Source organism: Mauremys reevesii, linkage group 4 (genome assembly GCF_016161935.1).
Source record: "Mauremys reevesii isolate NIE-2019 linkage group 4, ASM1616193v1, whole genome shotgun sequence".
In the NCBI taxonomy this organism is placed as follows: domain Eukaryota; kingdom Metazoa; phylum Chordata; order Testudines; family Geoemydidae; genus Mauremys; species Mauremys reevesii.
In genome coordinates this window covers 126114106-126257864 of record NC_052626.1, presented here as the reverse complement: position 1 = coordinate 126257864, position 143759 = coordinate 126114106, and the positions used below count along the sequence as shown (strand labels likewise).

At 47.3% G+C, this 143759-nt stretch overlaps 3 protein-coding genes across 16 annotated transcripts in view; 2 read left to right on the top strand and 1 right to left on the bottom strand.

Moving 5' to 3' along the window:
• Window positions 1–35513: 35513 nt before the first annotated feature.
• Window positions 35514–88212, top strand: KCNA10 (potassium voltage-gated channel subfamily A member 10). 13 transcript variants are annotated; one of them, XM_039537062.1, is made up of 6 exons: window positions 35514–35631; window positions 36236–36363; window positions 36664–36806; window positions 80303–80427; window positions 86421–87700; window positions 87907–88212. In XM_039537062.1, exons 5-6 carry the CDS (start codon window positions 86495–86497, stop codon window positions 87919–87921), a joined length of 1221 nt encoding a protein of 406 aa, XP_039392996.1. In that variant the 5' UTR covers window positions 35514–35631; window positions 36236–36363; window positions 36664–36806; window positions 80303–80427; window positions 86421–86494; the 3' UTR covers window positions 87922–88212. The 13 variants fall into 13 exon arrangements, with proteins under 13 accessions (XP_039392996.1, XP_039392997.1, XP_039392992.1 ...); XM_039537063.1 differs by having other exon boundaries at window positions 86421–88212; XM_039537058.1 differs by lacking the exon at window positions 80303–80427 and having other exon boundaries at window positions 86421–88212.
• Window positions 88213–119035: 30823 nt separating this feature from the next.
• On the top strand, window positions 119036–130515 carry LOC120403072 (adhesion G protein-coupled receptor E1-like). Of its 2 annotated transcripts, none has more exons than XM_039533752.1 (9): window positions 119036–119210; window positions 120265–120435; window positions 124168–124365; window positions 125106–125341; window positions 126396–126462; window positions 127340–127431; window positions 128806–128974; window positions 129465–129569; window positions 130351–130515. In XM_039533752.1, the coding sequence occupies exons 2-9, from the start codon at window positions 120415–120417 to the stop codon at window positions 130402–130404; spliced, it is 942 nt and encodes a 313-aa protein (XP_039389686.1). In that variant the 5' UTR covers window positions 119036–119210; window positions 120265–120414; the 3' UTR covers window positions 130405–130515. The 2 variants fall into 2 exon arrangements, with proteins under 2 accessions (XP_039389686.1, XP_039389685.1); XM_039533751.1 differs by having other exon boundaries at window positions 119036–119218.
• A 13174-nt stretch (window positions 130516–143689) lies between these two features.
• The window catches only part of PROK1 (prokineticin 1), a 9717-nt gene continuing 9647 nt past the window's right edge, over window positions 143690–143759 (bottom strand). Inside the window, exon 3 of the mRNA XM_039537616.1 lies at window positions 143690–143759. This exon is cut by the window's right edge and continues 1439 nt beyond it. The gene's annotated coding sequence lies outside the window, so the exon portion shown is untranslated.

Below are 143759 nucleotides of genomic sequence, written 5' to 3'. Positions count from 1 at the left end.
GTACTCTTTCCTCTTCTGGAAGTCACATGCCGCCAGTTATCCTCACTGGCCTTCTGTCCCTGCTGCGTAGCCTGCTCTGAATCTTCAGAACATTGTGCCCACTGAAGCTGATCCTGACATCTATCCAGGAAATTCTCATTTTCTTTTATGGAACGCAGGGTTGTTATTCGTTTCTCCAGACCTTGAATCTTCTCTTCCAATATGGAGATCAGCTTGCACTTTGTACAAAGTCGCTTCTATCCTGTGGAAGGAAGATGAACATGGTGCATCCTGTGCAGGTCACAACAGCGGATCGCTCCGCATCCATAGTCTCTTCCTTCTAAGGGCTTCCTTACTTGTGGCAGATGCTACTCAGAGGAACCTGCGAGGGGGGGGCCTCAGTAGGTTCTCTCCAGGCGAACTCCCAGGCAAACTCCTTCTGTTTGCCTCTCTGCTGTTCGCTGCTCAGCTGGTTCACAGCTGACTGCCTTTTTATAACAGTCAGGCCCAACTGGAACAAAGCACTCCCAGTTCACACTGTTCAAACAAGCAATCAAACACTCAAGCACACGGTCAAACTGCCAAACTGTCCCCTCAACAGACACTCAGATACTCACCAGCGCAGTCCCCCTAATGCAGCACTTAGCGTGCCTCTGCTCAGACATACCTTCAATGATCTTTAAGAGATCTTCAATTATCTAAAATAATAATAAAAAAATCCTACAAAAAGTGGAAACTAGGTCAAATTACAAAGGATGAATATAAATGAACAACACAAGTATCTAGGGACAAAATTAGAAAGGCCAAGGCACAAAATGAGATCAATCTAGCTAAAAACATAAAGGTTAACAAGAAAACAAATACATTCAAAGCAAGAGGAAGACCAAAGACAGGGTAGGCCCATTACTCAATGGAGGTAGGGGAGGGAAATAACAGAAAATGTGGAAATGGCAGAAGGGCTTAATGCTGTTTGTTTTGGTTTTCACTAAGAAGGTTGGTGGTGATTGGACGTCTAACATAGTGAATGCCAGTGAAAATGAGGTTGGATCAGAGTCTAAAACAGGGAAAGAACAAGTCAAAAATTACTTAGACAAGTTAGATGTCTTTAAGTCACCAGGGCCTGATGAAATACATCCTAGAATACTCAAGGAGCTGACTGAGGAGATATCTGAGCCATTAGTAATTATCTTTGAAAAGTCATGGAGGACAGGAGAGATTCTGGATGACTGGAAAATGGCAAATATACTGCCCATCTATAAAAAAGGGAAATAAGGACAACTCGGGGAATTACAGACCAGTCAGCTTAGCTTCAGTACCCGGAAAGAAAATGGAGCAAATAATTAAGCAATCAACTTGCAAACACCTAGAAGATAATAAGATAAGTAAAAGTCAGCATGGATTTGTCAAGAACAAATTGTGTCAAGCCAACCTGATAGCTTTCTTTGACAGGGTAACAAGCCTTGTGGAATGGGGGGGGGGGGGTGAGTGGTAGACATGGTATATTTCAACTTTAGTAAAACTTTTGATACTATCTCGCATGACCTTCTAATAATCAAACTAGGGGAATACAACCTAGATGGAGATACTATAAGGTGGGTGCAAACCTGGTTGGAAAATTGTTTCCAGAGAGTAGTTATCAGTGGTTCACAGTCATGCTGGAAGGGCATAACTGGTGGGGTCCTGCAGGGATCAGTTCTGGGTCCAGTTCTGTTCCATATCTTCATCAATGATTTAGATAATGGCATAGAGAGTACACATATAAAGTTTGCAGATGACACCAAGCTGGGAGGGGTCGCAAGTGCTTTGGAGGATAGGATTGAAATTCAAAATGATCTAGAAAAAGTGGAGATATGGTCTGGCAAAGAGAAGACAGAGGGGACGGTAGAACAGTTTTTTAAGTACATAAAAGGTTGTTACAAGGAGGCGGGAGAATTGTTCTTAACCTCTGAGGATAGGACAAGAAGCAATGGGTTTAAATTGCAGCAAGAGAGGTTTAGGTTGGACATCAGGAAAAAAAGCTTCCTAAGTGTCAGGGTGGTTAAGCACTGGAATAAATTGCTTAGGGACGTGGTGGAATCTCCATTCTTGGGGATTTTTAAGAGCAGGTTATACAAACATCTGTCAGGGATGGTCTAGATAATACTAGTCCTGCCATGAGTGCAGGGGACTGGACTAAATGACCTCTTGAGATCCCTTCCAGTTCTATGATTCTATGACAGTGATAGATGCTAAAGAAACACAATAGACAGAAAAAGCCTTAATTTTTGTCCATTCACCTATGCAACAACTTGTATTTGGAAACAGACACTGGTGTATGCGATTACCTATTATTGCCAGTCTGACAACTCAATTTCGAGTTGGAGGATCATTGACCTTTAGGTTTTGTTTGCTTTAGCAATGTTGTTTGGTTACCCAATCCAAAGGCAGGAATGACATTGGAGAGAGGCAGGGATCTCTGTGAAGATCTCAGACAAAAAAACCTCTCAGTGTCCTCCTTATTTTGGATGCAGGCCAAGATGGTAACAGCTACCTGTTACCATCCCTACCAACCGGAATCCCTACAGAAACAAGTGTACAAGGGAACCATAAAAAACTCTTAACAGACTCAGTGACGCCTGTGATAATCACCAGTTCTTGCAACCGCCACGACTGTGAGTGTGATATCGGCATGTGCAATCGGGCAAGCGAGCACCTCCTTAGCATGGGGCCTTTTATCGTCAACCAAAGGCGGAGCAGCCTTTGTCAGGACAAGATCAGTTTTGCCTCTGTTCTGGCAGGAGAATGTCTGTATGTAGAGGAATTGATTGATGCAAGGTGAGAGCATCCAATGTACTGGAATGATGAAGCTGGCTTTGGTCTGCTTTAGCAAAAGCTCAGCTGGTGCCTCTGTCCTAGTTGTGCGGCAACCTGTGTGCACACGCACACACACACACCTGCCACTGGCACTCAGAGACAGAAGCAGGCAACCTTGATGACACCAGTGGTTGTACAGGATTTGCCCATAGACTGCACCTGGTCTGTAGATAACTCAGAATGCAATATTTGCAGGGAATGGCCCCTGGTGTGGAGCGTGCAGAAGCAAGGAACACCAGGGTGTTGTGAATTCCAAGAGCCACATGTGGTGCCATTGGTTTGTTTGTTTACATGCACACACTTAGACCAACACACAGATGCACACACACTCCTATACACATGTACATGTGTACATACGGCTGTGACTAATACCTGAGTATGTGCTGCAGGCCTCCCGCTCTGCCCAATCAGCACAGGATATGAATCTATAACTGCCCTAACTAGGGAGTCTTGTCTCTTCAGCTGTAACAGCTCAGGGTTTTAGCTCTGGAGATCCCAGTTCAATTCATAGAATCATAGAAGATTAGAGTTGGATGAGCCCTCAGGAGATCATCCAACCCCCTGCTCAAAGCAGGACCAACACCAACTAAATCATCCCAGCCAGGGCTTTGTCAAGCCTGACCTTAAAAACCTCTAAGGAAGGAGATTCCACCACCTCCCTAGGTAACCCATTCCAGTGCTTCACCACCCTCCTAGTGAAATAGTGTTTCCTAATATCCAACCTAGACCTCCCCCACTGCAACTTGAGACCATTACTCCTTGTTCATCAGCGACATATCTGATGACAGAGAATAGCCGAGCTCCATCCTCTTTGGAACCCCGCTTCAGGCTGCTATTAAATTCCCCCTCACTCTTCTCTTCTGCAGACTAATTCCTGCTGCGTTGACCAAAGATGGCAGTTGTCATAGATGCAGCTACACACACTTGTGCAACCAGGCATGCGCTCACATAAGCATGGACACACCGCCAAATAAAAACACTGGCGAACGTTGCCAATGTGGGCTCTGTAGAGTTAGGTATCTAAATCCTACTTAGGTGCCCATGTAAATGATCTGACATTCAGTGGTACTGAGCACCTGCAGCTGCACTGAAGTCCTGTATTACTCTGCAATACAGGACACTTATTTAGATGCCTAACTTTGCTGCTTTTAACTTTAAGCCCTCCAACATGAATTTTGGTTACCGTATTAAGCTCATTACAAGTCAGGCCAGGGTGTATGAGTTGAGCCCTTACAGACCCTGGCCCCTACAGAACCAAGGGACTAGAAACACATGCATCTTTAAAGCACTGATTTCTGTTTTAAAAGTGCAGGTCAAGTTAAAGTGCAAATACCAACCAAATCGAGCTGCACTCACTTCGAGACATTTGGTGTCTCGGCAGCTTCGATTTGCTTGATTCTCCTTTGATTTCACAATAGGTTAAATGGGCTGCTCCGTTCTCTTCTGCAGCTTGCACTGCAATTTGTGGAGCACTTCCCCCTCCCCGACGGCACCAGCAGAAACGGCCTGCTCAGCACAAAATGCAAAATCACGGCTTGAGGATTAGACACTTGTTTTCCATAAATAGAAAAATGGGGGAGTGTATTTTAGCGTATTAAATACATTTCAAGATGCTGCTGATGCACACCAATGTGACCATTCTATCGATCTCCCTCCTCCTTCTGCAGCCGGAGATGTCCTTCACTTGTTGGATCCTGACAAATGTTAAGTCCCAATCCTGAAGACAGGTCTGCTAGCAATTCTCAGGCCTTGTCCACAGAGGGGGATTTCCCCAATTTCAGCCACTGATGTCACTGCTCCTAGTGCAGCCAGGCACAAGTCACTCTGGTTTCAAGCAAGGGTAAATTGCATTGGTGCAAATGCTAGTACCAACATCTTGGCCGAGAGCAAGACCTGCGCTGGGGAATCTCTAGAGCTGTAAGCATTATCTACCACAGCCGGAGCTAATGTGCTCCCTCAAGCTGGGATAGACTCACATCCTCTGTGGATTGGGCACAGAGGGGGACATGTAACACTTACATCCCAGTGGGTTGTGTCTACACTAGGGCTACGTCTACACTACACGCCATTGGCAGCAGTGTGTAGGGTACATGTCGATAGACACTTCAGTGAAAAGGAGGCTGCAGCCACACTGTGGCATGTAGCTACACATGCCAGTGAAAGGCTCTGGGAGGGGGAAGGCAGTGGGGAAAGGCTCCAGCAATGAGCAGCTGGTGGAAATCTGGAGCGACTCCGGTGACTTCATCTAGCGCTCCAGGTGCTCAGCTGCTCTGAAAATGAGGCCCCCAAAGGCTGGCATTTTCAAAAGCATTTAACACTCAAACACACAGAGCAGGGGCCAGCCGCTCCAGTGATACCATTTGTGGGTGATCAGCAGTTTAGACTCTGACCATGAGCTTTTCAGAGAATCTGGTTCTATGTATCCCAGGCTGGTTCTCAAAAATGGAAGTGCCTGAAATCAGGGAGAGCCCATGCAATACCCATGGGACCCCCAAACAGAAGCAGTGTTAAAAACAAACAATCTGGCCACAGGAAAGACATATGCAGAGCATCCTCAGTATTCCTCCCCACTGGATCTTTGGTATAGTGCCTGTCATTGGAGGATCGCAAAGCTCACAGGACTTCTAATATACTACAATTATAATTAGAGACAAGCCTCATTCCACAGTTCTTGACACCTCCATGTTGGGGGCTTTTCAGAATCTGGATGGGAATTCCGTGGCCTCTGGTATCTCCAGAGCATCCCATCTCCCCCTGAGCTAGCCACCTGTAGCACAGGCAGCTTTTTGGAACGCAGCCGCCCCTCTCTCTGGGTGAAATTCACAGAGCCAGCACATGTGTCGCTTCAGCCCTTGTGGCTGCCCTCTGCAGAGGGGTGAATTTCACCCTTTATGCACGGCTCCTATTAATATCAATGGGAGCTGTTGGTGCCTACATGGTAACAGACCCCCTTGGATGCTCTCTTCTGGGACTCATGCCTTTAGTGTACATGTTTAATGCTCATACGCTGCTTTTTGGCTGCCTACGCTCCCAGCCATCTGTTAAGATGGCACCAGGCCTAGTCACGCTCTGGTCAGATGGTTTCCAAGGTAGGCTCTTGCCAAAGAAACAATGGTTTAGATGGTCAGCCAGGAAAACACTCCAGGTTCTGTCTTCTGGAACCCTGGCTTATGGGGGTGGGAGGAACACGACTGAGCAGGTACAGCAGGGAACTGGAAGTTCAGATCCTGAGTCCAGGGTCAGGAAATGCCCGAGAGCAGAGCACAGGTGGCCAGAAACAAGAAGCATGACTTGCCCAACACCATCCTGCCTTTTCAGGGTGATTGGCTGCAGGGTTTGGCCAGCTGTTTAACAGCTGTATGGACCCGGAGAGGATGTCCTTGTATTCTATGCATGCTGGGAGCATGCAGCCAATCTTAGAGAGGCTCGGAGTGAATCACCGCTGTCCCATACCCTTCTAGGGATCATGTACATTTATCGTGTCTGGAATATAAGGGGTATCTGTCCTGCATGGAAATGCCAATCTAGGAATCATAAGATTCTTGTCAGGACAAGTGCTTGTGATTGTCCAAGCACAGAAGAACCTGGGTGTAATTCCCAGGAAGACGAATGCACATCATCTCTGGGAAGATAAAATGCCCATGTAGAGTTGAGCCCTCTTGGCAGGAAAATAAACATCACCTTCGTAGGAGGTCAATCTGTATAATTCCTCGTAAGACAAGTATACCACATGTAGAGGAACTTGTAACAAGGCATCGCATGTGTTTGTCTCAACAAGAGGCAGAGAGTTTAGTCCGGTAGGAATTCAGCCTAGGAGAACCACCTATGGTTTTAATTGAGGCACTGTGCACCACACAGAGCGAGTCACACAAATCTGATTGTCAGCAGCGCAGACTCCCAGCTACATATCCCTTTCGTTTCCACCAGACAAGCTCAGAAGGAAAAGCCATGCACAGAGCAGCCAGCGCTTTTTGTTGCTAGGCCTACTGACATAGGTTAGCTTTCCAGCCAATAGGGGGATTTTTAATGCCATGAGGGTAGCCCCTGTTTGCATAGAGAACCGTGGCTATAAGCTGTGACAGCAGAGAATGCCCTTGGATATGGAACTGGGTTATCTCCCATTGTGACCCAATGAGGACCATTGCCGACGTGCTAGCCCAGCAAGGCAAAGGACAAGGGCAAGAGCTAACCCAAGCCAAGCACACACCCACCAATTGTCACAAAATAGATAAGGACCAAAACCACAAACTCCCCACCTAGAAAGGAAGGGTGGGGCCTTGCATATAAGATACTAGACCAGGGCTCAGGCGATTGGATCCGACTCGCAGCTGGGCCCCAGGACCCCCATACGATCATGGTCAAGCCTTGTAGACTCCCCAGGCTTCACTTCCCCATCTGAGAAATGTGATAATACTTCTTGTCTCCCACCCTTTGCTTTGAGGACAAGCTCTTCAAGACAGGGGCTGGCTCTTGTGTTTGTGCAGTGCCTTGTACATGGGGCTCTTGGTTGAGGCCTTTGGAGCTACATACAAATAATATACCCAAAGTATGATCTGATTCAAGAATCGAGCCCTTCACTTTTTATCAGGACCTGCGCCACTTCTTGGCACCTGCACGCCCCATTGTGCTAAGCACCATTCATACACATAGGGCAAGGCCTTTCTCTTTCTAAAGAGCTCACAGGACAGACAAAGGGTGGAAGGAGAAACAGGAGCATGGCCAAGTGAAGAGACTTGCCAAAGGGGACACAACAGTTCAGTGGCAGGGCTAGGACAGAATCCAGACTCCCAGTCCAGTGCTCTATCCCCTAGACCACTAAATATAGTTTTGATGGGGATTTTGTGATCAGATCCAGCTTTGGAGAGCCCCGATGGGACAGCCCCGAAGTTCAGAGGAGGAAGAAGTGAAAGGACATCAGAGGTGGAAGGAAAAACACCTGGTGGGTGGCTCACGATTCCACCCTGCCATCAGCCTTCCATGACAAGCTGGCTAGTCCATGGCATTTCAAAGTAGCAGCAGCTAAACAAGGGCCTGTGGAGAGACAGAGTGATGAGGACATGAAATATAGGGGTGTGTTATTCTGACATCTGCTGATTGGTCCTTGGACTGATGGCTCCTCTGCCAATGCTGAAGCAACATGTTACAGGGGGAAGATGCACAAGAAGGAACATCTCCAGCAAATGCCTTCTCTGGAGTGACATTGTATGTCAGACTTGAGCAGATTTAAGCACACATGGACTGTTTTGTTAGCAAGCTGGTGATGCTGTGCTGGCCTGATCATAGCACAGGGCTTTTATCCCATTTGTTGCTTTTTTTTTTTGCAAGTCCATCACCATAATCATAGAATATCAGGGACAGATGGGACCTCAGGAGGTCATCTAGTCTAACCCCCTGCTCACAGCAAGACCAATCCCCCGACAGATGTTAACCCTAGGTCCCTAAACGAGCCCCTTGAGGATTGAACTCACAATCCTGGGTTTAGCAGGCCAATGCTCAAACCCCTGAGCTATCCCCTCCCCTCCAATGTCTGTAGGAGGGGACCCTGTCCTGCTTATGGGAGCCTTGTTGCTGGCTATACCTCCAACAATGCCTATTCTTATATAGCGCTTACAAAAGGAGGTCAGTATTGTTATCCCCCTTCTACAGAAGGGGAAACTGAGGCACAGAGCAGGGAAGTGACTTGCCCAAGGTCATCCAAAGTGGAATTAAGCCTGACCCCTTCCCTGCTCCTGCCTCCCCAGTGGTCATTCCACTCTTGCTTTGCAGTCATTGGAGAGCATCCACCTGATGCACAAGCCAGGTATGGCTGTAGATCTGTGTACATGGAGATAAGGGGAAAATCTTGAGGGGAGCGGTTTAAATACCCCACATGGTGCTTGGCAGTGAAGAGGTGATTGCACTTCACCCATAGAGAGAAGGGTAAATCCTGCCTCACCTTTTAGTTGGCACCAGAGTTTCTAGACATGAAGACGGGGTCCTTGACATGAGTGTAAGCAAAACCCAAACAGCAGAGAGCTCAAAGCCCAGAGGTAACGGGAGGAGCAATGTGGCTTTCTCCTCATCAGGAACTTGCCTCTCCCCTGTGGAGAAGCAGATGTTTACCTCCTGAGAGGGGCATTTGTCCATTTGAACCCTTCCTTGGGGGGTGTAGCCATCATTGTTCCCTGGGGTCCTTACATCAGTTAATGCCCAGGATGCAGTAGTTGGGTTAAGCAGTGTCCCAGCTGTTATGATGGCTTGTGGCATTGTGACTGGTGCCAAGTAGGTGAATGAGGCCCCATGAGATTGTGCAGGTGGACAGAATTGGCTTAAGGCCCTTCACCGCTACTGCTGTATTTCCTGTGTATATGGAGCCAGTCAAGTATCTGACTCATCCCCCAAAACTGCCCACCGCTACAATCTCTACCGAGCAGCAGAACTTGCACTGAGTGGAATCTTTCTCCCAGACAATGGTGCATTCAGCTCTGGAACGGCCATGACTCTGGGTCCGATTCTCCGGTCACTTAGACCAGCATAAAGCTAGGGTAACTCTACTGAATTCTATCAAGTTATTCCTGGTCTATAGCAGTGTGAGATCAGAAACACAGAGCCTGATTCCATGTCTGAACCTCGACATTGTGAAATCCTGGCACCATTGAGGTCAATGGCAAGACTCCCACTGGCTTCAGTGGGCTCATATTTAACCCCCTGGGATTTTTCAAAGAGTGTAATGAATGCAGCTGCCCAAGAAGAGGTGGGTATCACCCTTAGGCTCCTTGGAAAACCACAGTCTTTGTTTGCAGAGTCTTGCTTCTAATTTGTGTGCAGTCCAGTGCAGGTTCATTGAGGTGGTCAGCTCTTTTGGGGCAGGGAACACCTTTTGGTTCTGTGTTTGTACCACACCTAGCACAGTAAGGTCCATGACAGGAGGTCCATGACTAGAGCATCTAGGTGCTAAGTAATACAAAATACCTCAGAGGTACACACGCAGTGCTTTCTCCTGGGCAGTCCCTTGCTTTGTGGTTCTCTTAATATCAAACAAAGACCAATTCTGGTGGAAACTGTTTCACCACATTCTCCGTACGAAGAACAACGCATTGTCGGCACCTGTCCTGCCAGCAGAACTCTGGCCGATATATGGAAGCTCCAAATACTAGGCAGGAGTGAAAGATGCAATAGATACTAAGACTAGCTTGCAGGGTAGAGCAGAGAAGAACCAAACTCTTGTGTGCTCAGAATGTACTTTCTTCTTGTCCCAACCTTGTGAACTCAGTCACCCCTGAATATACCACTTGGCTTAGCTACCTTCTGCTTGCTGCTTAAAAGCATTCTGCAGGAAAATTTAAGGGATGAAAGATCTTGTTGGACCATCAGAAACTTTATAGCACTCCAGAGTCCTTTTCTTATTGATGACGTTACCCAGGTAATGCATCAACCTCCAGAAAAATTGTTACCATCCTAATTTATTCTCCCCCCTTCCCCCCCCAAAAATCCATCCAACGTCCTTTCTGAAGTGACTGATGCATTTGGCAATTCATGTCATGTTTCAATTGCAATTTTTGCAATAAATGTCTGAATCGATTACAGGCAATTCCCTCCTTCCAGTCCCATCCATGACCTCTTGCTTCTTTGCATTATTGCCCTGAACAGTTTGTTGGCAGAGAGACTTCTCCTTTCAAAACTCTTCTAGATTGTACTTGAGTGAAATTTACTCATCACAAAAACTCTTCCTAGTGATCCCTACCTCCCTCGCCTTCTGTAGCAACTGGCTAAATGCCATTCTTCTTTAGTCCTCTGCTTGCAATCCTTAATTGAGACCTTTGATATGGGGGTGGGAATTTACCCTAGATTGGCGAACAGCTCCCCCTTCTGAACACTACCAGAGTAGTAGGGCTCCTTACCGGGCACCAGCTGTGCATCAGCTTCTGCCCTCCCTGTGCCTGTTGTGTGCCAAGGTGACCCATAGGTGGAGGAATGTGGGGAGGCATGACAAGGATGAAGTGAGGCCTGGCTGGGGCCCACCTGCTCCCCAAGGATTCTACACTGCCCCAAGCAGGCTATGGGTAGAAGGAAGCATAAATCAGAGCAGCCCCATGCTGTACTGGTGGCCCAACCAGCCCCAAATTCAGGGAAGCACAAGCCACCTCCCCTCACTCCTTGCACTGTCCTTAGCACTACCACAGGGATGAATTTGCCTTATGAGCTTGAACAAGAGGTAAGTGCTTCAGGCTCGCTGCTGCATAGGGAGGAGTTTCACCCTATCGCCCTGATCCTGCAAGCTGCTCATGCAGGTAACTCCCCACGCTGCCCCTTTGGCTTCAGCAGGGCTCCATGGCTACACAGGCATCCAGCCTCATGGAGCAGCTCACAGGATCAGGGCCTGTATTATTTTCTTGCTGGCCCCTGCTGATTTCCCCTGTTCCCCCCTCATTGCAATTCACACAAACAGAGGGATGTGTGTCCTTCTTTCTATCTACACACACTCATCTAATAAATCTTTCATACACAAACGCTGTATCTATATCTATGTAGCCAGAGACAGATCTATATTTAATCATACACACACTGTATATCTATTTTTAGACACACACTGGAGTAAACCTATAGATAAACACACACACACACGTAGCTACACCCCACACATCAGCAGCTTGGTTTATCTTTTACAAACACTTGTGTCTATATATCTAGTCTCATGCACATGGTTTTTAACTTGCCAGCATCTCTTCCAATCTACTTTGAAGTCGAGTAAAAGATTGAGCATAAGAAAAGACTCGGATTCGAAAAGCATAACCGATTGGTGTTTCCCCCTTGATCTGTTCATCAGATCGCTGAGCAGGCCTTGCAGAGGAAAGCGCTTTACCGAGAGCCCACAGACTCCATGCAGACACAGGGAGAGAAATTTCCCAGCAGCTCCCATCAAAGGCAGGAGCAGGATGCGGGTCGACCGCCCTCCGCCACTGCATGTGGGTCGCCAATACGCCACAGGAGCGTGCAGATGAGAGAGAATGTGATTGAGAGAGAGGGTGACAGGCGGCAACTCCAACAGCTGGGGCTCAACCTCGAGTCAAATCCCTGCCTCAGTGCCGGGGGAGCAATTGATGCAGGGCACAGCTGCACCATCCCCACCTCCCTGAGGCTTCCAGGCATCCATGATGACTTTACTGGAGTGTGTCTGCTGCTTAGAAACCCAACACATGTGCAGGGACTGCCTGTGTCCAACCCCTGCTCCTCCTGGATCAAGAGAGGAGGTGACGGGGGTTGGCAAACGTAACAGTGTCATTTTAAGACAATGCAATACCAGTGGGCGGCCCTCCTGCCTCTTCCCCCAATTATAGCTGTGACTGTAGGGATGCAAGGGAACTGTCACAAGGCTAGGGGCCAGCAGCCCAGCAGCAGAATCGGCCACCTTGTGGAGAGAGGTAGGGTTGGTCTGTTGCTTCCCCAGCCCTGTTAGCAGGACTTAGAACCCTGCAGAAAGCAGCTGCTTCTTGTGCCACGCGCAGCTGGTGAACTCTAGCCGGCCATGAGAGAGGCGGGCCTGTCTCTCTGCTCAGCGGGAGCTGGGGGACACAGGCAGGGAGCTCCTATAGGTAGCAAGGCTTGGGGGATACAGCTTATGTTCTGCCATTTATTATTGGCGTGACCGGGGAAAGGAGGAAAGCCTGACCTTGTAGGCTGTATTGGGAGCAGGATGGGAAAGTCACTTGCTCTCCCTGGCCTAGGTTCTCACCCAGTCAATGCACCTCAGTGCAGACCTGCCGCACTTTCCCCACTTATTCCAGCCTTGGGGCCCATGAAGTTAAAGGGATGCCCTACGATCACAACCTGCAGCTCCCTTGCTACTCCAGTCTTATCTTAGACTGTGCTGATAGGGCCCCCCCCCCATTATCATAGCAGTGGAGCACCTCAGCCAGTCTTATCTCCATCCCGGCCCAGGGAGGCAGGGCAGTGTTATGATCCCCACTTTACAGAGGGGGAATGGCAGCCCAGAGATGCTAACGGACTTGCCCATGGTCACGCAGAGGAGGAGTTGGAACCCAGGTCTCCCAAATCCTAGGCCAAAAATTCCTCTCCCATTTCAAACAATGCACCTCAGGTTCATAGAATCATAGAATCTCAAGGTTGGAAGGGACCTCAGGAGGTCATCTAGTCCAACCCCCTGCTCAAAGCAGGACCAAACCCAACTAAATCATTCCAGACAGGGCTTTGTCAAGCCTGACCTTAAAAACCTCTAAGGAAGGAGATTCCACCACCTCCCTAGGTAACCCATTCCAGTTCTTCACCACCCTACTAGTGAAAAAGTTTTTCCTAATATCCAACCTAACCCCCCCCCACTGCAACTTGAGACCATTACTCCTTGTTCTGTCATCTTCTACCACTGAGAACAGTCTAGATCCATCCTCTTTGGAACCCCCTTTCAGGTAGTTGAAAGCAGCTATCAAATCCCCCCTCATTCTTCTCTTCTGCAGACTAAACAATCCCAGTTCCCTCAGTCTCTCCTCATAAGTCATGTGCTCCAGCCCCCTAATCATTTTTGTTGCCCTCCGCTGGACTCTCTCCAATTTATCCACATCCTTCTTGTAGTGTGGGGCCCAAAACTGGACACAGTACTCCAAATGAGGCCTCACCAGTGCTGAGTAGAGGGGAATGATCACATCCCTTGATCTGCTGGAAATGCCCCTACTTATACAACCCAAAATGCCATTAGCCTTCTTGGCAACAAGGGCACACTGTTGACTCATATTCAGCTTTTCGTCCACCGTAACCCCTAGGTCCTTTCCTGCAGAACTGCTGCCCAGCCATTCGGTCCCTAGTCTGTAGCAGTGCATGGGATTCTTCCGTCCTAAGTGCAGGACTCTGCACTTGTCCTTGTTGAACCTCATCATATTTCTTTTGGCCCAATCCTCTAATTTGTCTGGGTCCCTCTGTATCCTATCCCTACCCTCCAGCATATCAACCACTCCTCCTAGTTTAGTGTCATCTGCAAACTTGCTAAGGGTGCAGTCCACACCATCCTCCAGATCGTTAATGAAGATATTGAATAAAACAGACCCTAGCACCGACCCTTGGGGCACTCAACTTGATACCAGCTGCCAAGTAGACATGGAGCCATTGATCACTACCCGTTGAGCCCGACCATCTAGCCAGTTTTCCATCCACCTTACCGTCCATTCATCCAGCCCAGACTTCTTTAACTTGCTGGCAAGAATACTGTGGGAGACTGTATCAAAAGCTTTGCTAAAGTCCAGAAATAGCACATCCACTGCTTTCCCCTCATCCACAGAGCCGGTTATCTCATCATAGAAGGCAATTAGGTTAGTCAGGTATGACTTGCCCTTGGTGAATCCATGCTGACTCTTCCTGATCACTTTCCCCTCCTTTAAGTGGTTCAGAATTGATTCCTTGAGGACCTGTTCCATGATTTTTCCAGGGACTGAGGTGAGACTGACTGGCCTGTAGTTCCCTGGATCTTCCTTCTTCCCTTTTTTAAAGATGGTCACTACATTAGCCTTTTTCCAGTCATCCGGGACCTCCCCCGATCGCCATGATTTTTCAAAGATAATGGCCAATGGCTCTGCAATCTCATCAGCCAACTCCTTTAGCACCCTCGGATGCAGTGCATCCGGCCCCATGGACTTGTGCTCGTCCAGCTTTTCTAAATAGTCCTGAACTACTTCTTTCCCCACAGAGAGCTGGTCACCTCTTCCCCATACCGTGCTGCAGAGTGCAGCTGTCTGGGAGCTGACCTTGTCTGTGAAGACAGAGGCAAAAAAAGCATTGAGTACACTAGCTTTCTCCACATCCTCTGTCACTAGTTTCCCTCCCTCATTCAGCAAGGGGCCCACACTTTCCTTGACTTTCTTCTTGTTGCTAACATACCTGAAGAAACCTACTCCTAACATCTCCGGCTAGCTGCAACTCCAAGTGTGATTTGGCCTTTCTAATTTCACTCCTGCATGCCTGAGCAATACTTTTATACTCCTCCCTGGTTATTTGTCCAATCTTCCACTTCTTATAAGCTGTTTTTTTGTGTTTAAGACGAGCAAGGATTTCACTGTTGATTCAAGCTGGTCGCCTGCCATATTTACTTTTCTTCCTACACATCGGGATGGTTTGTTCCTGCAACCTCAATAAGGTTTCTTTAAAATACAGCCAGCTTTCCTCGACTCCTTTCCCCGTCATGTTATTCTCCCAGGGGACCTTGCCCATCAGTTCCCTGAGGGAGTCGAAGTCTGCTTTTCTGAAGTCCAGGGTCTGCAGCTCCATTCCTGCTAGCTATTCCATTCAGCGTCCCTGCCTTGCACACGGACAAGCAGTTCTTTGGATAGTGTTAATGCACAGGGTGCTTTTGCAATAATGGGGAGAAGGGGGCAGGGGAGAAACAAGACAAAAACCCAGCAGTTATGCTGGGTTTCTTCTTCTAGGCTGGGCAGGCCCTTCACCTTTTGTGTGCTGCAGGATATGTAGGCTGGCTTGGTGGGCCTTGCATGCTGGGGAATGAGTCAGGTGGGCAAGACAGTGGAATCCCCTTTCCTCTTTTAAATGGAATCCAATTTGCTTCCCCCTTGATGTGCCTCACAAATAGTAGCATCCGTCTATTAAAGGAAATCTATAAGCCACTTAGCACAGAGATAACTGCTTTGAAGGCTGGCAGTTTATCTTCAGAAAATTGACCAGAGAGTTTTCGTCTGTAGTTTTCTCTTTGAGGTCAGCTGGATAGTCTAGCAGGCCACTTGCAATCTCTGAGAGGAGCAGTTAATGTAACAATAAAGTGATTCAGAATAATTCCAGAACATCCTTAAGTGCTTTGAGAAGGAGCTCAAGGTAACAGACCTGATTCTCTTCTCATGCAAGTTTTACACTGGTGTAAGCCTGCTGGAGCTGATTCTCTGTTCTGCTTAGGCCTTTTTGTACTGCTCCAGCCTGCTGAGAATCCCCCCTGCCCAGGAGGCCTCCTTAGCTGGTGCACAGCTGGCATAAGGACTGTACGCCAGCCCCAGAGCAGGCAGGACTGGGACAAGGAGGAGGCATTGCTGGAGGGCCCTGCGCTAATTATTCTCTGCTTCCCAAGATCCAGAATGGACAACGGGTACCAGGGCATAAGTCGGAGCAGCCCTGAAGCTGCTTTAACTGGAATCAGGACTGGGGCAAGGAGTACAAAGGTGACTTACAGACATATTTATTCCTAACTTCCTTGTGCCCATGCAGAACATAGGGAGGGACTCACCGAGAATCAGGTTGCATTTCTGCTGTAGAGGTCACCTGATTTACACCACTATAAGTGAGCTCATAATCAAATCCCTCCCCCCTTGAATGAAGAAAGCGCCCTCCCTAAAAGGAGGACACATTTATTTTTAATTTTGTTGGTACATGTCTACAAGCAAACTGCTAGTGTGTTGACTACCGTATCCAGCTTATTAAATTCCCCTCCTGCATCCCTCTCTGTGTTACTCAAGCCAACCGGTGGTGTTAACACCATGCACTGCCCCCTCCTCTGCCCAAAGCACCCAAGCAATCCACCACGGGAAGGAGGAGTCAATATTCCAGTTTTATGCTGGTGGAAACAAAGGGACGTGCCCTGGATCACATGACAACCTAGTGGCACAGCTGGTAATGGAACACAGGTTTCTTTCCCCCCTGCTTGGCCAGTGACACAGTGAGCCAACCGTGGTCAGTTCCAGCCTTTTGGCTCAGTGTCCTTGGTTTCATGTATAGACCCAGTGGTAACAGGCATTGCAAAAGACACCCTAAAGAAAACCCTTAAACACCGCAGGGCTCCAGGCAGAAAAGGTGGTGTTGGGCATAACCAAGGAAACCCCCACCAGCTCGGAGCACTGGACTGGGATTCAGGAGATGTGGGTTTTATCCTCTGCCACTAGGTGACCTTGCACAAGCCTCTGTGCCTTGGTTTTCCTATCTGTAAACTGGGGATATGACCTCTTTTGTAGAGCACTTTGAGGTATGGATTAAAAAGCACTATACAAGAGCTAGGGATTATTACAAGAGACCCCCCGCCCCAAGACATCCTGCCACAGATGCAGTTGAAGACACTAGAGCTGTTTCCCACTTGGTATCAGAGAGCAGGTGCTGCTGACAGGGTATTTTTTCTGCGGGCACTGGACTCCACAACTTGCTCGCCACATTGGCCTGAAATAGTCTGAACTGAACATGGCATGCTGCCAAAGCTATTGAGATCACCAGGTTTGGGGGCAAGGTTCAAGGTATATGCCTAGAGACTACAAAGGTTGTTTTTCTGCTTCACTTTATTGGCCGAGTTAATTCATTAGCAGAATAGGCTTCATTTTTGCTGTGAGGTGGCCATCATCTGCAGATGCAAGTGTGATCAATCATGAGGGCACCAAGAGCTCTGTATTGTTATTTAAAATAAAGATAGGAATAAATCATACAGACCTTGACACCTTTATTAGTGCCTAGATTGAAGCGCATTGTGCCAGGTTCTGTGCAAATATACATAGTGAGAGACAAACCTATCCATAAAAAAGCTTAATAGCTAAATAGACGCGGAAAAGCAGCACACAGAGAAGTGACTTATAAGAGGCTACTTGCCAAGCAAGGAAGAGAACCCAGTCTCCTGACTCTTAGGGCAGGTCCTTAGACTCATGGTAGTACGGTCTAGTGGCTACCTGACCTGACTGCTAACATAACTGCTAAGGCAAACAGGTAAGGCTATGTCAGACACATAGAAAAACAAACTGTTGAGCAATAGTCAACATGGTTTCTGTAAAGGGAAATCGTGTCTTACTAATCTATTAGAGTTCTTTGAAGGGGTCAACAAACATGTGGACAAGAGGGATCCGGTGGACATAGTGTACTTAGATTTCCAGAAAGCCTTTGACAAGGTCCCTCACCAAAGGCTCTTACATAAATTAAGCTGTCATGGGATAAAAGGGAAGGTCCTTTCATGGATTGAGAACTGGTTAAAGGACAGGGAACAAAGGGTAGGAATTAATGGTAAATTCTCAGACTGGAGAGGGGTAACTAGTGGTGTTCCCCAAGGGTCAGTCCTAGGACCAATCCTATTCAATTTATTCATAAATTATCTGGAGAAAGGGGTAAACAGTGAGGTGGCAAAGTTTGCAGATGATACTAAACTACTCAAGACCAAAGCAGATTGTGAAGAACTTCAAAAAGATCTCGCAAAACTAAGTGATAGGGCAACAAAATATAATGTGGATAAATGTAAAGTAATGCACATTGGAAAAAATAACCCCAACTATACATACAATATAATGGGGGCTAATTTAGCTACAACGAGTCAGGAAAAAGATCTTGGAGTCATCGTGGATAGTTCTCTGAAGATGTCCACGCAGTGTGCAGAGGCGGTCAAAAAAGCAAACAGGATGATAGAAATCATTAAAAAGGGGATAGAGAATAAGATTGAGAATATATTATTGCCCTTATATAAATCCATGGTACGCCCACATCTTGAATACTGTGTACAGATGTGGTCTCCTCACCTCAAAAAAGATATTCTAGCACTAGAAAAGGTTCAGAAAAGGGCAACTAAAATGATTAGAGGTTTGGAGAGGGTCCCATATGAGGAAAGATTAAAGAGGCTAGGACTCTTCAGCTTGGAAAAGAGGAGACTAGGGGGGACATGATAGAGGTATATAAAATCATGAGTGATGTTGAGAAAGTGGATAAGGAAAAGTTATTTACTTATTCCCATAATACAAGAACTAGGGGTCACCAAATGAAATTAATAGGCAGCAGGTTTAAAACAAATAAAAGGAAGTTCTTCTTCATGCAGCGCACAGTCAACTTGTGGAACTCCTAGCCTTCACAACCTCCTCAGGTAAGGACTATAACAGTGTTTAAAAGGGAACTGGATGAATTCATGGTGGTGAAGTCCATAAATGTCTATTGGCCAGGATGGGTAAGGAATGGTGTCCCTAGCCTCTGTTCATCAGAGGGTGGAGATGGATGGCAGGAGAGAGATCATGTGATCATTGCCTGTTAGGTTCACTCCCTCTGGGGCACCTGGCATTGGCCACTGTCGGTAGACAGATACTGGGCTAGATGGACCTTTGGTCTGACGCGGTATGGCCGTTCTTATGTCCCTGAATACTAGGCTTAAAAAGATCTGATTCACTACTGTCCTATTCCTGTTTTACACCAGATTTCCCTCTAAAGGGTCTGACTTCCCCCTACTGCCATCATTTGCGCCTATGCAAAATAGGACGGTTCTGACCCAGTAGCATTTTAAACCCGCTTTGCACAGGTGCAAGCGACAAACACACAGTGGCGAACCAGCCCCATTATGTTTCAGTCCTGCATTGTGGTTTCATGGCTATAAAGGATGCTTAAATATTTTATACAGAGGAAAATGTTTCCTCCTGGGCAGTGCAAATTCCCTCCCTCCCCCAGCACAGCTACTGAACATCTGGATCAAATGTTTTGTCAGGCACCAGAAAGATCTCCAGTGCTCTGAAGCCAAACAGCAACAAACATGCTTCCAAGATTATTTGCAACACTTATACTGGTATAAAATGTGGGCCGGTCAGGTCTAACTATTCAGGGGTGTGATTTTTTTTTTCCAGAGTAGTTAAACTGGTACATTCCCTAGTATGGATGCAGTTATATCAAAATAAAGGTTCCTTATAGCAGTACAGCTTATTCTTCTTGCCTGCAGGATTAGTTATGCGGGTATTGGATGCCTTTATACCAATAAAGCTTCACCCACATGGGGGTGGGGTAGTTGAACTGCTTGAAGTACACCAGTATAGTCAAAGCAGTACAGTTTTTATGCATACACAAGGCCACAACTGAGATCAAAGCCCCATTGTGCAAGGCACTGTACATGTCTGACAGCCACCCTCAGGGATGACATACCAGGAATTGAAATGGGGACCTCCAGAGCTAAAAAGACACGAGCTGTGACAATTTGAGCTAAAGAGCCCAGACTCTGTAGGTAGGAGTTGTAAGAGACTCACCTCTTCTGTGTATCAGACAGCAGGGGCCCTGTACCACACACTCCCTGGTGGGTTATACATGCACATGGTAAGAGACCGTCCCTGCACCAAAGAGCTTACATTCTAAATAGACAAGAAAGATTAAAGACAGGAGGAGAAAACAGAGGCATGATATGACTTGCACCCCCTCCCCCCCCAAATCACAGCATGTCAGTGACAAGAGCTGGGAACAGAATCTACATCTCATCACTCAGAGACTATCACAAGCAACCTGGTTATATAATCCCCTGCATCCATTTATCAAACTCCATCTTAAAAACAAGTTAGGAGTAATGGGGGCAAACATATTGGAAGGCTGCTCCAGACCCTACAATCTTGAACTGCAGGCTAGGGCCTTAATCACTAGACAAGACTGCCTCAGCACTTTCAGGGCTGGTAATAGCGATTTAGCTAAAGAGCCACAGCATTTCCAAGACTGTGACCCCACTTTTATAGCTAACATTTCCTTTGAGCAGCACTCAAGCTGTGCCCAGGCTACTCAAATAGTGCAGGGGCCTGGTGCTAGATGCCTGCATAAGGTGAGTTTCATCCTTGGAGCTTTGGGGTTTCCTGGGTGGTTAATTCCCGGTGGTGGGGGTAGCAAAGCTTGGTCTATTTCTGTAAGAGGTAATGGGAAGCTGAACAAATCTGACCTTTATGCTGTTTTCTAATTCGATTGGCCAGCCATTCTCCTTCCTTCCTTTTAACAGGCTCAGAAAACTGCAGGGAGGGTGGTGGAACCGGACAAACAAAGCACGTCATATTGAAAAGGTTAAAGTCATCGAGCTCACCCCTGCCTTTGATAGGCCTGAGTAGGGCTGAGAGACTGATGTTTCCACCGTATGAATATAATGTTAATGAAAACCAAAGTGAGATCAGCTGGCGGGAACCTCAAGCCCAGGCTGCTGTAGACAGACGCCATCAAAAGCCGCTCCACTCCAACCAGCACTAGGTTGGACACCCAGGAGGCAGTCCCAGGGTCTGTCTGCATTGCAGAGATGGGATTTGTAGACTTGGCTAGATCAAAGAGGGAAGGCCATGTCTACGCCACAAGCTCGCAGAATGATTCCCCTGCTTGAGTTCACATGCTCAGCGAGAGCTCAGACAAGGGTAAGTAGCTGCCTAAGCTGCAGGAGCATGGGCAGTGGAGGCTCAGCTAAGTTATGCCAAGTACGTACTTACCGTGTTCAGGTGGGTTTATACTCGGCCTGGCTTAGCCACGCCTCCGCTGCCACTCCCCACGCTACTGGTGGCTACACTACTATTTACACCACACCCGCTCTCATCAAATGACCATGAGCACGTACACACAAACAAGGGAATCATGCTCCTAGCTCAGAGTATAGACAGAGACTCACTGAAATGACAATATCAGTGCATAAGCTTTTGTGGGTAAAGAACTAAGAAGTGAGTTTTTTACCCACAAAATCTCATGCCCAAATAAACCTGTTAGTTTTTAAGGTGCCACCGGATTCTTTGTTGTTTTTGTGGATACATACTAACATGGCTACCCCCTGACACTTGACAAGATCAGTGAAGCTGCAGCAGTGTGGGCTGCAGCAGTGTCTGCTTGAGCAGGTACCCAAGCTCCAGGGTGGGGTATACTCAAATAATAGGTGGGCACACAGTGAAACGGGACAAGCGGAGATAGCACATTAGAACTTGGACTCAGAGGCTCAAAATTGTACCTTTTTTAAAAAAAATACCAGTTTGGAAAATCCTTGTAATTCTTTATGAAGTATGCTTTAACACACACACACAAAAAACACACAACACCAACACAACCCCACAGCAATGCATTTTAAAACCCATGAATCAATGCATGGCCAGTACTCATGAGCAACTCTACAACAAAGTAGTGTTTACACCTGATTAAGAAAAATATTCCTGTCAGGAGGAAGAACGCAGTTGGAAGCTTCCAAATGCCACTGAGAACAAGGCGCGGTGTAAACATTATTTTAAAGGCCTTAGGAGCACTGTTTCCTATCTACAAGAGTGACCCTTGCCCAGCTCTCCTCTACAATACACACATGGGACCAGAAGAGCAAAAGAGCTTGGGCTCAGATTTTCAATAGAGCTCAGCTCTCACTAGCTCCTGTTGTGCCATGTGTGGCCAGATGGTCAAGAGCTCAGTGTGCACCCACATTGCTGAGATTACTTGAAAAGACAAAAATGGGGGGGAAACCTGGCCCCTAGTATCTGGCAGGCCAGAGTCTGATCTCATTTATGCCAATGTAGCCTGGTTGACTTACTCCACATTGACACCAGAGAAACAGAGATCAGATCATTTCCTTCATAACCTCCACAAAGGCCAGTCTCTTGGCCTCTTGTTCAAAGCTAGCTCCACTTGGAAGACTGGATCCCTCGCTATCACACTGACCTGTCAGTTCCTCCCATGCTGCACTTTTGAAAAGAGATTTCTAAACAGCAGCCAAACCATTTAGGCTGGCCAGGGACATGGCATGGCATGGCATGGCATGGCATGGCACACCCCTCCCCCATAGGTACTGCAAACAGTGGCTGGCAGTCAGACAATCAGCAGTCAAGCATGGGCATTATCTATGCATCCATCTCCTGGTACCACCTGAAATCAATGGCAGTTTTGTTCTTGATTTAAATAGAAGCAGAACTGGGCCCTGACCACTCCTAACTCCAGCTGAAGTCTATGGGAGCCACAGGTTCTGCTGATATGAAAAAAAATCAGGTGCTGTCTATCAAAAGGCACCTGCACACTTGAAGAGAATGGGAGTAGCAGGACTAGGAATAAAACACAAATCTCCTGGCTGTGGCAGGAGGCCTCCTTTCCAGGCAGGTTTGTCCTGGGTGTCCCTGCCTGAGCACAGCTCAAGACATCTTGGCGCTGTTTAAATATTTACAGCAGACCAGGGTAAAATAGATTGAAGCATGAATTATTCACAGCTTTACTTTTATCTTGGCCGCCTTTAGCATGGAGGATTCCTCCAGCAGAGCTCTGGGGAAGGGGCGGTAATCTTTCCACACTGAGCGAAGTTCTGTAGAAAGTCATCATTAATGTAGAGTTGCTACATAATCTCAACAGCGCACCGCACATCCAGTGCCAGTCAAAGTCTACTGTGCTGCTGTGAAGACAATAGGTTTCTGCAAGAAGGGGGCATGGTGAAATTATCCAGCTTGGACTTTCAATCTCACACCAGGATTGTGTTTAGAAAATGGACATGAGATTCTCTCCCCCATCCCCCTTGCATGGGTTTTTAAGTTGCATTAATTTGTTGTTGTTTTTATTGGGGGCGGGGTGGTGGTAAAGCACAACCTGATCCTGACACTACAGAGGGCTAGCTGGGGGCAGGGGGCTGTGCCTCAGTTTCCCTGCATGGCTCAGAAGTGTTTATATACAGCTTCCCTGCCCAACATTCCTTACTGTGAGACTTAAAGGTCTGATCAGCTCTGGGAACTACAGGTCCCAGAATGCCTTGGTTCTGCAGGAGTAACAGGGCAGAGCTGGCACTCCTGTCACATCATGTGAGTAAGTGTTGCCATGCTCTGCCCTGAAGGTAGCAGGAGCTTTGATGCCTGCTGCACACTGGAAAGGGCAACACATCTGCAGCGGGAACAGAATGCCAGGTTGGCACAAAGGTAGATTCAGCGGGATGTCCTGTTCCCTCCTCATTTCCCACCTCTTGGCCCTTGTAACAGGGTGCACTGGTCCTTTAAGGCAGGCCTCTAATTCTGGACTACCCTGTCTGCAGAAACAAAGTACAGTGGGAGTTATAGTCCAAAGGCATGCCTGGGAGTTGTGGGCTAACACGAGGCATGCTAGGAGAGAGGCCAGGCTATATAAGCCGCTCTCTCTTCTGAGGTGTCTCATGTCCCAGCCACCATCCAGGGACCCTTCTGGAAAGCAGCCCACCAGCAGATCCTGCTTTCCTGGAGTTCTGAAGAATGGTGCTGCCTGTAAACCCAGCCTCCCTCGCAGCTGTAGTCCAGAACTCCACAGCATCCCCTGTGGATCACAAGTCCCAGAAGCCCTTGCTGCTGGCTCAGGGTAAAGTTACCTTAAAGGGCCAATACACTCTTGCTCAAAGGGAAAGTGTGCCACCTTCTGAATTTAAATCACTTCGCTGTACTACCTGAGATCTTCCCTCCAAGCAGTGGCCACGCCTGCCGCTGCTTAGCTTGGACAAGCAGGCAGAGATGCAACAGACGATATGGTTGCAGATACAAGTCCAGTAAGGCCTGCTCAGGAGCTAGGAAATCCTCCTCTTATAGAAAGAGATTAGAATGTTTGCAGCCATCAGGCAGATGAAAATGCAATAGCTTTAATATTTAACGTGATGGAGCGTCCCCGCGGTACAGCAGAATCTCTGAGTGCAAGGACTATTTAAAAATCAGAGGCACTGCCTGGTGCACCAGAAGGAAATGTAGTTATATACCTGGGAAGGGATGTTGACCAGTACCAGCTGTGTCCACACTGGGCCTTTGAGAACAGAAAGTGTTCCCTTGTTGCTAATACTGGCTCAGTTCTGTAAGCAATGACTGAGGGCTAGAGTCTACCAAGATTAGCTCCTGTGCTGAGTGTGTTACACCTGCCTGATTTGCTAGTTGATCCAGCCGCTGCATAAGTTAGAGCTGCCAAGGGACAGCTCTCGCTTACACTTGCTGGCTCTTGTCCCTGCCGGAGCTGCTAAAGTGCAGGTGCACTCCACTCCATCTCAGACACTCCTTCCTGCTTTAGGTATCACTCTTGACTGCACCAATTCACACTAGTGGAAAGCTCCCCTCTGCTAGGCGGAATTCTTAGATAGCCACATGATACCACTTCACACTGACATAGGGCTGGTCTACACTCGGGGTGGGGGGTGTGTCAATGTAAGATACGCAACTTCAGCTACAGGAATAGCGTAGCTGAAGTCGACGTATCTTATTTTGACTTACCTCCCATCCTCACGGCGTGGGATAGACGGCCGCGGCTCCCCCGTCGACTCCGCTTCCACCTCTCACTCTGGTGGAGTTCTGGAGTCGACGGGAGTGTGTTCAGGGATCGATTTATCGCATCTAGACAAGACATGATAAATCAATCCCCAATAGATTGATTGCTACCCGCCAATCCAGTGGGTAGTGTGGACATACCCTGAGTAGCACAAAGAGGCCTGAGTGGGAGCAGAAGATCTGGCTCCAAGAGACTTGCCCAAGGTCACACAGGGAGTGTACAGCAGAGGTGGGACTTGAATCCAGGTCTCCTGAGTCCCTAGTTTAGTGATTTAGCCACAAGACCCCTCAAGGGTAACCAAAGGCATTGGGTACCTACAGGATCAGACCTTCTCATTTGCAGCCCTTTGATGAACTGAACCACTAGTTGTGTAGCTTTTGTGGAGCACGGCTCAGCCAAACAAACGCAGCACATTTGTTGGCTGTTTTAATTCTTGGCTGAGGGATACGTCAGAATGAGCAATGCCCCAGAAGCCATATTCCGGGTTACAAACACAAGCATAGATAGGAACACAAAACCAGCAGTTCTTACACATGCACCATCCTCACCTTGCCCAGCCTGGGTGACATCACAGCACCCTCTCTAACGGGTCATCATTGACCTCAGAGGTTCCAAGGCCAGAAGGGACCAATGTGGTCATCTAGTCTGACCTCCCATCTAGCACAGACCATAGAACGTCCCCAAATCGTTCCTGAAGCAGATCTTTTAGGAAAAGCATCCAACCTGGACTTAACAACAGCTATTCATGGAGACTCCACCATGACCCTTAGAAAGTTGCTCCAATGTGTTAATTATTCTCACTGTTAAACATTTATGCTTTATTTCCAGTCTGAGTTTGTTTAGCTTCCAACTTCCAGCTGCTGTACTGTGTTAGACCTTTCTGTGGTAGATTGATGAGCCCATTATTCAATATTTGTTCCCCATATAGGTACTTAGACTATAATCAAGTCACCCCTTTCTCTTAAGGAAAATAAATAGATGGAGCTCCTTGTGCCTATCACGATAAGGCAGGTTTTCTAATCCTTTTGTCATTCTCACAGCTCTTCTCTGAAACCTCTCCCAATTTATTAACATCCTTCTTGAATTGTGGACACCACAGTTGGACACAGGATTCCAGCAGCAGTTGCACCACTGCCAAATACAGAGGTAAAATAGCCTCTTTGCCCATACATGAGAGTCCCCTCTTTACATAACTAAGGATTACATTAGCCCTTTGGCCACAGCATCACACTACATGCTCCTGTTCAACCGATTATCCACCATGACCCCAAACGTTTTTTAGAGTCACTGCTTCCCAGGATAGTATCCTCCATCCCTTAAATATGGCCTACATTCTTTGTTCCTATATGTGTACATTATATTTAGCCATATTAAAACACATAGTGTTTGCTTGCACCCTGTTTACTAAGCGTTCCAGATCACTATCAGTGACCTGCCCTCTTCATTATTTACCACTTCCCCCAATGTGTGTTATCTGAAATCTTTATTAGTGATGATTTTTTTCCCTTCCAGGTCATGGATAAAAGGCATTAAACAGTGTAGGGCCTCACTAGAAACACCCACTTGATGATGATTCCCCATTTACAGCTACATTTTGAGACCTATCAGCCAGCTTTTAATCCATTTAACATCATTCTGGATTTCTTTAATCACAATGTTGCACTGTACCAGGCCTCGCAATAAGCCAGGAGTCGGCTCTTGAAAAAGCCAGGGCTATCCATTCATATGGGAAGGATTTCAATGCTTTCCTCAGTGGCTCCTCCAGTTTCTATCTAGCTTAGGATTTACATGACCCAGTCACTGTAGCAGGGGAGCATCTTTAATATATTTCTCACAACAGCCCCATGAAGCAGGCGAGTACAATGATCCCTGTTTTACAGATAGGGAACTGAGACACAGAGAGATTATGGGTGAGATTTACAAATGTGCTCAAGTGACTTAGGTGCTTTTGAACGTTTCCCCCCAAATCCCATTGACTTTCAGTGGGACTTGTGCACTGGAATCACTTGGGCACTTCTGAAGATACATTGCATACACTGGCTGTAAAGAGCTTTAAAACCCTACTATGAAAGATGCTTAGAGGTGCAAAGTTTAATACTGGGAGAGATCCTGATACCTCTTCCCACACTGAACAGTACTTTGGTCCACAAATAGTCAATTGGACCCAAGGGGTGACATTTTCAACAATGGGTGATGTAGAAGAGTGACTCACCGGCCTGCATTCCCCCTTGTGGCTGGGCAAAATGAAGCAGCATCTTATCTGGCACCCCCTGCTGACAGCCACTGCATTGGTCTGCTTCTTCTCGTGAGTCAGCCTCCTCCTGCCACAAGCCAGGTCACGTTCAGTCCCACCCCTTCCAGGGTAACAGTCTCAAACAATTCACCAACCTCCCACTAGGTCTTCAGCCCAACTCTGGACTCCGTGGTCCTCACATTACAGGGTTTTCATGCCACCTCTCTCACTGGCTGGTAGGGAAACCCAGACCCCTCAATTACTCTGCGTTCCAGTCCCAAGACCCTGTAGCAAGCAGCTAGTCTGCTTTCTTAGACTCCTTGCCACCTTCTTGGACCACTTCCTACCTCAGCCTGTCTCTAGACCCTTTTCCCTCAGCCCCTTCCCAGACTCGGCAGAGTTCTTTCCTGCCCTTGTACTGAGCAAAGTCCCTCCGGGCTTTCTCTCTGGACACCCAGCTCTGCTCTGGCTCTTCGTCTCACAATCCCCAGGACTGTCTCAGTGGCGTCTGGCCCTTTGGTCGAGGCTCATCACAGCAGGTCACTTCACTCCTGTCCTTTCCCACTGTCTCTCCTGACCCTTTACTAGCACTCTCTTCCCAGGAGAGAAGAGGACTGCTCTCCCTTCAACTAGCCTGCAGTCCTTCCTTTATGAGTCATCCAACTCCTCTCAGCTGGGACTCATCCTTAATTCAGCCACCCACCTCCTCCACTGCTAGTCTAATTCTAAATTGGGTCAGGCCCAACCTCCAGGTGCAACTAAGTGCACCAGCTGCTCTCTGGCACCAGTTAACCCTCCCTCTCTGCCAATGTGGGGTATTGTAGAAGAGTAAACTCACCGCTAGAGAGACATCTCAGGGGTGGGCAAGGCAGAGCTGGCTCTCTCCTCTCCAGCATCCCGTGCCAATGGTTGCTCCAGCCCTGCAGTGTCTCCTGCCATAACTTGGCCAGGTAACAATTTACTTCCACCCCTTTCAGGGTGACAAAGTTCAGCCAGTAAGAGCCCAAATGTCCTAAAGAGGTCTTTGGCCCCAACTTTGGCCCCATAATCCTCCCAACCACATCTCAGGGCTCTCCATTGCTCTTGTCCCCTTCTCCAGCCTCATGCCACCTCACCCTCCTATGCCATTGGATCCACAAGACAGTCAAGATTCAGTGCACCAGACTCATTTCTACCACCTCCCTGAATGTCTCCCCCATACCAGCCTCTCTAGGTTCACCCTCTTTCAGGGCTCGGGCTTGGGCTCTCAGGACTCTCCCCTAGAATCCTCTAACAAGCCATAAAATATAAACAAAAACCCACTGCCACCCTCCTTGCGCTTGACCTTACACCCCTCTCAACTTTCCCCTGATCTATTCCCCAGCTGAATGCCTCCAGGGGCCTCTCCCTGAGAGAAGGTCAGGGCCTGGCCTTTCAAGGCTTTCCACCAATACCTACTCCACTCCCACATCTGCTCTGCATCTCCCCGAGCTGCCAGACTTCCCTACTCAGCAAAGAGCCCTAGTGCTAACTCTCCCCACTAGCCTCCCTCCTTAACCCTGCTGGTCCTTCCACTCTCTAAGCCCAGAGAGTGACTGTACAGAACCTTCCTCCCTATAGCTTTAAGCTTCCTCTTTTTTAATTAATCACCCAGCTCCTCTTTCAGCTGGGACTCATCTTTAATTAAGCCTGGCCCACCCTCCCGGTGCAGCCAGGTAGCATAACTGGTGTCTCAGGCCTGCTTTAACCCTTTCAGAGCCTGTGTGGGGTGCCCAGATTATTCCAGGTATACACCCCACCCCACCAGAGGCAAATAGGTACAATTTAAGTGATTTAGGAGCTTAAGTCCCACTGAGAGTAATTGGACTCACATTCCCAAGTCACCTGGGTGCTTTAACCCAGTGACATGACTCATGTGAGCAATTTCTCATGAACATAAGAGTATAATCATCAGGCCTGCTATTAATAACGTCTCGCTTTTACCTAGCCTCTAAGGCCCAGATCCCCATAGTTATTCAGGCACCTAGTTCCCACTGAAATAAGTGAGAGTCAGGCACCTAAACACCTTTGAGGGATCTGGCCTAAATAGCTTTTGCTAATGTAATGGAAAGACTTTGAGCCTATCTTGATTTAGTTGGGGTTGGTCCTGCTTTGAGCAGGGGGTTGGACTAGATGATCTCCTGAGGTCTCTTCCAACCATAATCTTCTCTGATTCTATGATTCCCAGTGTCGTGGATCTTCTCACATTAGTACTGAATCAAATACACCTGTTGTTGCTGGCCGGCAACAGAGGATCAAAACTAAAGTCATTAAAGAGGGGTGGGTAAAATAGCCATAACGAATAAACATTCCCATATATGACATAAGAAATCCACGTCATCTGGGATCCAGGACCATTTCTCAAGATAGTCACATGCTGCTGGTGGCTCCCCTGACTTGTACATTCACTGCAGAGCAATGCAGTGCAGGTGCAACAAGATACTGCAGCTGAATATCGAGATGCCTGCAGTAACAATGAGCCTGTGCGGGAGGGTAGCAAGCAATAAGAAAAATTGCTGCTGATATGCAGCGTAAATGGGCATCTCTGTAATAAAAAACTGCTTTTCGTTTGAGGGAAGCAATTATTCATTAGCTTTGTTTTAAAAAATATTCTCCTCCAAAATGCACTTCTACACTGTTGTTCCCTTCTCAGGGGAGACAGAGAACGTGCTGCTATGATAATGCTGGATATAAATGGAGAAAAAAAAATCTCACGGTTTGCTGGAGATCTTTGCTCTGCATTTTGTATCATCTCTGACGTGGTGACCTCTGCTGGTCTGATTATTTCGATAGCAAATACTTCAGCTGCCTGCAATGCAGGAAGAAACTGGGAGGGAGAGAAAGAAAGAGAGAGAGAGGAAAATGACTTTCATCATCAGGCAATTGCTTTTCCCTGCTACCCGTTCCAGGTGCCGACTGATAAAAGCCAAATCAAAGTTCTGATCAAGATCTGAAACTCCCTCAAAGATCAGTCTTTGTATTTAAGGTTCTGGTTTGGTCTCTTCCAGAGATGGTTGGGATCTGTTTCCAAAGCCCTGGGGAGTTCAGATCTTTGCATTCAGACTTCTAGGGACTGATTTTCATGAGCGAGGGGCCAGATTTTCAAATGCTCAGCACTCTCAGTTGAGGACAGACTTTCCAGAGTTCAGCTCCTATTTAGGTACTGGCATAAGGGCCAGATTTTCAGCAGTGCTGAGCCCCATTGTGACACTTGGGAGAAGATTTTCAAAAGAACTCAACACCCACCGTGCTGAGCTTGTCTGAAAATCTGGCCTGTATTTAGTTGCCCAAATGGGAGCTGTTCTCTAGACAATTCTGGCCATAGTGTCCCTTGCAGTAGAGAACAGAGCGGATGCAATTCTACTGATTAGAAAGGGAATTCTTTACTGAGGCTGTTGGACACAGACAGACCCTGTGGTTCTTTCTGCAGCTTCCAGATTGGCTAGCAGAGACTGTGTTGCCACAAAGGCCTCCTTCTGTCCCAGCCTGGACTCAGCAGTCATGCAAGTGACCTGCTGAGTACATTATAGGACCCATTTTTATTTAAGTGAAGTGCTGATGCTGAATGCCCTGTGTAAGCAGGGGGAGCCACCCATCTCAGCAGAAAGAGCCACTCCACTGAATGACTCTTGGAAATGCACAGCAGTAGCTGAGTTGGGAGGCAGATCGCTGCACTGAAGTCAATGTTACACCAGCTGGGGATCTGGCCCATTGACTCCAATGGAGTATCTCATTATGAAAGTTCTGGTGTTTCGTTGGACAAGGTATAGTGTGTGTGCCGCTTAGGGAATGATGCCTAGTGGTAAAAGCTGGCATCAGGGCTGGGTGGTAAAAGCTGGGAATCAGGGCTCTTGATTTCTATTCCCACCTCTGCTACTGATTCACTGTGTGATACTGAGCAAGTCACATAACTGCTCTGTGCCTCAGTTTCCCATACATGAAAAGGGTTTCATGGATGTAATGCCTCCTAGGAAGACAGGCTTTATTAATTAATGTCTGCATAACACTTCTAATAATTATTCAGCTAGAAGTCCACTATACTAGCCCAAAGAACAACTATTTCACCATTTCTGCCATCTAGTCCCTTCTGTAATCTGAAAGGTGAGGTGAAAAATAACTGGGAAGGGCAAGGGAAGATGTCACCTGAACTTTTTCAAAGCTAAGCTGGAGTTTTGTGTGGTGACTCAGGTTAGTCCTTGTTGCAACTCATCTGGGTCACATATGCCTTGGCCCTGTTATGGGATTTGCACACCCAGCATCCAGCATCCAGCACAGCTGAGGGAAGAGTGATGCTCAAGAGACTTGAAGGTCATGTACTACTTTAAAGCAGTAGCAATTTGGAGAATAAATATTATCTGACAACAAATGAATATTGCCTCGGATTTTGCAGAATCGAAAGGACAGATTTGCAAGTGACCAATCACTGAATAGTCAGGGCTTGGGTAAGGAGCTATTCAGGAATAATAAAAAGGGTTTTACACAATTTTACATAATTAATCCAGGAGACGTGTCCTAATGAGGGACTTAGAGTGTGAGCCTCTTAGAGTCTTTGATAAGCAGTTACTTATCCGAGTAGTCCTACTGGCTTCACATGAGTAAACACTGAGCAGTCTCCATGTAATGTTCACAGCATATCCACAGAGAAGTTAGATAAGACCATAAATACTCTGGCTGGAAGGTTACAATGTAGCACTACTTCATTTCTTAGAATTCAGAATGACATCACAAAAGAACCCCAAAACAGAGAGAGACAAAGCAGGCTGCTCCCTAAAAACAGAGGCCCAACTCTTCCCCACCCTACTCTAAGCTGGCTGGCTGCAAACTGACTGCTGCTAGATACGGATTGTACACTTCCCTATAGAGCTCCTATGTGGCAAACAGGACCAGGAAAAAACCTGAAAATTAAAGTGATAGCCTACAATTTTAACACAGTTTTCAACACATCAAACTCCACAATCTGTAACAACTAACGATGCAAAACTGTTGTGTAGGGCACTCTGGCTTCATCACCAGTACACAGACCACTAGGGAAGACAAGGCAAAAAAGGGCAATGAAGGTGTTTGAAACTGCAAGAAGAGGAGGCTATTTCTGTTGATAAGAGGCTAACAGCAAATTTTCAGTGGGATTCACTTTTTTTTTAGAATACAGATAATGTGACAACACTTGTTTGACAAGTGCCAGAGCAAGTGAATTGCAGAGGGATTTGAAGACAGTGGCCGTGTCTCTCCCCTTTGCTCACACACACAAATCCGTTTGTACTAGACACCGAAGAATAAAGACAAATTGCTGCAAGTGTCACCCACTGGGATTCTCATGCAATCACTTGTAAAGGCAAAAAACCTGCCCCTTCTTGCTAACCTCTTCCTGTTACATAACTGAACCAAATCACTAATAATATTATTATTACGATGATGAAAAAAACCCACTAGATAATGAACATTATTTAGAATGAGATCTACACTGTGGTTTTAAATAAACACAGAGATCTCTCCGGCTCCTTCTCCTGCACCAGTCACCAGTCTGAAAATACTTAGTTTAGCCATGACAACAGATTAATGAATTTGAACACTGAGCCAAGTTCAAGGCCGTGGGCCTAGATTTCACAAAGATGTTTAGGTGCCTAAGTCTCAGTTTTAGGCTCCATTCTGATTCACAAAATTCCTTGCAAACCCTGGAGGTGCCTTAATTTGTTTGGTGCCTTCGTTTTTGTGTAAAAGTTCCCTCTAAGAATGCACAGTGCTGCCTTACCTTATGTGTCTGAGCACTTATCTTCTGCCTATGCCCAGAGCAATCCATGAATGGGGGCAGATAGGTGGGTGAACGCCTAATTCACATGCAGGGCACAATCCGATAGGTGTGCTCTGAGTCTAAGTAACTTGGTGAGTCTAGGCCAAGGAAATCTAAAGGAGCGTAAGATCGTGGCCAACAACTTGGCTCCTCAGACACAACAGAACTTTCTACCACAAGGGTAAAACTTGTCTGTGTGGGAGACAGAGCCTGCCTGGGGGCTGGTCTGAGTCTCTGGATTGGAATGAGCTCCCCCATGAACCATCACAAACCTCCCCACCTTCCACTCCAAGTGCAAGGCACCCCTCTTTAACATGCCTTCTCTAATATCAACCCAGAGAAGTGTGGACATTTAAATAGAAACGCAAAACCAAACCAAAACTCTGCCAAAACAAACCACTCCACTGCCCGCACAATTCTCCTGGAGGGAGGATGACAGAGGGACACACACAGGACAGACAATCACTTAAGGAGCTACGGGAAGGCACTCAGGTACTACGGCCATGAAGGCAATACCAGAACCTGAAGAGAATAGAACAGAAACAAGTCTGACTCCTCAAAGTAGATTTCTGGAATTACTACAGGTTCCAGAACATGGGGACCAAGGAAACCATCTCATCCTGCTGACCTTTCCCTCTTTTAGGACTATATTGTGCCAGTTGTTAGGCCTGAATAAAGATGTAGCACAAAACCAGTTATGCCAACCTGACTGAAGTCAGGCTAACAGAGGTTTCTGGGTAATCCCAGAGTGGAAAAATACTGAGAAGCAGCATTGTCTCACAAAGCCCTGGGAAAGAGTGAGATAAGTGAGGGGTTGGTACCAGCTGTGTTATGTTAGGAACAGTGTTTGAAGAACTGATAAGAAACACTATCCCACAGTTCTGACTCTAACTCCCCGGTTTAGTTTTCGGTGTGTTTAACTCCCTTACATTCCTAACTTTTGGCGCTTGTTAAAATATTAACAATTTAATGCTGTAAAGACTAGGCATGCGTATATATTAAAAGGTGTCTAATTTCTAGTTGTTAGACAAAGGGGGGTGGGTTGCTCAAGTGAATGATCTATGACGTAATAAAACTGTCTATATAGGCTAATACTAAGCTGTAAAGGGGGGCTGGTTCTCTCTGGAGCCGAGCTGCTCTCTATTGATGCGTGCACTTGCCAATAAAGAGCTTTTGATCGGACCTTGCTGGTGTTGCCTGTCTCACTGCGGTCAGACAACGAACTTCGCTGTCGGGGTTCGAGTCCCTGACACAGTGAAGAAAAGGAAAACATGCCTGCGTGTACACACACACAGGGGGGGACCTAGCCAGTTTTTGTGTCCAAATCTAGTCCAAAGCACATCCCCTGCTCTCTGGATACACTCCCATCACAAGCAAAAGGGCCAGAAGGGGATGGAGACTTGTCTCTACCCCTACCCACTTGCTAGCCAGCAGAGCTAGAAATAAACACCACCTCTCTCAGGCCTGCAGTGAGTTACTTCCTTCCAGAAGCAAAGGTACAGCGGCAAAGAAATATGGGTCCCTGAGACTCTCCTAGGGCAGTGACTCCGTCTAGCCCTCCAAGTTTCTATCACGTTAGACAATCAGTAGCTGTATAGATTGCATATCAAGAGTCATCCACTTTCAGTGAGAAAACCCCAGAAGCAGGCTTTGCACTTTAATGTATAGTCCCTTTTGTAGACAAGGCTACACGGAGTTAAATAACGCAAGACAATGGACTGCATACAGCATACATCCAAGAAAACGTCAATGAACGTAGGGTGAATATATTAAAGCTTTTTGTCATGAGGACAATAGCACAGGGAGAAAGAAATTAAGAGGTAAGGGAGAAAAGAGATGTTTTAAGACGAGGGGTAAAATTTTCAAAAGTGACTTACGCACTTAAGAGCCTATAGAGCCTAAGGGTCAGATTTTCCAGCACATTTAGATGCAGATAAGTGGCCTAGTGGGGTTTTGAAAAGCAGATTAAGTCCCATTGAAATCAATGGGAGTTATGCACCTTACTCATTTAGGTATCTCTGTGAATTCTACTAGGCACCGGGTATCTGCATCTTTAGGCACCCAAATACCTTTCAAAAGCTGGCCCTTGGTTCCTAAGTCACTTAGGCCCTTTTGAAAATTTTACCTGAGGTCTGAAAAGAGGCTGTGAACCAGTGAGGTGGGTGAAAAATGGCAACTATTTTTTCACAGAAAATTTTAACAATATTAGTTTTTTTTAAAATTTCCCTTCAAGCTTACTTCATTTTTGCTTTTTTCCAACAAAAAAAATGAAAACATTTCAATTTTTGAAAAAAACAAAACAAAACATTTTTGCTAAAAATGTTGGGGTTTCCATGTTGGGGTCTTGAAACCCCTAAAATGATTTTTTTATACCAAAACCCAAGCACTTTCACTGAAAATGGAACATTTATCAAAATCTGAAGATAGTAAAATGAACTGGGGGTTTGGTTTCCATGGTTGTTGTGGAAAAAATGGAAAATTGTAACCAATTTGAAAATTTTGTTTAAAAAAAATAGCATTTTGGTCAAAAAGCCATTTTTCCCTTAAAAAAAAAAGTTCCAACAACAAAAATTTAGTCAGCTCCATTGGAGAGTGTTATGTTTTCCCTTATACAAAAAGCAGCCAAACACATTCAGCCAAAATGATTTTTATCTTACATCAAGAGAACAACAATGTTTAAGAGCCTGCAGGAGAGAGCACAAAATGGCTGCCGGCAGATGTAAAGGGGAAGGCACAGAAATACCCCACAGAGAGATCAGAATATTAGTCTAGATGCCAAGAGCTGCAGAGGAGACAGCTCCTGTACCAATGGCTGTGAGCAGGAGTGTCCTGGAGGCAGGTAAGATGGAGTTTGTGAAGTTGGAAGGAGTAAGAGAGTTTTAAAAACATGGCAGGTAAATTTAAATTGGATCCCGAGTTGAAAATGGAGCCAGGGTGATGTCGGAGGCCTGGAAGATGTGGCCATGTTTCTTTGTGCATGTGCAGCATTCTGCATAGGGTGAGAGGCCCAGAGATAGGACAGGGAGGGTGAAGAGGAGAGGTGCCACAGTCAAGGGAGAAGGAGAAAAGGGATGGGGTGAGGGTATTGGCCAATGTGGGGCTGAGGTGGTGGGCAGCATTACAGAGGGGGAGGGAGGGGTATTTATTGGCATAGAAAATTGGAGAAGCAGAGGCGAGTTCAGGGGCATGGATGAAGCCAAGACGACAGCGGAGTCAAATGTGAGGTTGGAGTTGAGAAGGCGGATAGATGGCTCCCATCCTTGATCAAGAGAAACACGTCTGCCTTCTAGACATTGATCAGAACCAAGTCAGTCCCCCGCCAGGCACTGGCTGGGCACAATAGGGTTTTGTAAAACTTGCAGCAGGAGGTTATTCTTCTCCACTTCTACCATATGGTGCCACAGGTGAGAACAAAGACACTTCATCAGATTTTACACTTCCAGGTGTCTGTGTGATGGGGCATGTGCCCCATACTGGTACTGAGAGGGTAATGGGAGCTTTGGAACTCAATTCACCCAATTCACCTAGCCTGAAAGGAGGAGCAGAGTCGGAGAGCCTGGGAGAAGTACAGGTAGGCTGTGGGCCCAGGAAGGGGCTGTGGGAACAGCCTGTTGACAGGCAGAAATAGAAATAACCCCAGTGGGGGAGGGGGGTTCTGACTTGACAGTCTTTGCCTGCTCAGGGTCCCTGGGCTAGAACCCAGAGGAGAGGGAGGGCCTGGGCTCCCTGTGAGCCACTGGGGAAGAAGTGTTTTGAAAGCCCTGGGAGAAGGGGGTGTAAGGACCATGGGGCCCAGAACTGGGGGCTGAAAATCCACTAGGTATAAGGATGTTGGACTTCTGTTGTGCTAGACGCTTTGTTACCCCAACAGTGGTGGAGCTGAAACGTGGCCTGTCTGCAGGGCTGAGCTGTGTGAAGAGACTGGCCACCACAGGACAGCATGACGGTCAGCCGGGGGTGCTAGAGAGGAAGGAGCTGCTATGCAAGACCCAACGAGGAGGGGGCGAGCCACTTGTAAGTAATCAACTCTTCACAGCCTGAAATAATTAAACTACAGGGTTGCAAACTTTGTAACTTGTATAGGCTGCGGCTTGTTGCCCACATCAGGGACTCCTTGCATTCCTCCCCGCAAGCTCCGTGTGTGCCATCCCCCTCTCTTTCAGGGACTTTCCTGAAATTTCCTTCTCTGCCCTAGGGTGCTGGGGCTCCATTACCCCTTCTGCCACAAGCCAGAGTCCCTCATGCCCTACCTCTTCCTTCAGAACCCTATTGCTAGGGACACTGAGACACACAGCGGTTTGGTGACTTCAGTGACTGGCTATCTTGGTTTCAGAATAGGGAAGGGGAATGGCTGCTTCTGACTCCCAGGCCTGCGTTCTAGCCGCTAGATGACATTCACTCCATTTCCCCAGGCTGCTATCTGTGCTACAGGCAACTGCTCCCTGCCATCAGGGCTTTGTGCTGGTTTCTGGCTTGTTTAACCCAGACTGCAATCAGTTTTACAGCAGATTTTGTGTAGGGAGGGAAGCATGGCTGGTGGTTAAGGCTGGGACTCAAGAGATCTGGCTTCAGTTCCGGGCTCTATCAGCTGATCTTGGGCAAGTCACTTACTCTTTGTGCTTCAGTTTCCCATCTGTAACAGGGGGATAACAACACTAGGTTTGTCCTTCTTCTCTAGACTGTAAGCTTTCCAGGACAGAGACCATCTCTCACAACGTGTCTCTACAGCAGCTCGCACAATGGGGCACCCTCCTTCACTGGAGGCCTTTATTTGCTACCATAGCCCACAAATAACAACTGCTCTGTTTAACCCAGCCTGCAGAGTTAACAACCCTTGTAAAACAGCCTCAGGTGGCTTGTGTTGCTTCACTATCTGAATTTCACAATTACTTGGTTGTGTTTTAAGCACTGATGGTTTGGGATGTTAACCATTTCCCCCATCTTAGACTGTGAGCAGCTTGTGTGAGGTGCTATTTGAAATATACGTCTAAGGGAACTTGATTTGTGAATGTGCTTGGGTCTTCAGTGTACCATTATGAGCTGCATTAAAAGAAGGTGGCTGCCTGCCATCAGGATCTAGGCAATGTTTGCTGCAGGGATGGTTTTAAATGTCTTGTTTAAAACCTGTGAGTCAAACTGCACTAGTGTTAAAGAAAAATAGCTCCGGGTTCCAGCGTTGATTCTACTTTGCACTGCCTTTTATGCTCTCAGATGAAGGACTTACTATACTTTCCCTCTTCTCTCTGACCAATTTTCTACTGGGAAGAAAACAATCTATTCTCTCTACTCCCACCCCCCGAAAAAGAAAAACAGCTAGAAGCACACCCATTTGCTGCAATACAACATCCAGCAGAGAGTTGACAATAGTGTCATGGTTAACTGATTAACTGGTACACCTTTTGGCCACATATGCCTATCTGGAGCCACGTCTTAAATAAGGCAACCACTAGTGGCCACTGCTTTAGTGATGCAGCAGGCAGAATTGTAGGAAAGAGATCTATACTCAGGATGCAGAGCGGTCAGTGTTAGATGCAGAGAGGTTGATGTTTGTCCCATAGCTGTCTGTATACCAGATTGTATTCCTGTGTGCCTGTCTCACACCAGTCTAAAACCTCCTAAAATCTGAACCTTTCCCCCACAGCTCCACTCATAATTCGGCAGCCAGATTCTTTTGAAAATCTGCACTGAAAATCTGGCTCTTGTTTCAGTGATTAAGTGGAACTGAGCTCTTTGGAAAATCTCACCCCACTTGTGAGTGCTGAGCAGTAGTAAATGTGGCCTCACCTGCCAGACGTTAGGCAGAAACTTGCCCTACGGCCGGCTACTCCATAATCCTCCACCAAAGAGAGTGAGGGGGTGGTGTCTTTTGCATCTTTCTCTGAAGAATCCCTCTCAGACAGGAGAGTGGGATAGAAAGAGAACTAGTCTGAACCAGAATGTCAGTTCCTAAGGGAGAAATTCACTCCCACGAAAGAAGCCAGCCAGCATGAGTCTGACCCTCCGCATAGGGGTGAATTTCTACGTGGATATTTTGTGCAGCAGGCTTGCTAGCATGGTGCTATCTGCAAAATGTGGCTAGCGTTTTGTGGTTTGAAGTCTGGATCTTCCGTTGCAGAGATGTTGCAAGATGTTGCATCTGGACTTTAAACACCCCGAGCTTATTGGCAGAGCTGTTATGATTTGGAGTTTGGTTATTCTTGCTAGAAAGTGCTAGTGCAGGTATATTCAAGAGCATTGATCTTTGCAGGAAATATCCAGGGGCCAGGCTCCTCAGCTGATGTGGCTCTGTCTTCAGTGGGTACAGCTGTAGTGACAACAGATTCCCATCAGCTGCGGATCTGGCCCTGGCTTTTTAAACCACACTGGGGGGAGGAGGGGAACAAAACAAATGAATGAATCCGAAGTGGCTCTTTGCAATTCTCCCAGGCAGCAATGCTATTGTTCCTGTCTGTCAAGTCTGGTTCCATCAGTCAAGCTGTGTTATATAACAGGACGGGATGTGACTGACAGATCTGGATGTGACAGGTCATAACAATGATTTGCCAGGTGGGGGGAATTCATGGGAGACTGGTTTTTATTGTGAGAGCTGAGGCATGGAACGAAACTGCTATTTAAGAGGATACTTTAAAATATACCAACACCTCATCTCCTGGGGATGGCAGGGAGTGACAGTGCTTGAATACGGGGTGAGGGGGGGGTCTATGTCAAGAACTGCATGCAGGTGACATTGACTGAAGACAGCTCATCCAGAGGTGGCAACAACTTTCAGCCACTAATGACTAGGGGACCTGTGCCCTGAGAGGCTAAGTCTCCTTTCACTTGCACCGGGGTTTACGCTGGTGTAACACCATGGGCTTCAGTGCAAATGCTGCTGATTTACACAATGGTAAGTAAAAGAATCAGGCCAGAAGAGTCAAATGGAGGCCCTGGGATGCCCCCGCACCCACCATACCATTCAACCCCCTTTGGCCAGAGAACCTTCTGAGTATTCAGTGGTGGCACTAGGTATAAGCAGACTGAGCAATTGCTTGGGGGTCCCACTTTAGTATTACCCCCAAAATACTGCTCACCTTGTTTAATGTGGACTCTTTCATATGTGTATTAGTCTGTGTTGTGTTGATATCCTTGTTTGTTTGGTTTGTGGAAATAATACAATTAGTAATTTTAGGGGGTGGGTGAGAGGTAGGTAAGAATATTCCTGCGTAGGGCCCCAATGGGCTAGCACCACTCCTGTGAGCATTGACAGCTCTTTTTCTTCCCTTGGAAGTTGAAGAATGAGGCTGTTACATTCGTACACACCTTGGGTTTTGTTCCGAGAGAGGCGCGCGCTCTCTTTGCACCGAGGAAAGGGGCTTTGCCTTGGATGTGACTCCCCTGTTTTGGTCACTGTATTCCAAGAGGGGATAACCTCCTCTGGACGTGTGGGAGAGATCGTTAGTTCTCCCCAACCCATGCATGGCAGGGGTGGGATTTGGGAAGCCCCTGCAAACGCCAGGCTGCAGCTCTGTGGGAAGCTTCTGGCAGGATGGAGTTAGGGCATTTTCCAGCAAATTTGCTGCTATGTAGCTCCACTGGTCACTGTTCTGTGTAGAGCAGGACTGAGGAAATATGGGACCTGTGACCTGGGTGGGAGGTGAGTGCAGAACTCTCTCCCGTCCAGCCAAGGTGGAAACCTGCAGTTGCTCAGGGCGTGGCCCAGAGGATGGATTCCTCCTTCCCTCTCCCCGGACTTCCTCCAGACCACAGAGCGCGCACAGATTGTAAGGGCAGGGAGCAGCCCTTTCTATGAGTACAATGGATTTTATTTTAAGCACCGTTTCGTTCCACCTCAGGCGTTTTGGGGTCACAAAACGGATGAACTTTGCCTTGGGCAACATGCCAGAGCAGATGCCAGGAGAGATTCTGGCATGGGATCCAGCCACCCTTCTGTATCCCCAGGTACTGGCATTGTCGGGAGGACACTGAGATCTTCCCTCAGCCCAGGCTCAGGGAAAACTCTCCTTGGGCCTAGTTCTGCTCTCATACTGTTTTGACAGCAGCCCTGACTCCAAGCTGCTCCTCTGATAGGCAGAGCGGAGGAGATAGTGCTTAGCAGGAAGGACCTTTGCGTTGTGGGGGCCCAGGCTGGCTCCAGGCCACCTCTGCCCTTCCTGGGGTCTGGGTCTGATTGCTGACGTAAGCTAGAGCAAATGCAGGGGCTATTGTAACGGACAGCAGATGCGTCCAGGCTAGCGGCCCAGAATACCTGTGGCCACACTTTTTCCCAAGCCCCCTCTCTAGAGCCAGGGCTGTGGCATTGGGGGTGTTCTGCCGGGTCTGGTTGCATGGAGAACTTCCACAGGGCTAGCTTTGCGGGCTCAAAAAGAGACTGCAGTGAAAGCTGGAACGTGGCGGAGGGGGGGCATTGCCTCCAATGGAATTAAGCTCATCAGAGAGCAATGGGGAAGGATTTCAGCTGCAGCACGGATGGCCTGGAGGTTAAGTGGGTTGTTTGTGCCTCACTTCCCTATCTGTAAACATGGGTGCAGCTCACCGTGGGGCACATTACCCGAGATGTCCAGCTGTTACGACGGAAACTGGGTCACTAGCAACAGCATTTCCCACAAGACCCTGTTTCTTAAATCACTAAAATAAATCCCATTCCCATCTCAATAACTGAGTCACGTGCGGGGGGGGGGGGGCGGGGTTGGAGCGAGGAGGGTCATCAACATAATTGAGTTGTCAACAAAACTGGCACAAAAGGAGCTTGATGCGGAATAGGTCACACTAACCGGTACTGTGGCGTTGCACTGCCAGAGGGGAAGGCTGGATGAGCAATGACCTCTCGTTGCCTCTCATCCCTGAGGCAAGAAGGGGGAAGATTAACCAAGGAGAAGAAGCTTTGGGTTCTGTCGGTGAGGAAATAGGCCTCCATACTTCTAGGGCACCTGCTGCCTGAGCATCTCTCCCAGCTCTGTGTGTGCTGCTCCCAGCAGTATTCTGTCTGAGCTGGGGCTGTAGGATTTGGGCCTGTAATGAAGGATGAAGCACTTCTTCCAATTCACTACCTGCCTCCCCAGTAGTTACAGATGGACCCGAGTTCCAGAGTCTGGCCCTGGATCCCCCGGAACTCCCTGTGGGATTCAGAACCACGGGACCTGTTTGGACCTATCTCTGCTAATATTATTCCAAATGCCACAAGTGGCAAAGCAAGAGTCAGAGGCAGCTGCCAAGTTGAGAGGAAGAGAGGAGAGGAATGGATGACTGGGAAACCTGGTTCTGCATGCGTGGCTCAGAGGGAGCAACGGCAAAGCAGAAGATCTGCCAAAGAGCAAGAGAGAGGAGAGGAAGCCAAGCATCTAAATCACCTTGGTGAAAGTGACAAGTGCAGACACCAACATGTCTCAGCCTAACGTGTACGAGCGGAAGACAGAGGGCAGGTCTAATGATTAAGGCTCAGGACTGGACTGCAGGAGATGGGGGTTTCAGTTCTCAGCTCTGATACAAATTCCCTGTGTGACCTGGGGCAAGTCGCTCACTCACCCTGGCCTCCAGTTCCGAAGCTGCATAACTGGATTATTAATTCTGTCTTGTCTATTTCAACTCTAGCCCCTACTCTGAAGAGCTTGTCGCTCACTAGACAGGGGCGGCTCTAGGCACCAGCGGGCCAAGCGCCCGCTTGGGGCGGCATCCTGGGGAGGGCGTCATTTGGCTCCGGTGGAGCTCCCGCCGGCATGCCTGCGGCAGGTCCGCTCGTCCCGGGCTCCGGTGGACCTGCCGCAGGCATGCCGGCGGGAGCTCCACCGGAGCCAAATGCCGCCCTCCCCAGGATGCCGGAGCCGCGGGAAGAGGGGACCCGCCGCGGGACTGGGGAAGGGCGGCGCAGCGCTCAGCGCTGCTTGGGGCAGCCTACTTTGTAGAGCCGCCCCTGTCACTAGAGGTGTGTGCAGCACCTAACATCGTGGAGCTTCTACCTTGTTTGGACTCCTTGGTGCAACAGCAGTAACAGGCGCTGACACAGATTGCATGCGGACACCAGATAATCCGTCATCTCGTGGTGTCACTCTGCCCTCCGGTCCCAGTCCAGGCTCCCAGCCTCCGGAGGGACTTTTGAAACTAGACAAGCTAAGAACTCACCCTGCCCCCGATCATTTCAGAAAGGCTGCTTTGTGGCTGAATTCCAACCTCCTCTCTGATTCTCAGCCATTTTTAGAAGGTCCCGCTTGTCTTCCCCCAACCCAGTCGCTCTTGCTGACACCGATCAGCCCAAACCCCAGCCTGTTTAAGTGGCATGTCAATGCAGCAACCTTGCTCAGAAGTTTACCTCTCACTTTAGCGGCACTAGTAGTTCCCACACCGAAGGCAGATCTTGACCTTGATAGCCCCTGCCCATAATAGTTCCAGGGCTGTCTCTCACTCATAACCAGTTATTGGGCATATTTTGGGGGTGCATTCAGCCTGTGGGTTGCTAAGTGTAGGGCAACGGATTTAAAAGTGAAAATCTGAAGTCCCTTAGAAGCTTGTTAACCTACTTTTGCAGCCTGGAGACCCGCAGCTTCACTTGTCTGTCAAATTATATCTCACACATCAGTGTCAAGGTACAAGATAAGTCACCTCTCTGTGTCTGGGTTTGAATGCTCCCTTTTGCTCCCAGTTTGTCTTTTCAAGTTAAAGTTTAAGCCCTTCATGAAAGGGCCTGTGTCTCCCTGTCTATGTACAGCTCCTAGCACAATGGGGGCCCTGGTTTCTGCTGGGCTCCATAGTGCTACTGCAAAACAAATGTGTCTTCCCTTTACCTCCCCCCCCCCCCCCAAGGAGCATAGGTGCTGGAACAATTTTTATAGTGAGGGGTGCTGAAAACCTTGAATAAAACTGTAAACCCTGTATATGATGGAAACCAATTCAAGCCAGGAGGTGCAGCTGCACCCTCAGCACCCCTAGATCCATCACATAGGTGAAGGAAGGATATTTAAGCTAAAAATTTGGCAGCTGTGATTTTTTTTCCCCATCCAGAAATTTACCACTAGAGGTCCCCACACACCTCCCTAAATACATAGGCGTCTATGCTGATTTTAAACCTAGAAATAATGCTGCGGTGGGAATATGTGCAGAGCACCATAGTCAGATGAGTGATTTCTGCAACTCTAGTGCATGTTGGAGCCTGAATTGGATCTCATACCAATTTTACACCATTAACTTTAATGAGTGACTCCAGATTTACACCTCCGTGAGAGCAGACTCAGGCTCAATGAATCTAACACAGATGATTCTGTGCCTGAACAACCGAGACTTTACTACATGCAATCAAAGAGGAAGCTTAAAACACAACGAACCTTCATTTAATAGGGCAAGATAAATGTGGGAACAAGGATCTAAGGTGAAATTGAATGATTAAAATCAGACACCTGGTTTTCAGGCATCCATTCAAGTGGTTTAATTTTCTAAGATGCTGAGCACTGACATCCTCCTCCTGAAATCTATAGGGGCTCAGCACCTCTAAAATGCAGGCCCCTTATTTAAGTGCATGAAGATGGATTTAGTCACCTAACTGCAGGAAGCCAAGTTTGCACGTTTTGACCTCGATCTGTCAAACTTTTGATTGTGCATCCAACCCTCTGAATGACAGGAGGCTTCGCTGTCACAAAGAGGAGTTAATTTTTCAGGGTGATTATCACTTTGGCTTGTGGGTGCTTGCTGGAAGAAAGCCACTTTGTGATGAATTGGCAGGTAGGAAATGCCCTGAATCGGCAGGCAGCTGTGTAAGACTGAACTGAGACACAAAGTTGTTTCCACCCGTTCTTCTCTTCCCCGTCCCCCATATGGGTTTGATGGCTAAAGATAGAGAATGGCCTTCTGACTCAGTTTATGGGCTAATAGAAGATGCAGGTTTAAGTCTTGGCTTTACCGAATGCATCCTCTATGATCTTAAGCAAGTCACTCAGGATAGGATCTAGAGTCACTGGGAAGGCTGTGATTGCCCTCAGTGAGCTTTGGATCAAGCCTGCAATTTCTCTGGACCTCAACTCTTCATTGGAGGGGAGACAGTGTTGCCCAGTGTTTAGAGCACTGTGCTGGAACTCGGGAGATGTGGGTTCTGTTCCTGGCTCTGCCGTTGGCCTGCTGCACAAGCTTGGCTAAGTCACGTCAGACCTGTGCTGCAGTGTCCCTAGCTATACAATAGGAGTAAGGATGTTGTACTCCTTTTGTAAAGTGCTTTGAGATCCGCTGATGAAAAGCACTAGGTACTATCTGTAAAATGGGAATACAAATATATTTCCTTTGCCATGTCTGTTTAGATTGTAAACTCTTCAGGGCACAGAATCTCTTTAATTTCGTACAGTGCTTAGCACAACGGAGTGCTGATCCCAGTTGCCTCAAAGCACTGTCATAATGCAACCACAAAACAGCCCCATTTTTCACACCGCTAATCTGGCATGCCTGGGTTTTCGAGTGACCGACTTAAGAAACCTTGTGCCTGACTTCCAACGGTGCCTAACACTGCAGCTATCATTGGAGCCAGGTACACATTTCAGCTTCTCTGCATTCTACAAAATGTAACTTTTAACTGTAATCCCCAGTCACATGCACCAATGAACAAGGGCTCCTGCATGGCCAACATGCCACTTTTAAAACACGAAGGTCTTTGATTCATCAATATGTTCTATGTATGTGCATACGTCTTTGTTTCCCTGTAAATCACCTAGTAGATCAGGCCAATCCTGTTGCTGTTGAAGGTAATGGGGGATTTTTGTCATTGTCTTCAATGGGAGGATGGGGCCCTTGTCTATTCAACAGCCATCACTCAGTATCCCGATTATCGTCAATTTCAAATGCATTCCTGTTCTCAGTGACATCTGGGAAGCCTAACTCTCTGCTGTCACTCGGTAGCAGGCATGCCATGGCCTCTCTCGTGAACCGGCTGTTATCTCGCTGTGTGGGACTCTACATTATTGATTAGGGGGATATGGCTTTTGGTACTGCTGTGGCAGAGAACTAACATGTATGTTCAAGGATTGTATGCCACTTCCTAGCTAGCATCCCTCTCCTTGAATGGCTTCCAGCTGCGGGACATGTGAGGAGCACAGTAACCTTGAGCGACTTGTTCAAGGTCAAACTGTGTCCAGGGCCGAGCTGGAACTCAGCTCTCTGTCCCCATTTCCGACCACCCTCTCCTCTCCAGATCAATGTCACACTGAACGTTGAGAACTACACAGAGCAGACTTCAACCGGCCATGTGCCGAACTTAGGTTTCTGCTGTAAAGGGCCACTGTTGGAGCTAGATGGACCCCTGGTCTGTTCTGGTTCAGTTGGGCAATTCTGATTTTCGTGTCTTGTTTACTCGTAGGGGACACACAGTCTCAGTAAGTTCGGAGGTTTGGTTCTCATGAGCACCCCAAAAGAAGAGCGCTGCTCCACTGTATCCCTCCACTACCAATCCCTTTCTTCCTTTCTCCATGGCTGCCTTACCGTCTCCCTCCATTTCTATCTTTCCTTTTCCTTCTCTCTTCCGTGTCTCCATTGCTGCCCCTTTCCCTCCTCCCCGCAGGCAAGGACTAACGTCTATGCTTTAACAAGGTCCCACGGGAATTCTTTGTGACTCATCTGCATTGACAGAGATGGTGGTGGTTCCAAAGCTTCGCCTGAGAGGTAGTCAAACAATCCGTCAGCTGGATTGGACACAACCTGTACCGTGGATCTGCCTCCCCGTAACTAATCTGACAAGTACCCTCCCCCAACTGCTATCCAGCCTCAGAACTACACAAGCAATGTCTGCGTAGCTAGTGCAGCTTCCTGGGACTCAGGACACCTGGGTTCTATTGGTACAGGGGGCTGGGGCTTAGGACATCTTGATTCTATTATAGACTCATAGACTTTAAGGTCAGAAGGGACCATTATGATCTTCTAGTCTGACCTCCTGCACAATGCAGGCCACAGAATCTCACCCGTCCACTCCTGTAACAAATCTCTGACCTATGTCTGAGTTATTGAAGTCCTCAACTTGTGGTTTAAAGACTTCAAGGTGCAGAGAATCCTCCCGCAAGTGACCTGTGCCCCATGCTGCAGAGAAAGGCGAAACCCCCCCAGAGCCTCTGCCAATCTGCCCTGGAGGAAAATTCCTTCCCGACTCCAGATATGGTGATCAGCTAAACCTGGAGCATGTGAGCAAGACTCAGCTAGACACCCAGGAAAGAATTCTCTGTAGTAACTCAGATCCCACCCCATCTAACATCCCATCACAGGCCATTGGGCATATTTACAGCTAATAGTCAAAGATCAATTAATTGCCAAAATGAGGCTATCCCATCATACCTTCCCCTCCATAAACTTGTCAAGCTTGTCAAGCCAGATATGTTTGTTGCCTCCACTGCTCCCCTTGGAAGGTTGTTCCAGAACTTCACTCCTCTGATGGTTAGAAACCTTTGTCTAATTTCAAGTCTGAACTTCCTGATGGCCAGTTTATATCCATTTGTTCTTGTGTCCACATTGGTACTGAGCTTAAATAATTCCTCTCTTCCTCTATTGATACAGGAGGCTCAGCATGCCTGCAAACTATGACTTCAGGGCTTTGGGGCTCAGGACATTTGGGTTCTATTAATACAGGGGGGCGGGGACTCACTCAGGATGCCTAGATTCTATTAGTATGTGGGACTGGGACCTTGGGTTTATTCCCAGTTCTGCCAGCGGCTGCCTGAGTAACCTTGAGCAAATCACTCAATCTCTTGGCCTCAGTTTCCCCATCTGTCAAATGACGTCAGCGATGTCTCTGTCACAGTGGAGGGTGTTGTATGGGTTAATTAAGGTCTGAGGATCTCTGTATGGAAGTTGCAGTGTCCTACTTTATGGTTATTAGAATTGGAGATTGGGCTATTTCTTCCTGGGAAATTCTTCCTAGGGAAGATGTAGCTGTGAGGACAGGTGTATGTTGAGGTGGCTGGAGGTGGTAGGACAGGAGAGTTTCTTATTACTGATATAGTATAGCTTGATTTCAGCTAGGCAGCTCCACATGATAGTCTTGTGCAGGAACTGAAGTGACGTGGTTCAGATCATGAGAACCCTAAAAGGTGTCTCTGCAGAGTAATTATTAATGGTACGGTGTCAAGTTGGGAAGAGAAGAGGTGTGGAACAGAGTCCCTACAGGGTCAGTAAAGGGCCCGGCCCTGTTATTAAATATATTATTACATGACCCCGAGGATGGAGGGGAGGGGACAGTGATCAGATTCCCTGGTGACACCAAGCCGGGAGGGATAACATAGCAAATGCTAGGGAAATCAGAGCAAAGATAGAAATGGATCTTGAAACACTAGCAATAGGTGGACATTAATGAAATGAGGTGCACTGAGGACAAAGTCAGGGTGGAAGAATTGTTGTGGGGTTCAGGTCCTAAGAATCAGGAAGTCTGAATCTGACAGACTTGTTCACCCCCATGTAAAGGGGTGATATTTATCTCGCAGGGTGGCTGCGATGCTCAGCAGAAAGCCATGGGACACAACTGCAAACGCTGGATCTGGTGGAAACCGTGCATTTAGCTGCTATTGTTACTTCAATCGGGAATATGCTGTCACACCCTCAGCACCTCTAGTTCACTGCCCCGACAGACGCTTCATTTGGTAGAGTTTGTAAAGCTGCTTGCAAGCCTCAGGTGGAAGGTACTCCAGAAATGCAGGGTTCAGTCTTGTTAAAAGACAACAACATTTAAGTAGAGCTGGCTGGGAATTTTTCAACACAACATTTTGGCAGGAAATAACTATTCCTCAAAACCCGAATTGCTCATGGGGAAGGGTTGGTTTTGGCAAATTTTCTGGTTTGAAAAAAATTGGAGGTGGAGGGTGGGAAGATGTTTTGAAGCGGTCAATGTCTCCTTTCAACATTTTCTAAACAAAAACTTCTGGGTTTTTTATTTGCAATGAATTTTCTTTATTTAAGCAAATTATCGTTTAAAAACATTATGAAGGTCAAAATCGAAATGAAACATTTATCTTGACCTGAACCAAGTTTATTGGTTCGCAAAACTTTGAGACATCGTGGTTTTTGCTCCGAGTTAGGATGAATTTTTTTTTTTCAAAATCTCAGCCAAAACCCCCACACAAAACCTAATATAAGTCAGGATAGCAAAAACATTTCCCACCCATCTCTACATTTATAATCAGCAAGTAGCACTACAGAGAGAGAGCTGGGCACATCAGCTGACAGTAAAAGGGTGTATCATCTCCTTAAGCTGCAGAGCTCCAGCTGATATCAAATGGAGCATTGCTCATAGACCCAAAAGGAAAGAGAGCCAAGTGTGAACTGCAGGCCAATTCTCAGCAGATTTACATCTGTGTAGTCTGGTTAAAGTGGAGCTGCACCAGGTTACCCTGGCCGAGAATCTGCCCAGTGTCTGCAACGTGAAGCTGCCACTAAAACACAAGTGCTTTGTTGATGGGTCATTTTGGCTGTGATGCAGACAGATGATATCAGATTTTTCTTCCCCGCTGCCTGCTCCAGGTTGCTAATTTACTCCTTCCGTGCCAAATACACACTGGGCTGGATTCTGGAGGTCTTACAACTGTCCCTCCCACTGGCCTAGTTCCCCTCCCAGTGCAGACAGGTCTTGAGCCAAAACTCGTTGAAGTCAATGCGAGTGAGTGTTTCCATCGGCTTCAGGGGGCTCCAGAATATACCCTTAGTGTCTCCTTCGAAGACTGTGGATCTGGCCAGTAGCATGATGGACTCTGCAGCTCCCCAGACTGCAGGGCTGCTAATTAAAATGATCTCTTCTGCAGATGAAGTCAATGGCCAAACTCACACTGATTGCAAGGGGAGCATGAACAAGCCCTTCACGGGGGTCATAAAAGTCACCCACCAGGACATGGCAATTAAGATTATCTGGGAGACTTTTGAAAACCGGCTAGGACGTGCACATGTTCAGCCTTGTGCAAAGATGGCTGAGGGGAGTCATGGCAACTGTGTATGATGGGTGCTGCCGGATGTAATGAGGAGAAGAGAGATGGAACAATGCAAGAAAGAATGTTCTGAAGCTGAAATGGGGAAAGAACTAGGCTGAACAGCAGGAAAAAATGACCCAAGAACAATTACACAATGGAACAAGTCAGCAAGGAAGGCTGGGGGGTCAGCGGCTCAGCAGATATGGTAGGAAAAGTGAAGCAATTAACTAAATGAACTCTGGAAATCTACCCCTACAGCAACTCGAGGGGTGAGCTGGGTGACCCACACTGTCCTTTCCTGCCCTGGGATCAACTTGCATTGGCTGTCCTCAGTCTGTGAGGTCACTAGCAGATTTCAGTTTCTAGGGCTGTTAACGTGACACCTTCAGAGCATCATTAAAATTGGCAAAGGGAAAAAGGTTATTGGGCCTCTCAGATTCTGAAGCAGGCAGCTGGGGACCAGAGGGATCCCTTGCATAAATTAGAGCAGCCCTAGGGGTGCTCTAATTTACACTTTGCTGCTACCATTCCCTCTGGAGCCTCTGTAGCAGCCCAGAATAAGTCCACAGCCCAATCCGCCCCCAGTCAGTCCCTATGCCAGGGACGGCAAAGAGATAGTGTAGAGCTGTTCTGCCAGCCCTGCTCCACCAGGGAACCCTCCTCGTATTAGAATATATCCAAGAGGCTGGTTAAGCCTCCTTTGTAGTCCCTGTGCGCCTGCAGACAGGCCACTGTAGCAGGGGGCAGAATCAGGGTCAAGGGTCAGCTCTTGATTTCTGTTCTGCTGGTGTAAACCTCCATTGGTTTCACTGGAGTGACTTCAGTGTGAATGAGATCAGGCATCTGAGTCTGGCAGCACTGCACAGGGTTAACAGTGGAATTGGTGCCAGGAGAAGCAAAGAACACACTCTCCAAAAACCCACCACAGACCATCTGCTGTTCCCCCTCCACCCCCACCCCAGTATGACATAACCTCCCCCTCCCCCCTCCACACTTGGCACTGACTAGGCAATACAAGGTTCACCACCTGTTTGGCCAATAAGCGCACTGGTGCTAGGCTGCCTGCTGCCCCCACTGACTCAGCCCTTGCAGCAGCAGGTGCCAGGTGCATGCCAGATGGCAGGCAGGACAGGGTCCCCTCCAGTGAAGCGGAGGGAGAACATTTACCTTTTGTTTCCCACCCGGGGCTCCTCTTTGTCTTCGGTCTTCAGGTTTCCATGCCCATCTCCCTCCTCCTGGTGCTGATTGGGGATGTTTGGAGGCAGCCCAAGTAGGCAGGCTTGGGTCAGGCTGGGAGTCCAGTAAATGGCCAGACATGAGCTGCCCTTTTGAAGCATGCCAGGTGGGTTGGGTTACCTGGTTAGTTTCAGCAATGCTCAACAGCGCACCTGATCTGTTAATTTCCATCCTTCTCGTCGTCATTCCACCCGATCAAACTCTCTAGCATCTCCCACTGTAACTGCATCCTCTGCCCTTCTGACTGGCTCTCGAGAGAGACGTCTCTTTTCAGCATCCCCCCCATTCCTGCCGTTTGATTGTCAGAGGTTGTGTCTCAGTAATACAAAGGCTCGCACTTCTCCTTGAGGGAAGAACATTTGGAGCCTTCTATCTCTCTGCTTCTCGGCTTCATAGAATTTAAGGTGAGAAAGAACCATTAGATTATCCAGTCCGACCTATCACCCAGATACTCCTCTATTAAGCCCAAAGACTTTAGTTAGACTGGATTTATTTGGCCTCCATTACTGTAGTATCTTAGTACCTCACAGTCCTTAATATATTTATCCTCACACCACTGTGAGAGAGGGCAATGCTATTATCCCCCTTGGACAGATGGGGAACTTGAAGTTAAACCGCATTAAACCTCTGTGTGAATGCCCTTCGTCAGAATTAAAGCGGCCTTAATTCAGTTTAGTTTAATTCATTTCTAAAATGAATTAAGCTAAACTGAATTAAGGCCGCTTTAATTCTGAAGGAGGGCAGTCACACAGGGATTTAATGCGGTTTAACTAATCTGCTTCAAATTTACCCCTTTAATTAATTCAGATTAATTTTCCTGGATGCCCCAATGTAGACAATCCCTTAGGGCTTGCCCACACAAACAGTTAGTTCCCAGCAAGCTGGGGTGTGAATCTACCCTGCAGTAGCTTGCCTCAGACTGTCCATGTGGACTCTGCTAGGGCACATTAACAGTTAGTTAATGCGCTTTGATCTAGTCCCATTTCAAAGAGATCTCCTTCCACTATGCACAGAGCCTTAAACTTTCCAATTCTAGCTGAGAAGATGTGTGTATGAGATAGTGACAGAGGCAGGGGAGCGGGGGAAGAGAGAGAAAGCAGCATAGAGGAGGTGAGTGGGAAAGAGAAATGCAGAGAGGGAGAGCCGTGATTCCCAGAGCGTTGCTATCTTTTATTTATTTGCCCATTAGCTATTAATGAACAGGCCTTTTGTGCCACATCTCCTGATATCACTGCAACGACTTCACACCCTTTCTGGAAAGCCGCACTCTTTCTAGCACTGCTGCTAAGATTGATTTAGTTCCATGATTCTTGAGATGTCGCTTGTATCATTGTATGAGTTCCTGTTATTGCCACTAGGTTGCATGGGTAATAAATTGGATTCACACCACCATTCTGTAATGGCATCTGCTGGAAATCTCTTTATACCTAGGTGGTGGCAACTGCTACTAATGATGCTTGCCATTTATTTGTTATTCACAGTGGTCCTTACAAGCCTCTTGAAACTGGCTAGTGAGTCAGACTAAGGCAGGAAGCCCTGAGGCAAAGCAGGAAGGGCAGATGGCTGGGACCAGCACCATTGAAAGAGAGTCTACCATCCATTGCTACTGCTGTTACCACTTGGGTTAGAGAGAAGTGTCCAGGCTACTGGAGAACAGCTTATTTCAAAGCACCGGGACCTTGTCTGTACGACAAACTTTAGTTGATGCAAGTTATGTTGTACAGCCGCTGAAGCTTATATATTGCTCGTGTGCATGCGTACTCTCCGGGAGTGCTTGCGTCAGTCTAAAGTGGTGCCCCACAAAGTGCCAAGTGCTACCATTCAGTGCAATGCCTTTTGGAACCCTTTGGCAGTGTTTTGTGGGATAGTAACAATTCGTCCAGGGATTTCTGAGAGTTAGAGGTCAAGTTCCGCCAGCGGGCCCTGCCGATTAGCACCTCCCCCTGCCACCCACCACAATCAGCTGTTTCGCAGCATGCAGGAGGCTCTGGCGGGGAGGGGAGAGGAGCGAGGATGCATTGTGCTCGGTGGAGGGGGCAGAACGGGGCGGGAAGAGGTGGGGCTGGGGTGGAGCAGGGGAGGGAAGACGTGGAGTGGGGCCTTGGGGGGAAGGGGTGGAGTGGGGGCAGGGCCTGGGGCAGAGCCGGGGTCGAGCAGCCCCCGGCACTTTGGAAAGTCAGTGCCTGTGCTCAGCACTACTACATGAATTTTGCAAATACAAGATGCATGGCTCTCCTGTATTTGCAGACTTTCAGGAAGTACTGCGATAACTGGGGTCAAAATGAGGATGTCAGTGTCTTCAAGGCGAGTTTGTTGAGGGACATGGTGAAAAAGAATTCCAGGTTGCTGGTGGTGTCTATGGAGCAGCTGAAGACGGTGGTGCGCTGATTCTGGGCCCAAGAGTAAATACTGACTGGTGGGATTGCATCATAATGCAAGTTTGGAATGACAAGCAGTGGATGCAGATCTTTTGGATGCAAAAGGATCTTTTGGATCTGTGTGCCAAACTTGCTCCGCTCTCAGGCCTGATGACACCACTGTTCATGCAGCTGTCATTCTGAAGTAGTGAATGGAGGTTGCAGTCTGGAAGCTTGCAACGCTGCATTGCTACAGGTCAGTCGGAAATCATTTTGGAGTTGGAAAATCCATAGTGGGGGCCTCTTGTCATGCAAGTGTATAGGGCCATTAATCTCTCATGCTACGTAGGACTGTGATTCTCAGCCATGTGTAAGAAATTGTGGCTGGATTTGCAGCAGTAGGGTTCCTGCACTGCAGTGGGCCCATAGGTGGAATATTTTGGCACCATTCCACCTTGCTACTGAGTAAGTCAACAGACAGGGATCCTTTTCCATGGTTGTGCAGCAACAGGGATGCTTCGCTGATGTCAATGTGGGGTGGTCAGGGAAGGTGCATCATGCTTGTTTTTTAAGAACACAGGACTCTTCAGAAAACTGTGTGCAGGGACATTCTTTCCCCTGTAGCAGGGTGGACCCTGCTCCGGGGTTTTAAGGGGTTAAAAGTGGCCTGACAGAGCTGGGCTGAGTGGGAAAGTGGCTGCAGCTGGAGGCCACGCCCCAAACTGAAGCCCTGGGGCTTATAAGAAGCAGGGAAGCCAGAGCCCAGAGAGTCTCTCTCTGGCTCCAGAGAGAGATGGGCCTGGCTGCCTAGAGGCTGAGGCTGAGGCTAGAGTACCTGGGTGAAGCAGGGCTGGGAACAGGCTGAGGAGCTGGGGAAGCTCCAGCCTGGAAAGCCCCAGGCTGCGGCCTAGCTTTGGGCTAACGGGTACTGGGGGTTGCAGAGGGCAGCCCAGGGGTAGGACAAGGCAGCAGGTCCAAACCCCCTATTGCCTGTGATGAGTAGGCTGATACTGCAGTCTGCCCCAGGGTGTGGGGCTAGACCATGACTGCCAGTAGCCACTACTGAGGCAAGGTGGGGATAGTAGCGTGGGGTTCCCCTGGGAGGGGGAGACCCAACCATAGATAGGGGGCACCGGGTCCAGGGAGGGACGCCGGGGCCAGAGAACAGGCGGGTCACCAGCCTGCTGAGGGCGCTCCAGGGCTGGACCGAGGGACATTCTGCGGCCAACCAGCAGGCGGCGCGGCAGGGGTGAGTACCACCCCGCCTACACCCCCTGGTGATGTGGAAATGCCAATAGTTATTCTGGGGAACCCAGTCTGCCCCTTGTTCCCCTAACTCTTGAAGCCAGACGCTGGCCATCTGGACGGTGCCAAGGAAAGATTTGACTACCAGCTCCATTGGTGCAGAATGATTGTGGAATGTGCTTTAGGGAGATTGGGGGAATGCTCTAGACACATCCACTATTAGATTTACAATCGCAGTGGAGTGGGAAAGAAGTTTCCAAACTCCCTTCTCTTATTCCCATAAATATTTTTAATAAAATAAGATGTTTATTGACAATTTAGCGTTGGAATGATTTGATACAGCACTGCTCTCCAGCTGGTGAGTACAGCCTGGCAGGGAGAAGTGGGGGGTGGATTTTCAGTTGCATGAAGCTATAAAATTTCAGCCTCTTTGCCCTGGGTATGAGTATAGAGCAATGGCATATTGCCATATATTGGCCGTATTTTTCACAGGCAGTAGTGACTTTTGGCGGATCTCTCACTCCTGAGGGTCACAAAGGCACAGAGCCCCCAGCAGCTCATGGTGTCTCCAGGTCACAGGGCCCGTTATGTCTCTAGCCTGTTTGTGATGAGGTCGGCTGGCACCATCGCAGCAGAGTAGCATGGGAAAGTGTCCTAGCATGAAGGAAGAAATAGGGCTCCCATCTCTAGAAACCTTCAGGAAAGGATTGTGGAGTATCTCCATGAAAGTTTCATCGAAGATCTCTCAGGACGATAATAGGGGCTTCCCTCTGCACATAAACAAGGTGCTGCACACACCCGCCCCCTGCCTAGCCCAACAATGGAATGAAAACCAGGGGCTGACTCTACCTCTGTTTGTTCTGCCTCTACCTGAGCACAAAACACCAAATCGCTGTGCACTGCGTAGTCAGACTGCCAGAGTACGGTTCAAGAATTTGGTCTGAATTTACTTCCTTACTTTATTTTCACACAGTATATCAACAAAGCAGTGAAAAGTCAATACCCTCGTCTTGTACCCTTGTGGATGGGCGCCATCTTTAAATGACAGGGGGTCGAGGGAGAGGAAGAGTCATCTGCACTTGTCTGGCGGGACTTCCAAGACTCCTGTGGAGTTTCAATGGGTCCTGGCCCATGGCCTGGTTGGAGTGTTCCACCACATTGCCCCTCTTCCTCCTCTGCACTGTTCATAGTAGGGATTTCCATCCTGGGCTCCTCCAAGGTGTCCACAGTGGTCTGAGAGGTGCTGTTGGGGTCACCTCCACGTGTGACATGCAGTTTCTTGTAAAAGTAGCAGGTTTCTTGTTGCGCTCACCCCCCACCTTGTGGTATCCCTTCACTTCCATGCAGCACTGCTGCTACTGCTCCCTATTTGCCTGAATTCTCTACGCTCACAGATGTCCATGTTTCTTTGGTTGGTGCATAGCTGTGCTTGTCCCACGGGCCTAGGAGATCTAATATATCTTGCCTGCTCCAGGCAGGAGTGCATCTAGTACCTCTCTGTTTGTGCATGCAGCCATGGTTGGATGCAAAGAAAGGTGAGCTGCTAGGTATGTGTGCAAAGGTAGGCAACTAGGAAAGGGTATTTCCAAAACCAGTGTGGTTTTAAAAGATGGTGGTGGGGGTTGGGGGTGGGAGGAGCTTCTGGATTCCGTGACCCTGGGCAGTGGAATTTAAAATTGTGAGCAAACTATCAGTGTTGCAGTAAATGAGGCATTGTGGGACAGCTGCTGGAGGATTGTTAGAGTCAAACGCAGATCATGCAGTGTCTACACTTGCACTGTGTTGACCGAAGTAGGTAGACGTGGCTCTGCACTGTTCGAGGGGGTAGTTTTACTATGTTGCCATAATGGGACAATTACATCAGCCCGAGGCAAATCTGCATAGACATATGCCTTATAAGTTGATGCAAGGCAACTTATGTTGACCTAACTTTGTAATGCAGACCAGGCCTGAGACTTGGTGAGGGGCATAACTGTGAAAGCCACTGATCCTAGAAGCTGGAGATGGAAAAGACCCACTAATCCTGGCTCTATTGAACTCCATGGGAGTTGTGCCATTGACTTCAGTGGAGACAGGATATCACCCTACATTTCCTAGGCCCTGATCCTGCAGTGGTGAGCTGTGCATGGACAGACCTCTTGCTCTACAAAGAGCCGCTTTGAAGTCTATGGGTCCATGACAGATCCTGGAACCTCCATGCAGAGATCATCACAGGATTGTGGTCCTAGTCCGTCCACTTCAGCCAGTGCAGGGTTGAAACCAATGCAAAGACTCCCATTGACTTTAAAAGGAGATGGATCAGTCCCTGTATGTTTGTTTTCCCACCAGCACTTTGTCCAGTCCAGTTCTAAATGACTTGGAGAATGAGGTTTCCATCCCTTCCCTTGGGGACAGTCTTCCATAGTCTAATACTTCTTACCCTTTGTGCTTTCACTGCTATTCAGTTTGCACCTCCGGTTTCCTAATCTCCTAGTTATAACCACTTTGTACCATCCTAGCCAGTTCCTCTCCCTCCTTGGTATTCACATCTTTTCAATACACGTAACACGGCTAGGGGACAAAATCATAAATGCAAAACAAGACTTGGCAACAATTCAGTAGCATCTTCCAAAGCCAGATTGGTTCATTTATTTTTTTGGTGTAAGCAAATAGATGTTATTCTAACGTCAGTATTACTGAATACCAGAGAGCTGGCTGGGAGTTTCAGAAGTACCTATCAATTTTGGCTGTGACGTTCGAAAAAGGCCTGATTTCCAGAGGGCAGGTCACTCAGCACTTTCTGAAAACAGGGTCCCTCTGCGATGTTTCAGACATCCCAAAAAAACAAACAAAAGACATCCCACTGCTTGCATCCGAAGAAGTGGGTATTCACCCACGAAAGCTCATGCTGCAAAACATCTGTTAGTCTATAAGGTGCCACAGGATTCTTTGCTGCTTCTACAGAACCAGACTAACACGGCTACCCCTCTGATACAAAAAAACAAAGGCATTGAAAATCACCGGTCCCCTTTAAAAATCTCGGCCTACTGCTCTTTCAGCATTTCATCAACTGAAAGCCTGTTTATAAAGAGACAGGGCTGTGCTACAACCCTAGGTCCAAACAGCTCTGATCTGAGAGGCAGTGTAGGCCAGGTTCTATCTATAACTGGGTTGATTTTTTTCCCCCATGCCTCACTTCACTCAGCCTTAAAATGGAGAGAACAAAACCTTCCTGCTTTTTTGAAGAGCTTGGAGATCTACAGATGGGAAGCACAAAACACAAACACACAATCTTTAGCTCGGGTAAATTGTCATTGTGATGCATGGAACTATGAGCACATGAGACTCTGCCCAAAGTATTTGGGGAAATTCAGATCAGTACCCCAGCTGTCTAGCTTAGGCCTACCCCTAAAGAACAAGATTTCAAAATATTTTGTTTCCTTACAAAACCATAGTTTGCTTACAGGGTTTGTCACTCAAGCCCACAAAAGCGCCAATTCTGTTTAAGCAGCTCTACTTTGAGGATGGTGTCTCTGCCTTGTGTTTCCTTTAAAGCCAAAACAACAAAATGAGATAGGGTTTCGCTGGAGTGTCGGATTTCTGAATCGGAGTCTTATGTGAGGCAAACACTTTCTAATCCTTACCTTTGTGACAGAGACAAGCAGACACCTGCCACGTCTAGGACAATCTGAGACAGGACATACCACAAGTTCTTATTGCCTGAGAAAAAGAAATACTAACTTAGACCGATTGAAGTAGATGTGAGGTGAGTGGCTGATTGGTTTTAATTTTATTTATTGTGTTTAAGTGTGGGCTAATTGTGTCTACCATGTGAAAGAAACTTAACTGATCCTAACACATACATACAAATAAGAGTGGTATTAAAAGTAGTCTTTTTGCAATAGCACACAAGGTTTAAGAAAAAGTTTAAAAGTTTCTCATTGGGCTAAATAAAAATGGTACCTTGACCCACTTTTATGTTAAGTTTCACTGATTCAACATTTTATAATGCTGTTGTGATGGATGCCAATATAAGAACATAGATAGATTGGTGTGATGGGGTGATGCCTTTTAAACATATTTTGTAACACCAGTCCTTTCTTTTCCCATGATATAAATGATCCTGTGATTACTGATTGTTTCTAATACTTGACAAGTCTTTGGATCATTGGATCTTACAGTATATTTTGTTGACTCCTGCTCAAAACAGAATGAAATAAGTGAAATGTATTTTCATTTTATGTAGCCTTTTAGAAAGGTTTGGGGTAAAAGTATTTATGAATATATCACTGAAAGCCACTAACGTCTTGCACTGAAGTGTGATCTCCTAAAACATGGGGCGTTTCTGAGTGGGGTTTAGTAAAAGTGAAGCTAGTGAGATGTAGAACAATATGATTCTATTCTCACTCCTAACAGTCAATGGAGTCTCTCAGATGAGGTCGTGGGAATTATTTTGCATTTACACTGGCGTAGAGAGCGGAATGTGGGACATGGGACATTCGTGGGAATACTGGGACAAATCAATCCTTGATGTAACTCCAGTGAAGGCAATGGAGTAATTCCAGGGATGAATTTTGCCAGTTGCGGAGAATAGTCTACACGGGGTCACCCATGTAGTCTTTCCTGCCTTACCCATGGGTCTGTATTGGAAAGCCTAAAAATGGAATATACAATGAAATGGTAAGGGTGGTATTTGCACCAATATTTCCATCAGCCAGGTTTGAAGCTAAGGGGCGTTCAGTCCGAGCACTAACTAGAATGTCAAGATTTTTCATGCTGGTGTGTGAATGGCAGCCAGAGGCAGCTGCAGTCAAGGGCATCCTTGACCATCTGAGTAGTAATGAAAAGCTCATTCAGAGCAAAGAAGATTCAGGGGCACTGGTTGGTGGGAGGGATTAGTAATGGACTAGAGAGACTTCAATGCTCGGTCGCGCAGCCAAGCAAGCGGTGACCCAAACTCATTACCATCTGAAGGGCTGTTTGGTCTCGTATGTGAAACAAATTGTGTCCACATTGCAAATTCCACTATGAATCAACTTTGCCATCCCACTAGGACCTAAGAGAACTGACTGAGTGAGGCCATGAATACTGAACTACCATCCAATCCTCAATTAGTCCCACTTTGCAGGGTTGAGGCAAAAATTATTATTATTAATTATTATAATCACCAGGAAAAGCCTGCTAGGGAACACATTCCTGTTAACAATACTGACTTGGTAAGATGTGAGACATGAGACACAACCACACTATTTTTTTTCCTCCCCCATTAAAAAATTAATTGGAAATGAATATTTTGTTATTTCCAGCTGTTTTTTTCCCCTTCAAACGTGTTCATGTTTTCAGCAGTAAACTGAAAACCCAAAAGCCAAACATTTTTCCGTTTTGGCAACTGAAAATTGAAATGTTTCTGTTTTCGGTTGCCAAAAATGAAAGATTTTTGGTGTCTTGGTTTTCCATTTTTCAACAAATCCCCCTCCCAAAATGTTGCTGAAAGCAGAATTTTGTGTGTGTGGAAACTTCTGTTTGATCAAAAAAACAAAACATTTTTCATTAAATAAAATGTTTTGATGGAAAACTTTTGATCAGCACGGCTCACTTCCTCTAATATACAATTGGTGAAAAGATCCAGCTTCAATAAGAGAAAATTTCAGCTGCATCAAAACAAAACAGAAAACTTCCTAATACCCCACTTCAGTCAGGTCAGGAGTAACAGCTCAACATATCCAAAAAGAATTACTTAAAACTCCTGCTTTGTTAATAGCAGTTGAGTTGTAAGCATTTGAGTTTCTGCCAGGGCGCATTGTTTTTCATTGCGTATGGAAGATCTCTGGAAGAAGTGTCAACTAGAAGAGACTTCTCAGCTGTCATTTAATTACCTTAAGGGAGACAAATGTGCCATTTAGTGTGTGTGCTGGGGGAAAAACAACGCTCTCCCTTTAATTCCAGAAAGTTTTGACTGTAACAGGAATAAAATCACCCAGGTTTGGCTGCTATAAAACCTTGCAGACAAGCTCTTAGTGGCATCACCTTGAATTGTATAAGGTAACAAGACTGTGTATCTGCTTTCAAAGGTCACAGAGAGTCGATTGGGAATCAGTGCTCAGGAGCAAAATTCAGAGCCAGGACGCACACAAACAGCCCCTGGGGTCAGAGATACCAGTGGACAACGTGTATGGGGAGAGAATTTTGCCCTATGTGGGGTGTCACAGGGTTTACTACTCACCGCTGTGGCATCTCTTTGTGGTGTTGTCTGGGGTGTGGTTCTCAACCTTTTTCTTTCTGAGACCCCAAAACATGCTATAAAAATTCCACAGCCCACCTGTGCCACAACAACTTGTTTTCTGCATATAAAAGCCAGGGCCAGCATTAGGGGGTAGCAAGCAGGGCAGTTGCCCAGGGCCCCACATCACAAGGTGCCCCATGAAGCTAAGTTGCTCAGGCTTCTGCTTCAGCCCCAGGTGGCAGGGCTCAAGGCCCTGGGCTTCAGCCCCGCACAGAAGGGCTTTGGCTTTCTACCCTGGGCCCCAGCGAGTCTAACACTGGTCTTGCTTGGCAGACCTGGTTGAGAACCACTGGTCTGGGGATTAGCTCTTAGCCAGTCTGACACCTCTTCCTTTGGTTTCTTGTTCTGTGGTCCCACTCTCTCTGGAGTCAGGTTACTTCCTCTGCATAAGTCAGGGGGCTCCCTCTTCGTGACTTGCCCTCCAGCCAGCTCGCTACAATTTTCCCCTTCTGCGCTATCCAAGTCTCTAACTGTCTCAGGCAGTCTTCCAGGGCACTGCCCAGACTATGCCACTTTCCCAGTGGCTGGCAGGTGAACCCAGGCTTGCTCTGTACTCCTGGTTCCATCCCAAGGACCTTATGCCCCAGCAACCATAGTCCACCCAATCCCAAACCTGTTGCTATTTCCCTGGGCAGCTTCCTACCTTTCTTCTCTAGCTCTGGCTCTGCTCTGGGTTACTATTGGGCCTTCTGCTACTCCCTGGGGCTATGTCACCCTTCTCAGGCCTCCCTATAGTCCAAGGCAGGATCCTAGGGCACAATCTCCCCCTAGATGACCTCCTGGTCTCTTGCCAACTCCCCTCTTCTCTAGGGAATGATTGCAGAGTTCCCTACTGCAGCCCCTTCTTGTGCTCCACCTCCAGCTGAGACTGCCCCTGCCCAGCTGGGTTTCATCATCAATTAGAACTTATCAGCCCTGCCTCTCCTCCAGGTGCAGCCTGTCACAGGGTTAATTGGCCCTTTTTGCTGACTCAGGACTTGTGTGGGATAAACATGCCCCCATGTGGGTGGGGTATAAGGAATAACTTCTTCACTGGGGGTTATTGAGCTCAGCTCCCATTTAGGTACCTAAAATAAGAGTGAAGTTTTCCATTGCGCCTATTATCCAGCAGGTCCCATTGTGACACCCAAAACGCCGGGGAAACTCAGTCCCTAGGTGGGAGTGGAGAAAATGTGGAAACCTAGCCCTGTATGTAAATGTTGGTGGGGGTGATTTGAGCACAAAGACCCTGCATGGAACAAAACAGGCCAGGTTCGCTCACTGGGATTAATTTCAGGGCAACAGACTGGCCTGGAGCAGCTCTCCTGGGCAGCAATGGGAATCAGGTCTTGGAGGGAGGGTGGTGAATGGCCCTTACTGTTCAACTTTGAAATGTCATAACACTTCACCTCACTCGGAGATGAGTAAATCGCCCAGCAATGCCGTTTCCCTTCAAGGAAAATGCTTCTGTTTGTCCTTTGCTTGTGAGCTTTAGTGTATCTGGGACAGAGTGGGTTGGGAATGGGCTGAGAGCCTATTGCTTGCCAATGCTAGAAAAAAAAGAAAAGTAGTCTGCACTCCCTCGTTAATGAAAGAACCAGTATCCAAAGCAGGTCACAGATTTAGGGCCCAATCCTGAACCTGAAACTCAGAACAAACTTCCACTGAAACCAATATGAGTTTTGGTTGAGTAAGAAGTGAAGGATCAGGCCCTTGAAGGAGATATGTAACTAGGACCGGGTATCCTAGTTCAGCTGGAATAAGAACCAGGTCAAATAACAGCCCAGAGAGGACATTTTCTGACCTCGCAGCAGATTCACCTGGCTGTGATGTGGCCATGGTGGCATGTAGAATGAACTTCCATCTTGAATGGTCCCTTGCAAGTCATCTTCCTTCTGCAAAAGTTAGTATGGGACCATTTAGGCCCCTGCCCCAAGGATCTTACAATCTGATTAGACACAACAGACAATGGGAGAAATATTATCCCCATTCAGGTTGGGAGACTGAGACCTAGAGAAATTAAAGGTGGGGTTTTCACAGGGCCTGGTAAAGCTCCCACTGATTTCCACAGGGACAGAATTAAGCCAACACTGATCACTTTTGAAAATCCTGGGCTAAGTGACTTGCCAAAGCTCTTGCAAGAAGGCAATGGCAGAACCAAGACTTGAACTGAGGTATCACGAGTCCTATTCTGATGCTTTAACCATCAGCCCAGCTGTCATAAACTAAGGAAAGGGAGCAGACAGTGGTGAGCTGCAGCCGGTTCCCACTGGTTCGCGGGAACCGGTTGTTAAATTTAGAAGCCCGTTTAGAACCGGTTGTCCCGCGAGAGACAACTAGTTCCAAAAGGGCTTTTAAATTTAACAAAAGCTCTAGCAGCTCCCTACCCTTCCCCCGGCCCCAGCTCACCTCACTCCGCCTCCTCTTCTGAACGCTCCTCCGTCTTCTCCTCCCCGTCCCCAGCTTCCCGCGAATCAGCTGTTTGCGCGGGAAGCCTGGGAGGGCTGAGAAGGAAGCAGCGGCTTCCACCAGGTGAGCTGGGGCTGGGAGGCGGGGGCGCCAGCGGGAGGAGGACTCCAGGCGCCGCGCTGCCCGGCGAGGTCGCGGCCGGCCCCCAGGTCCAGCCGCTACCTCGCCGGGCAGTGCGGCGCAGCTCCTGCCCAGCCCCCGGGTCCAGCCGCTACCTCGCCGGGCAGTGCGGCGCAGCTCCTGCCCAGCCCCCGGGTCCAGCCGCTACCTCGCCGGGCAGCGCGGCTCCTGCCCGGCCCCCGGGTCCAGCCGCTACCTCGCCGGGCAGTGCGGCTCCTGCCCGGCCCCCGGGGCCAGCCGCTACCTCGCCGCGCAGAGCGGCGCAGCTCCGGCCCAGCCCCCGGGTCCGGCCGTGACCTCGCCGGGTGGTGCGGCTCCTGCCCGGCCCCCGGATCTGGTCCCGACCTTGGCCGGGCGGCACGGCTCCTGCTCGGCCCCCGGGTCCGGCCCCGACCTTGGCCGGGCGGCTCCGGTCCTAGCCTCAGCCCGGCCCGGCCCCCACCTCCAGGCAGCACGGTAAGGGAGCAGGGAGGGGGTGTTGGATAGAGGGCAGGGGGTGTGAATTAGTGTTGGAGCGGTCAGAGGGCAGGGAACAGGGGGATTGAACTGGGGCAAGGGTCCCGGGGGGGCACTCAGGAAGGAGCAGGGGTTGGATGGGGTGGTGGAGGGCAGTTAGGGGTAGGGATTCCAGGGACAGGGGACAGAGAGAAGGGGTGGTTGGATGGGGTGGCAGGGGGCAGTCAGGGGACAGGGAAGGGGAGTGGATAGGGCAGGGGTCCCGGGGTGGGGGGGCTCTCAAGGAACATGGGGGGTTGGATGGGGCAGGAGTCCCCAGGGGGGGCATGACTCCCTCGTGGGGTGAGGAGGAGGGAACCGGTTGTTAATATTTTGGCAGCTCATCACTGGAAGCAGAGGAAGTGTTCACAGCGTCTGCCTGTGTTGTACCTGTTGTGGGATGAATACGGGAATCTCTGTATTCAAAACTATCAGTCCAGCACCATTTGCAGGGAGAGCCACTTAAAGAGTAAACAGGGGTTAATAACGAGATAGACATAATAACGAATACTAGTTCAATGTGCAACACATATATGAAACCAGTTCTCTGAGAACTGCCAAATTATTACATGGAGCATGATTTATGCGCTGTGACTAATCTATTGTGTTCAGCATTTTGGAACAGTATAAGAGTAGGTCTGCTCTGAAGGGTGCTACAAACAATGTTTATTATAGAACCATGGAAATGTAAGGCTGGTAGGGACCTCCAGGGGGCCATCCCCCCACGTTGAGACGTGAGTCTGTAAACCTAGACCATCCCTAACAAGTGTTTGTCTAACCAGTTCTTAAAAACCTCCAGTGATGGGGATTGCACTGTGTGTGTGTGAGATGCTTCTTATCAGACACTGTGTGAATCATCCAGATTGTCAGAGATGCTAACAAAGGAACATCTAAGGAACAGGCAGAACAAGCTGGAACAATCCTGCTGGGCTCGCATATTAGATGAATCAATTCCCCTCTGTTTCAAGGGAGCGTACCACTCTTTTTACTCTCTGTGCCACACAGCAATGTGACAGAAAGGGCTGAGGGCATGTGGCTACTTCTGTGCAGCACCTCACAGCAGAAAGCCCAGGGAGAAAGCTTTTAGATATAAATGCGGATGTACAGAAGGCTGAGAAGGATTGAGGCAAGAAGACCACAATGGACGGCCACTGCAGGAAGATGCCTTAGCGAGGGCCCGATTCACCACTGCCGTCTGCCTTGCGTCCTCATTTACACCAGTGCCAAGTGTGTGTAAAATGGTACCATTCTGATCAGGAAGAGTTTCACACTCCCTCTGCACGGCTACAAATGATGACATAATGTGGGTGGGAGATGGGCCCATCTGTGCCTGAGCTAGAAGGATGCTTCTCTCTCTGGTTTTGTCTACGCTGCAGCCAGGGGGTGATCACAGTCAGCTGACATGGTCTAGAACAGTGGTGGGCAACCTGCGGCCCGCAGGCCACGAGACAGTTTGTTTACATTGACCATCCGCAGGCACAGCCGCCCGCAGCGCCCAGTGGCCGCTGTTAGCCATTCCTGGCCAGTGGGAGCTGTGGGAGGCGGTGGACAGGATGTCCCTGCAGCCCACGCCACTTAGCTCCATTGAAGTCAATGGAGCTATGCTGATTTTTATGCCAGTTGAAGGTTGGGTCCATTATTCTCTCATGGTGATGAGAATTCTGTGCTGCTGCTGGATTCAGATGAGATATAAAACCTAAGTCCCGATCACATACGTGCATTAAATATTTCACGGCACTTTTTGCAAAAATAGATGTTAACATTGGTATCATGGCCAAATCCCACTCTAATTCCTTTCTGCCTCCTTATAGTTTCAGGTGAACATCATGTTCTTTTTTTTACTTTCTGTCCTAAACTATTGTGAAGGTTTGATAGTGAACAGCATCCGCATTCCACCCAAGAGGCGGCTGCATTTCAGTTGGGGGAAGTCAGGGGTGCTGGAACGATTTTTATAGTGACGGTGCTGAGTATCATTGAATCATAATGGAAACTACTTCAAGCCAGGGGGTGCAGCAGCACCCCTAGTTCCATCACCTATAAAGTAAATCATAGATCTAGGTATCCAATAGAGACAAGCCAGAGACACACAGCTGAGATCTGGATTTGGCGCCAGTTCTTCAAAGTATGAGGTAGGTTTGGCTCTGGTGTTCTGGTCTGTGCCTACCTGTAATATTTATATTGTCATAGCACTTTAGTGCAATCAGGAAAGACTCCCACTGACTTCAGTGGGCTTCGGATCAGGCCCTTTATTATTGTCATCTTACATCTTAATTGTTCTTTTCATCCACGGTGATCAAAGCACTTTACAAGCTATAATCTATCTACCTATCTACTCTGTCGTTTCTAAAGTATTTTAAATATTCTGGAAATAATAATAATAATTAATAATAATCTGCATTTATTAACCTGGGGAGGGAGGGAACCTGACCATCATAGCTCATGGGCCTCAGTCAGGAAAACCATCCTTTGTTGTTGAGGCACTTAAGCATGCTTAAAGTTAAGCATGTGCTTAGGTCTCTTCCTGAATCGGAACCTAATGGCCTAATCCAAAACTCTTTGAAGTCAATGGAAAGGGTCTCGGACCCAGATCTTCAAAGCTATTTAGGCTCCTAATGCCCACTGATTTCCGGGTCTCACGTATTTCAATGGATTTATTGACTTAAGCCAAATAATGCCTAAAGCTGTGGATCCTCCTGTGTTCTCCCGGAAATAGGCTTGCTTTCCATTGGAGCTGATTTCACACCATGTGTCTCTTAATGCTGCCTTTGGCAGCTTGTGCCATATTTTGACAGCTCGTCATGTATGGACAATTTTGCCTGACTCCAGCCCCTTTTTAACTTTGATCCCTGATCTCTCTCGTTATTAAATTACAGCCTGACCCGGTTAATCCACAGTTGATTAATTCAGAGTGTATGTCTGGGTATCAGGAAGAATTCATCTGGCTCATGGCGTGTACTGTGTGTACCGGGTTCCCCATTAATTTGATTTTTATTTATTAAAAAAAATCTGAATAAAGTATGCAAACTGAGAAGGATTAAACAGGGCTGGCTGTTGTTGCTAATACAGCAAGACACCCATCCCTGCCTGATGGACATTTCAGGTCAGCCCAGTACTATATATAGTTTGTCTGTCGTGCTGGTGGGGGGGCAGAGGGAGGGGGAAAGCAAGGGCATTATCAGATTTTAAGAACCCAGGAGTTCAGGTCAGGATTTATCTATCAGCACAGGGATTTTTACACAATTCCTATTAGTTTCTTGAAATAATACAGAGCTCCTACACAGTGCTTTTTATCTGCAGATGGGAAAGTGAGGCACAGAGATTTGGCAGAGCCCGGACTAGGACGTCCATCTCCTGAGGGTGAGGCCAGCACTGTACCCACTAGACCAATGCCTTAAAAAGTCCGCATGTATCTCATGGTATTCCTCCTTCCTGCCAGAACAAAGGAGTTGGCAACATGGCTTCCCTCTTCTCCAAGCCAGCAGACAGCACTTGGTCTCTGTTCTCTCTCTTTCCTGCTTCGAGCAGCACAAGGAGCAGCCAACATCACGATAACAGGTAGTCAGTGTTTTTAATCCATAGATCGCAAAGCTCTTTACAGCAGGGAAACTGGCCGTGTTGCCCCCATTTATGGATGGAAGAACCGAAGGACAGAGGCATGAGATGACTTTCGCTGAGATCACAGTGTCTGTTGTAGGGCTGGAAAACAGAATCCCAGTTCCCTACACTGGTGCCCTTTCCCCTGGACCAACCTCCCTCTGATGTCATGCAGTTCCGCTGGGGAATCCGGTGCAGATGGCTGCAAGCTCTGACAGATGGCTTTGTTGCCTGTTCTCCTGACAGTGCCGAAGCTGGGTGCAGTGTCCGTATGAATTAGAAGCTGGGACACGCACCCCTCTCCTGCTAAATTACCTGGAATCTGAAAGGGGACCAAGTCATGGTGATCGAATGAGGTTTGTGATCTGAATCCAGACTTCCATGGGAGTCTCCATCTAGCCCAGTATCGTCTCTAACCATGGCCAGGACCAGCGGAATTCTGATGAGGATGCAAGAACCCTCCTAGTGGTCTATTGTGGAATAACCAGCCGATAGGAATTCTTTCCTTTCCCCTTTCAGTGAGTGGTTGTCTCATGCCCAAAAGCAGGAGCGTTTTAACCCTTCTATTTTTAAACTACCTAATCTAACTGTGGATGATGTTCCCATTATCCTTACAAAAGTCTCATCCTTATTTGAATTCTGTTAAGCTCTAGGATTCATCGTTCTCTTGTGGCAATGAGTTCCTCTGGCTAATTATGCACTGGGTTAAAAAAAAACATTTAATCTGTTTTAAAATGCATTGCCTTTCAATGTATTGATTGTCCTTATGTTGGGATATGGTAAACAAGACAGCCTGATTTGCCATCCATTCTGTACCATTCATATATGACCATGCCATACCATTCATATATCATTTGTATGCCATTCATTATTTTGTATGCCATCACAGGGATACAGGCTAGCTAGGCATTTGAGAGCTAATCCAAACTAGAATCTATGGGTTGGAAAGACCTACCTTGTTACATTATCTAGCCTATCTTTCTGCCAGTGCAGCATTGTTCCCTAGTTGACATATTTATTGCCACAAAAGATCAGGGATGCTTGGATAAGAGTTTTTGGCTGTGTCTCATTTTGCCTGACAAGTTCATAACTGGAGCTGGCCTGGCTGTCTGATGTTACGGTGACATGGCTGGTATTTAGCTGGTTGGGACAGTGGAAGGATGGTCTTGTGGTTAAAGTACTGGACTGGGGTGAGGGTGGCAGAGTCAGAGATTCTCAGTTCATCTCCTGGCTCTGCTATCGACTTCTTGTGTGCCCTGGGGTGGTCATTTAATCTCTCTGTACTTCGGCTCCCTGGCTGTGAAAGAAAGAGAATCATTCTTCCTTTCTTTCACCTCATGTCTCTTCTGACTGCAAACTCCCCAAGGCAGGCACTGTCTGTTTTACTGTTTGTACTACTGTAGTATCTAGGAGCCCTAGCCATGGGCCGAGACCCCATTGCGCTAGGTGCTGTACAAATGCTCTCTCTTTCTCTGAGTCTCGTACTGTGTCCAGTCAGGGTGCTGATCTTGGTTGCAGCCTGTGGATTCTATTACAATTCGTATAAATCCAGGTGATGTTTCTATTCTATAATAGAATTCTATTCAAGGATTCTCTTGAAGTCTTTAAACCACAATTTGAGGACTTCAGTGGCTCAGACATAGATTAGGGGTTTGATACAGGAGTGGGTAGGTGAGATTCTGTGGCCTGCATTGTGCAGGAGGTCAGACTAGACGATCATAATGGTCCCTTCTGACCTTAAAGTCTATGATTCTATTTGCTTAACCACTGCATGTCATCCCGCAGCTCCTTTCGGTCCTTCCCCATACAGAAACAGTTATACAAAAACTCTCACCTCCCCCACTTCCCACTGTCCTCCAATCCTTCTTATTTTTCATATATACAATTGTGCTAATGACATTTCCCGACTACCTTCCTGGCTTACACACCCTCCGCAGTGACTTGCCTGCACCCAATGCTGTAAGCATTTGCTGCAACTTTAAGGGATCTAATTTCCAGAAGCACCATGCTTAAGGGATAGGTGATGAAATCCTTTTTCGATGTGTAATTACTTATCTAAGGGGAAATGCAATAGCATCCGAATCACTGGGTGGTGACCTTCTGTGTCTTTTGCAAATACGCATGCAGAGCATTTGCTTTCTACATCTCTTGGCAAAAGGGGAAAAAAACCCTCCTGTCTTTTAAAGAGCCACCCTGGGCCTTTTCTCATCACTGACTCATGCACGAATAGGCATTGCATAGTTTTTTCCATATTCCTTTTGAAGTTTTAAATGTAATTTGGTCACCACAGCCTCTGTGCACCTTTAATTTTTGGCCATTTCTCCTTTCATTATTATCCTCTTCCTTGCTAAAGTAGATTTCTCTGCCATAATCATTCTGTAAGCCTGGCTATAAATTCAGGTTGTCTAATATTTTGTTTTAAGCATTATTCAGTCTTTAAAATTCCTTGGGTATTTTAACTATCAATAAGCAGATCCCTGTATGGGGGAACCCTTGGTTTTACATATAGCTTAGCTGCTCATAGCACTGAGACTATCAAAGCTTTGATTGTATGTATAATCTTATTATCAGAGTTGACAAGCAACCGGACAAGTACGTGTTCAAGAATGACAAGTGGCTCATTAAAAAAAAGAAAAAAGAGGTTTAAATTCCAACACATCAAAGCCTAGATTTTCCAAATGTGGCCTCTAGTTTTGGGGGCAACTTCAATTTTTGGGACACTCAATTAGTGACCCATTGATCCTGGTTTAAAAGGGTGCTGAGCACCGGCAGCTCCCATTGTGGCTTGTAAGCACTCAACAATTCTGGAAATTAGGCCCAGTAATTACAAATTTGGTTGCCTAAAATTAGGCATATAAAATTATAGTTAGCCAGCTGGCCTGATTTGCAGAGGTGCTGAGCACCAATAACTAGATCTGGGCAGGAGATATTTCTTCTGTCCTGTGAAACTTTTTGACTTTAAAAAAAAAAAAAGAAGAAGAAAAAAAGAAATTTCTCACCCCCCAGCAGGACAAAACCAAGACCCTTTACAGTTTTCCATACCCACACACATGAGAGAGAGAGAAAGAGAGACACCTCCCCTTGCTCTCCCTCACACCACCAAATAGACTGGAAACCCACCTGGCAGATGGGAGACCCAGGTTCAAGTCCCTGCTCCATTGACTATTTAATTGGGCATACAAAGTGGAACAGCTCCAACAGCAGAGACTGAGATCCACCTGAAGGCTAGGGAACTTTCCTGGGATATGGGAGACTCTGGTTTTAAGTTTCTGCTCGATTCAGATGTAGGGAAAGGTCTGCACTGCACTGCACACACACAAAACCCAAGGCAGCAAGTCTCACAGCTTGGGTCTACAGACCCATGCTATAATTAGCCTTGCAGATGTTCCAACTCAGATTCTGAAACCCACCCGAGCCTTCAGAACCAGCCATCTACATGGCTGTTCCTAGTGCTGGGCTCTGATACTAACTGATGCACCTCCCCACCCTCCAAGTGTAGATATACCCAGGTTCAAGTTCTTAGTCTAAACCCAGCAGAGTAGGGACTTGGACCTCAGCTTCCCACGGGTGGGCCTTGACCACTGGACTACGGGCTCTGGGGTCCGTGGTGCCTCATTTAGATCAGGGAATTGAATCTGGGTCTCTTACCACCACAGTGAGTGCTCTCACTGCCAGACTGCTGGTTGTTCTGAGCTCTCCCTCTCTCCTGTGAAAGTCGACAAAGTGTGTGATTCCCATCTTCCTCGCATGCGCAACACTCCCGCTAGAGTCAAGAGGGAGACCAGTGCGAGCAAGGAATGGAGGAACGGGCCCTCCGTGTTGCAGTTTGTCCCCTGTCAAAGCCGATGGAAAACTGGTGGCCGCAATCAGTTGGTTAGCTCCTTTATCACCCCAGATGGAGGGTACTCTGTGTTGACAGGCTTGACTGCAGCCCTCCCTGGTGATGTATCCATCCTCTTCTGTAAGGAAGGTCTGGTATCAGCTTCATGCACTATGCCTGTGATTCAAGCCAACTTTCCCTCTGAGTGGAGAAGACCATCAACCACCTGTGAGTCTGCCCCCCTCATATGCATGCCAGTAAGGCCAAATTCTTCATTGGAATTAAATGCCACAGCTCTGTTGAAGTTGATGCTGCTTCACCAGTTTACACTAGCAGAGAACCTGGCTCAAGACACTCCTGGCACCCCTGAATGGTTTGGTACCATTATTATTTTGGGATACTTAGACCCAACCAATCATCTGACAGACCACTACAACCCTTCCTTGGTCACCTTTTTGTCTTATAATAGCCTCCCAAACGCAAACAACTCATGGATTCAGAGGCCAAAAGGGACCATTTGGATCATCTAGTCTAACCTCCTGCATAACACGAGCTATGGAAACCCACCCAGACATGAAAGTTCCCATAATTTCCCTTTGTGCTTCCAGGACTTTGAACAGGACTCTGAGGCATCTTCAGCAAGAGAGCCAACACAACGGGCCGGCACCCTGTTCTCAAGTAGTGAAAGCAACTCATTATTTACAGCGTGCTGTCCATGGGACCACTGCACAGTGCAGGAGTTGTTGACAGGGGACAGTAATAATAGAAGCATATACAAGGCCATGTTCTTTATGCTGTTGAAAAGGACGGTGTTTGTTACTGTGTGATTGCCGAGAGATGTTCAAACTCTGTCGTTGCTTTGATAAGGACAGCACCAACTGGTATGGGCTGTAGGCTAGCAGGCTAACTTTGAGCTGGGCTGGTTTTCATACCCTTACACCTGGCTTCTTTTCTGCCTGAGCCCCTGGAACAGAAAAATTATTGTGAAAGAAAATAGTGGACTGAGTTTTCAGAAAGAGGAGCCTGAGCTGATCTTGCCAAACATACACATGGTGGCAGAGCGTGGGGAAATGAGCCTGCAAAATGTGTAGCTACATGAGCAGCAGTGCATGGGAAATATACAGCTGCATGCACAAAGTGGATAACCGTGCATGGACAAGTGTCCTGGCCCTCTAATCAGGAGCATGGAACTGTGGAGGAGACAATGCATGATACTTTTCCTCACTTTCTTCTCCCAAGCATAGCTTGTCTTAAGGCACCCAACGAAACTTGGCTGGTGGAAGAAAGGGTGTCACTCCAGACACCTTTCAGTGCAGGCCACTGGGCTGGTCAAATCACGGAATATCAGGGTTGGAAGGGACCTCAGGAGGTTATCTAGTCCAGCTCCCCGCTCAGGGCAGGACCAATCCCCAGACAGATTTTTGCCCTAGATCCCTAAGGGACCCCCTCAAGGATTGAACTTTCAATGCTGGTTTAGCAGGCCAATGCTCAAACCATTGAGCTATCCCATCCCATCCCTCCAGACTCATGAGTATTCAAGTCAGCTCCAAATGGCTGCTCTGTGCAGCCTCTTGTTATTTGCCCATTCATAAACATCCACGCTAACAGGTTTGCATGACATATGGATGTGGTTTATCTCTGTTCAAATACACCTCTAGGAAGGTGAATGAGAGTGTTATTGGGCATTCTCCTGTTGAGAGAGAATCAGCAAATGAGGGAGCAAAAGGAACAGCAGGGGACCAATGAACAACCTGAGGGAACAGCCCACGAGTGACCTCACAAGCTGTCCTTCATTGATGTAAATAATTCATACAATTATGAATAATAACTGTATTTTTCAGAGTCAACATCCATTTTTGAATCATAGAATCATAGAACTAGAAGGGACCTCGAGAGGTCGTCTAGTCCAGTCCCCTGCACTCAAGGCAGGACTAAGTGTTATCTAGACCATCCCTGACAGGTGTTTGTCCTACTTGCTCTTAAAAATCCCCAATGATGGAGATTCCACCACCTCCCTAGGCAATTTATTCCAGTGCTTAACCACCCTGAGAAGTTAGGAAGTTTTTCCTAATGTCCAACCTAAACTGCCCTTGCTGCAATTTAAGCCCATTGCTTCTTGCCTATCCTCAGCGGTTAAGAAGAACAATTTTTTCCCTCCTCCTTGTAACACTCTTTTATGTACTTGAAAACTGTTATCATGTCCCTCCTCAGTCTTCTCTTCTCCAGACTAAACAAACCCAGTTTTTTCAATCTTCCCCCATAGGTCATGTTTTCTAGACCTTTCATCATTTTTGTTGCTCTTCTCTGGACTTTCTCCAATTTGTCCACATCTTTCCTGAAATGTGGTGCCCAGAACTGGACACAATACTCCAGTTGAGGCCTAATCAGTGTGGAGTAGAGCAGAAGAATTACTTCTCATGTCTTGCTTACAACACTCCTGCTAATACATCCCAAAAGGATATTTGCTTTTTTTGCAAGAGTGTTACACTGTTGACTTATATTTAGCTTGTGATCCAGTATGACCCCCCGATCCCTTTCCGCAGCACTCCTTTGTAGGCAGTCATTTCCCATTTTGTATATGTATAACTGATTGTTCCTTCCTAAGTGGAGTGCTTTGCATTTGTCCTTATCAATTCATTACTAGGAATAAAGGGCTAAACTTATTATTTGCATTAGAGAAGCAGCCAGGACCCCCAGGGAACCACATTGCTATGCAATCCCTGCACTGAACAGTTCACAATCTGAATTAACAGGCAGTGACCCAACCCAGGTCACTCATGGAATCACTGGTAGAGCAGGGCTTAGAACCAAGGTCTCCTGTTGTTAGGCTCATGTACTGTTCACTGGACCATACTGCCACTCAACTTGCTTGTTAATTTCCAACAGCAAAATTAATGTTCCCTACGCCAATGCCCCCATTCAGTGACAGACCTGTGCGTGCAGACCTGGCTGCTGGGCAGGGTTCCCGTATCTGTACATAAGGCCGATATAGATCCTTTTCTTTCATGGTTTCAGAACAGCCATGGGCCAAGTTCATCCCCTGGAAGGTTGCATCACTGTGTGGTATGGGGCCTGCCTCTCGCAGGCCTGAAAGAACAGATTAGAGCGAAGGGAAGCCCAGGAGGAGGGAAAGGTCATCCAGACCAGTCAAACCATACTGTTGAGGCTCTGTCTTCCCTCTTATCCCCCCTGCTTTTTTACCATAACCTCCTCCTCCAGCTCCTTACAGCAGATGCTTCTCTGCCCCCAGCTAAACCCTTGGGAGGCCTCAGGGGATGACCTGGGCTTCTAGAAGAGGTGTTTTAGAAACCCCCCAGAAATAAAGGATGCAACAGGCAATGGAAGAAAGGCTGAAGATTCCATCAGAGTTCTCTTCTGTTCTATGCAGATTCTTATACCGTGCTTATCACTGTAGATTTCACTGCCTCCCACCAGTGCAGTAAGAGTTACAATGTTCCACACCTCTGATGTCATATTAATGACATGGGTGGGACCAAAAGGATGCCAGGAATCTGGACCTCCTTTCATTCCTTGGAGGCGTTTGGGGGAGTTAGATCTGAATCCTCAGGTCCAAACGTGTCTCTAGGGTTTGGGTATTAGGTTGGATCCAAAGTCAGAAGGAGTGGATTTTCCAGAGGCAATTAGTATTCCGCTGAAATCCCATGTGATCAGCTGATTGCATAAGATTTCTGCTATCTGGGGCTCAAATCCTGTCAGAAGAGCCTGTGAGATTTTGGCATAATAGGACCCATGTCCTAGTAGCCCTGAGTCAGTTTTGGGGATTGATTGATTTATTATGCATTGTGGTAGCACCTGTGAGCCCCACTCACAGACCAGGACCCACTGTGCTCGGTGCTGTACAGACACAGAACAAAAAGAGAGTCCTCGCCCACAAAGAGCTCACAGCCAGGCTAAACCAGACACACATTTCAACACCCGCTCATTGGAATAAATAGTAGAATTACAGCAGATATAGGTGGGACCCTGACAAAATAGAATTTGGGTCTCAAGTAATAACAATACATAGCATTTATCTAGATGTTTTAATCTATAGCTCTCAAACTGCTTCACAAAGGTGGGTAAAAGTTATTATCCCCCTTTTTATAGGTGGGGAAACTGAGGCACAAAAGGCAAAGTGACTTACCCAAGGCCACATACTGCGTGGCAAAACCTGCAGATGACATAGGTCCCAAAGATTAGAGAAGGCCTTGGGGAAATTTAGAAGGCTATGTGAATGGGTAGTATAGTAGCAAAGGGAATGCATCGTCGACACATTTGAGATAAGACCCCTGGGAAGAAATGTAAGAACAGCTAATATACATTGCTGGGTTCTACATTAACTGTAATTGCTCAGGAAAAGGACCTGGACATCATTACCTACAGCTTCATGAATACCTCTGCTCAATGTGCAGCAGCAGTCAAGAAAGCAATGGCCATTTAAAGATGTATGAATAGACAATACCAGTGAGAATATTATAATGCTGTTGCAATTAATGGTACGTCATCAGCTGGAATCCTATGTTCCCCCAAGCTCCAAAAGGAGAGAGCAGACATATAAGTTGTTACAAAAAGGATTAGAGGCCTGGACTGACTTCTGAGATTCGAAAGCTTGGGACTGTTTAGATCACTGAGGAGAGATTAAGAGGGGATGTTACAATAGCACGAACAATGAATTCACCCCTCTCGCATAGTGCAAGACCTAGGGGACGGTTCATTCATTTGAAAGGCAATCAAAAAGGATTTTAACACAATCCACAATTAGCCAGTGGAACTCTCTGCCACAAGGAAACATCAAAGTCAAGAGCTTAGCTGGATTAAAAAAAAAGGCTGGCTATTTATATGGATAATGAGAACATCCACGGTCACATTTGATAGGGTCATTCATTTATTTATTTATTAATAAAGGCTATAAACCTTCCTGCTTTGAGGCAGCAGCCAAAGTCCTGCTTGTGGACGGGCATTCAGAAGACAATGTCCCCTATGAGCAGATTATTTCAGAATCACCTACTTCGGGGCTTATTGGCACCTTCCCCTGAAGCATCTGGCCCTGGATATTGTCAGAGACAAGAAACTGGACTAAGATGTCTGATCCACTGGGACGATTCCTGACTCACGGGGAGTGTAAACGAGACGTGTTTAAAGGACCCCGCTGTAGCTGTGGTTGCAAACAAGAGGTAGGCGCCTCGGCTGTAACATACTTCTTGAAATGATATGAGTGCACCCTTGTTTTCCCCTGTTAAGACTGATTTATTTTTTCTTTTTTTTAATAAAAAGCCATATTCTGTCATGTAAATCTCTCTTCTGAAGTCGATGACTGTGTCCTCCTCCCCTCCCACCTGCCAACCCACAGCTCGCAATGTCACAGGCAAGAATTTTCCGCTGTCGGTAGAGGAATATGGGGTGGCATTATCGGGGATTATAAAGAGTATCCGAGAGAAGGCCACGGCACTATGGCTCATGCTCTGTTTCATTCTAAAAAAGGTTTATTTGCTCTGCTGCTCTGCTGGTGATGAGCAGAACAACCCTGAGGACATCATACACAGCAGGGCTTAAGTAGAAAAGTATTTGTCATGGAACGGGAAAGTAAAGGTGCAGCAGCACTGCATGAATGGGATGACGCCAACAAGTGCTGCAGATGCAGCACTGGGGGCGGGGGAGTCTTCTTACCTGCTTTCGTTTTTCATGGAGTTTTCCCCCACACTGCTTTCAGATGCAGCCTCTTCTCCACCCCAGCCCTCACCTGCCCTTTCACGTGCCAAAGGCTTTCAAGCACAGGATCGACAAATGTGTTCCAGCTCTCGCTTTCGTTACAGGCCAAATCCCCATGTCCCCACCACTCTCACCTCTCAATCCGTTTGGGCTAAGACTGATAAAGTGCCACTTGTCTGCTCCCTTTATCCCAAAGAGACTTTGCAAGGGCATGGGTGAATTATCTCCCCCACCCCATCTCTTTCTGTATTAAATATTTCACTTTACAGATGCACAGAGCATTGGCATTTCTCTGCCTTGCAACGGTAAATCCTAAGGTGACCGTGCTATATCGGGAGTTACAGGCAAAAAAACCCCAACAACAACAAAAATCCTAAACACTAGTCTAAGCAGCAGGGGGAAAGTCTGCTCAGGGCGTGTGTGTTTTCAGTTTGATAACTTTGGGGGTTGGTTTGATTTGTAATTGCAGTGAAGGTGAGCAATCATTCCTGTTAAAACGGTAGCGCTAAGCTGGTTGGAAGCATAAATGAATTGTACGTAACTATCTCCGATGCTGTGTTTTGAGGCTGGGGAGGGAGAGGGGAGATGGTGACATTAAACGTGCTAATTTGCCAATACCATGTGATTGGAAAAAACAGAACCTCTCTCTTAAAATGACCTTTATCTTTCCCCCCCCCCCCCAGCTGGGGATTTAAGATAAAGAGTATTAGTAAATCAGATTCCGGGAAGCAGATGTTTGATGGTTTAGGAGGAAAAAAAGAGACAATTTTTGGGTTCCGATCACCACTGAAGCCTAAAGCATGTATTGTATAAAGTGGCTCAATTTCTCTTCATTATGTTTTGTGGGATTGGAAATATACTGTTTTATTCTAATTTAATTTATGAGTGCTAGACAGACAGACATGATCTAGCGATCTGAGCACCGGGCTGTGAGCCAGGTCTCCTGGGTTCTGTTCTCTCATGCTGTGCAGCCCTGTTTGATTCCCATTGGCCCAGAACCTCAAAGGTACTTAGGCTCCAATGGAAGTTAGGAGCCTAAATAGCTTTGAGGATCTGGGCCATTGTGTCTGATTGATACTGTTGCTCCCAGGCATGCAGAAGAAATGCATCATGTTCTTCCAGCCAACTCTGCTGTCCAATAGAGGGGGAAGACTATAGGATGGGGTGCCAGAATGGACTGTAATGTCACCATCCCCTGGGTGCAGAGTGCACATGGGGGAAAGAAGAAGTCTTTTGCCCTCCCAATCCTTATTACTAGGGCCATCCACAAGCCCTCTGTGCCTCAGTTTCCCCATCTGTCAGAGGAGAGGGGGGTGTGCGAGGCTCAGTTGATATGAGCAAAGTGCCTGAAGGATGAAAGATGCAGCAGGCCAAATCCTGCTCTCACGTATGCTGGCGCAGCCCCACTGAAGTGCACAGAGTTGCACTAACTCGAGAGGGGCTGCACTGGCTGAAGGTAGAGTTTGGCCCTATATATTTTTAATAGAGCTTTATCTGCCTGCTATTCATATCAGAACCTGCAGTATTATTCCACCAATCATATGAAGTGAATTATCATGCCACCTACCAGAACCAGCAAGGGCAAGTGGCAGAAAACTTAAATCCATACACTCAGCATAGCTCACCAGCAATCGGCAGCTACAACCCTTGTACAAGTTTCACCTACTATGGGGAAGCCTGGCTCTGCATTGAAATGTCAACAGTATATTCAGATCTACTAAGGTCATAAAGACAGAGAATAATGTACAGAATGGGTAAGGGGACACACGGTCAGTGTCTCTAAGGCCTTTCACAGCAAGGGTTTGGAACTCTCATGAAGTATATTTAATACTAGGATTAGCAAGATCACCTCTCGGCACATACTTAGTTATCCCTGGCAACTAGCATGTTTTTATGAGCCACCATTTCTAAAATACAGGCTGTGGTCTCTCTTCTTCCTCTCCTTTTGGATGGTCATTGGGTTCTAGCAATGGTGAACGTTATGGTGATTAAGTTTGACATAAGACACCTTCCAAGCCGTTGCATGGATTTTGTTTTCCTTTAAGGGTGGTATTTTCTTTCTTACACCTAAGCAAGGTGAACCAATCCTGCTGTCAGTTACACTGGTGTAAATCTGGAGTATTCCCTGGACATCCCTGGAGTGATTTTATATTTACACTGGGGAAGCCAATAGCAGAATCTAGCTGGCTGATATTTTTATAAACAGCTAATCCCTTTGCTTTATCTAACTTAGTGAGGTGAATGTAAAACTTTCTGATTCAATGGGCTTCAGGGAACAATCAAGTTGCTTCATTTGACCACTTCCACCATTCACTTTCAATTTCAGGCTCCAGAAGCTGGTGGTTTTTCGCTACATCCAAATTTGATCAGAGTCACTCACGTTGCCACCTGCCTGTTGTTATGTCTATTACAGTATTATTATCTTTATAAACTGTATTACCGTATCACCTAGGATCAGGGCCCTCCTTTACTACAAGCTGCACAATCACAGAGTAATGAACAGTCTTTGAGCTTATAGTCTAAATAGACAAGATAGACAATGCCTTATTAGCCCCATTTTACAGATAGAAAATTGTGACATGGAGAGATCTGATGACTTGTTCAAGGTCACACAGAGAGTCTGTGGCACCGCAGCGAACTGACCCCAGATTTCCTGAGTCCCGTGGCAGTTCTTTAACCGGTAGCCAGTCCTGCCTCTGAATTTTGTATAACATTCCCCTTTAGTGTAATACAGCGTCTTCCACATCCTAATGCTGGTGCCCAGTCACTGGCTTGGCTCTCTTTCATGAATCCTGGCAAGAAAGCACAAGCTTTTTGCATAAGGGGATGCTATGTATCAAGCTACTGATGCACCCAGACCTGCAATGAGTTTGGGAGCTGACTTCTGGAGTAGCTGAGAAGAAGATGCACCTACAATCTCACTGCTGATTTGGGGCCAAGAATATTCTTTAACATGTTGTTCTGTGTCGTTAGTTGTTGTTCAATGTGTTGAAAACCAGGGTCATTTGTTTTTCTTTCTCTAGAGCTGGGTGAATAATGCAGAATAGTTTCCAGAGATCTGTTCATGTTCTAAAGGGATTTCACTCAGTCCACAATTGCTCCCCTTTTGTGTCTGATTTCCACAAAGCATGGCCAGACTTCAGTTTTCAGAAGATAGATGCGAATTGTCACTTTCTTGCCAAAAGGTGTGGTCAACCGTAGCCACACCTGCATTCAATTACGGCCACAGCCCCCAGTCCTACACATTCCCTCCCCCACCCCGCTCCCTACACACACACACACAGATCTGGACAGATTAATTTCCATCCTTCTTTTCACAGCTCCCAGGCCTCCAACTTCGAGGCATCTGCTGCCTGAGCCAGCTACTGCTGCTGCTCCCAAGAAGTCTCAGAGGGCAGGAGGGAAAAGGGTGTGGCAGGAATCCCAGCCTCTGAGGAGGAAGAAGGTAACCCTGAGCCTGCTGACTTAATTGTCCTGGAGGAGAACCGTGGCACCAACAAGTGGTCAGGATCTTGATTTTATTTCTCAGCAACTGCCAGCCCTTTTGCAGCACCAACTGTCTTTTCGTATGTACAGCAGCTAGCGCAGTAGAGCCCCGATCCCTGATTAGGGCCTGTGTGTACTACAGCAATGCAAATATTAAGTAAATCATCCACCAGACAGCACCTCTAACACAATAACACACCCTGCCTAGGGATACTGCTTCAGTTCTCCCTCCGAGGGCAGACTACCGCCTACTGAACCACCAACTGCTCTTCTTCTAGCCCTGACAAGCTAACCCAGCCCGACCCTGTGCTGTGGCTCACGGGTTTAACAGGGTGACACAGCCCAAAGTAGTATCGCTGAAAGTATGGGCATGGGCTCCCAGCATCCTCCGTGGCACGCTCTGAGTCACCCATCATGGTCATCTGCTAGGCAACCAATCTAGGCCAAATAGGAACTGAGATTAGAACTTAATTTCAAAGCCAGATGATTCAGGACCTATTCCTGCTTTTCCCAATGATTTACTTGAGATTTTCTAAGTCACCAGTCAAAAATACAGAGGCTGGATCCTCAGCCGTTTACACCAGCTGATTTACAGCAGTGGAGGATCTGGTCCAGACAGCTTTCTACTTCCCCCGCTTACGTTTGCAAATAGATTAAAGCTTAGAAACTGCTGAGTTCTCAAGTGGCTCCACTATCCTTTGCTTCTCTTAAAAAATTAACTGCAAAGGGCTATCTAAAAAGGGTGAATCATAGCCAGAAGAACAAACATCTTGCTATGCCCGCAACAGCTTTTTCAATAGAACAATCTAAATGTCAAGCATGAATCTGAATCAAGCCCTGCAGTGGACTTCTGCTCCCATTACGCGCTTTAACTCTAACACTCCTGGCCGCCATTTGTAGCTGTCCAAAATAACTTCCCCCCATGAGCAGCAGAGATGGGACAGATGTGGTAGAGGAATGGGACAAATTAGAAGCCATGATGCAGCACAGTGACTTTCATCCTGGAATCAGGATGGTCAGGAAGTGTTTTTGCTTCTTTTGTTTTACTTTTCCCTCAAGAATTTTTCATGTCCATTTTTTTCTTCACTGAAATTTTTCTTTGAAAGGTTTTGGGGTGCATAGAAAAACACCTGACACTAAATTTTTTATTCTGCTTTTGGCAACTGATCCCAGTCCAGTTTGAATTTTTTCAACAACCCTCTAAGTTTGTATTTTGTGTGTGTGTGTGTGTGTGTGTGTGTGTGTGTGTGTGTGTGTGTGTGTGTGTGTGTGTGTGTGTGTGTGTGTGAAAGAGAGAGATTTCCCACAGAAATTTCTGCTGCAGTGAAAAAGCTGTTTTCCCTTGAAATTTTACTTTTGCTCGGCCCTAACTATGGGCCTAATTTACAACTCACTGAATCCATTGGAGTTCTTTTATTTGACTTCAGAGGGCAGTGGATCAGGCCTCAGGTACCTTATAAAGTGGCAATGCTGAAGCCTCGCATCAGTACTGCTGTGAAATATAATCATCTCCATTTAACAGGGGGCTAAACTGAAGCACCAGGAGGATAAGGCTAATATTGTCCAAAGTGTCTCCAGTTGAAGCCAATGGGAGTGGTAGCTGACCCGCTTCTCTGAAAAATCCTGTGCTAGACGGACACTTTGAGTTGGGACTCAGACTAGTGGGGAATTGAAAATTTCAACCTAAATGACTTATGCAAGGTCACCTGGCAAGATAGTGTCAGGCCAAGAACAGACCACCTCATCCGCTGCTCTAGGCGTCAGAGGAGACTGCCTTGCTAGTCCTGGCACATGCGGGTTTCAGAGATTTCAGACTTTTTCACTAGGAGGGTGGTGAAGCCCTGGAATGGTTACCTAGGTAGGTGGTGGAATCTCCTTCCTTAGAGGTTTTTACAGTCAGGCTTGACAAAACCCTGGCTGGGATGATTTAATTGGGGATTGGTCCTGCTTTGAGCAGGGGGTTGGACTAGATGACCTCCTGAGGTCCCTTCCAACCCTGAGATTCTATGAGTCTATGGGTGGTGTCAAACGAGTGGTCAAGGGTACATCTTCACTAGAAACATGACAGCAGCAGCGCTGCAGCTGTGCCGTTGCCATGTAGACACTTACTGCAGCAAGAGAATGGGGTTTTCCATTGTTGTAGTAAATCCACCTCTCCAAGAGGCAGTAGGTTGATGAAAGAATCTACACTGGGTCTTAGATCAGCTTAATTACAACTCTCAGGGGTGCGAATTTTTAACCCCTCTAAGCAATGTAGTTAGGTTGACCCAAGTTTTAGGTGTAAACCAAGTGTGAGTAAATAAAAAGGCTATGCGTAATTGCTTTGGGACAATGGCACCAATGCAGGTATGAAGCATCCTTTCATCGCTGATAACCATGAGATTGGTAGGGAAACAATATGCATCAAAGCAGAAAAAAAAAAGTTGTTTGCATCACTAGGTGCTGATGTGCATCACAGTCTCCCGGGGGAAAAGCCAACCTCTAACCATTGGAAACTTCCACTAGGGTCAGATTAGCTCAGAACTGCCTCTTACAGGGTTTTTCGTTTCCTATGTGGCAAGTGATGCTGATCACTGGCCCCCCAACTAAGCAAGTCCTATGTTCCACTCCCTTTGGCTGTTGCTGCTTTGTTCATACCATTCTGCAGGATGTTGGAAGGAGTTAGGCACGTTCTCTAATCATAGGATTTCCTTTGTCTGCTCCCAGCATCCAGACAGGCAGCTACGGGCATGAGGAAGGCGGGGTGTGTAGGGTGCTAAGATTGTAGCACTCCAGCTGGAGTATATCTTCACTGATTTACACATGTATCCATGTGGTTAGTGCTCTCTCTCCGAATCACCGGAATCTGAGAGAAATTTATGCCTCACAGGTGCATCCACAGGTAGTTCTGGCTGATCCTGTTTAGGAAAAGAGACAGACAGATACTAGAGGGGGTAGCTTTCAAGCTGAATTTTGCTGTCCCAAAAGATTAAAATCAGCATCCGAAGATGTGGGTGCTGCTGTTTCTTATCTCTTTTGAAACCAGGAATCGATATTTCTCACTAATTAACCCCATTGTCAGCAACAGGATGCAGATTCCCAGCACCAAAGGGTTAAGGAGGGCACTCTCTGCAGGGCTGTGTATCAAGGTGACAACTTGAAACTGTGCCACCCTGGGTTTTGAGAACTGGTGCTGTGGGTTTTTCCTTGCAGTGTAGACATACCCAAAGTTCCCTTTGAAGCCAATGACAGCGACGTGCTCTCAATGCCATGCAGCATCAGGCTAAGTCAGCCGTGTGTTTAAATCCAGTCAGAGGGCTATTGGAAACTCAGCTAGTGGTGAGCTTCCCAGAGCTCCCAGGACGGTCTTTGAGACTGGATCTTGAGGCATTAATGCTCCTTCACTGATTATTCCTTCTCTGGTGCCTTTCAGTGGAGGCTTAATTTTATTGTTATTTGCCAGGCATGGTCATTTAGAAATTCTTTATTTTTATTATTTGTATTCCAAGATCAGAACCCCATTGTGCCGGGTGCTGGAAACACACATACTAAGAGACAATCCCTGCCCATAAAAGCTTGCAATCTAAATGCAGAAGACAAAAGAAGATTTATTATGCCCATTATACAGCTATAGAGCCAAGGCAGAGGATTGCCCAGTGGCTACTGCATTAGCCTGGGACTTGAGCATCTTGGATTCAATTCCCTGCTCTGCTACAGACTTCTTTTGGATCCTTAGGGAAGTCGCTTAGTCTCTTTGTGCCTCAGTTCCCCATTTATATAATAGGGATAATAGCACTTCCTGCAATCACAGAAGCACCATGGGGATACATTATTTAAAGATTGTGAGGCAGCTGGAATTCACATTTCACAGGAAATTCCACAATTTTGAAATGTGCTTTTGGTCTGAACTGGAACAAAAACAAAGAATTTCAAAATTTCCCACAAAACAAAATTAAAAATAAAATGAGGGTCAATTACAATTTTTCCTTCCAATAAAATCAAAGTGTTTAATTTGGATTTTTTGTTATTGTTGAAATTGATACGTTCCGTGAAAAGTTCTGATGTTGACGAAACGGTGTTTTCCAGTGGAAAAATGTTCCATCCAGAAATGCCTGAACAGCTCTAATTGTGAGTATTGGGGCATCAGATAAGTGTTACAGCAGAACCTCACAGTTACGAACACGTCGGAAATGGAGCTTGTTCCTAACTGAACAAAAGGTTCAGTTGTTCTTTCAAAAGTTTACAACTGAACGTTGATTTAATACAGCTTTGAAACTTTACTGTGCAGAACTTTAGTGCTTTCCCTTTATTTTTTAGTAGTTTATGTTTCACACAGGACTGTATTGCATTGGCTTTTAATTTGGTCTCTGCTGAGGCCTGATTGTGTACTTCCGCTTCCAAATGAGGTGTGTGGTTGACTGGCCAGTTCGTAACTCTGGTGTTCATAACTCTGAGGTTCTTCTGTATAGATAAATAAGCACGAAGGGTAGAATTTTCGAAGTAACTTAGGAGTCTAAGGCTTGGCTGTGCTTAAAAGTTTTGCCGGCGTAGCTTAATCAGTTAGGTGTGTGAAAAAAATCACCCTTCCTGACTTATATAGACAAAAGCCCCAGACTATACACAGTTTATACCAACAAAATAGTGCACTCTTTTGCTGGTATAACGGAGTCTCCCCTAGGAGGTTTGCCAGTATAGTTAGACCAATATAACAAAGCCTCTCTAGGGTAGACAAGGCCCTAGTCCCATTGACTTTCACTTAACTGCTTCTGCAACTTTTACCCAGGCTACATGACACAAAGCTATGTTGGTGTGGCTATATCGCCCAGGGGTGTGAAAAAAATCGTCCCTTAGCTGACATAGGTAGGCCGACAAAACCCTCAGTGCAGACACAGCTATGCCAAACAAACGTGCTTCTGTCAGCTTAGCCAGCGTCGGTCAGGAGGTGGTGTTCCTGTTGGAACATGCTCCCTCTATGCCAGGGGGCCATGCTGGCAGCGCCTCTGTAGTGTAGACATGGCCCCAGAGAGATAAGTGACATATCCAGAGGTCTCTAGGTGCCTAACTCCCTTGAAATCAATGGGAGTTATGTGCCAAAATATCTTTGAGGACTGGGCTTGAGTGACTCAGGGGCTGGTAATGGGATAGGGAGCTTTTCACCGCTAGCACATGTGGTCTGGGTCTGTAATCGCTGGCTGATGTGAAATGAGGTGTAGGTTTTAACGTGATACGTGCGCACATTCCAACAACAGCACCCCCAGAGAGCCCAAGAAGGGCTGAACTTTCCTCTCCTAGCAGTGCTCCTGCTAGGTCAGGGATGAGGCCTGCTGGCCAAGGGTCGTGCAGGGAGAGACGAGAGCACTGCTCCTGGGCATGCTGGGCCTGGCCTATCCATAAGAGAGCTTTCAATTCCTGGGGCGTCAGTCTGGTGCCTTCATCAGCTCAAATGGGAGGCTGGGAGTCAAATCCTGGGCATTGACTTCAGAGGTACCAGGATCTGGCCCAATGTTTTTCCTGGTTAGATCTCAGGAAGCTGCCAGTCAGGACACCTGGGTTCTTTTCCAGGATCTGCTTCTGTCTCACTGTGACCTTGGAGGCTGCGGTTGTGAAGCTTCGTTACCGTAATTAGTGTGTGCAAAGCACTTTGAGCTCCTTGTTGGAAAGAGACTATGCCATTGCAGGGAGATGGGGCTGCCACCCAGGACTCCCGGGTTCTATCCCAGGCTTTGCTACTGCCTTAACCTTGGCCACTATAAGCTGTATTGTGAGGGTGAAATGCAATAATGAATGCATGCAAAGCACCCTGCAAAGTCTTTGGTTGAAAGAGACGATGAAAGTATTATCAAGTGCAATTAATTTTTGTTAAATAAAAAAAAGGTTATCCTGGTCTCAGATCTATTTTATTCTTTGCATGCAAGGAGGAAGTGACACACATATACATAATTCATCTCCGTCTCTCTGTCTGTTTGCTTGCAGATCATCATAGCGTGGGAAAGACGCAAGCTGCTGGTATCTGACCCCGGGATTTATGCTGCTAATCTGATTACTGTATGATGGAAGTGTCCAGTTGGAAGGAGATGGAGGTGGCACTAGTCAGTTTCGACAACACTGATGAGATAATGGAAGATCCCTGTTATTCAAACGACTTCAGCACTGCTGCCCAATTACAGAAGGGGCATCCCAGCTGTGCCAGCCTCTTACCCCACTGGAGAATCCTCCTCAATAGCGAGAACACCAACAATGAGACCATTTTCTCCAAGTTCTCTGCTGAGTTCGGCGAGCACCTGATGGGGGAACGGGAGGGCATGGACGAGGGTGAACAGAGAGTCATCATCAACATTGCTGGGTTGAGGTTCGAGACGCAGCTCAAAACCCTCAATCAGTTCCCAGAGACACTACTCGGGGATCCGGAGAAGCGGATGCGCTACTTTGACTCCATGAGAAACGAGTATTTCTTTGACAGGAACAGGCCCAGTTTCGATGGGATCCTCTACTACTACCAGTCCGGTGGGAAAATCCGGCGCCCGGCCAATGTCCCCATAGATGTCTTTGCCGATGAAATCACCTTCTATGAGCTGGGCAATGAAGCCATGGACCAGTTCAGGGAAGATGAAGGGTTCATCAAGGACCCTGAGACTCTTCTGCCCACTAATGACTTTCACAGGCAGTTCTGGCTGCTGTTTGAGTACCCCGAAAGTTCCAGTGCGGCCAGGGGCGTGGCTTTGGTCTCAGTCTTGGTCATCGTTATTTCCATCATCATCTTCTGTGTGGAGACCTTGCCCGAGTTCAGGGAGGAACGGGAGTTCAAGGCCATCAAGGATGCCACTAACAACTTGACCAAAGCCAACCTGGCCCCGAGCACCTTCACGGACCCCTTCTTTGTCATAGAGACAGCCTGCATCATCTGGTTCTCGTTTGAACTCTTCGTCAGATTCGTGGTCTGCCCCAGCAAGGCTGCGTTCTTCAGGAACATCATGAATATCATCGACATTGTGTCCATCATTCCCTACTTCGTGACACTCATTACTGAGCTGGTCCAGCACAGCGAACAAAATGGGCAGCAGAACATGTCCCTGGCGATACTGAGGATCATCCGCCTGGTCCGGGTCTTCCGCATCTTCAAGCTCTCGCGGCATTCCAAGGGCCTGCAGATCCTGGGGCAGACCCTCAAGGCCAGCATGCGGGAGCTGGGCTTGCTCATCTTCTTCCTCTTCATCGGAGTCATCCTGTTCTCCAGCGCCATCTTCTTTGCAGAGGTGGACGAGCCACAGTCTCATTTCTCCAGCATCCCTGATGGGTTCTGGTGGGCCGTGGTCACCATGACAACTGTCGGCTATGGAGACATGTGCCCTACCACGTTGGGTGGGAAGATAGTGGGGACCCTGTGTGCTATTGCGGGGGTATTAACCATCGCACTCCCTGTCCCGGTCATCGTCTCCAACTTTAACTATTTCTACCACAGGGAGACGGAGAATGAAGAGAAGCAGATTCTACCCAGGGAAGTGGAGAAAATACTTACCAGCATGGCTGCGGCCAATGGCAGCATGGAGTCCTTGAACAAAACCAATGGGGGTTGTGACCATGACAAGCCCAGGAAATGATGACAGATCATGGGCTTGAAAGGACTGCCTGGTATCAGAATGGATTTGATCAATGAATTGGGTGTAAACCATCAGCACTCTGTAATTTTTTAAAAAAACACAGTATGCTTTTTTTTTTTTGGTAGACATTTTGCAATCCTCCGGTTTCCTGCGGCCGTTCAAATAAACATGGTCTTTTCTTATCTCTCCCCACCGACCTGTTTCATTATCACTCGGCATTTCGCTCCTCTGCTTGGAAATTGAAACTTGTTTCCTAACATGATCATGTGGTAGATAGTAAAGCTAATACCGAACTCTTTTCGGCTGTAGATCACAAAGCGCATCTCCAATGAGCTCAGCTTCCTGATTGCCAATTTACAGACAGGGAAACTAAGGCCAGAGAGGCAAAGTGACTTCCCCAAGGTCACCCAGCAGGGCAGTGGTAGGAACAGAAAACAGCTCTCCTGAGGCCCAGTCCAGTGCATGATCCACTAGCCCACGCTGCTGGAAGGAGCAGCTGGGACCATAACAGGTTCGGCCTTAAGTGGATGGATTCTCAAAGCACAGAGGAACCTGATTCTTCAATACCTCACACCTTGGGGCTGACTCTCCACCGGCTTGTAAGTTTTGTTGTTGTTCACAGCTGTGCAAAGTGGGTATAAAGAAGAGTGTTGTGAGGGGGCACACAGGCCCCACACTGGTCAGGAGAGTCTTAACGAGGACTTGTGGCCCCATCTGCCGCCTCCTACTCTACTACACCTGCAGCAAATGTCAGGTGCGGAGAGAGGTGTTAAAAGGAGAAGGCCCAGCTCAGTCTGAGACTGACCAGGAAGCAGAGCAGAGCAGAGCTCTGCTTTGCTTCTTCCTTGGCGAGGGATGTCTGGTTTCAGCCAACAGTCAGAGAGAGCTTGCTGTCTGGACAAGCCCTCCCGGTGGATGGGACAACTGGGCCCAGGAAAATTGACTAAACAGGCTGGCAGCCCTGAGTAGAGGGGTGGCACCCAGCTGAAGCCTCATTGGACAACCCTAGTTTTGAGTTTGCAGCTTTCCTTTTCGTTTGGACTTTAATATTCTGGAAGGGTTGGGACTCGGGTGCCCTTTAGCCAGAGGGCTAAAGCACCACCGCATTGGACCTGTGAGAGGTGGCAATTGATCGTTGGAGACCATGTCACAAGGTGAGGAGTACCCTGTCAGGCCACAAGGGGGCACCATGGAGGAGGGTTGTCCACTGGTTAGAGCACTAGCTTGGGACTTGGGAGACTTGGATTCAGTTCCCTGCTCTGCCACAGACTGCCTGTGTGGCCTTGGGTGAGTCATTTAGTCTCTGTGCCTCAGTTCCCCATCTGTACAATGGCACTGCCCAGCCTCACAGGGGTTTTATGAGGATAAATTACATTAAAAGATTGTGAGGTTCTCCGATGCTACAGTGTTGAGAGCCATGTAAGTACCCAGGATAGAAAAATTTAGAATCCTAGAAATGTCAGCCTGGAAGGGACCTCAAGAGGTCATCTACTCCAGCCCCCTGTGCTGAGGCCGGGCCAAATAAACCTAGAGCATCCCTGACAGGTGTTTGTCTAACCTGTGCTTAAAAACCCCTCAGTGATGAGTATTCCACAGCCTCTGTTGGAAGCCTATTCCAGAGCTTAACGACTTTTGTAGTTACAAAGTTTGACACAACTGTTTTCCGTCAGAAAATATAGTTTAGTTGAAACAGAAATGTTTTGCAGCAACATGTCAATTTTGACAACATTTTCGATGTGAGAAAATCTAAATGAACCATTTCAACTTTTGTTTCATTTCAATAATTTAAAACAATAAGATTAAATGTTTTGACATTTCAATTAGTTTTGTTTTGACTTTTATATTATATCAAAATATTAATTGCAATAGATATCATATTTAATAGTATGTATAATTGCATTTTTATATTACAGTGTTTCAACATTATAGAAATGAAACTTTTTGATGATTCCACATTAGAATTTCTGTTCTGAGGTAAATTGCAAAATTTTGACTTTTTTGTTTCAATTTGGAAAACAAATTCTAATTTGGTTCACAAGCGACTGGTCTCATTGGTGGTTCTGGAAACATTTCTATTAGCTTTGGAGTTTTACAGATTTTTTTTTCACAACGTTTAAAATATGGGATAAGTAGAAGTTGCCTGTAACACTTTAGGGCCTGATCCAACCCCCTGGAAATCAAGGAGAACCTTTTGACTGGGTTTTAGCTCAGGCCAATGAGATGGGTACTCAGCACCAGTCAGAGCGAGTGCTCAGTATGTTAGGTGCAGGTTGGTTGCTGAGTGTGCTGGCAAGTTATTTACCGTTGTGCCTAGAAGCCCCAGTCATGTCCCAGGACTCCATTATGCCAGGTGCTGTATGGGCACAGAGCCTAAAGGCAGTCTCTGCCCCAAAGAGCTTACACGCTAAGTCGAATTCTGCCACGGTGCTATGTCATTTCTTGCTGCTTGCCCCTTTCCCCATTTCTGTATTCCCAGTTCTCCTTTTATCTTCCATTCATTTTTCTTTTACTCCCTTTCTTTGTCCTTCACCCCCTTTATATTTTGTAGTCACCCTCTGTGTGTCTCACTCACTCTCCATCTCTCTCTTTTCCTCAGGGCCTCCTCTTGGACTCCCCCGTCTCTTCCTTGCTTCTGAACTCTGGACCAGATCCTCCACGCAGCAGAGCTGTGACCAGTGCAGAATCTGGGACAGTGGAAGGGGAAAGGTAGCTCTAAGCTCCCATTACCCTCAGCCGAATCAGAAGCTCGTGAGCTGCTCTAAGTTACTCTTATCGGGAACAGAGCGGAGTAAATAATTTATTTTGTAGGCTCAGAGGCTGAACTGAAAAACCGGTTTGGTTCAAAGTGAAATGGAATTTTTTTTCCAGTTTTTTGTTTGGGGTTGTTCTTAGGTGTTTTTCCACCCTTTAAAAACAGCAACAACAACTATATTTTTAGCCAGAACGCTTTTTTAAAATGAAAAGTTGAAATATTTCCTTTCAAAATGTCCGAAATGAAATGTTTCTAAACGAATCAGCAAGGCTACCACCTCTGAGGTACAAATCCCAGGACATCCAGGATGGTCCTGAGCCCATAAAACAGGACAGCTGGCAGTGTGCCCTGAGTACCCTTACACATCTCCCTGGGCAGCCACCTCAAAAGAGAGATTATAGGTGCGACCCTAAGAATTGGACCCAAGGGAATTATTCCTGATTTACCCCAGGGGGAGCGAGACAGGAATCAGGGCCGATGGTGTGACTCCTGATGTAAACTGGGATGAATGAGAGCAGTGGGGCCTGCTGATTCCAGTGGGTGTATGTGTGGTTGCGGGGGAGCAGCTCCTCAGCTATTCTTATACTCTTGCTCCAGAATTAATGCTCCAATGTAATTCTGTTGCTTTTAGTGTCAAAGCATAAGGAAGCAACGCTGGTGCGAGATGTGAATCAGAGATGTGACAGATCTGTTAGAGGGCACATTAGCTAGCTAGTTAAATTCAAATACTGCAGCTCTTGTGTGAAGATCAGTTTGACAGACATAACTGGTCCATGTTAAGGTGCGTCATGTGGCTGGCATGATTGCTGCTGTTTCTGGGCCAGAGAGGGAGGGATGTTTTAGGTGAAAATTCAGCAAACAGGCAGGCACAAAACAGGAATTTCTCAGCATACATTGCGTCCAGGCCCTGGGAAAGCATGCATGGTAGGAAAAGGTGCAAGCTTTCTTTTTTAGCACTGCCGCCTACTGCCAGCAGTGGCTAGAATTGCACTCTCTGTTCTCCCGTGAGAACAGGGTGTACTCCCAAGAGTGCAAGCCTCCGCAAGGAGTGGGGAAGGAGGCTAGGCTAGGGCAGAGCTGGCCATCTGGAGAAGGAAGCACACACTGCACCACCTTCAGGGCTGGTGTAGAGTCGCCTCTTCCCTGCCTTGCAGAGGGCAAATCCTTTAAAAATACGTATCTGGAGAGGTGAGTAAATAGCACGAGCCCCATTGCCCCGATGGGGTCACAAAGGCACAGATGGGGTCACACGGTGAGTCAGTGGCAGAGCCAAGGTTAGAATCCAGGGGGTGAAATCCTGGACCCTGGAAGTCAGCAGGAGTTTTGATGTTGATCTCAGTAGAGCCAGTATTTCACCTAGTATCTCCCGGCTCCCAGGCCCAGCCCCACAAAAGGACGTACATGCCAAACTTCCTGACAAGGGTGGGGCTTAGGACACACCCCTTTCCTCAGCATCTCCCATTGGATAGCTGAGATAACTCCACGGATAGCACAATGTTTTTTCACAATGTTTAAAATATGGGATAAGTAGAAGTTGCCTGTAACACTTTAGGGCCTGATCCAACCCTGGCTTGTGTGGATCCCATTCGAAGGCGCCTGTCTCTCCTCATGAGTTGTATAGGGATCCTGGGTAGCTAACTCAGGATTTGTGGATTCCACTGGGTGGCTAGGCACCTAAAAGCTGGACCTTGCATCTCCTTAGTCCCTTTGTGGATTCTCCCCCCCGCCCAGAGCTTTCTTCGTCATGAGCCTCTTCCTTTTCCAAGATGTAGCTGGTAACCAGTGCTACTCTGAATGCACCTCTTCTGAGAGTCAATCAGTGCAGCTGGTTTCAAAGAACACTTCCTTATTTCCAATCTGTTTTGACCTGGGGATCTGGGAAGCCCCAGTGAAAATCAGGAGAGGTTCAACAGGCAGCCCTGTGAAATGTCAGCATGTGACACTCTCGCCAAAGGCTTATCTTCCCTGGAAATTTTTACCTCGATTTTATTGATTGCCAGTCTGGATACTCTGCAGAAGTTTGTTTCAGGTGATATATATCTGTGGTTTACCTGGCCTGGGTTGATCCCTAGGGTAAAGAACACTGTTTGTTTGTAGCCCTGATCAAATGTGCAAATTATCCACAACTAGTCTTCACAGATGTGTTGCATGTCCTGAGTTAACTGGCAAGTGGTTAATTTATGCTAAAAATTCCAGCGTCGACAGATCCTCAGCAGCGTTTCCTCGGGAAAAATCAATTGCCCAGGACATTGTTCACCAGGGGACTGTTCTGAGGCCCAAGGCAGAGACCCCTCATTACCCCTGTTAGCATATAATGGAGGAGAGAAAAAAACAAAACCTGGAGAAAGAGAGAGCCCCAAGAAAACAAGTAACCCTCTCTTTATTGTGTAGCACTGTAAGCCATTTCTGCAGATGGATCAGCAGTGGCATGTATGCAGCTGGGCACAGCTGCACCACAGCTGGGTCTTGACTGGAGTACAAATCTATCCAGATATCAGGTGGGTCTGTGGCAGGTATACACCCTGCCGCCTATGCAGAGAGGACTCCACTAATGCTTCTCTGTTCGGCTCCAGGAACTGGAAAGGTGGGTATAAAATTTAGGAGCCCAACCTGTGGTGAATAAAGTGGGGGTGCTCTGGCATGGCACTCTGATTATGCAGAAGGTAATTAAATGGGTGAGCAGAGAACAGCTGCTCCTGCCAGAGATGTCCTTTTAGTTCCCCAGGCGCTAACGAAACAACAAACCTTTTGCTGAGGAAATGTATTTCCTCCGATCTAGCGGCCTGGCGTTGTAGTTGGCCTGCACAGTGCTGTTCCTGCCTGATCTCATGACAAAGGGCACGGGCTATTTTGCTGTGCTGCTGCTTATAGATGTCACGGTGGCTGTTTCATGTTCCAAGCGGCCAACTCAAGGGTGAAAAGAGACGGATACCTTCTGCCTGTCTAATGCCCAGTGACAAAGTGAATGATGAGTGATGGGATGAGAGAAGCAAGTGCCTTTATGGGTGCTTCTAGCAAGTCTGGAGTAGCGTTGTAGGATAAGAGGCCAAAGGCCTATTGGCTTTAATTACCCAACAAGTGCAATAAACTCTCCTAAAATGCACTGCCTGGACTATCTCACTGGGATGATGGACTGGGAGTTGCTTAGAAATTGAACAAGGATGTTTAGGGCTTGATCAGGTGTGGTGCTCAGTGGGGGGTGCAAGACCATACTGCCGGGGAGGCAATGGGTGAGGTCATAGGCTAAATACCAAGGCTGGGGTTGCCTCCAAGAGCTCAGCACAGCGGGGACACGTTGGGTGCTGAGCACTCTTAAACATCTGGCTCCACTGTGGGTGCTGATCCCGTGAAAATCTGTCCCCAGGCGCAGTGTCTGCACTGAGGGATAACAAATCAGCACCTACTCCCCTATGCTCCTGGGGAGAAAAGGGGTGGGGTGTGGGTGTGGGTGTGGCTGGGGAAAAGGGGTGGGGTCTGGGTGTGGCTAGGGAGAAAAGGGGTGGGGTGTGGCTGGGGAGAACAGGGGTGGGTGAGGTGTGGCCGGGGAGAAAGGGGGTGGGGGGTGGGTGTGGCCATGGGGAAAAGGGGTGGGGTCTGGGTGTGGCTAGGGAGAAAAGGGGTGGGGTGGGAGGGTGTCTGGGACAGGATTAAGCAGAGTCCTCATCCCGCTAATAAGAGCTCTGTGCTCCCTTTCAGCCTCACTCCTATGGCGGCTGGGTCTCAGCGTCTCATAGATGAAGATTCAGGGAGGCCCTGCACTCCAAGTCCTCCTCATCCCTGCTTACCTCATGTTGATACCCTTTGCACCAGGCAGCTTCAGTCCCTTTCTGCGCTTTGCAGCCAGGGGTAGGGCATCCCTGACAGCCACTCGGGATGTTCCAGCCCTTTTTCCTTCTGCTTCCCAACCAAGGATGAAAATACAAAGGTGAGAGGTACAATTTAGCCCCCGTGACAGTGCAGGGGAATGTGCAAGAACCAGTCTCCTCTTCTGAGCAGCGATCAGGCTCCATCCTCTCACCACAGGGCCCCCATTACCATACTAACTGAACACCTCATACTCCTTAAAGTATTTATCCTCATAGGGCAGTGCTGTTATCCCCATTTTACAGATGGGGGACTGAGGCACAGAGAGACCAAGGGCCAGATTGCTAAAGGAATTTAGGTTCCTATCTCCCACTGATTTCAATGGGAATTAGGTGCCTAAAGACCTTTAAAAATCTGGCCCCAAGTGACTTACCCAGCCTCCTGCAGGAAAGCTTGTGGTAGAGCAAGGAATTGAAGCCAGGTATCCTATGTCCCCGCCTATTGCCTGACCTGCTGGGCTGTCCTTCCTTTCCTGACCTTGCATTCTGGGTAAATACGGCACCCGGAACCCCACTATCTGCACTGGCCAATTTTGCACCCAAGGTCTGAATTCCTGATGGGAGAATTCCCTGCCACTGACTTCTGGCTGACTCCCTGAATCTTGCATCCGACGAAGTGGGTATTCACCCACGAAAGCTCATGCTCTAAAATGTCTGTTAGTCTATAAGGTGCCACAGGATTCTTTGCTGCTTTCCCTGAATAACCTGATTTATAACCTTAGCCAGATCAAGCTGGCGGTGGCACACAGACTGTTGGGGCAGCGTGTGAGCATGTTAGCTTACATCCGGGGCTGTAGCCACCACTTGTTCTTGCCCTCAGAATCTGCACGCGCTGAACAATAGTGAAAGGCGCCAGGGGAAAATAAGGGGATGGTGCAGGGGACTGGTACTGGGCTCTGGACCCTTCACCTGTGATTATTACTGGATGCCTATTGAACAAATTGGCATCTGGTGCTGGTGCAAAGCCAATGTTCCCAGCCATGCGCCACCCATTCCCCTTTAGCTCTGATGTTGGAGTGAGAAGGAGGTTTGACCAGACTGTGCTGCAGTTCAGCAGTCTCCAGCTGGCATCCAGCCACTTAGGGATATTGCTAGCCAGCGTAAATTAGAGCAGACACTAGGCTGCTCTAAGCTATTCTGGAATAGGGTTGATACAGAAGAGGCTGTGAGGATGGCCCTCCCCACAAACATCTTGCATCCACCAAGATCTCAGTGGAGGAAAGCGATTGCTCCGTGATGTTTGGGGGGGATTTGGGGAAGCATCCATACTTTTGGACACTTCCCCATTATTCAGTCTGAGCTCTTGGCTTTTCATTTGCACCCAGAGCTAAAGAGAAGAAGCAACAAAGAGTTGGGGGCGGGGAGCACCACCAACTGACAGCTACTATAAACAATGTTTCGCACCAGGGAGAAATGATCTTGCAAAACAAACCAGCCAGGCGGCCCCTCTGTAAGATGAAACTAACTTACCCCACTGCGCTACTTTATTAAATAAGTGAGGACCACTCATGCCCATAACAATAATGGATGGAGCTGTTCGAACATGGTCTCAAATGCGGCATTGGTTCTGCAGTGAGGTTTGGGCCTGTTCAGAAACACTTTGGTCACTGTGACAGATGAAGGGCTCAGGAAAGGACACTTCAGGAATATCTGCCTTTGTGCTGGGTGCGCCACTTACTATTTTTAAGCTGAGCTGCCTCGTGATTATCATTGTTGAATGGTGATGGATAGCCACACAGAAATATCCCTTCCTGCTGAATCAGACAAAGGGCAAATTCCCCAGGAGACGTCTCAAAGGCGAGTTCTCCTGGAGGAAACGTATGAAGGTTGCTTCTCCTTTCATCCTCCCTACGTGCTGGTGGATCTCCAACTACTCCTGATTTACACCAGATTGTGTGAGTGAGCGGGAAATTAGTCCCAATGCCATTACGCCTGATTTACATTAGGATGAATGAGGGGGAATCAGGCTCTTTTTAATGAGTATATGACATCAGTCCCTGATCAGGTCTTAATTATCACCCATTGTACGCATCTTTTCTCTTCTACATGTGGCTCAATCTTACAAGACCATACGGTTTGATTCAGAGCCCAATGAAATCAATAGAAAGACACATGGACCCAGATCCACAAAGGTGCTTAGGTGTCTAAGTCCCAGTTTTGGCTCTACTCTGATCCACAAAACTGCTAAAACTTGCTGGGCACCTACGTTTTCAGGGTGACAGTTCCTTTGGTGCCTACGTTTCTGCCTCAGGGCATGCCCACTGCTGCCTCCCTTTAGATGGGTCCTAAACCCGCAGCCATCCGCAGCCTGAAAAGTCTTTCAAAGTTTTTCCAATCCACACAGGAAAACGCTTTCATCTAGCGGCAAACACATCTAGGCAAGCGGTAAACCCATTGGTCGGCTTCGTCTCAGTCAAGCAATTTAGCAGGCACGTTGCATAGAGTTTGCAGTTTATTTCAGTTGAAATGGCTGCATAAAGTGAATTACAACAAGCTCCAAACCACTAAAGACTCACAGCTGGCCTTAGAAAACAGAGGGAAGATTTAGATTGTAAGCACTTAGACCAGAGGCTTCCTGCTTGTCCAGCACCTGGCACAATGGGGTCCTGGTCCACCACAGAGACTCCTAGATGCTACCACAATACAAATAATACTGATAGCCAGGCTCCCAAAATAGTAAAGCCATAGAAGGTGTTTGATTCACTCCAGGATAGATGTCCTCCAACCTGTGGGCTCCTTAACTGCAGCAGTGAAAACTGTGTAGAAACCAGATGTGGAGACCCATATTTGAGCAACCTAACAGTTCCTCCAGACGTGGCCAGTTATCTCATTCAAGGAAACATGGGGCCAAGTTCAGAATCTCGTTAGCAGAATTGGTGGGATGAGAGCGGGAGATGGATGATTTATCATCTGCCGAGATATGATCACTGGCTGGGATGAACTAAAAACTTCGACCTCCAAAGCAAACAGCATAAATAACAAGGGGCATGGGACCACGAATGAAGCCCTGAAGCAACTACCATCAATCCTTCAGTGAGCAATGCCAACAAAACCAAACTGAGCCTACTGAGGATAAGGAGGATGGAGACAAGAGACAGCAGCCCTGGAAACTCCTACAAAGAGATGCCCACTCCACCCCCAACCAAGGCCAAGGGCATCAGATGTGCTTGGCAAGAAGAAGAGGCTGCAGGAGGTGGCAAGCAGCTGCAGCTCCCCATTTGGTTGATGTGATCTGTCTCTCTCCACGGCATTGTCTGAACCTGACTGACCTTGGCTGATGCAGCTATTATGCAGACACAGGGACTGGCACTGACTGAACACTTCACAATCCCATTTGCTCCTGTTCCAGAGTTGGCCAGCTCCCACGCGGCTTGCTGGGAGATTCACAGGGCTGCAGGACGCGAGGGAAGAAAACTCCACCAGATATTCAACCAGCTACGATTGCAACCGGGTGACAGTGTAACGCAACAGACACTAGGGGCCAGATCCCCAGAATGTGGTGCAAATCTGTGTCAATCTCTTGATTCGGATGAAGCTCCAGTGATTTACACCTGCTGGGGATATGGCTGCCGAAATCAGAGAATGGAAGAGGCACTGAGGATTCCTTTTGTAGCTCACGTTCACTTCCACAGAGGCAGTGCGGTCTAGTGGGCAGACCGCACTGCCTTGGGAGTCAGGAACCATAGGCCTATTCCAGTCTCTGCCACTGACTCCTCGGGTGAGTTGACTCCCTGCTCTGTGCCTCATTCCTCCCCCCCCAACACGGGGTAATGATACTGCCTCACCCTGAGAAACCACACTGTGATCTACTAGTGAAGCGGGTTCCAATAGGTGCGAGGCCATAATGAATCGCACCCAGCAGTGTGAAATATCTACTCCACGGAGTATAGCCATTGTAAAAGGCATCCCAGGAGTGTAATGGGCTAGTAAACTAATTAAAGGAAGACAGTTCTGCCATTGGGTAGGGCAGATTTCCCCAGAGGGAGGGATAGCTCAGTGGTTACAGCCTAAGCTTTCTCTCTCTCCATGGCTATGTGCTGGCAGGTGGGGCTTAGCACAGTTCCTAGGTGTCCTCACCAACTGAACCACTCCTGCAGCTGACATTGATTCAGAGCTTTGTTGACAACCTCAGCAGAGAGGCCAAAGATCAACTGGGCTACGGAGACTGAAGTGTGCGTGCCCACTGCTGGAGAGAGGTCCCTCACTCCAGTCAGTGTTGAAGTACATTGGCAGGAGGGTGCATGAGAAGGAAATACTTTTTTAAAACAATGCGTTGTTTGGCTTGTGGAACTCACTGCCACAAGGTAGCAGGGAGGCCAAGAGCTTCACCGGCTTGGAAAAGGATTGGATATTTAGATTTGAATACTTATACGGCTAATACTTATATGTTGGTATTTAGGTGGATGATAAGAATATTCAGAGTAAGATTAAAAAACACAAGAGGTTTGGAAGGACTATAAACCCTCCTGCTTCAGGGCATGAGCTGACCTCTAACCAATGGGGGTCAGGCGGAAACTTCCCCTGGGGTAAGTTAGCCCAGCACTGTCTATTGAAGGGTTCCTGAAACCTTCCTCTGAAGCAGCAGGTCCTGACTTCTATTGGAGACAGGATCCTCATGGGCTAGATGGACCCCGGTCTGATCTTGATAGTCCCCATGTTCATACTGATCTGGCACTGCTAGTACTTGCCCTGTGGTTAAATGTAAGGCTGTCAGGCAGTGATCACCTGGTACCTTCCACCGCCACTGAATTCAAATGGTCACCTGGCCACAGAGGTACATGAAGGTGGGAGCATGTGAGATGCTGTGTAACCATCCTGCCTCTGTAGCATCCTATTTCCAAGATGCAGTTATGCAACTGCTGTGCAGCCAGGAAGCAATCATGCAGGATAAGGTGCATAGTGATGCTGGATACCGTGGGTGCATGATGAAAAGCATGAGGGCTCCCCACACCCCCTTCCCTGAGAGCATCTAGCTGCCCTTCCTGGTGTGCGTGGTATAGCTTTCAGAAAACATTCACTGCTGGCTAATGAAGCCGCATAATTACATCATTAGCCAGGTTCCTAATGGGCATTTGAGAAGGGCGGTGGGGATTTTATCCTACTGCCTTCAGAGAGATTGCAAAAGACTAATAAAAATCTGCATTTAAGGGACAAAGGGAGCTCAGGGCAACCAACATGCCTAGCAGGGTATGTTAACCACCAGCTAAATCAATGGGCATTTGAGGACATGCAAGGCTCCCCCTCCTTCTCTTCTTGTGTACAAGGGGGGTTGTCATGGGTGAATCTCCGAGCTTTGGCTGGCATCTAGTGGGGAGTTTTAGTATTGTCTTATGAAGTAAGCAGAGCAGGCTGGGAGCTGTTCTATATCAATAATGGGCCAGATCCTCAGCTGGTGTAAATCAGTGCAGCCCTGTTGATTTCAATGCGGACACCGGTTCTCACTAGCTGCGCTGGTCCTGCATTCTCTACCAGTTTAAGTTTACACATGATTCTGGTTGACTTTGTTTCTGTTGCGTGAGTGTAAGTATGCGTGGCTGAGTAGTTTTGGAGGAACTTGTTGTCAGCCTGGGATGTGGTAAGTGTTCCCAGCTGCAATGGGAGAGCTTGAAAGATCTCCAACAGCTACGTGACTGGAAATGGAGCGTGCGCAGTTTGAAATACTCAGCGAGGATGTCAGAATCCCCATCGGTGTTGCCAAACACCTTCCTGTGGGTGTGGAGAAGGATTGGTCGACCTGGAGATGTTTAAATCGCCTACAGCCAAGAACTGGCAGGTCAAAAGTCCGCATGCAGAAATGGGGCTATTCCAAACACATGTGATTATGGTGAAACACAAACCATGCAATATCTGTTGGTCTGCCAGCTCCTGGAGGAACCATGCACCATGGAAGATCTTGCCAGGGCTACAGACCCTCCGGGCCCTATCACGTACCCAACACTGGAAAAAAAATATGATTGTGATGGAAGGACATAGAATCATAGAATCTCAGGATTGGGAGGGACCTCAGGAGGTATCTAGTCCAACCCCCTGCTCAAAGCAGGACCAATCCCCAACTAAACCATCCCAGCCAGGGCTTTGTCAAGCTGGGCCTTAAAAACCTCTAAGGAAGGAGATTCCACCACATGAGAAGAAGAAGCCTATGATGTAATAAATGGGTGACACGCAGACATGCTGGGAAGAACCTGGATTTATCTCCTGAACCCAGTCACCTCCTATGGATCAGAGTTACAAAGGGTTGATAATGCCAACAGCACCAGCTGACAGCCTTGCTACAGTGAAATGTGCAAAACTATGTCCAAATCCCAGTGACAGCAAACTGCAGGTAGCAATTGGGAGACAGATAGCATATCTGGGAGCCATGTGGGAGTGACTGCGCCACAATGTGATGGAGGAGAGATTGGAACACAGAGGTGCTTGCTACTCCAGCATCTGAAATAGGGCAGAGTGGGACTGATTCCCACAAATGACCACCACAGTCAAAACCACATCTCATCAAAACCAAACAAACACGATAAGGAACAACGGTGATTAGTCCAAAGGGACTGAGCGTCGGGATTCTAGAATTCTGTCCCTGACTCTGTGTGGCCTTGATGCAATCACCTCGCCGCTCCGTGCCTCAGTTTCCCCACTGTGTAAAATGTGAATGACGGTGCTGACTCTCCTTTGTAAAGTGCTTTGATAGCTGCATGGTCAGGAATGGACAATCCCAGGCACAGGGGGTTGGATCCCATGCACAATATGTAGCCTCCTCCTATTTGGTTTGGACATACAAGAGATGACTGTCTATTTTTGTTTTTTACTCTTATCATCATGGCCAAGCTCAAGCATTCAAAAATCATCATTCAAGCTCCTGAAAAAAATCATGAGATTAAAAAAAAAAACACGCATCTGTGGACCTTGTGGTTTCTGTGCTTTAGGGTGCACTTGGGACATGTGTTCAAAGTTTTTCCCTGCAAGCAGGAGGGCTAGAAATGAACTTATTTTTTTAATGAAAGCTGAGAGTTTCCTGGACCCACCTGACTCCTGGAGCAGGTGCGTTAAGAAGTATGCCAAATATTGCAAGACTCACCATTGCAAGACTTGCCCAGCATGGCATGCCAAGAAACTCTCACTGAACTGCATTATAATGCATCCAGAACCACCACCTTCTCAGACTAATTTTCTTGCCCTTGAAAGCATCACTGTTAGAAACAGAATAATTTAAGAGTTCCTGAAAGGCCTTACTTCATTGCAGCCTATGTGGGTATCATAGAACCTGTCAAGTGTGCGTGTGTGTGTTTGCACACCAGTATGCACACATCCATCACTGCCCAGTGCATGGCATGTGCCAGGCCTGCCCGAGCGCTCATCGGTTTGTATTGCCCTGGCCTCCTGGTAGCTGGAAGCCTGAAACGAGGACATGGGCCAAGATTTTCAAAAGCTATTCGTGATTTGGAGGAGTCTTTTTTTTTTTTTGGTGCTCACCTGGAGACTCGCTAAAGGGGCTGGATTATGCAGGAAGTGCTGAGCCAGGAAATCCAGCCCCTTTAAGGAGTCTCAAGTTGGGCTCCAAAAATCGAGTCACCCAAAGTCATTTTTGTAGTGACTTTCTGCTGCTGAGAGCGGCTACCAGATCCCCTTCGTTGGTAGCTCCGGTGTTGAGGCCTGTGTCTGGGGATCTAGAAGATAGTCGGAGTTCATCCCCAGTGCTGTATGCTGGGGAGGTGATGATCAGTGTCCAGGCAGCACATATGACACAACTCAGTACAAAAGGAGAGGAAAGTAAGGAGGGGTGGTCACTATTTATGGGCATGCTACATTCTGGAGATTGATGACATGCACTCGTACTACCCAGAGCTGTGACGTCTGGCTGCTCAGGCCAGTTGGTCCCTTTGCTGTTCTGCTTCTCTGAGATGGCAGCAGTGAGTAATTGCTGTCCTTGAGTGAGTTGTCCGGCATCCCTGCTGCATGTGTGTGCCTTGGGGGGTGACAGATGGAGGTCGGGGAAGAATGTCCATGCACGGAGGGTTCCGAGAAAGGGGATTTAATGGGACTCGTCAATAACTGAGCGTGTGTGTGTGCCCATTGAAGCCAGGGTAACCACTTTTGTAAACTGACTTTATGGATGGTTATAAGGGAAGATGGATTTTCTCTTCAAGAAGAGTCTTGCCTAGTGGTTACAGCATAGGAGTGGGACTCAAAAGGCCTGGCTTGGCCAAAGGCCTACTGGGTGACCTCGGGCAAGTCACTGCCCCTCTCTGTGCCTCAGTTTCCCTGTCTGTAAAATGGGGATAATGATGCCAACCTGCTTTGTACAGTGCTTTGGGATCTGCTGATGCTGAGCTCAGTATTATTATTTTCTAGCTTTAGCTATGAATCTTCTATCATCAAACACATGACCTCAGTGCTTATTTTGTAACACAACTGCAGTCTCCCCCTGGTGGTCACTAGGTGGTGCTCCAAGACAAACAATGGCATTGCGAGTGCTTTGCTAACATTGATTCCCATAGAGATGAAGGCCCAACTCACAGAGTCGAGATGAGGAATCTGATCCCATTCTGGGCGTTTGCTCTCAGTGCGCTGGCTTGGGCTAGTCTCCAGATCCTGACCTCCCCAACGCTCCGTGCTGTGACGGGCCCATTGCGGGTGCTGGGAATGCAGCTCAGTACATGCACTAATACAACACAACCAGGCTTTTGAGTGGACTTTGACCCAGAGGAAAGGCTCAGTCCCACAAATTAGCGGTTAGCCCACAAATTAGGGGCTTCCCTTCCCTCCTCCCAATTGCTCTGCACCCCAGTCACTGATCTCCCTTCACACACACTTTGGAGTCCTTACACTTGGCCACCTCCGTCCCTCCCCAGACAGCTCCCTCCCTTAGCTCCTGCCACTTCCTAATACTCCATTTTTCCGAGGGAGTTGCCAAGGCCATGCATCCCACAGAACACACGCCAGAAGCATGCTAGGCAGAGGACGTACACTGGGGCCAGCATGGGCTGGAGCAGAGCTCTGTTAATTTTCCCCGTGAGCCTTCCTTTTTCCCACTCAAACAGAACCTTTTTATGTCCCCTTGGCCACCCCCAGCTGCTCTTCTCTTCTTTCTTGTCCTGTTAACGCATCTGCTGATCCATGAAGAGCCCTGCAGCACAGTGCTCCAGCAAGCCTCTTACCACATCCAGCATTTGCACCATGTGTCCTCTGTACATCCTATTTACATCATCTGCTACCCAATTCCAGAGGTGAAAGTAAGCCGGTACGGTCTGGTACGGCGTACCGGCAAGAGCCAGTACGCCGTGCTGGACCGCATCGACTTCCACGGTGGGGACTGAAAGGGCTCAGAGCTCCCCACCGCTGCGAGCAGCCCAGAGCTCTTTGAATCCCGGCCACGACTCTGGCGGCCAGACTGGGGCTAGGATTTAAAGGGCTCCGGGCTTCTCTCAGCGGCAGGAGCTCTGGGCCCTTTAAATCCCTGCCCCAGCCCCGCAAAGCTTGGGGTTCCCCCTGGCAGCCAGAGCCCCGGGCTCTTTAATTTACACTGAGCCCCGGGAGGCTCCCAGCCACCTCTGCAGCTGGCAGCCCCTGGTTGATTTAAAGGCTCTGGGTCTCCCAGCCACAGCTGGTTCCCCAGGGCCTTTAAATCTTGAGAGGCCCCGCCTCTTCCAGAAGAGGCCACGCCCCCCTCAGGACTCCAGCAGTACTGGTAAATCCTGTAAATTACTTTCACCCCTGCCCAATTCACACCCTTTTAAGGTACAGACCTGCAGTGACTTGATCTGTAGCCCACTGCCCTGCTGTTGTTAACCTTTGGCTGCCACCTGCATCACGCATCCAGTCCCTGCTATTCATTCTGCAGCGGGATTGCTCTAGCTTTAAATCTGGCCAGGCTCATGCAGAAGGACAAAAATGTGGGGAGGCATCTTGGCTCTGCGGCCACGTTACTGTACTGCTGTTAAAGCCACCTTCGCTGCTTGAGCCCCTCTCTCCGTCTGGATCCTGCAATCGGAGTCACGCTGGCAGGTTCTTGTGCCAGCCCTGCTGGCTTCAATACACAAAGGTCCATCTGCCTGGATCCTGTTGGCAGGATCGGAGCCCTAGCTGGCCACCGCAGGGGAGTGCTTGGGCTCAGTTTATATCCGTCCTAAAGAAGAGGAAGTATTATGATCAAAACCACTTGCTATGACCTTTTTGGATCCAGACACTCCCTCATACCAATTAGTGTTTAAAATAATCTGTCCAAATTAGTTATAACCAAGAGGGTAATAAAGGGGAAAGTTACATAAATTCCATAAATTTCTTCCCCTCAAGCAAAATACACTGACTTAGAGGTGGCCAAAAATGAGAAAATGCTGCAATAGGCCAGTTTTGACCCTCGGAAGTGAGATCTCGGGCCTAACAGGCCCTGGATTTCCATGCTCCTTGGGCAGCTGGGAAGCAAAATGGAAATATTTTCCATTTCTCAAAGTCCTTCCATTTGAATTTAATCCAAGCACTAAAAGATTGAGCCACACAGCCCCTTCCTGTGAGGATGGGAAGGATCATGCTTATTTACAGATGGGGAAACTGAGGCATAGAGCGATGGAGTGACTTGGCTGATGACACGCGTTTGAGCTGTAGCAAAGCTTGGAGTAACCCCAGATCTTCAGCATCCTAAGATGCTGCCTCAACCACAGGATCACCTTTCCCCACTGAGCAAGGGTCATAGAAAAGTTCCTTTCTCACAGATGAGCAAAGGCTCTTTCACGTCTTTTCCAGTGGCTTCAGCTCAGCTTGTGGGAGGAGTTGCCCTGGGTTTCCTCCTTTGAGCACCAGGCAAGATCCTTTTTAGGGCCCCATTCTGGTTGGGAATAACCCACACAGGAGAGAGTTTCAGCTTATGGAGCGTCCTCCACTGGTGTGTGGACCTGTATGTGGTGGTGATGGGAGGGGGTTGTCCCATTTCAGAAGAAGCCAAGGGCTGCATTCTCTTAACTTGTAGCTCTTGGGAGTTCCCGGTACTGTCAACCCCAGGTGTACAAAAATCATGATGTGGGCCTGAAAAGATCATGAGATTGGCTTAAACATCATGAGATTTATTTCATTTTAAATGAATAAATTTGCCTACTAGTTTCAGTGCCTTTAGCTCACACTTGGGTCACGTTTCAAGCTTTTCTACACGACCATGAGTGCTAGAAACTTACTTTTTCTTATTAAATGAAAGCTGTGGGTCTCACATAATCATATGATTCCAGGAGCTGGGACTTGAAGGAAAACCCCAAATATCAGACTATAAAATCATGAGAGTCAACAACGCTGGGATCCACAAGTGGCAAGGGTCACAATAAATTATTGTTTGCCATTTTATAGAAAGAGAAAAAATTATTTTGCTGGTCCAGGAAAGGGGTCCATTAGCGAAAGAGTTCTCAGATACTATGCTGATGAGTGCTATATCGGTACTTTGCTGATTGATAGACAGCATGCTAGGATCAAGGGATGTTGTAGATAGAACAAAAAATGGAGAATGAAGAGAACAAAGGATGAGGAGAAAGTGTCTCATAAAGCTTCATAGGGCTAATCCCTGATATTTCTCACCATCCCATGGCAGCCCATAGCGTATCACCCATACATAAGGGTTAGAAAGGTTAGATTTTTATCAGTCAATGTCAGTGAACGTCTGTTTCACCAGCCACATACAAACTGACAAACACAAAAAAATCCCACTGATAATCATCTACATTTACAGGCTGGCAAAGTAAAAAAAATAAAAAAAAAATGCTGCTTGAGAATTTATTAGAGTTTGATTTAAGGATATTTACTTTCTATATTCTGATGTGTGATGTTGACAGTTTGTGTCTTAATGGTTACAAAGGTTGAATCTCAATAATTATTTAATGTCAGTTGATGTTCTCTGACCCCCACATAACTGCTTACAACTGTGGAAACTGAAATCAGTAAAAATATTTCGACGGCTTAAAAATCCGCATTGATATTATCTGTCACCGTTTACAGACATATATAGCAAAATCAGATTTGTCCCAGCCTACCCATCATGCTATGCTGTCGTTCTCTGTTTCCGAACTTTCCTGTACCAGGGCTAGAAATAGCCGGGTTATTAATAGTTAGAGGCTTGTTGCTAGTTTTCAGTCTAAGGTCTCTTCCTCTTCATCGCACAGGAAGTCTGCTGGTCTCCGAGAAGGAACAGGGCCCCTAGAACAAGCCCAAGACTACATTTGATTAATTTGTGGGGTTGATTCCTTGACCAATGAGGGAGCAACAGTCTGGGCTTGTCACTTAAAGGCAGACTTGCGTGTCAGGAGGGAAAGCCTAGGGCCTGGCTACCCAGTCTATCACCTCATGACCAAATGACCCAAAGCAGGAATTCCCCTAATTTCTTTCCCTTTTTCACATAAAACACAGTTTTTTGTGGTCTGAAATGTGCTGATACCATCTGCTGAGGAAGCATGCCAAGAGCTGAAGGCATCTATGCTTTAAGACTCTCCTCACACACATTTTCCGGGTACTTCCACCAAACCAATATTAATGGTGTCAGGGTATGTCTACACTGCATTGTAAACTTGGGTCACCTGATCGACGGGGCCCATCGGTGGGCGGGAAGTGTGGGGAAGGGAGGGGGGCTGATAGGGAGGCTGCCGGTGGGTGCTCATCCCTGGAGCACCCACGGAGTCGGTGCCTATGCCCTCAGACTCAGTGACTTTCATACTCAGGCCTGAATGAAGTGCACTCAGTGCAGGACCCAAACTGGGGAGGCAGTATGCTATCTTGGCACTCCCCTGACCCCTGAATTTCCTGGGGACAGCTCTAAACCCCAGGGTAAGTTAGAGCAGCCTCAGGCCTGTTAATAGGCCATGTTAATAGGCTCACAGGGGTTCTTAAAGTATCTGGGGGCCACCAGACTCCAGCCATGCTCTGGCCGCTTTACAGGCTCCAAAGCAGTACCAAGAAGTTACAGGTTGCAAAGTGAAGTGCTTACAACTCTGGAAAGCCAAAGTTAAGGCTGGTCACATAACCTTGGCCCTGCCCTTTTGAGCCTGTGCATTACAATAGTTTTTATGGACACACGTGCACATTATTAGAGCTGATTCCACCGAAATGCTTTTCCATGGAAAAATACATCCCATCAAAATCAAAATATCATAGAATCATAGAATCTCAGGGTTGGAAGGGACCTCAGGAGGTCATCTAGTCCCACCCCCTGCTCAAAGCAGGACCAAACCCAACTAAATCATCCCAGCCAGGGCTTTGTCAAGCCTGACCTTAAAAACCTCTAAGGAAGGAGATTCCACCACCTCCCTAGGTAACCCATTCCAGTTCTTCACCACCCTCCTAGTGAAAAAGTTTTTCCTAATGTCCAACCTAAACCTCCCCCTCTGCAACTTGAGACCATTACTCCTTGTTCTGTCATCTTCTACCACTGAGAACAGTCTAGATCCATCCTCTTTGGAACCCCCTTTCAGGTAGTTGAAAGCAGCTATCAAATCCCACCTCATTCTTCTCTTCTTCAGACTAAACAATCCCAGTTCCCTCAGCCTCTCCTCATAAGTCATGTGCTCCAGCCCCCTAATCATTTTTGTTGCCCTCCGCTAGACTCTCTCCAATTTATCCACATCCTTCTTGTAGTGTGGGGCCCAAAACTGGACACAGTACTCCAAATGAGGCCTCACCAGTGCTGAATAGAGGGGAATGATCACATCCCTCGATCTGCTGGAAATGCCCCTACTTATCTATATCTTGTGAAAACAGTTCAGTTGCAATGCTTCCCCCCCACCAGTGAAAACACTGAAAATTAAAGTAAATTGTTCCTTTCCTTTCGTGCTGCAATTTTCAGTTTGCTTCGGCTTTCGAACATTCAAAGATTTCCTTTCAACTTGGTCACTAAACAACAGAGAGTTTTTGAAAATCTTAAAAAGCTGGAGCCTATTAGTGGACACAAGAGAAGAAACTCTATTATCTATTGCAGTGGCTCTCAATCTTTCTGGACGACTGTACCCCTTTCAGGATGCTGATTTGTCTTGCATATCCCCAAGTTTCATCTCACTTAAAAACGACTTGCTTCCAAAATCAGACACCAAAATACAAAAGAGTCACAGCATGTTATTACTGAAAAAATTGCTGATGTTCTCATTTTTACCACATCATTATAAAATAAATCCACTGGAATATAAATATTGTACTTACAATTCAGAATATACTATATGGAGTGGTATAAACAAGTCATTGTCTGTATGAAATTTTAGTCTGTACTGACTGCAATAGTGTTTTTTTATGTAGCCTGTTGTAAAACTAGGCAAATATCTAGACGAGTTGATTTACCCCCTGGACGACCTCTGCGCACCCCCACGGGTACATGAACCCCTGGTTGAGACCCACCAATCTACTGTACCATGAGATAGAGGGCTAGCTACTGTACAGAGAGATTAGCAGGCAAAGTTCATACAATGAATGTTTCTAAAAGAAGGCCCCAGTATTTGCGGAAGTAAATGAAGCAATTTCTGCCTCAGATAAGCCAGTGGCAGCAGTTTGAAGTTCCTTCATGCTTTGGAACCGATGCCATATTAACACATCCCAGCAACACCATGAGGAGCAGACCCAGGTGCTTTTTCTGGGGTGAGTACGACACCTAGGGCCAGAGGTCTGGGGAAGGGGAAAACATTTTCACTGATCTGTGGGACAATATTTAAAGGTCGTTTTCTCCAGGAATTTTATTGTGTGAAAATTGTTTTTTTTAAATCACACTCAATTATTTGATTTTAGGATTATTATAAAATTAGTCTGTTTCTGGGGCCAAAATCTTCTTTGGACCAAAATCTATTTGTCTGTCATCATATGGGACATCTATCTATCTTTCTATCTACATATCCATCTATAATGACTTAGTCTATTTGTCCATCTACCTGTCTACCTAGCATCATCATATGAGACATAGTCTTTTCTCCCTCTATCAGTCCATCTGTCAAGTGGTTAGAAATGAATTCAAGAGATTCTCAGATTGGGTCATTTATAATATGTATTTTATTTATGTTTTTCTAGTCTATAAGGTTATTATAATGTGTTCATCTCCATTGTATCTGATCACCTTTCGGTAATTCATTAAGCAATGCAACTAACATCTGATTCATACTAGCATTGTCTTCCAGCCCCCTCAGCTTGTCAATTACACCAGTTTATACTGGACCCAATTACACCCTTGTAACAGCTTGTGTAACTTACACCTTCTGTTGTGTTAGTGACTATCAGGCCGATTTAACTGATGTCCTGCTCATGCATGATTCAGATTCCAATACAATACCAGCTCCTTCCCCCCCATTCCCTTCTTTCTAGAACTAAAGCTTAGAGAGCAGCTCCAGAGTGCCTCTGGAATCGCAGCTGGAGACAGCAGCCCAGCAGAGCTTTTCTGGGCCCAAAGTTCATTTCAACACACAACACAGCTCTTTTCCTACCACACCATTTACTTAAATGCTGCACAGCATAAAAAGATGTGGTGTAATAAATAACAGCAGAGAGGGGGAGACACTAAAGGGGATGGTATATGCCAGGGAGAAAAGGTGCATTTTCAGGTGAGGTTTGAACACAAATGGAGAACTCATGAGGCAGAACGAGGCAGGGAGGAGGTTCCAGGCCTCAGAGGTTGCAGAGGAGAAGACTCCTTCACCAGTCAATTGTTCAAAGGGAGTGCGGAGAGGCTGGTAGTAGAGGCGAAGAAGGAACAAAGCAGAGAAGGGAGTAAAGAGAAAGAGACATGAAAATTGGATGGTGCACGTGGGTTTGAAAAGCAAGGTCAGATTTGAAATGAACGGGGAATAGTGTACAGAACAGAGACCGTGGATAGAATAAAAAGCCCAGTGATCCTGGAGCTGTCTACAGCAGAGTCCCTTGCCTGCTAAAGTTGGAAGATAGTGAGACTTCCAGTCATTTCGAATCACACATTACCTTTCTTTAAAGAACAAAGGGTCCTGTTGATTAGTACCCAATGACCCAGCCCCATCCCTTGCTCTGGGCCGGGTTAACAAGGGGGAAGCCCTCACAATCTGTGCCCTCTTACCCAACCCTTTTAACATCCCATTATTATTTAACTGCAGGTCTCGGATTTCTTCTTTTCTGCGGCAAATCAGGTGGGATTATTTTTAACTTTCTGACTTGGGTGCATCAGCTGAGTTAATTTGCCCATCTCTGGGGGAGCTGATCTGGATTTCGCCTGTGCCTATTGGTCTGTACTTGTGGCGAGAAGCAATTATTTTAGCATTTAATCTCTGCTGTGTGCCCCGATAGCACCACAATGGGCACAGCGTAAATAAAAACCACTCCAGGGCCCCATCTGACCAACATTTATTCTCTCCAGAACCAGCTGAAGTGAACAGCACTCCATGCAGGACTAACATGTGGGCTCAGTCCCAAACCCATGGACGTTTTTCCATGGGCCGCAGTGAGCTTGGCATCAGGCCATATAGAGTACATAGGGCAGCAGCTGTAGGCAGATTTGGGTCTTTCGCTATGTAAAGCCCTTTTTACTAAGGGCCAGATCTTCAGCTGATGTTAATCAGTTTAAAGGCAATGGATGGAGCCCAACCCAACTTGCATTGCAATCAATGAGAAAGGGCCCCATTGAGTCCAAGGGAAGTTGAATCAATTGACCCTTTCATGTCATTCTCCTGGATGGCTACATACACGCACAACATGCGCATGTTGCACATTTTATATAGAGAGCATCTTAACGTGTCCTGGGATTTTTCTTAGCAGCTCTTCCAGGGCATTTACCTTAATGCACTCTGAGATTATTTGCATCCTTTTTCTTTCCACAGCCTTCAGGGATGATGATTCGCTTTTCGACTGTGAGTATGAATTTTAATTCCCTCCAGTTCCTTATTACATTTTCATAAGAGGGGAAAGGGGCCCAGGCAAACAGCTGGTGGTATTACAAAGGGACCAACACGAGGTAAAGAGGCAATGCTTAGCACTGAAGTGATACCGGTAGGCAGTCCCTGTGTGTAGAGCCCAAGAATTCCAGTTGGCAAAAGCTTTTGAGACTTCCAACTCTGGCTCAGTGCCAAATCAGAACAAAAACTGATCATTTGGAAATTCTCCACATAGGAAATTCCAGAAAAAAACCAAACACATTTTGGGTCCATCAAAAATGTTTTGTCTGCATTTTGACTTTTTAAAATTGTGTATTGTGTTAGAAGCTAATGCATATATCACCTTCTCCTGTTTCCAATGCCAAGCTTTGGTAGGGCTGACTTTGATGGTTTCTTTGGTACTCAGACTGCCAGCCACCTCAACTCTAGTCTCGTACACATGAGGAACTGAGGCACAGAGAGGCTAAGTGAGTTGCCAAAGGTCACGTAGGAAATTCAGTGGCAGAGCAGAGATTTGACCCCTGGTCTCAGGTCACGCCCGAAACCATATATAATAATATATAACACGTTTTTAAAAATTGACATGAAAAGTAATTTCAAAATGAAAAATCAAAATGTTTTGTTCTGAAAACATCAAATGTTTTGACATTGCCAGGATCATCATTTTTTTTTTTTCTAAAACAAAATTCTGGAATAAATTGACCCAATTTGATGTTGATGAATGTGCATATTCTGAGGCGAACGGAACCATGGAATGATTGAAGGATTAGAAAAAATGCCTTGTAGTGAAAATTACGATACAGGCATAAATATATATTGGCACATGAAGAGAGGGGAGTTACCTTACAAGTGAAGAACCAGTGTTAACAAGACCAATTCAGTCAGGGTGGATGTGGTCCACTCCCAATAATTGTGACCCCCAGTGTCAGCAGGCAAATAAAAATAACCCAACATTTATTAGTTTGGAAAATCTCATCGTTTTTCAATTAATCTTATGATTTGGGGGTGTTTGCTTGTGGTTGGTGATCCCGCCCCCACTTACCTACATCATCCTCTGGTAGCCTGACCGAGATCAGGTACCTCCTCCCCAGGGCTTTTAAGGGGGTGGTGATAGGCTGCTTCCCCACATCTTTCCCCCTAATCATAAATATCTTCCACCACTCATGTCCCAGCCACCATCCTTAACTCTGGACTCTCCTACCCCCACGTCATCTGTGTGTGCACATGTCCTGCCCCCTCTGCTCCGCCCATCTTGAGTCCAGCTCTGCTGCAATCTTCAGCCGGGCCTTCACACCCCCTCCTTTGCAACTTCCTCCTCTGTTCCATGCCCAGCTCCTGGCATGAGCAGAACACACTGCGACATGGTGAACTGCAACCACGTTGCCATTATCCTTGCTTGTTCCTACTGGCTCTCCGTTCCTTTCAGGATCCAGCTCAAAATTGCCCTCTGCCCACCCAAGCTCTGCAAGGAGTCTTGCTCCAGTGGGACAAGGGACAGCAGAATGCTGCCTATGTCCTCTCCCTTCCCCCTGCACTGCAGGTGAAAGGGCAGCTGGTCTCGGAGCTCCTCTGCACCAGGTGAATTCCACAGCTGGAGTTCTGCTCCTTGTGTTTTAGACTTTCTGTGGAGTTCCTCCAGCCTGCCCCACAGATCTCGTCTTCCTCCAGTCCCTCCTCATTCCTTTTCATCTCCTGCTGGCCTCCTCTTTGGATTGCTCCAGAACCAGGCTACTAACAGTGCAAGAACTTTCTTCCCCTCAGCTCCCACCAGTTGAAAGCCCCCTGGAATCTCCCAGCTGAACGCATGCCTTTCCCTCCTGGCCTGCCTCTTTTAATCAAGTCTCCTCTACCTCTGTTTAGCTCTGCGAGGGCCTGATCCAAAGCCTATTGAAAAGAGTCTCTAATTGTCCTAGGTAGTGCAGAGCCAGTTGGGATGCACATATCATGAGCTCGAGCAGTCCCCGATCACTGGTGCTGCGGGTGATTCCCTGCCGCTACTGGCTTCTCCACCAATTCCTCCCCATTGGAGTCTGGTCCGGTGCCTGAGAGACAGGGCCAGCAGAACTTGACAGTTGTACTGAAACAGGTGGCTTTTTATTGTTCCAGATTTGTCTTTTGATGATTTGGACTATCTATATAGCGGGAGTGGCAGCGACCCCAACGTAGACTGTGGCCCCAGTGCAGTTCCCTATAACATCTCTCACTGCATCTGTGAAGACGGGTTCAGGTCCATCTCTGGAAAAGAGCCTTTCCTTGGTACCAGTGAGTCCAGATGTGACGGTAAGTGTCACACCAGTACTGTGTCTTTCTGCAGTGTCTTTCATCCAAGGGTCTCCATTCAGGGTGGAATTCATCTCCGTGCAGAGAGCCAGCACAAGTCCATGCATCACTTAAGGCCACGGGACCCTAAATTTGGCTCCAGGGCATTAGCAGTGAACAAAACCAAAAATCAAGCTGCATTTGTGCTGCATATCATAACGAGGACAAATAGTCTCACCCTGTTCTTCCCCTGCACAGAAATCCCCCTTCACTGCCGATCAGGTTTCACAAGAGAAAATGACTACGTGAAGATGTGTTTGAATGGATCACAGCAGGTAAGTTAGCAATGTCAGAGAGTTAGCATTGTTCCGTGGATGTGAAAATAGCACTGGAGGATACGCGCATGGATAAGACGCCAGTGTGGGACTCACAAGAGCTGAGGTCTATTTCTGGCTCTGACACTGGCCTACTGGCTGACCTTGGACAAGTCACTGCGCCGCCCCATGCCTCAGTTTTGCCCTCTGCAAAATAGGCAAATGATGCTGACCTCCTTTGAGATCTATTGATGAAAAGTGCTATAGAAGAGCTAGGGATTTGTTATCCCCTATTCTAAGTGTCAACAATGAGCATTGATGATAATTCCCAGGAGTTTCCTGCCCCGCCAAGATGAGATAGAAGGGATGGTATAGAATGTATGAGCAATGCAGTTCTTACATTAAAGGTATTTTGTGCCTTCTGCTGGTGTAAATCAGTGTAGCTCCACTGGTTTTCGTGCAGCTATATTGATTTACACTAGATTATGTTCTGGGACACTGCATGACTGGCCTTTGCTCCCCAGATGAACTCTAATGATGTGTTTTATCTCTTGTGGTTTCCTAGATTAACTTGGATAATAGGAAAAACAGCTCGTTCTGTTCGCTGGTCAATTCCACCCTCAGCCTCCTGACATCTGCCTGTGAGAACGTCAGCTTGACCGCTTCCCTAGAGGTCAGAAATGTTCCATTGTTAGAGAGACCCATCTTTAACACTGGGACCCCAGGTCTCTGCTAGGACTGGTGTAGTTCCCTGACTGACACAGGCTGAGTCTGTTTAGACTCCTTTTGTAGCACACCACTTTAGGAACAACGGCCCAGAGCCTCAAAGGTGTTGAATGCCTAACTCCCATTGACATCAAATTTATTCCAGCGCAGAGGGCCAGAAAAAGGCATTATGTGTCACTTACATCCCGTAGGATTTATAAGAGACTTAAACAACCCTTGTTCTGGTCTTCTGCACAGGGGTGGCTATCACTCAACAGGACAGTCCCTGTCAGTCTGTCTGTCTGCCTATCCATCTGAATGGATTTTCCACACAGATTTTTGGACTATCCTTCACTGTTTTGGTAGCTCCGTAAGTACTTGAATCATATCCTAGGGCCTGATCCCAAAGGCCACAGAAATCACTGGGCTGCAACCCACCACACAACCACTGCTTCCCACCAGGAGTTCCACACTTAAGTGCATGGAGCTGGATAGAGGGAACGTAGGCCCCATTGAAATGCAGGGGAAAGCTGGAGACTTACCAAACAGTCATGATGCAGGGTCTGATCCCCGAACCCTCTAGGAGACAGCGGCGTCCTTCGAACACATCCTTGCTGACAGCTCCCTCTGGAGCCTCGAAAGCAAGGAGGAAGTCGCTTCTGCTGCAACACTGCTTCTGCAGAGTTTGGGGTCGGCCGCAGTGACAGCTGCCCTCGCCTCTCCGGAGAACCAAACCCAGACTGCGACCACCAAGCTAATGGGTAAGAAGTAAAGACTGGGCCCGAGCCATGAAATTCACATAGGTGTTGGGGGCCAGGTTTTTAACCACTTACCCCCAGCTTATTGGGGTCTTCAGTACAGGGTTATGATTAAAGATCAGTCTGGGGATTGGTCCTGCTTTGAGCAGGGGATGGGACTAGATGACCTCCTGAGGTCCCTTCCAACCCTGATAGTCTATGATTCTGTGATTCTCAAGAGGCTCTACACTCAGCCCTGGATCCAGGTGTGGATTTAGAGGTTGGAGTTGCCCAGAGAAGACAGGAACTAGCTTTTTGACAGGATCCCTTGGGGGCTGCACCATGAACAGAGAGATTGCTGTTGAAGTTACTTTGATTGTAACAGCACTGGGGCAGAGATTGTCTCCTCCTACATGTCTGTTCAACACCCAGCAGAGTGGGGCCCTGATCCCTAACTGGGGGCCTCTGGGTGCTACTGTAATACAACTAATAAATGTGCATGAGAAATACTGAGTTACCCAAGATCCTTTCTCTCGGCACCTTTCAGCGATTCAGACGAAGCTCACCAATGAGAACTGTAGTCTGCAGAGCGAGGTACTTGGGTTCCGTGCTCATGAAGACAGGATGGATATTCACTGCACTGCTGTTACTGACGCTGACATGGAAGGTACCATGGAGACATCCCTGCAACCCACTGATCATAACTACATTAGTGTCCGGTGCCTTGAATATAAAACTGGCACCCTCATGGAGTAGTAACTTGCCCATGGCAAGTTGGCCCTTACTCTGTGAATGGCGCCATGAGGTTGACAGGACTCCTTGGGGAGCAATTTACTATCCGTTGTCTTCAATGGGTTGACAACAGAGAGTTTGATCCCGTCTGAGTAAAGGGGCAGAATCCAGCCCGTAGTGTGGGGACCAGCCATGCTGTGCGAGTCCCCTAGTAATGAATCACAGAAGCAGAGAAATGTAGGGCTGGAAGCGACCTCAAGAGGTCACCTAGTCCATCCCTCCAAATGGAGGCAGGATGAAACATACCTAGATCAGCCCTGACAGGTGTTTGTCCAACCTGTTCTTAAACTTCCCCAATGATGGGGATTCCACAACCTCCCTAGGTCACCCATTCCAGTGCTGAGCCATCCTTAGAGTTAAACAGACTTTCCTAATTTCTGACCTGAAACTCCCTGGCTGCAAAAGCTGAATCCTTCCTGTCCTGCCCTCGGTGGAGGCGGAGAATAATTGATCACCATCCTCTGTATTGCAATCTTGTATGTATTGAAAGACTGTTATCAGGTCCCCTCTCAGCCTTCTCCTCTCTGAACTAAATATTCACAATTTTTCCTCATAGGCCAGTTTTCTAAATGAGCGTCTCAGCGATTAATGCACCGACAAAGGGCCCTGATCCTGCTCAGCACCCTCAGCTCTCACTGATTTCTCAGCGTCAGGCCCAGGTCTTGCATTCCTTAAAAGGCCCTTCCTTCCTGTTCTTATAGGATCAAGCCCTAACGTTCCCCACTGTGTTTTTAACTCAGCACTTCCTCAGGCACTGAGGTGAAGACTCAGCGGGCACTTTCAAAGTTTGCTGTGCGGGCAGGAATGTCATATGGGCCTGATCAAAAGTCAATCCCAGACAGTGGAGAGGCTTTTAAATCATTAAACCTAGCAGAGAAAGGCCTGGCAAGAACAAACAGCTGGAAGTTGAAGCCGAGCGCATTCAAATTAGAAACAAAGCACAGATTTTTAACAGAGGACCATTAGCCACTGGTGCAAACTGCCAAGGGAAGTGGTGGATTTCTCATCTCTTGATAGATCCAGATGGCTGCCTTTCTGGAAGAGATGTTTTAGCCAGACCCAAGTGATTGGGCTCAGTACAGGAATAATAGGGTGAAATTCTCTGGCCAGGTCAGACTAGAAGATCTAATGGTCCCGTCTGGTCTTACGGTCTGTGAATATTGGCCAATCGGATTCTATTTGACCCCAGACCTGTTAACATAAGAACGGCCGTGCTGCGTCAGACCAATGTTCCATCTCACCCAGTATCCTGTCACTGACAGTGGCCAATGCCAGAGGGAGTGTAACAAACAGGGCAATTTGGAGAAATCAACCCCTGTCTTCCCCTCCTGGCTTCTGTAACTCAGTGGTTTAGGATAGCCACAAGCTGAGTGTCCCCCTGAAGTTAGTGACATTTGTGGGCACCTTGCAGAGCTAGGCTCTGTGCTATCTACCTTAAGCAACATGTCCAGGAAATCGTTTTTACCTGTTGGTTCAGCCATTCTCTGGAAGCTGGTGGAAACATTTTTTTCCCTGCAGAAAATAGCTTTTTTGATAAAATGGCATCTTGAGCAAAAAATGTCAGTTGTTGTTGGAAAATTTTTCCTTTTTTGACAAAAGAACCCCACAAAGAATTGAAGGAAACTACGGGGGTGGGGGAGGGTCATTTTCATCACAATTTTTTGCAGGAAGAAAACAAAACTCCCCAACCAGCCCTACCATCTGCCCCTAAGCAGTTTCCCCCCCCTCCTTTGCTGCTTGCAGGTTCTGCTGCTGTTGCTTTTATCTCCTACATGGGGCTGGAGTCCCTACTGGGAGGGAGATTTTTGCAGGATGAAAATCGAGGGAGCGAGGCAAAACCAGAACAGGTTCGCGTGAACTCCAGAGTGGTGAGCGCCTCCACCAGCACCTGGAAGAAGAAGCCTTCCAGTCCCATCAACCTCACCTTCCGGCACCTCGAGGTGGGTCAATGATGTGTGTCCTCAATATGTAACAGCATGAGTTGGGGAAAGAGTCTGTTATCAACCCATCTCGTCTGTTATGGTTCCCTGCAGAGTATGTCAGTCCTTAAAGACCCAAACCATGACCCTGGGTCTCTGAGAGCCCTCAGGGAGTTTTGGAGCTGGATTCACATCTAGATCAGAACTCCATGACTTGGGCCCAGCTTTAGAAGCTGCAGCAGTTCAGCCAGAGTGGTGGTAATGGGTTTGCCACCTCTCAGGTACGAAAAACCAGGACACATGGGATGATGCTGTGCTCATACCACTGGGCAGCTGGCTGTGTGCACCAAGCGCCCTTACAGATCTCTCAGGGCAGCCGCCTCAAAACGGGGGAAATCCTGGAGAAACCTGGACAGGTGGCAACCCCAAGAATCTCTGTCTTCCTGGCCTCATGCCCTGTGGTGGTGAAAGGCTCAGAGAGGGGGGAGGATACCGGGGAAGTATCATACAATGATGTGTTCACCGTGGCTCCCCCCGGAAATGGCAAGGATGGCCGGCCATGGGATCCCACTGGCGTGGCACTGCAGGTCATAGGATCCCATTGGCAAGTCGGGTCCTGGGATACCCTCTGCTTGGCATGGAAGCACCTGGGATCCGAACAGTGTGGCAGGAGCTGGGGGAAGGGCACTACCAGACTCTCGGTTTAATTTAGTTTGTGGCTAAGCACAGAGCTCCGCCTGCCACTGGCCTTTGTGCAGTCACTGCTGCATCCCTGTATCCCACGGTGCTGCCCAGCTGCCCTAGGCTTCTGTGAGGTCACTGCCTCACTCCCTGGACTGTATCACAGGCCCATTGAGGCTGCTGCCTGGCTCCTCTGTTTCCTGGGGGGCTGCTGGCCTGACATGGACCGGGATACGATCAGCACACCCAGCCCTCTCTCCCAATCCAGCCTCTAAGGCCTCTCTCCCCCTCCCTGGCCTCCCCGTCCCCAGGAACCTGTGAGCAGGTGGATGTTTTCATTCTCTTTGCAGTGGGTTTTCGGGAGGAGGGGGAGGGGGAGGTGGGGGCTCCCATTGGGTTGGGTTCATTTAATTTTGCTTGGTCGTGATCCATCATTGAACAATCCCAATTCTAGAGGAGGGGCCAAACCCAAAGCCTGGACCAAATACCCCCAAGTTTTAGGCTCCATCCCCAAAAGCTGCGCCTTGGGCCCATTGCTTGCAATGAATATTTGTAACCGCTCTGGGCTCAAATTCATCCTGGTGTAGCTCAGTTGATGCCACTGGATGAATTAACCTTGTCTTCCCATCACCTTTCCTCCCCCTGGTGTTTGTCCATATCCCTCATTTTGTCTCTCCTTACATGTTAAGCTCTTTGGGGCAGGGACCCTGTATGTACCAGGCAGTAAGGACTATAAAAAGCAAGATTTCAGACTGGCGCTCCTGGGATGCGGACTCTACTCCAGGGTCTTCTGTGGATTTGCTGAGTGAACTTGGACAAATTACTTAACTGCTCTGTTCCTCAGTTTCCCCATCTGTAAAATCAGGTTAATCCAACTGATCTTCACTTAAAGTCCTTGGATAAAAATAATTATTGATGGTGCTGTAAAATATGTATTATTAATAATAAAAATAACCCTGTGTTTGGCACCATTGCTGTAGAACAGTGCCAAGATATGGGTCTTAAGGGTACTTTATGCCAGTCCATTATTTCTGCTCCCTGAAATTAGCTGAGGACAGGTCTCATGGGCTCTCATCACCTGAGATCTATGAAAGACAAAACACATCAGAGGATCCCAGGGACACATGACTGGCTGTAACAATTCAGCCCATGTGTCCGCCAAACACAGCATCCTTCCTGATGAGTCTAGCTGTTTGTGCGATGCAGAGCATGGTGGGGAGAGAGAAAACTCTTGCTTGACACTAATCACCACCTCCTTGAGTGAATCCATGAGCTCAGAACTCATCCCTGGGTTGATTTGCTGTTAAAGGCTCTGCTGTTGCTTAATATGGTCTGAACCCCCTTTCTATCCGTGATTGCAAATTCTTGTAGGACAAGACTCCGCTGGATAGGGCCATCTGCGTCCACTGGAACTCTGCAGGCCAGGATGGTGTGTGGTCCCCCCAGGGCTGCCAGCACCTTCACTCCAATGTCACTCACACGCGGTGCAGCTGTCGCTACCTGGCCAGCTTTGCGGTGCTGATGGCGCCTGGTGTCATTGAGGTATTTGCGGCTTTGGGCTTGAAATCAGGTGTCTCTGGAAGTGTCAGTGCATGGGATGCTGGGCTCCCCACTGTGCATAATGATGTCCCTTTGGCCCAAGCAGTTGGCCAATACTTGCGGGGTGGAGAAATTGATGCTACTGCTCAGGTCTGTACTTCAGTATAATCTTGTTTATGTACAAATCATGTACACAAAGACCTATTTTCCTGAACACAGGACAAACAAAGAACAGGCAGTTTTCTGGCTCATAAATCTCCACGCCTGCCACTCCAGCGAGCTCTGTGCCCAAGGAGTTCTGTCTCTCTGCTGCCTCTCAGAGTCACACTGACAACTGCTCCTCGGGGCTTTCTACCTCCAACATACACAGGCTGAAAAACCAATCTCCTAGACGACCCTGCATCTGCAGCCAGTGAAACTCCTCAGCCCACATGGCTCAACTCTGATCTTCTATGTGGCTTGGGCAGGCCCTCCATTGTTCGTAGCTGTCTCTGCTACATAAACAGGATCGGACTTTAACAGCAGCGGCAGCAACAACAGCTCCAGCACATCTCAACTGACATCTTCTCTTTTCCCCAGGAACAGCAGGATCAGGCCTTAGGGGCAGAAATCCAAACCTGCATTCATTCCTGTCAAACCCAATCTCCACTGCACCCAACGCACCTAGCATTGCCATGCAAACATCACTGCAGGTTTCCTGCTGTCTTGGAGATCTTGGACCCTTTCTGTAGAGTCTGAGAGTTTGGACTGACAGAATTCAATATTTACAACCTAGACTCCTCTGGGCTCACCCACCCTAGTACCACTGACTCATAAAGCAGGGTTGTCCTCTAGCTCAGACAGCAGACTTGGGAGGAAGGATTGTCTCTTACCATGTGCCTGTACATCACCAGCACAATGGGCCCTGATCTTAGTGGGGGCTTCTGGGTGCTGTTGTAATAGAAATTCCTCTTTGCTGCTGCGTCTTCCTCTTTGCTGACTAAAATAAGATTGTTTTACTGTTAACCCTACTGAGCCAGTGCGGCTAGATTTGCATGTTACTCATGCAGAATCAGCAGAACTGGTCACTAGATTCCAGTTGCAGAATCTTTGCTGTGAATGATACATGCTGCAGAAGGAACCCCGCTGGATGCTCTGACCCCAAGCTGAGTTTGCAGGACTGGGAGTTAGACAAATATTTCTTTTGACCCATCCACTGAGCAGCACGTTTAATAGGGTCACAGAGATGCTAAACATAGTGCCATTTCTGCATAGACCCACACTTTAGTCGAGGTGATGATCAGCAGATAACAAGACCCATTCTGGGCACCTTTAATGCTATACACCTTGAAAATCTAAAAACATGAGCAATTTTCTTTGTATAAGGTATAGTTAAAAACAACTCCATGTTGCCATGAACCTGAAATTCTGTTTTTTAGTATCAGGGTTTGTGACAGGGCCTTATTCCACTCCTGTCTCTTTTCTAGCCACAAACCACTTGGAGACCATACATTCCTTAGCTCACTTAGCCAAGGGCAGGGGCACAAAGGTATTTCCCCTTTTAGAGATCTTTTCTGGCTCTGACTCTAAAAGCGTAGGATCTGGTGTCATGTCATATCATGGCATGTCCCCTCCCTCACCATCACCTGCATCATTCATCATCATCATTCATGCCCGTCACCCCAACCGGGGTATGGGCCGCCATGCACTTTTCTATTTTCTGGGCTAATGGCTTGATTAGCCCTGTAGCTTTCTCCAGTCTGTGCCCAATCTGTCAATTTGGCACAAATTTGCTCCTTAGATTTAATTGGTGATCCAGTGATCAGACAGCTGGTTAAAGACCATAGCGATAACTAAGAGATCATCAACCTCTATTTTACATTAGGGTTATAATTTTAAACACTGACAGCTAGACATATTGGAAGTATAGGCCAGCTTGTAGGATGTTGTGCATCTTTCCACTAGGGGGCGCTGTTGCTTTGGCAAATTCAAAGCAAGCAAATGAAGAGACAAGCAAATCTAGCGAAGAGAGAAACAATTTCCTTCCTTTGAAGGCAGTTGACATTAGGGTGACCAGATGTCCCGATTTTATAGGGACGGTCCCAATATTTGCAGCTTTTTCTTATATAGGTGCCTATTACCCCCCACCCCATCCCGATTTTTCACACTTGCTATCTGGTCACCCTAGTTAACATGTTACAGGAGGGAAGGGCTATGCTCATCATGATGGCAGAGAAAATACTGCATCTAATAATCCAGAAAAATCCCTTGCCATTTTCTCATTATATCTTAATAAATAAATAAAAACAAACCAACCAACCTATAGGCTAGATCCTCAGCTGGCGTAATCAACATAGCTCCATTGAAGTCAGTGAAGTCAGAGTTGTGCCCATTTACACCCGCTGAGGATCCAGGCCTATAAATGAATTGCAATTAACTCACTGGATAAACTGAACTAATGACTTTCTCTCCAAAGGGGCTTTTGCAAACTACTGTAAAATGAGCCAGTCCAGTGTACAGTCAAGTTCTTGCTTCTCTAGTCCTGGGTCATAATAAAATGTCATGCTAATCCACCCAAGACAGTCAGTGTCACATGAGAATCCACTGAATTTAGATCATGGCCATCATGCTAATATAGCAGAAATAGGGTTGGGTCAGTTTACAGCAATTCTCATGTGTCTTATGCAGCGTGTGTAGAGGAATTGCTTCTCTCGCCTATGAAATGCAGCTGCCTCTTGGGTGGAAGGCATCTCTGAAAATCAAGCCACTAGAACTTCAGCTCCAAATGCCCAGGCCTCTGCTGCTTTAGCTAAAAGAAAATATCTGTGGCCACCATTATACTAGGCCCTTTACGCACGCTTTGGGCAGCCACTAGAAGAGTGGTTTTCAAACTTTTTTTCTGGCGACCCAGTTGAAGAAAATTGTTGATGCCCATGACCCAACAGAGCTGGGGATGAGGGGTTCAGGGTGTGGGAGGGGCTCAGGGCTGAGGCAGGGGATTGTGGTGCAGGAGGGGGTCCAGGCTCTGGGCTGGGGGTGCAGAGGCTCTAGGGTGGGGCTGGGGATGAGGGCTTTGGGGTGCAGGATGGGGCTCTGGGTTTCGGGGGGGGCTCAGGGCTGGGGTAGGGGATTGGGGCATGGGGGTGAGGTGCAGGCTTACCTGCAGCAGCTCCCAGTCAGCGGCACAGCAGGGGTGCTAAGGCAGGCTTCCTGGAAGTGGCCAGCAGCAGGTCTGGCTCCTAGGCGGAGGCATGCAAGTGGCTCTGCGCGGCTCTCGCCTGCAGGCACCACCACCCCTCAGCTCCCACTGGCCGTTTCCTGGCCAATGGGAGTGCAGAGCCAGTGCTTGGGGCGGGGCAGCACGTGGAGCCCCATAGCCCTCCCGCCTAGGAGCCGGACCTGCTGCTGGCCGCTTCTGGGGCACAGTGTGGTGTCAGGACAGGTAGGAACTAGCCTGCCTTAGCCAGGCAGCGCTGCTGATGGGACTTTTAACGGCCCAGTCGGTAATGCAGACCAGATTCGATGTGACCCAGTGCCTGCCATTCCATGACCCAGGACTGGGTCATGACCCACAGTTTGAAAACCACTGCCCTAGAAGGTGAGATGGCTGAGTTGCTCAAGGACCTAAAACCAGCATGATGCAGTAGGAAGGGTATAGGTCCCAGACAGACTAGAAGCACCAAAGGCCTTGCTTAGCAGGGTGCAGGTGAGTGGGGAGCAACCCATGGCCCTGACTTCAGCTGTTCTGTGTCGCAGGTGGATTTTGCCCTGTTTGTTATCAGCCAAACCGGGCTCATCATCTCCCTGATCTGTCTCGTCGTGGCTATCATCACCTTCCTCTTCTGCCACCCCATCCGTAACACCAGCAGCACCTTCCTCCACCTGCAGCTCAGCATATGCCTCTTCTTGGCCGATCTCCTCTTCATAGTGGGAATTGACAAGACTTACAACAAGGTACAGTAGGCGCAGAATTCTCCAGGCACTGTTCACAGCTCCAGTCATGGTTTCTTCACCTACCTGCGTTGGGATCTCACATATGTTGGGCTGACTCCCAACTGGGCCGGATTCTGCTTCCATTTTCGCTCTGCTATTTCAGTGGAGTTACTCCTGATTTACACCAGGGTGAGTGAGAGGAGAATCAGGTCAATGGACTGCAGTAGAGACTGCACCACCCAGGGATGATTTTAGACACAGCAAATCCTGCATCATGGCAGGGGGTTAGACTAGATGACCCTTGCGGTCCCTTTTACTCCTATGGTTCTATGATTCTATGACCCATTGTAACTGCGACCTTTACTGGGTAAAACCTCAATAATCTAACCCGCACCCAGTTGCCCCAGGTTAGAGGCTTCCTTCCAACCCCACAACTGGACTGAGTTCGGTGAATCTGGGCTGATATTTGAATCCGTCTGGAACTGATTCCATCCCAATGCAAATCTCAGCAGGTATGAAACAAAGCCAAAGCCTGCTCTGCCCCGCTGAGACAAGATCCCCAGATTTCCACTGGCTGTACCTATAATGCAGCATTGAGCAGGGGCAGTGCTTCTCACGCCAAGTGTTCTACAGACTTAGGGTCAGTTTCAGTTTCTCACCCTAAGTGTTTGCCTGGCCATAATCTAGATGCACCCTCCCAAGGCAGGAAGAGAGCTCATCTCGTCAAATGACCTTGGACTGACTTTCCATTCCTCCTCCAGCTCATGTGTTCCATCACCGCCGGCTTGCTGCATTACTTCTTCCTGGCTTGCTTTGCCTGGATGTTTCTGGAAGCGGTGAATCTGTACCTCATTGTCAGGAATCTGAAGGTGAAAAATTATGCAGGCACGGGCAGATGCACAAGAAAATGCATGTACGTCTTTGGCTACGGACTCCCAGCAGTGATTGTGATCACATCTGCAACCAGCGCGCCCAGCAGCTATGGAACTCCTTATCAGTAAGTCCTGTGTGGCAAGGGGGAGCTTTGTCTCAGTATGGAGAAACTTGTGCATCCTCCAGGCACTGGGGTGAATTCCATTCACACTGACTGTGTAAAGACCCCTGCCTTAGATCCGCAGTGGCAACTCACCTTAGTCCTTCAGGGCAAAAGCCCAGGCCTCTACCACTTGAGCTAAAGGATCAACTCCATTGGCTGGGAGCAATAGTAGGCTCTTATCCTCTATATGGACCAGCCACTGGGTGGTGGTGGGGACACAACATATTTAGCTAGCATGTTACAATTGCTCTCGGCAGGTTTCCTCTTCTGCTTGCTGTGTCCTAATCCCTCCTCCATGTGGGGGGCTGGATTAGATGACTTCTTGAGGCGCCTACCAGCCCTACGTTTCTATGAGTCTTGTTTATAGAGAGTGGGCTGACAGAGAGTGTAAACAGGAAGCAGACAATGCACTGCACATCTTACAGTCCACATGGGTTGTAAATACCCTGTGTGGAGACATTCGCTCCTGCATGCCCCTAATACTACTCAAGCTCACCCCAAATCCCAGACCGCTACCCTCTTCCTTCCAAGTCCCAGCCTGGGCCTCTACCTACATCTTTCTCCACAGCTCTCAGCCTCCCAGTCTGAATCCAGGCTTGGGGTTCTCTCCACATATGGAAGCCCCTGACTCTTCTCCCTGGGCAGACTTCCATAGTCTCTATAACAATACAGTCCTTGGTTTCCGTTGGTTACTACCCATCTCTGTTGGGTGCTGCTTGAGGACCAGTAGCTCCTGAAACCGATATACTCATTGCTCTGTTCCAAGTCCTGGTGACCAAATAAAACTGGATCTTCCCCTTTCAGTCTCAGCCTTTAAACTATTCCATTTTTTAACCCTGTTATCCTGAAGTCTGACTGGATTCCACTTGTGGGTCTATTAGCGGAACTGGAGGATGGGGGCATACCTGGCAATGCCGGTGCACCAGCTCACACGGCAGTGGTGCAGAGGTAGCAAATGCAGGCCGTACAGGTCTTGCCAGGGTTCTGCTGATGGCCTTTCTCTCTTTCTTCGTAGCTGCTGGCTCAATCCTGATAACGGTTTTAGATGGAATTTCCTTGGGCCTGTCTGCGCCGTGGTTGTGGTGGGTACCGCAGGGTCTCAGGTTTCCCAGAGCAGCAGAACCAGAGGGCTGTGGTAGAATCTCTCATAGATGGGAACACCAAAGAGATGGGGCCCAGACCAGAGTCACTAGGAAGAGGCGGGTCTGAGGCACCCTTGGTCTGGAGGCTGAAAGCATTCAACCCGACCTGACCAAGGAGATTTTGCCAAATGAATGCATGGCTACCCCATTTTGGGAATGGCAGCCCCCCGAGGAGCAACCGGCATAATTCCAGAGCCATGGCCCCTACGCATCCTCAGTGAGGCTAGCAGTGACAGACACCCCAGAGAGACAAGCCTCCTAAGGAGAGCTATAGCCTATGGTGTGGGGGAGTTGTTGGGATGAGCCATCTAGAACATAAAGAACAACATTGTTCAGAACTATCTGAGCAACAGAGTGGGCCTGATTCTCCTCACACCCGTCTCCCTCCATTGTCTTCAGTGGAGTTCCTCCTGATTTACACTGGCCTCAGGGGGAGGGGAATCAGGCACCACCGAGTATTTTTGACATTCATTGACGTTTAATATTCTCATGGTCCAGAAAATTTCCTGGCCTGTTTAGGCTCCCCGCGTATATCATCGATTGGCACAAGGCCTGGGGACTGGAGCAGCAAAGTGCTGGGGCTGCAGGTCAGCCATAAGGCATTTCTCTGGGACACTAGGTCATCTCGAACCATCGGCCAAAACTAATTCCAACCCCAGGGTCCAATTTAATGTTCCATCCCACGGGCCAGATCCTCAACTGGTGGAACTTGGTTACAGTCCGGTCAGGTGCTAGGCTGATTTACACTAGGTGGGGCTCTGGAGCCTGAGGTTGAAATGAAATGTACGAGGGACTTCTTTGGTTTTTCTCTTTACAGATAAATTTAGTGTTTTTCTGCCTTACTCTGAAGCTTTTGCGAGAACATCTTTCCTCCCTCAATGCAGAGCTGTCTACTGTGAGGAACACCAGGCAAGATTCCTAGGGGGGAAAAGGATAATCTCTCTCTAGGTTATTACGTGGGCCCTGTCATGATAGTGGCTGAACACCTCACAGATGAACTAACAGTTTTAGCCTCTCAACACCTCTGGGCAGTGGGGGAAATACTACTCACCTAGTCCCAGATAGGGAAACTGAGGCATGGAATGGGGTTGCCAACTTTCTACTCACACAAAACTGAACACCCTGCCCCACCCCTTATCCGAGGCCCCGCCCCCTGCTCACTCCATCCCCTCTCCCTCTGTCACTCGCTTTCCCCACCCTCACGCATTTTCTCATTTTCACTGGGCTGGCTCAGGGGGCTGGGGTGTGGGAAGGGGTGAGGGCTCCGGCTGAGGGTGCGGGCTTCTGGGGTGGGACTAGGTCTGAGGGGTTCAGAGTGCAAGAGGGGGCTCTGGCCTGGGGATTGGGGCCCAGGAGGAGGTCAGGAGTACAGGCTTTGGGCAGCACTTACCTCAAGCATCTCCCAGAAGCAGCGGCATGTCCCCGCTCTGACTCCCATGTGGAGGCGTGGCCAGGAGGCTCTGGTTCCTGGCCAATGGGAGTTGCGGGGGCAGCGCTTGGGACAGGGGCAGTGTGCAGAGCCCCCTTGGCTGCCCCTATGTGTAGGAGCCAGAGGGGGGACATGCTGGCTACTTCCCAGGACCTGCATGCCACCACCAACCAGACAGTCAACGGCCTGGTCAGCGGTGCTGACAGGAGCCTCCAGGATCCCTTTTCAACCGGGTGTTCCAGTCGAAAACTGGACAGCGGGTCACCCTAGCATGGAGCAATCACAGGATTTGCCCACAGGGAGTCTGTGGCTGAAACAGGACTTGAACCCAGACCACCTGTGCCTTAGCCACAAGACCTACCTTCCTCCCCTGCTGCCTCTGACATTTTAACCACCCTCCTGGCCCCTGGGATAGGTTAGTCTATTGTCCTCATTGCCTCCTGTAATAATACTTCACTCTTTTTTAGCACTTTCCATCTGCAGATCTCAAAGTGCTTCACAAAGGGGAGGTCAGGATCATTATCGCTAGCTTTACAGATGGAGAAACTGAGGCACAGAGAAAGGCTGTGACTTGCCCAAGGTCATGCAGCAGACCAGTGCCAGAGCCGGGAATAGAACCCAGTCCCAGTCGGGTGCTCTGTGCACTAGGCCGTGCTGCCTTCCATACACACTCCACTCCTGGGGCTGGTGGTAACCTCTTTCTGGCTCTTCACTGAGTGTGGGGGTTACATTTTCAAGGGATTGGAAATGAAAACTAGGGGGAGATTCTGCCCTCATGTCCCAGTCCCACTGCTCTCCCTGCCAGTGCCAATATCCCAGTGGTCATTACACGGTTGTTTTCCCCCCCATTTTAGGTCACTGACTTTTAAAGCCCTGGCTCATCTCTTAGTCCTGGGCCTCACGTGGGGGCTGGGCACCTTCCAGTTCGGCTCGTTGGCCACGGTGATGGGGTACCTGTTCACCATCACCAACAGCCTGCTGGGAACCTTCATCTTCGTGGTGCACTGCCTGCTCAACAGAAAGGTGATGCCTGCATGCCCCCAGCCTACGGGCAGCAGGTGTGGGCTGGGTCTGAGCTTTTACTGGGGGTCGCAAAGGGGTAGGGGAAAGAGAGAAATGAAGGGAGTGGAAAAGGGGAGAGGAAGGGAGAGCAGTAGGGTGCTGTGAGGCAGCAGTAGGGTGCTGTGAGGCAGCAGTAGGGTGCTGAAATGCAGCCACCTCTGGGGCAAAGCATGGTGGCTGTTTAGCAGCATACAGCAAAACAGCACAACTCTTTAGCACCGGAACAGCTGGGCTGGATCCTCTGGGGGGGTATTTGGGATAACGCCTTTGGAGTCAAACATCAGCTGAAGACCTGGCCCGGGGAATGGAATTACCTGCACTGGGATTTGGCCAGCACACTGGGATTAATTGGTATGTGTTTGTGGGATTTAACATATCAAGATGTGGTCAGGAACTTGTGTTTACATCCCTGCTCAGATCCTGTAAGTGACGGGGGATTTTCAACCCTCAGGTGAGAGAGGAGTATTGGAAATTATTTACCAGGCTTCGACAGTCAAAGGAAGAACCTTCGTCTTCCAGTATTACTATGTCTGCTCTCCCCTCCAGCACGGCCGCGGTAAGAGAGAATTTAAATGCATGGCTGCACAGCGTGAGCAGCAATGTACTAACCTCGACCCTCCAAACTCTGTCCCTCGCTCTCACTTTAATTAGCTCCATTGATAAGGTATTGCAAGCAGTGCCAACGCTCACACGGTCCATACATCAAGTCTCCTTGTCGAGGGCAGAGCTCCACACTGGTCATGCTGAGCCCTGGGTTTTGCCCCCTTTGTGGTAAAACCGATTGGGTTAGGCCATCGGGAGGAAAATGCAGAACAACATTTTGCAAAGGTTTTAAAGAAAAATTGTCCCCAACATTTTGAATTTTTGAAGTGTTGAGACCGCTCAGGAAGTTGGCATTAAAAAAACAAACAACCAACAGTCACAAATGTTGGCAAAGTGTTTTGACGCATTTTTTGTGCCAATTTTTTGCTACCTTTCCACCAAAACTAAATTGTGCCAATTTTTTGTCAAAAATATTACGCCACATTTTTGCAAAAGAAAAAATAAAAAGTGCCAATTTTTTGCCAGAAAACAATGTTGAGAGATTTTTGCTCATTTAGAAATGTCCGACCAGCTCTAGCTGGCAGATAATTTCAGTAGTGGCTTTATTGGGGGACTGAATGCCACCAGTGGCTTTTTAATGGCAGAGGATACCTACAGAGCACTATCATTTTATAGCCAGATTCGCCAGCTCTGATGTCCACATTGTGCTGCTGATGTGTAAGGCTGGCCCTGCACTCAAGACATCTATTTCCAGTGCCTGATTCATGCTTTGCTTCCTTTTCTTTCTGTTCCAGGATCCTCAGCAAAATGCTGTCCCATCCCACCTGAAGAAGGTGGCGAGGGATTGATCTCTGTTGCCTGGCCTCTCTTTATGGGTTTTCCACGTTGTTCTCCTCCCCTGGTCCCAGATGCAGAGGAAAAGGGTTGGCACAGTCTCATTAAACGCTCCTGCTGTGTCACCAAAGAATGTCTCTATTCTCAAGTCCAGGAGCAACAAAGCCATAAACTGGTGGATTCTGAGCCACCAGGCAAAACTCCAGGAGACCAGAGCTATGAAATCCTGATCTCCACGCCCTTCCCCCTGTGTTCAGTTCAGGTTTGCCTTAAGGAAGGCTCAGATTGGAGCTTCAAAATGTAATCGAACCAATTCACCCAGTGGCCCAGTGTGTGCCTTGTTTGAGCCTTATCCTGAAACTGATTTTATATTAAGATCTAGAGCAGGGATGGGCAAACTTTTTGGCCCGAGGGCCACATCTGGGTATAGAAATTGTATGGCGGGCCATGAATGCTCACAAAATTGGGGTGTGGGAGCGGGTGAGGGCTCTGGCTGGGGGAGTGGGTTCTGGGGTGGAGCTGGGGATGAGGGATTGGGGGTGCAGGAGGGGTTCAGAGGGCAGGAGAGGGATTAGGGCTGGGGCATGGGAGCGGGTCAGGGGTGCAGGCTCCAGGCGGCATTTACCTCAAGCAGCTCTTGGAAGCAGTGGCATGTCCTCCCTCCAGCTTCTATGTGGAGGCACAGCCAGGCAGCTCTGTGCACTGCCCTGTCTGCAGGTGTCACCCCTGCAGCTCCCATTGGCCATGGCTCCTGGCCGATGGGAGCTGCAGGGGCAGTGCTTGGGGTGGGAATAATGTGTGGAGCCCCTTGGCTGCCCCTACGCGTAGGAGCCAGAGGGGAGACATGCAGCTGCTTCCAGGAGCTGCACAGAGCCATGGCATGCACAGAGCAGGGCAAACCCCCGACCCTGCTCCCCGGCTGGAGTGAGATAAGCCCCGGACTCCGCTCCCCAGCAGGAGCTCAAGGGCTGGATTAAAACATCTGAAGAGCTGGATGCGGTCCCCGGGTCGTAGTTTGCCCACACAGATCTAGAGGCTGGCCTCAAGGCCCAAAATTTGGATTCAGATCTGTTTTTTTCAACATCTTGGCATTTGGAAGGGTGTGAGAGATCCAGGGGTTCATCATATCCCATCTTTTGTTCTTTGCTTTATGTAATCCTGTATCATTCTCACTGCAATACAGATTCCTTTGTACTAGTCAGGCATGAATCTAGGACCCAGATACTATGGTGGTTGGTGATAGATACTTAAGGTGGAATCCTGGCTCCATTGATGTCAATGGCAAAACCCCCATTGGCTTGAGTGGGGTGGGAATTCACCCACAGATTGTATTGTCAGTGAGTTTCTCTTTGTATTATAACTGGAGATGGAGCCATGGATAAGGTTAAGGTTGCCCAAGTGTTTCCATTCCAAGCCCCTGTTTTCAAGTGTCCATTCATAATTTTAAACATTTCCTTTTCTGAAACTTTTACTTTTGGGGCTAAAATTTTCCAGGCCTGCTAAATTATTCTGGAAAGTTTGAGCAAAAAATATGGTATAATACGCTATTTCTGCTATTTGAGAAACAGTTTGTGATCATGTGATTAAAGATTGTCCTATACTGGTAATGTTTAGACAGAAGGTGTCAGAGTTAAGGTTGCATGTTCAATCTTAACTTTGCCATTTCCTGACTTTGGAGTGCTTAGCTGAGCAGCATTAATGTTCTCTTGATGTAGTTTTTCTATATGGAATATAGGCCATTATGGGTCTGGTTATGATGATGAATAGCAGCTTACATCATAGGCCATGGAGCCTGGGAGGGCCAACTGGGCCATGGCTTGACCACCTTTTGGCAAGGCCAAACCTGAGGGGTGATGTGACCCTGCAGGCCAAGTTGAAACACCACTCAGATTTGGAAGGGGGTAGCTGTAGGAGCTGCCAGGTTGGAGGGTGTCAGGCTGCTGGTGGGGGAGCGCCTGAGAAGGGAAAAGGAGAGTCAAGAATGGGGGATGGGGAACCAATTCCTCTACATACTTTAAATGACAATCTGCAGGCCCTGCCTCACTTCAGCAGTCATCTTGCTAAGGAAGGGTGGTCCAGTGATTAGGGCCCTGATGTACGACTTGGGGAAGCTGGGTTCAGGGCCTGGCGCTCCACGCACATTTTCTGTGTCACCTTGGGCAAGTCACTTAGGGCCAGATTTTTAAAGGGAATTAAGCCCCTAATTTAATTCCTAAATTGCTTTTGAAAATGAGTTAGGCATTGCAGTGCTGAACAGAACAATGCCTGAATACCTTTAACAGTCTGGGCTTTAGCCCTTCTGCGCCTCAGTTCCCCATGTGCAAAAGGTGGATAATAGCACCTAAGATATGGCCAGATTCTCAGGTGACGAAAGGTGGCTTCACTCCCTTGACTTCAATGGAGCGTTGGTGATTGACAACTGCTGAGGATCCAGCTCATGGACTTCAGTGCATCTGCTTGGAGACTAAGGTGCTACTCAGTGCGAGGGTATCAGCCTCTGGCTGTATAAACTGTTCTATTGCTTACTTTGCATATAAACCAATGTGTCTTTAACAAATTCTAAACTACTGATGCTTTATTTATTTTTTAATATATCTATGTCACTGTCATAAACAGATAGTTAAGGGTTAATGTCTCTTTTACCTGTAAAGGGTTAGGAAGCTCAGTAAACCTGGCTGACACCTGACCAGAGGACCAATGAAGAGACAAGATTCTTTCAAATCTTGTTGGAGGGAAGTCTTTGTTTGTGTTCTTTGTTTGGGGGTTGTTCTCTTTTGGGATTAAGAGAAGCCAGATGTACATACAGGCTCTCCAATCTTCCTGAAACAGTCTCTTCTGTTCAATATAGTGAGTATTAGTTAAAAAGGCAGATTAGTCTTTTGTTTGTTTTCTTTATTTGCAAATGTGTATTTTGCTGGAAGGATATTTTACCTCTGTTTGCTGTAACTTATATTTTGGCTAGGGGGAAGGGAATCCCTCTAGTCTATATAAGCTGAACCCTGTAAACATTTTTCCATCCTGATTTTACAGAGATAAATTTTACTTTTTCTTTCTTTAATTAAAAGCTTTCTTTTTAAGAACCTGATTGATTTTTTCTTTGTTTTAAGGTCCAAGGAGTTGGGTCTGGACTCACCAGGAGTTGGGGGAAGGGGGGAAAGGAGGGGGGATGGTGAATTCCTCTTTGTTTTTTTAAGATCCAAGGAGTTTGGATCAGTGTAGCCGCTCAGGGTAACCAAGGAAGGGAAAGTCTGGGAGGGGAAAGGTGGGGGAATGGTTTCTTTCTCTTTGTGTTAAGACCCAAGGGGTTTGGGTCTTGGGTTCCCCAGGGAAGGTTTGGGGGGAATGAAAAGTGTACCAAAACACTATATTTTTGGTTGGTGGCAGCGCTATCAGATCTAAGCTAGAATTTAAGCTTAGAAGGGTACATGCAGGTCCCCACTTTTGGACGCTCAAGTTCAAAGTGGGGAGGAAACCTTGACAGTCACCAACTACAGACCAGGCAGAGTGTCCTCAGAGACATCATCACAGGTTACTGCAACCTTACTAGTCATTAAAATACAATCATACAGCCATTGATTGCATGAGGAATTGCCGCACTCACTGCTTGTTAATGTCACAGTGGTACAGTGCCCCTCTGTGCTCTTGCACTGCTTGGGGAAAGGTTCCCTCTCCTGCCTGGTTTGCATAGGCCAAAGGAATCGGAGGAAACTGCATCCTGTAGATGACAAAGACAACATCAGGCACACTGGGCAGGTTGCTGCAGGTAATGTCTTACTAGAGGGGACAACAAGGGAATCCTCTTATGAAAGAAACAATGAGCCCACCATGCTGAGCATAAAAGATGGAGGTGGACAAGCTTCACAGGGTTTGGCTTTAGCCTGAAATCTTCATGATTTTTTTGAACAAAGCCTGAACAGGAACCCATCCCACACGCTGATTGCCTGTTACAAGAATAAACAATCCAGACAATCGTCAGCATCCCGCCCTGATGGCTGGTAATCCATCGCTGACAGTGACCACAATATTGTCACAGTTCTCATCTATGGCTACGCATACGACTCTGAAGCCCGAACCCTGATACACAGAGGGATTGGGGAGTCCGTATCTGGGACGTTTGTTGATGCAACTCTGCGGTGCCTTTCAGCCTGGAGACGATTTTGTCGATCCTGCTCAAACCTGTTACATGCTCATCTTGTCAGAGATGGCCAGTGAGTCCTGTTCTGAGCCATTTGCTCGAGTTCCTGGAGACTGATGCCAGCCCACTGCAGCCTGATAAATAACTAAACAACAACAGATATAATGGAGATAACAAAATATACCCAGACCTTCTGGTCCTCAGCCCACCCCCTCTCACAAAAGCCCAATATTGGACTCGGATCATGTGGTGTTTAAAATATGGTCTGGGGCCAAATTCCTCCCCTAGTTCTACTGGTGTAACCCCAGTGATGTCACTGGTGTAACAGAATGGGGTGTTACTATTTTCCCATGCACGGAGACTTGTTTGCAAAGAGCTATAAAATACTTCAGAGGCAATTGTTGTTTAAGATGACAGAAAGGAACAAGAAGAGCCCAATGGGGGAGCACAGGGGGAGTAACAGACAGCAGGAGCTCTGAGAACAAACTGAACGCTGAACTCAGCACATAGACTATTCCAGGCAGGCAGACCCTAAGGGCACTGTAATTAAAGATCCACAGCACAGCAGTGGCTGGCCTGAGGCAGCTGACAATGGCTTGGGCTGCAGGGCTATAAAATCGCAGTATAGATGTTTGGACTCAAGTTCAAGCCTGGGCTCTGAGACCCTGCAAGCGGGGAAGGTCTCAGAGCCTGGGCTCCAGCCTGAGTATCTATACTGCAATTTTTAGCCCCACAGGCTGAACCCCATGAGCCTGAGTCAGCTGCCCAGGCTCTGGGGCTTGGTGCAATGTTTTTTTTTTTATTGCAGTGTAAACTTACCCTTGTGATGGACTGTTCACTCCACACTTCACCGGAAGGGGGTAAGGTAGCGTGGAAGGGGCTCATTAACTTAGCAGGCTGCACCTGGGGGAGGATTAGCTGGCCAGCCTAATGGCAGATGAAGTTCAGCTGAGCAGGCATAGGCGGGACAAAGCTAGAAAGCTGAGCCCAGAAAAGGCTGTAGGAGAAGTAGTGTGTAGTTACCCCCTGGGAGTTTGAGTTGGGCCAGGGAGTAAGGAGACTCTGCTTGCTGGACAGAGAATCCTTGTGCTGGGGCACTGGGCAGGCCTGTGTTCCCCTACCTGCCATGGGGAAGTGGTACAGTCTTAGGTTAGAGAATGGCCTGGTGAGACATCCCTACCCATAGCAGGGGAAAACATGTGACCTGGCTGGAGGACTAAGCCATGAAGAAGGCGCAGCCAAGTCACGCACAGGGACCTTGCTGCGTCCTAGAGAGTGAGAGGGGCTGTGGTCAAAGCAAACAAAGGAAGAGGGCATCAGACCTGGATGGAGCCAATCCCCAGAGCAGCCAGGAGGAGGTGCCCTAGCGGTGAGTAGCCCCGTGACAGCCCGGTTTAGAAATGCTGGACTTTTCTGCTGAGTTGCTCAACTTGGGTACTAAACCCCTGTGTTGCAATGCAGGGTAATTACTGCTGAGTCACACTGGCAGGAGGGCTCCATTCAGTCCAAAGAGAGAATGAGGCCTTGTTTACATGGGAGAGTTCTACCCGTGGAATTATACAGGTTTAGTTATATTGGCATAATCCCCAATCTGGATAACTCTCAATCTGGTATAAACTGAACCAACTGACAAACTGAAAAGACACATCCTGGAATAAATGTGTCTACACAGAAGGTTACACTGATATTACTATATCACTTTACATTTGCATTTTGGCTTCTACTGGTAAAACTTTACCATACAGACCAGCCCTGAGATCCTTTCAATAGGCACGGACTATTAGAAAAGTGGGTGTCACTCCACTGAAGTCAATGGGGATGCTTAAGCAATGGGTCAGTCACTCCAGGTTTGAAAATCATTCTCTGATCAGAAAGCCAGGAATAAACAGGGGCTAGAGTGGAACTAGTGAACAGAGGATAGGCCAAAAGGCCATTTTGTGGGGCAGGCTTTGCCATGGGACATTCACACATGCAGTTATTTAATAAGGCTCCTAAAAGAAGCTCATCTGAGATGCACAGGGACTCGAAGCCCAGACAGTCCCCTATTTATCTGATGGCTGCCACCTTGGCCAACTCCCCTGGGATTGAACCTGGCACCTCCAGAGCTAAAGAAGCAAGATTCTGCAGCTAGGCCTGTAACAGATTCATTGTGACAGATATGGCAATTTCCTGCAATATCTTTGGGAGATGTTACTGAATTGAGTTTAAATAGTTTTGGAGTCCACTGAATTATAAATGCAAAGTTTATGTATTTTCCTGGGATTGAATGTAGCTTCTCTAGTGGGGAGATGTGGCCATTATGAACCTTGGGAAGGTTTACGAGCATCACAGGACTATTTAACACAGGTGAGTTTTCAGTCACACTTCTGACTGCAGTGTAAATACAACCTGAGTCTGAGGGCCTGATCCTGTCAGCCCTCCACCAAAGTCAACCAGGTTTGGGCCCAGAATGAACTAAAGCAAGATCAGGTGGATTTCTCTTTTTCTAACTGAGTTTTACTGTTAGTGGGTTCACCAATTCTTGTAGTGCATGCAGTGAAGCAGATGCACTCATGATAAAATGCTGAGGCTCATTTACTTGGTGGTTTGAGGCTGGATTTTTTTATATAGATATTACATGCACCATTTTTGGCATCAAATATTAATAACTAGAACATCAATTTATAATGAGATGCGGAGCTTTCAGCTTCAGTCCCAGGCATGCATTTGACAACTTTCAAAGATGGAAAACTTTTCTGGTCTATCAGAAGCAACCCGGGTTTGCAATGATGGGGCTTCACCTTGGAAAGAGAACATGTGCAGGGGAACTGAGCTTGGCCTGTCAATGAACAATGCAATTAACCTCTCGAGAGCAGCCTTTGATACCCTTGATGATGAGGGTCTATTGATTTCCCTGCCAGGAGGACTTGATTTCTTGCTTCATTGTTTGTTCTTTTTTCCCACAGAGGATTGATGTGTTTTAATTGCTCATCCATCCGTCGGGTTTTCTCTTGGGAGCTCCAACCAGGTTCTATGTGTCCCCCTCATGTAGTGACGATACCTGGGAAATCACACTATCCCAGGGCCTGGGTGAGCTAGGGGAATGGCTGATAGAAATCTGGCTAAATCTAAACCTGAACAAAATGGAGGTGATGCTGATAGATCAGGGGAAACATCTAGAGAGTATGGTGGAGATGGGAACTTACCCCTACCCCTCTTCACCACAGGCTATAGCTGCATCTGGATCCCTGATTCCTCCTGCAGTCTCAGGTAGCATCGCTTGGGGGTGATTAAGTACCTCTTTCCATCTGCATTTGGTTACGTATTTCTCTCTGATCCAGGCCTTGCCATAATTATTCATGTCTCTCTGAGCCCCAGACAGGGTTACTGCATTGTGCCCTACGTGTGCTTACCCTGTCCAAAGCTGCAGTGTTTGGGACCATCACAGTAGAATACAGAAGCACTTGTCAGGCTATTAATATTTATTTATTTATAGCATTTACTTCTGAAGACCATCCAGAGCATGACTCTCCCCCTTCAATGGACCACTGTGTGGGGAGCACATTACACTAACTCTCCTCCCAGCTTTACATTCATTTCGGGGTGCATTTCATGGTGTTGATTTTTTTATCTTCAAAACTCTCCAGGTTTGGGTCCTGACTAGAGCAGGGCAAATAACTGACTTTTCGATTCACTGGCAGTCCTGAAAAACTGGGGTGGGGGTGGGGAATCTGTTTGGGTTGAACCAAAACCGTTTGGAATTTTCAGCTAATCAGAAAAGTTTATTTTACAAAAAATTTGGGTCCAGTGAAATGTTTGGGGCATTTTTTAATAAAAGTAAAGGAGATGAAGGACTGGATTCACAAAACAGCCAGAGGAAGAGTCCGCATCTAGGGAGTTCCTCAGGTTTGCAAATCTGAAATGGCCCCAGCATTTAGTACTGCTAGGTGTCTTGAAAAGAGATAAAAATGGATCATAAATGATTTACATGGGAGATGATCATTACTAATCTGGGCCAGGTTCAGACAGTGAACTAGAGGGAGATGTCTTTATACAGCCTTAGTACACTTGACTCTTGTACCACTTTTTATCATAAAGGCACCCGTTGCTGAGCATTAGGTTGATGCACTGACCAGCTTGCTTACCCACAAAACATGCAAAGTCTGCAGATCATCTAAAGAGAGCAGGAGATAAAATTGTCTCAGTCCTGTTGCCAAAGATGGGGCAGGGGGCACTTCTCAAAAGAGAGAAGTAACCTCACATCCTGCCATGAAACACAAATGCTTCTAGTCCCAGGAGGCTCTGCCTGAAATCAATTTATCTGAAACAAACTTAGAAGGTGCTATACAGACACTTGCCAATGGTTTGCATCCAGAAAGGAGAGTTCATCTGTCTTGAGTTTCTGATAGAAGGTGGAATCTCATGTGAAAAAATGTTTATTAAACACACACTAGTTAAATAATTGAATTAACCAGTTACCTCTCCTAGGTTTTTTTCCCACTGTTCTCTGGATCTGTGTTCCTTATCTAAAGAACAGACTGGAGAATTAATATAAATGTATGAGTGTTTGTAGGGTTACTAGATAGCAACTGTGAAAAAACGGTACAGGGGGTGAGGGGTAATAGGTGCCTATATAAGAAAAAGTCCCCAAAAATGGGACATCTGGTCACCCTAAGTGTCTGTAGCCAAAATAGCTTTATCCTAGTTCTATCTGGGCAAGTGACTTGTGGTACCTGCATGGAATTATGGATTCTAATTTACTTCCAATCAGGCTTATCTGACAGTGGAATTATGGAACTGCTGGTGTCTGTTCAACCAAAACAATTCTAAAGTAGGAGTTAGACATGTAAACAAGTTACTAGAATGTCCATTTGGTTCAAAATTACCTTGCCCAGCTGATGCTATGAGCCAGCCTTTGCCACTTATGCAAGCAAGACTGTCACGTAAAACCCAAAACAAAATACGAAGGTAGTAATTTTGACACTATTCTAAATTCTCTGGAATTTTATCAGTGCTGTAAGCGCCTATGCTGCTCTAATCAAAGATTCAATTCGTAGTAACATCTTTAGTTTATGAGCCAATTCAAAGCATCTTCCTCTTTTGTCTAAGAAGCTATTGGTTCTCTTCACCACAATTCTCTTGTGTACATATAACTTGATCACATTTCTATTTAAAATAGGCAGTGTGTTGTGAGCTATCTGCAGTATTTTTGTGGTCACATTGCCTAGATGACCAAAAAAAAAAATCCTCAGATTGAGGGGGTTTCTTGGAGAACACCTTTAGATAACTTTAATTTTCTGAAATAGTTTCTTAAATCATGACACCTTTCAGATTTCTGTAGCTAATAACATTTTACTTATGATACAGTAGATCAAGCTATACATATTTGATACTATCTGTTACAAATAAGTTTAAAGCTTACAACATTGAAGACAAAGGTAAAAGAGGTAGTTACTTCACAACTTAGCAAGAGTATGTCATTAAGTCTAACTAGTTAGCAGTTATAGTTACTCAACCTACATCTCCTGTGTGTGAAACATAGACGGCATCTGCTGTCTTGCATGTTTTAAAGGCTTAGGACTAAATTATGCCAAGGATTCTGGCCTATAGGTGGGTGTATATAACATTATTGTTAATAAGCTCCTTAGCTTCTGTATTGTCATTACAATCAGTTTCTCTGAATACAGTTTTTAGTAGCACACCTTTCTGAAAGATGGTGGAACCAAAATTGCTAGAGACCTCTAAGTTTCTGTTTGATGGGTAACTATTAGAGATGGTCTAGAAAATGCAATATTCTGGGTTCTTTCCAGTCTTAATGTAAATCTGTGACCAGCATATTCATGTCTGTCTATTTAAGGGTTTATGTAATTCAGTCTTCTCTGTGTTGGGTGTCTAAATGCTATAATGTTGCTACTCTATTCAGTTTTCATACATACAGGGATGCTCATAAAAATGCCATAGATTCAGGGGGGCTGGAACAGTTTTTATAGTGGGGGTGCTGAGAGCCATTTAACCAAACCATAAGCCCTGTATATGATGGAAACCACTTCAAGCCAGGGGGTGCGGCAGCACCCCTAGTTCCAGTATCTATGCATAGATTAGCTTTCTGGATAATTCCAAGTTCTCCTAGGTCTTCGCTTCAAAACAGTTGAAGAATAAAATACTTCCTCCACTAGGTGGCAAAAGAAACAAGTGTGTGTTAGATAAAGGAAAATGTCTGGAGTAAGATAAATGACTAAGGAGGACTAGTATGTCCACTATGCATGTACAATAGAGCTAGTCAATGTTTTATGACTGAAAAATGGGGTTTTATAGGAAAATGTCACTTCCAGCTACATTTTTTTAATGGGAATGTTTAAATGCAACAATGTTTTTGGTTTGAGGTGCACTTTTCATCTTGATTTTTTTTTTCCAAAATGGAAATGAAACAACAATTTCTATTAGAATTGAAATGAAACAAAAACCAAAATTTTCAGACTTCCTGTGAAAAGTGTGTGTGGGGATGGGGAGAAACAAAATAAAAAAACCTGAAATTTCTTGCAGGGGAAAAAAACCCTCAGTTTTACAACTAGTCCTCATGTCTGGTGAAATCCCTCCCAGGGCAGAGGGAGGGCATGAGACCTAGGTACGATCCTAGTCTCATTTAAGCCCTTAGGGTGACTTTAAAGACCATAATCCCTTATGGGGGTGTATGTCATTGTGAAACTGTATTGCTTTTTTTTTCTGCATGGTGCACTTTTTAAAAAATGTCGAAGAACTCCACCTATGTGCAGAGCTAGTGGCCATTTTATTTTTAGCATTACTGCAGCTTGCTAAAGAGGGGCTCACACACTGTGCTCTCTCTCACCCGCACCCCAAACTTTACTTCTGTTCATTCTTTTTGTTGTTTTCTTTAGTTTTAAAACAGTCATTCCGAATTAATGCAAAATTCTACAGGGGTAAGTGGATAGCACTCCCTTGAATTCAATAGAGTTGCTTTCATTTACATCAGCATAGAATTTGGCCCTGAAAGTGCATCTTGGTGTGCAAAACAAAATAAGAAATACCCTGCTAGTGAATGTGTTGTCACGTTCTGCTCTAACAGCTGGTACATTGTAGGGTAACAACCTACTTCTGCTACAGTCTAATGGTCTTACTCCTTTAGCTCAAGCACAGCCCTTTAGTTCAAGCCCTACTAACCATACGTACAGGGAATCATTCCACTAACACTTATATTATTTGGTTCCAACAATGAACTAGGAGCCACATGGCATGTCCCCCCAAAAAGTGCCAGATAAGGATCACATCAGCTCACTCACCTAGTACATCATCTTTAGTGTTATATCCTAGTCCAGGGGCAGGCAACCTATGGCACGGGTGCCGAAGGCGGCACGTGAGCTGATTTTCAGTGGCACTCACGCTGCCCGGGGCCTGGCCACCAGTCCAGGGGGCTCTGCATTTTAATTTAATTTTAAATGAAGCTTCTTAAACATTTTAAAAAAAACTTATTTACTTTACATACAACAATAGTTTAGTTATATATTATAAACTTATAGAAAGAGACCTTCTAAAAATGTTAAAATGTGTTACCGGCACATGAAACCTTAAATCCGAGTGAACAAATGAAGACTCGGCACACCACTTCTGAAAGGTTGCCGACCCCTGTCCTAGTCAATAAGACTCTGCAACCCAGTATCTCATCTGATGTTCCAGATAAAATTAAGTGGAAAGAGAAATAGATACGGCCTTTCTCTCACCCTTTGCCTGCCTTGTCTAGTTAGATTGTAAACTCTGAGCAAGGACTCTTTCATTCTATTTGTACAGCACAATAGGGTCCCAATAGCCGTTGCAGTCCTGTAGGTGCTACCGTAATACAAATGAATGATACAATGCTGAACTAGGCTGCATAAAGATTGAGACATCAAAACACAGTTTTACCATTAAGTATGTTTATCATACTTAGAGTCAAATGCACCATTTCCCCACATATATAATATTACAAGCAGAATATTATTTTCCCAGTGAACAGAATTTGTGTATCAATTTCAAAAATAAGTTTTGCATTTTAGCATTGCTTCGATCTTCTTGGAAACAAACCTCCATTTTGCAATAACTGCTAAAAATGAAACCAGAAATTAAGATCAAATGACACAGAAGGATCTTAAACAGGCCTTTAGAAAGGGCAAGTGCATACAGGCCTCTGAACTGATGGCGTTTCCTGAAGGTAACGTACCACACATTAGTGAACAATATTGAATTGTATTTAATATACTTTTGGAGTGAGATTGATAGACATAAATGTGAAGACCAGCCTGTGATATGGTAATGATGGGATATCTGAAGCTTAGGCAGATGCTGAGTAGGGTGTGAATAACTAAACCTTTCCTTTATATAGTACGTACTTGCCCTAAGGACTGATTCAAAACCTACTGAAGTCAATGGAGATACTGCAACTGACCTGAATGGACTTTGGTTCAAGCACCTCATGAATAAATGCTAGACTTAACTGAATCGTTACAGTAAAGGCTTGTATCAGGGAAATCCTAAAGGGAAATCGAACTGTTCAATAATTAAAGGGGGACACAGTATAAAAAACATGTGTTGGATTGGTTTAAACTAGTGTCAATGGTGGATTCTCTGTAACTTGAAGTCTTTAAACCATGATTTGAGAACTCCAGTAACTCAGCCAGAGGGTAGGGGTCGGTTACAGGAGTGGGTGAGTAAGGTTCTGTGGCCTGCGATGTGCAGGAGGTCAGATTAGATGATCATGATGGTCCATTCTGGCCTTAAAGTCTGTCTGTCCACTCTTACCCACGTTGAGTAGTTGCTGATTCCACAAACAATCCCATTAAGAACAAGTAGGACTGCTTGTGGAGTATGCTGTTCCACAACATGTGTATGGATGCTAGCATCTGGTCCTATACTTAAAAAAAAAAAAACCTAACTGTTGTTAATTACAGCTTGGATTAACAGCTGTGCAGAGGGTGGAAATTCTGTTTTGTGCAGAATTTTGAGACTTCACATTTAGCTTTTTGTTCTAAATCGGAATAAAAACCCACAATTTTGAAATTCTCTGTGAATGACGCATTCATTTCAGGTTGGTTTAAACAATACATTATGACACCATTATTTAATTTTGACTCTTGTCATTTCATTTTATTATATTTTAATATAATACAAGTCACTGCAAAACAAAAATCAAAACGTTTTATTCTGAAAATGTCAATCCCATTTTGATATTGTTGGAGCTTTTTCCCCCAATTCTCTTCTAAAAGG

What these genes read in the sequence shown, in the direction of transcription:
- KCNA10 (XM_039537058.1), top strand. Translation starts at nt 86,495, where the DNA reads ATGATGGAAGTGTCCAGTTGGAAGGAGATGGAGGTGGCACTAGTCAGT.
- LOC120403072 (XM_039533752.1), top strand. Translation starts at nt 120,415, where the DNA reads ATGGCGCCTGGTGTCATTGAG. An exon ending in CTGTCTGCGCCGTGGTTGTG is followed by an intron (nt 126,463 to 127,339) that starts GTGGGTACCGCA and finishes TTCTCTTTACAG; the next exon opens with ATAAATTTAGTGTTTTTCTG. An exon ending in TCTACTGTGAGGAACACCAG is followed by an intron (nt 127,432 to 128,805) that starts GCAAGATTCCTA and finishes CCCCCATTTTAG; the next exon opens with GTCACTGACTTTTAAAGCCC.